This window comes from Magnolia sinica, chromosome 9 (assembly GCF_029962835.1).
Source record: "Magnolia sinica isolate HGM2019 chromosome 9, MsV1, whole genome shotgun sequence".
In the NCBI taxonomy this organism is placed as follows: domain Eukaryota; kingdom Viridiplantae; phylum Streptophyta; class Magnoliopsida; order Magnoliales; family Magnoliaceae; genus Magnolia; species Magnolia sinica.
This window is the reverse complement of record NC_080581.1, coordinates 89,750,113-89,894,291: the sequence shown is the minus strand read 5'-3', so window position 1 is coordinate 89,894,291 and position 144,179 is coordinate 89,750,113. Positions and strand designations below refer to the sequence as shown.

At 39.8% G+C, this 144,179-nt stretch overlaps 6 protein-coding genes and 7 pseudogenes across 7 annotated transcripts; 6 read left to right on the top strand and 7 right to left on the bottom strand.

Moving 5' to 3' along the window:
• Positions 1 to 15,126: 15,126 nt before the first annotated feature.
• Positions 15,127 to 17,937, top strand: LOC131255359 (putative disease resistance protein At1g50180). Its single transcript, XM_058256055.1, has one exon. It carries the CDS (start codon positions 15,127 to 15,129, stop codon positions 17,935 to 17,937), a length of 2,811 nt encoding a protein of 936 aa, XP_058112038.1.
• A 1,730-nt stretch (positions 17,938 to 19,667) lies between these two features.
• Positions 19,668 to 21,132, bottom strand: LOC131255358 (probable aquaporin PIP1-4; annotated as a pseudogene).
• Positions 21,133 to 45,488: 24,356 nt separating this feature from the next.
• Positions 45,489 to 114,363, top strand: LOC131256030 (disease resistance protein RPP8-like). 2 transcript variants are annotated; one of them, XM_058257028.1, is made up of 2 exons: positions 45,489 to 48,522; positions 114,046 to 114,363. In XM_058257028.1, the coding sequence occupies exon 1, from the start codon at positions 45,742 to 45,744 to the stop codon at positions 48,442 to 48,444; it is 2,703 nt and encodes a 900-aa protein (XP_058113011.1). In that variant the 5' UTR covers positions 45,489 to 45,741; the 3' UTR covers positions 48,445 to 48,522; positions 114,046 to 114,363. The 2 variants fall into 2 exon arrangements, with proteins under 2 accessions (XP_058113011.1, XP_058113009.1); XM_058257026.1 differs by having other exon boundaries at positions 45,489 to 48,613; positions 114,152 to 114,363.
• On the bottom strand, positions 54,266 to 56,032 carry LOC131256035 (probable aquaporin PIP1-4; annotated as a pseudogene).
• On the bottom strand, positions 58,463 to 59,778 carry LOC131255357 (aquaporin PIP1-2-like; annotated as a pseudogene).
• LOC131256034 (serine/threonine-protein phosphatase BSL1-like) lies at positions 72,855 to 74,506 on the top strand. Its single transcript, XM_058257032.1, has 3 exons — positions 72,855 to 73,504; positions 73,602 to 73,836; positions 74,309 to 74,506. Exons 1-3 carry the CDS (start codon positions 73,404 to 73,406, stop codon positions 74,489 to 74,491), a joined length of 519 nt encoding a protein of 172 aa, XP_058113015.1. The 5' UTR covers positions 72,855 to 73,403; the 3' UTR covers positions 74,492 to 74,506.
• Positions 111,252 to 113,511, top strand: LOC131256033 (putative disease resistance protein At1g50180). Its single transcript, XM_058257031.1, has one exon. The coding sequence runs from the start codon at positions 111,252 to 111,254 to the stop codon at positions 112,593 to 112,595; it is 1,344 nt and encodes a 447-aa protein (XP_058113014.1). The 3' UTR covers positions 112,596 to 113,511.
• LOC131255356 (probable disease resistance RPP8-like protein 4) lies at positions 112,683 to 113,957 on the top strand. Its single transcript, XM_058256053.1, has one exon. It carries the CDS (start codon positions 112,683 to 112,685, stop codon positions 113,955 to 113,957), a length of 1,275 nt encoding a protein of 424 aa, XP_058112036.1.
• Positions 114,364 to 115,596: 1,233 nt separating the features above from the next.
• On the bottom strand, positions 115,597 to 117,038 carry LOC131256036 (probable aquaporin PIP1-4; annotated as a pseudogene).
• Positions 117,039 to 118,410: 1,372 nt separating this feature from the next.
• On the bottom strand, positions 118,411 to 119,953 carry LOC131255354 (probable aquaporin PIP1-4; annotated as a pseudogene).
• A 6,807-nt stretch (positions 119,954 to 126,760) lies between these two features.
• Positions 126,761 to 129,801, top strand: LOC131256031 (disease resistance protein RPP8-like). Its single transcript, XM_058257029.1, has one exon. It carries the CDS (start codon positions 126,864 to 126,866, stop codon positions 129,564 to 129,566), a length of 2,703 nt encoding a protein of 900 aa, XP_058113012.1. The 5' UTR covers positions 126,761 to 126,863; the 3' UTR covers positions 129,567 to 129,801.
• Positions 129,802 to 135,454: 5,653 nt separating this feature from the next.
• On the bottom strand, positions 135,455 to 136,499 carry LOC131256038 (probable aquaporin PIP1-4; annotated as a pseudogene).
• A 3,185-nt stretch (positions 136,500 to 139,684) lies between these two features.
• On the bottom strand, positions 139,685 to 140,998 carry LOC131255353 (aquaporin PIP1-2-like; annotated as a pseudogene).
• Between the last annotated feature and the right edge of the window lie 3,181 nt (positions 140,999 to 144,179).

Genomic DNA, 144,179 nt, shown 5'->3' with positions numbered 1-144,179 from the left:
CAATGGGCTGGGTTTGTCATTGGGCCTAGCCTGCCTTGGGCCGGGCTTGGATTGGAGTAACAGGCTTGAAGGTTGGTCTCCAGCTTAAATTTTGACTAGCTCATTTATGACGTGGTCCTAAAAGTGAGGCAGATCTGAATCTTAGGTAGACTACAGCATAGGAAAATAGTGGTGATTGAACATCCATATATATATATATATATATATATATATATATATATATATATATATATATATATATATATAGAGTCATGCTCCCCTGCGCACCTACGCACGTGCGCACCTTTGCACACGTGCCATGGGTCTCTAATTTGAACGGTCCATGTGATGTGGAATCCCATGAAACGCAATGTGACAAGTTTTCACCTTGATCTAAAATTCTGGTGGGCCATAGCAAAGATAAATGCAAATCAAGGGAGGAAACTGTTTTCATTTTTCATGGCCCATCAAAGTTTTAGATCAAAGTAAAACATGGGCCCAGGGGGTTTCATGAGGTGCTGCTTCACATGAACGGTTCAGATTTTGGATCCACACCACGTATGATGGGTTCTCAAAAAAGTTCATACGTAGTACGTACGAACTGGTTCGCAGGTGAGTGTCTCCGTGTATATATATATATATATATATATATATATATATATATATATATATATATATAAGAACTGGTTCGCAGGTGAGTGTCTCCGTGTATATATATATATATATATATATATATATATATATATATATAACCTCCCTTAATTGAATTCTCACTGTTAAAAACTTTCTAGGGCATACTGTAACGTTTATTTGCCGTCCAACTTAGTTATAAGTTCCAAGACTTAGATGAACAAATAAATAAATAAATATTAGCTTGATTCAAAACTTTGTGCCCCTAGAAGTTTTTAATGGTGGAAATTTAATCCTACTATGTAGTCCACCTAAGATTTGGGTCTACCTCATTTATGTACCATGCCCTATAATAATCTAGAAAAATGGATGGACGGCATTGATATACAATACATGCATCAAGGTGGGCCTCACCCACTAACCTGTTATCCCTCCCTTTAGCTTATTCGCGTTCTATTCCCATTATGGCCGTTAACGGGGAGGCGTGGGTTTGGCCTCGGCCGGATTTTAAACTGTTTCAGGTTATTAAAAGTTCTGATTTTATCCGGCCCAGGCCCAGCCTGACACCCCTGATTCCCATCGATTGGACTCTCAAGGCCTGATGGTAATTATCCAAAGACAAAAGAGATTGATGGCTTTGGTGGCCCCAACATAGTGTTTATGTAAAATCCACCCAGCCACCAGGTGTGTCACTGCATGTTAGGCCTAGGTACTAAAATTCAGGTCCATCTGTATTTCAAGTGGACCACATGATTGAAAACGCTACAAATGGCAATGCTTATCCACCAAACTGTTTCCGTTCAAATGACCCACTTGAATAAAGGATGGGGTTGATTTTTGGAATCTCGGCCTAAGTTTTGATGTGATATGTATTGGTTGGAGTGAATCTTATAATCATTGCGGTGGGCCCTGTAAATATCAAGGGTGGACATCTCTCTCCCAACATTTTCGCTTGGTGTGGCCCACCTGAATCATGGTTCAACATGATTTTTTGGTTATAAGCCAAAAATAAGATTACACATCTAATGGTCGGAGTGGATCTTCCTTACACATCAAGATGGACCTCTAAAATAAAGGATGGAGGCCTCTAGGAGAATTATTTTAGTTTGACATCTTAGGCGAGTAATTTCACACACTAAAAAAATAAAAAAAGGGGTTGGCGGCTTGGGTGCGTGGGCTCCATCTTTGTGTTGATGTAAAATTCATCCCATCATGTGTTTCATACCATGTTAGGTCCATAAGCCCAAAATCAGCCCTACTTAGTTCATTCTAACCTAAACCCGTCCTTTATAAATTGGTGCCATTGACCTGCGTCTTGTAAGGTCTTTTTTGATTAGCTATAAATATATGTATGGAAATAAATAAGTAATGATGACTTAATTTAGTATTTTTAGATACTGACAGGAATGAATTTTGAAAAAAATACATTTATGATTATAAATAAGTAATGATAACTTTAATATTTTTAGATGTTAACAAATATGGATTTTGAAAAGAGGGTCGCATCATGTAAACCCTAAGGCTGCATGTTTATGTTTTATTCACATTGTCCTTTTATTTTAATAGATTATTTCAAGGCATAAGACTAAAAATAAGGTAGATCCAAAACTGCTGTAGTCCTAAAGTTCTCGATGGTATGCTGCCCACTATCTTCTATGATGGTTTTAATTGTAGGTGTTTAACTCCCATTATTTTTATTTTTTGGAAAAATGCCTTAAACTTTTGATTAAAATTATAATAGGCTTGTACAAAACATTTGGTGGGCCAAACAAAAGACAGGGCGCACCAAAGAAAGAGTACCAAAATGGCCTCCACGAAACTCAAACTTTTCCCCCTTCAACCAAAGAAAGAAAAAGAGGCACGACTCTCCTAGACCAGCCATATACTTTAGGCAGCTCGGAGAAACAGAAAAGAACTCCTATTGACTGCCTATCCTATAACTTCACATTCGATAGAAAAATAACAGTAGTTATTGGGAAACGGATTGGTTACCCACAGCCACCAGCTACCATGATGTATGTGTTTCATGCATTCTTTCATCCATTATTAAAGATCATTTTAGGGCTTGATCCCAAAAATGAGACGGATATAAATCTCATGTGGACCACACCACAGGAAAACAATAGTGATTGGATATCCACCATTAAAATCCTCCTAAGGCCCACTGTACTGTTTATTTGACATCCAATCTGTTGATTAGGTCAGATATACAAAGATCAGCTTGATCCAAAACTTTTATGGCCTCAAAAAAGTTTTTAATGGTCGATGTTTATTCAACACTGTTTCCTATAACGTGGTCCACTTGAGATTGCGATGTACCTCATTTTTGGTCTCATATCATAAAATGATCTATAAACATAGATGGACGACATGGATGAAATACATACATCATGGTGGGGCCCATAGAGAACCAACTACCAGCCATTGGCTAGTAGCAAGGGGAGTAGCCAATCCGTTTCCTAGTTCTTGATATCTCTAATCTGATCCAGCCCTAGCTTGTTCATGAATAGCATTCCCTGAACAGCCCGAAGGAAATCGATCTGACTCATCCTGAAATACCAAAATGGACGGAGACTCACTCGCTAACCTGGCCAGCGCATCCGCTACCCCAGTCAACTCACGAGAAGCATAATAAATCTTGAGCTCAATTCCCCTCCCAAGCAAGCAGATGCAGGTCCAACCATACCATAAATTCGAATTTGGCGGCCTTTTCCGATTTAAGATATCCATCACAATCATCGAGTTGCTCTCCATCTAGATTTTGTAATATCCTCGTTGAATATAATTAGACAGCCCCTCAATGAATGCACGGGCCTCATCTTGAACATTCGTTCCCTGACCATAACTAATAGCAAAAGCAAAATTGAATTCACCTGAGTTTCCTCTGCAAACACCCCTTACCCCACAAAACCTGGGTTTCCACATTAAGAAGAACCATCCACATTTATATTAACCCAACCAGACCCAAGTTTTTCCCATTTTAGATTTATCAGTTTTCTATCATGAATACGTCTTGAAGACAACCCTAAGTCTTGAAAGACCGGTCACGGAATAAATAGTTTATCTTTAATGGGTGAGAGCAGCGTGCTGATCCAATGAAGCCACCTTTGAACTCATAAAATGATCCTGTTGGCATCTACATGGTGATTTTCATACTGGTCATCTTTCCCTTTATCACACACCTCCCAGCAGATAAGGCATGGAATGAATCCATGCATGGAGTTGAAGCCTTCGGTTACCAAAGCTGCGCACCACCACTAGGCAGCTCACATTGCCGCTGATTGGCCTTCCATAAAAGAAATTTCAAAAATTACATTGAAGTTGACAGAGGGATAAAAGCGGGTCGCGGACAGTTTCATGGCCAAGATAGATAAGAAAAGGTCCAATCGACGAAGTACTAATCCGGACCGTCAGACCTTAAATCAGGTGTATCTCACAATCTGGAGTGAGTTGCAACCATATATATATGATTTTGGGGTGGGACGAGCTACTTTAGCCACCCAACCCCGCTACACCGGGTTGCCCATGCTGAATTTGCGAAATACCATCAAATCGACGGTTGAATTTCCGTTTTATTTTCATTTTTACTATTTATAGTAAGTTTTAATTTCAATATAACTCTTCATCCATTGGGCTTTAGGAGTTGCGTCCAACATGAAAGGTGCTTAGAATAATTAGGAGAACGTCATGGTACTATTTATAGTAAGTTGCGATTTCTAGGGGTTTTAGTTGTAGTTTGATTCCAAAACTTCTCCCATGGCTTAATATCCCTATTTAAAGGGTTGTGAAGTCATTTATTTCATTCATCAATTAAATTACGAATTTTCAAGAAATTATTTCTATTTTCTTTTCCTCATGGGTTTGAGGATTCTTCGTGAGGAGTCCAAAGAAGTTCTGTGGATTCGGAACAGTTACCCCAGTTACCCCACTGAGGAAGACGGTGCTCAACCTCACGTCCTTCCTTGCGTCAATCATCGTTTTCTTCAAGGATAACTACTTTGAATCTATGAAGCTTCTCTAAACTCTTCACAGAAACTTTTCGAATCCACGAGGAAAAAAACAAGAAAATAGAAATAATATTCTAAAAAATTTGTAAATTGATTGATGAATGAATAAACGAGTTTACACACCTTTAAATAGGAATACTAAGCCATAGAAGAAGTAATTTCAGAATTAAACTAAAACTAAAACTAAAACTCCTAGAAATCGTGACTTACGGTAAATTATAGATGGTCGTGATTACTACTAGTGCACATGGTTTTCGTCCAACATATGAAGAGTTATAATCAAGCTAAAACTTATTATAAATAGTAAAAACGAAATTAAAACAGGAATTCGACCGTCACTCTAATGGTATTTCACAAATTCGGCGTGTACAACCTAGCGTAGTGGGGTTGGGTGGCTAAAGTAGCTCGTCCTACCCAAAATCATATATGGTACATCCAATAGCTCATTCCAGTTTGTGAGATATGTCCGTTTTAAGCTCTGACGGTCTGGATCACCTCTGTCTCCGATTGGGCCATTTTTTGTCCATCTTGGCCATGAAACTGTCCACGACCCGCTCTAAATCAAAAATTGATCCATCTCTTAGTTGCGAGCTCTCCCAAGGTGAAGTGGTGATTTAAAGATTCATTGTTTGGTTTCCATGCTAATGTACAAGTACAACAAGCGCACTTTGAAACCAAGCTGATTCCATGTGCTTGGATTCTCTCATCAACAGGAATATCACTAACTCTGAACTGAATCAAACTGTCCAAATGCATGAGTAAACCATAGATGGGGGAGTTTTGGATGAGCCCCTTTAGACCAAGAATATCACGGACTCTGAGCTGAATCAAACCGTCCAGAATCTGGTTATCGCTCCAATCTTTTAGAGGGCCAAGCCCTGTCCGGTCAACGTTCCAAATACCATAATCTCCCCTACTGATTAGCCACTGTGAAAAATAAGTTTCTGACTATCCTCAAGCCTCTTAATGCAACTCCATTGTGGGTACCAGGTGCATGACCATCAGAACCTTAAAACATTTCGTATCTTGCAAACTGGAATGAGTTTTATATATGATTTTGGGTAGGAGAAGCTACTTTAGCAAACCAACCCTGTTATGTTGTGTTGCCCATGCCAAATTTGTGAGATTCCATAAAATAGACGATTGGAAAGTCCATTTTATTTCAATTTTTACTATAAATGGTAAGTTTTAATTCGATCATAACTTTTGATCCTATAAGTTTTAGGAGTAGTGCCCAACATGAAAAGGGCTTATAAAAATTAGGAGAATGGTTAGGCTAAATTGGACACATACTATTTTTGGCCAAAAAACAAGAAGTCTAGTTGGAATCATGACCATATATTAATAGTAAACTCCCTCCTAGATTTGAGTTCACTATTTAAAGGATTGTAATTTCAAATTTTTTTAAATTATCAGTCAATTTATTTCAAATTATTAGAAATTATTTCTGTTTTCATCTCTCGTGGATTAGAGGAGTCTACGTGAGGAGTCCAGAGAAGCTCTGTAGATTTGGCGTAGTTATCCTTGAGGAAGAAGGTGATCAACCTCATCACGTCCTTCGCTTTGGGGTAGAACAATTTTGTTCTAGCTCAACCAATGCAGTTTCTTCCTTCCATCTTCTCATCTCCAGAAAAAAATTAGCAAACTCTTTTTCATGGTCAAGATGATCATTGCTAGGATGTCCGCAACCAACATAGAGTGGATCGAGATGCTGGTAAGCACATGATTAATAAGCAACCGTCTGCCTGGGAGAGGCACCACACTTTCCACACTGTAATCCAATTTCTCATTCAGTCAACCAGGCCTACTTGAAAATACTGGCACTCCGGGTTAAATTAAATATGATGATGTCGTTACAATACCGATTGGTCGATCTTGCTCCAGCAGTTAACAGTTTATCTGAAATATAACAGTCACTTTTTTTCAAATTAATTTTTAGGCCTGACACCCCTTCATACCTCCTCAAGAAGTCCTTTGACTGCCTCTAGTGGTCTTGTATGGTTGGCAATAACCTATTTCGATCAGCCAAAGGAATCCCCCCTCCATAATGCTTCTACAGTAAGGATGAACAAGGTTGGCGAGATTGGATTACCTTGCCGTGCGCACCTCATCAATTTGAAGTAATCGCTTGCCTTGTCATTTATACGCACCAAGAACCAGTTATTAGCCAAACCTTTGTTGAGCAGACTAACCCAGTCGTGCCGAACCCAAACTACACCCGAACCTACTTGAGAAATATTTTTCAATCCACCCGGTCATAGGCATTTCTCATTATTTTCTAGTGTGTAGTCCACCTGAGCTTTAGATCTGTCTCATTGTTGGGCTCATACTCTAAAATGATATGAATAATAATAATAATAATAACAATAATAATAATACATGGATGGCATGTATGTAGTGGGGCTCACCTATTACAAGGTTGACTTATGCCTGATTTGTGAGTTAGATTTTAACTCTATTGCAAATTAACATGGATCACATGTCATAAATGTGCCAGAAATCATTTCAGGTTATTAGCCCAAAAATGATTCATATCCAAAAGCTCAAGTGGAACAAGCCACAAAAATATGTGAGGACAATGTTTCCCACCTCTAAAAAATTCCTAAAGCCCACCATGATGTTTATTAGTCATCCAAACCATTTATAAGGTCACACATTTCTGGATGAAGGGCAAAAACAAACATTAGATTCATCTAAAACTTCTGTGACCCTAAGAAGTGGCAGGCCTTCAATCCCAACTACTTTCTGAAGTGTGGTTCACTTGAGCTTTGGATCCATCTTATTTTTGGCTCGAATGCCGAATGAACATAATATTTGGATATAATGTATTGATCATTGTAGGGACCACAAACTTGATTATGTCAACTCATGGGGATCTAACAATAATAACATTACTATTTATCACTAGCATCAAACCAGAGATAGTGACATCCACATTCCACTACAGAAAACAAAAAAATAATAATATTTCAATTTATTTCTATCATCTACTTGAAAATGGTGACATCGAGGTTTAAATTAAAAAAAGGAAAAAAAAAGGGTAAAAAGAAAAAAGTATTACACAGCTCGACCTCATGGGAAGTTCCCATGAGTTATACGGCACAAAACCATTTCCATATATATATATATATATATATGGAAATGGTTTTATGCCGTATAGCTCATGGGAACTTCCCATGAGGTCGAGCTGTGTGGGGCCCACCATGATCCGTGTAGAACATCTACCCCATTAGTTAGATGCACCATTCTATGGTGGGCCTTGGGCTTAAAACTCAATCAATAACTTTTGTAGGCCACACCACGTACAAAAGTTGAGAGGGGTTATCCTCCCATTAAAACATTTATAATCATTTGTTAGGCCCACCGAGGTGTGGTTCACAAATCCAGCCCATCCCTTATGTGTGTCTCAGTTGGATGACGGGTCGGGCTAAGTTTCAGATGCATCCAAATTTTAAGTGGGCCCCACTAAGTGCTTTTATATGTTTTAGGCATGTCTTCACATGATTTTAGATGGTATGGCCCACTTGAGTTTTGTATACAACTAATTTTTGGGATATCCCATCATTTAAAGGGGACCATCAAATGCACGGTGTTTTGATGATTGAAAGCCCACCATCAGAAACTTCCTAGTGCCCATTATAATATTTATTTTCCATAATATTTATTTTCCATCCAACCTCGTGATAAGGTCCAAAACTTTTGTAGAGAGATTTTCTAGTAGCACTCAACTGTTGATGGTTGACGGTGCATGTTACCGTAGGCAATTTGAGTTCCATCCCTAACAGCCACCTATAAGAGAAAATGGTTGGCGGCTCAAGTGGACCCACTGTGGTATTTAAGTAAAATAAACCCCAACGGCTAGGTGTGTCAACCCATGTTAGGCCATGGGGCCAAAAATCAGTTTCATCTACATTTCAGGTTGACATGGAAATAGTGTACAAGCCCTGTCAAACTATTTCCATTGGTCCCCAAATGATTCAAGTATAGTTACAATTCTTAGGGCACATGCCTAAATTTCTTTTGTGCAATCCGGTGGTTGAAGTGGATTTCATACAAGTATCATGGTGGACCATTTAAAAATTAAGGGTAAGAATCTCTCCCCTGACTGTTTCTGTTGGTGTGGCCCACCAAAATCATGGGTCAATCTGATTTTTTTGTCTCTAGGTCCAATATGGGACTTAATAACAAATGGTCATAGTGGATCTTACAAAAAGATCATGGTGGGCCTTGTCAAATTCAAGAGCAATGTCATGTACAAAAAAAAAAAACGAAGAAAGAAAGTAAACTCTATATATAGTTAAAGAGGTTCCATTAGAAAGACAGAGTGATGGAGTTTCACTAGATAAAATAACAAGGTTTTCAAACAAAGTGGCAGGGTTTTAATAGACAAAGTGACGGGGTTCTGAAAGACAAAGTGATGGGGTTGCTGAACAAAGTGACTAAGTTTCAGTAGATAAAGTGAGAAGGTTCTACTAGACAAAATAATAGGGTTATAGGACAAAGTGAAAGGATTCTACTAGACAAAGCGACGTGGTTCCCAAACAAAGTGACGTGGTTCCATTTGATAAATTAATGGGGTCTTACTTGATAAAGTAATGAGATTACCGAAAATAGGAACAGGATTTACTAGACAAATAGATGGGATTCCACTAGACAAAGTGATAGGATTGCAGGATAAAGTGACGTGGTTGCACTAGACAAGTGACAGGGTTCTATTAGATAAAGTGATGAGGTTCTACTAGGTAAAGTGACGAGGCTGCCGGAAAAAGTGATGAGGTGCCATAAGACAAAGTGGTGGGGTTGCGTGACAGAGTAACACAGTTTTATACAACATAGTGACGAGACTACTGAACAAAGTCACGAAATTCCACTAGATAAAGTGATAGAATTGTTGGATAAAGTGGCATGGTTACAATATCTAAAGTGATGGGGTTCTATTAGATAAAGTGATGGAGTTTCACCAAACAAATTGATAGGGTTCTATTGGGTAAAGTGATGGGTTTGTCGGACAAAATGATGGGGTTCCACAAAGGGTTCTTGAACCAGTCACGGGGTTCCATTAGACACTGTATGAGATTGTCGGGTAAAGTGACATCATTCCATTAAACAAATTGACAGAGTTCTATTAGATAAAGTGATAGGATTCGATAAGACAAAATGATTGAGTTACCGACAAAAGTAACGAAGTTCCACTAAACAAAGTAACAGGTTGCTAGAAAAAGTGACAAGGTTGTCAAACAAAGTAACGAGATTCTACTAGATAAAGTGACAGGGGGTTCACCTATGCAAAGCCCCAGGGTTGTGGGCTAAAATGATTGGGTTCTACAAGAAAAAGTGATGGGATTATCGGACAAAGTGACGGGGGTTCAACTATGCAAAGCCCCAGGGTTGTGAGACAAAATGATGGGGTTCTACCAGAAAAAGTGACAGAATTGTCGAATAAAGTAACGGGGTTCCACTAGACAAAGTAACAAATTGTCAGACAAAGTGAATTAGTTCTATTTTCACAGTGACAAGGTTACTAGATAAAGTAACAGAGTTCCACTAGAAAAAGTGACCAGATTACTAGACAAAGTGACAAGGTTCCACTTGACAATGTGATGTGATTGTTGGACAAAGTGATGGGGTTCCACTAGATAAAATGACAGGATTAGCGGACAAAGTGATGTAGTTCCATTAAACAAAGTGATATGGTTCTATTAGATAAAGTGACAGGGTAGCCAGACAAAGTGATAAGGTTTCATTAAATTAAGTGACAAGGTTCTACTAGATAAAATGATGAGATTGCTTAACAAAGTGACAGAGTTTCCCTAAATAAAGTGACAAAGTTCTACTAGGTAAAATGATGAGATTACTCAACAAAGTGACAAAATTCTAGAGGATTAAATGATGGGGTTGGTAGACAAATTGACGGGGTTCCACAGGATTAAGTGACAAGGTTGGCAGACAAATTGACGGAGTTCCATTAGACAAAGTGACAAGATTGCTGGAAAAAGTGACAGGTTCCATTAGACAAAGCAATGGGATTATTGGACAAAGTAACGAGGTTCCATAATACAAGTGATAAGGTTGCTAAACAAAGTGATGGTGTTTCAATAGGCAAAGTGACTGTGTTTCAATAGGCAAAGTAACGAGGTTGTAGGATAAAGTGATGAGGTTATTGGAGAAAGTGATGGGTTCTATTAAACAAGTAATAAGATATCAAAAAAAAAATGAGCTCGTTCTACTAAACAGCATGATTGTCAAACAAAGTGACCTAGTTCCATTAAACAGAATGCAGGGGTTATAGGATAAGTGATGGGGTTTCATGAGACAAGGTTACGACATTATCAGACAAAATGATAGGGTGATTGGACGCCCACCATATAAAAGCTTCTTGGTGGCTATGAAAGTTTTGGATTAAGTTGATATTTGTATTTTCTCTTCATTTGGGTCTTTGTGACCTTTTCAACAGGTTGGATGGAAGATAATCATTATAGTGAGCCCTAGGAATTTGTTAATGGTGGGCATTCAATCACTACTATTTCCAATGATGTGCTCTACTTGAGATTTGAATTTGCCTTATTTCTGGGCTCATGCCCTAATATGGGGGTGCAAAATGGATATACAACATGGATAAAACATGTCCATTATAGTGGGTCCCACAGTAATTTTTTTAGTAGCATATAAACAGTAACAACATGGGTGTTGTGTTCCGCATTGCACAATCTGAGTCTTGAAAAGGGAACACGCCTTTGTTAAAACCCCTTATCCTGCCATATGGGCGAGACCTCACTATAGAGTTGTATGTGAGTTGACCTAGCTCAAAAAGCTCACTCAACTGGACTCAGTTTAGCTCGGACTACCTTAGCTTGAAAGGGGGATTTGGGACGGGTTGAGGCCTACTTGACCTAGCTCGTTAAAAAACAAGCCAAGGTCATGTTGAAATTTTGGTTTCAAAAAAGTTTTTTTTTTTTTTTTTTAAACGAATTTTTGTTTTACTATAAAAAATGATCTTGAATTTTTCAAATGAAAAAGCGCGGTTTTCCTTTAGTCTCACATTGGAAATGAGAAAATAAGTTTTGAGGTTTATATGTGGAGGTGTGTGTAGTATTCTTACTTGGAATCTTGTAGGGTGAGATGTTCGAGTTGTATGTTCCAGTGCATAGCACTTGAATGCACGCATGCATGCACTTGGGCACGTGAGAGGGCATGGGCAGTGTGGTTGTAGTGGTGCTAATTGGCGCACTTTGCACTTTGCATGTGTGGTTGAATTATTTATCTAAACGGCTAGCAGCCTTAAAAGCCACAGCGGTCCGAAAACGGATGGGCCTTGATGATTCAATGGTCAGATCTTTCGATCCAACGATCTGAAACAACTCAACTTAATTATCAATGATAATAAACATTTTTCACATGTTCTGAACCATTGATGGACACCTAACAATGGTCCACTACCCTAGTGCCCATATAAACTGGATCATTCTGGTCCAAATTTCAATCATCTCCAACAGATCCATTCTAAAACATTAAATCTCATAGAAATCTCCTTTCAAAGAATATTACAAATAGGTCCACTAACAAAGTCTGCAAGAAGATCAGCTGCATCAAACAGTTCCTAAGTGGACCCATCGTGATTGTTGCACACGAGATTTAAATAGGATTGTCTTATCTTAAAAGTAATTCGCCTGTAACCCATCATCAATTGATTGGGGGGGAGGGGGATCACGCTTTTAGGATAACGTAATTTTTTATGTGATTAAGCCTGGTGAAGCAAAAGAAATAATTTTACTTTTTTTTTTCCTGGTATTTCCAAAATATTTCACAACAGGTTGAGTAGCAGGTAGCTTGGTTCGACTCAGCTCGAAACTCGAAGCTTGAATCAAACTTGATTTGACTATATGTGTTTGTGTGTGTGTAAGTGCGCATATGTCTTGCATGCTATTTTCGCCCATTTGCCAGGAATAATTGGATTGAAAGGATTAAGAACAGCTCGGATCACCTCCTACATCCACTCGAGACATGAGTAGAGCTGGCCTCCTTCTCAATCTCTCTTTCGAAAGTTCAAATCTCTCTCTCTCTCTCTCTCTCTCTCTCTCTCTCTCTCTCTCCCCGTGCAAAAAAAAAAAAAAAAAACTTCCCATCTCCCCCTCGAAACCTGCCTGCAAACGGCCACCTTTTATCTCCTTTCTATTGATGGTGTTGAATGCATTATGCTTTTTGGGTTTACTATTCTTTAAATTATATGATTATTCATATATCTTATTTTTAAACTTTTTGTTGTTACCAAAGTTAGCCCGGCTAGCCTCAACCAGCTCGCTCCCCTCGACTCATCTCACCTCAACAAGCTTGCTTGCCTCGATTTGATCCAAGCTCGACTGGGCTCGAACCATCGGGTGGAGGCGAGCTGGCATGTTAAGCTTGAGGGCTGAGCCAAGCTGAGCTTGAATTGAGGTTAGAGTGGGGTGGAGCTGAGCTGAGCTTGGCACAACTCAGGCCAATGTACAACTCTACCTATCGGGCGCACCTGGATGTACTAAGCCAACTATCTTTTTTCTGAGGAATGACCAAAAAATGAACTTCATTCAAATCTCATGTTGTCCACATCACAAGAATAGATAGTTACTGGCTGTTAAAAACTTTCTTTAAGGCCACAAAAGTCATGGATAAAGCAAATATTTGTGCTTTCCACTTATGGGTCCCTGTGGCCCTTATCAACAACAGGTTACATGGCAAATAAACGTTAACATTAGGAAGCTTTTAATGGTGACCGTTGAATGACCGCTTTCCTTGGATACTGGTAGTAGCTTAGACACGTCCTTGGATATAAGATAAGGCGTTGGAACTTAACTTTCTGGACGCGGATTGCGTACTGACAGCTTCAATAGCCAGGTGGCTACTGACCGTGCTACGGGAGCCCTATTATGATGTATCTGTCCTATCCATACTTTCCACCAAAATTTTCAGACTGTTTTATTTGTAAGTCTAAATACAAGGTAAACCTAAATCTCAGCGTACCACACCACAAGAAAGACTCCTAATTGAATACTCACCATTAAAAACTTCACAAGGTCAAGTGTGCATGACCTACTCAACACATTCCATGACAAATAAATATTATAGTGAGCCGTATAAAGTTTTTAATGGTAGGCATTCAATCTCTACTGTTTTCTTGTGATGGGGTCTACACTAGGCATTTTGATGTCCTTATTTTTAGTATAATTTTCCATAATGATTTAGAAAAATAGATATACGGTTGGCATAAAACACTATACCTGGCTAGCCACCTCGTTACTGATGCTGTCAGTACGCAATCCGAGTCATGGAGTATTTTGTTGACACGATATGAGTCATGGAGTATTTTGTGGGTGCGGATTAGATGCCAGAAGGTCAGTAGCCTGAAAAATGGCTATTGAAGTGACGTCACTAAGCTCTATGGATCCCATCATGATGCATGTGTTGTATCCATACCATCCAACCATTTGTAGAGATCGTTTTATGGTATTACAAAGAGAATGAGATAGATCTAAATTTCAAGTGGACCCACCACAGAAAACTGTGGGAGCCATTACACCCAACGTTGAAACATTTATAGGGCCCACAGTGATGTATTTATGAGATCCATCCTATTCATAAGTTAACATAGCGATAGATGAAGTGAAAGAAAAAATATTAGCTTCATCGGAAACTACTGTGGTCCCTAAGAAGTTTTGAACGGTGGATATTACTGTCCCGACTATTTTCTATGGTGGGGTCCACTTGAACTTTAGATCTATATCATTGTCTTTGTAATGCAATAAAACGATCTCTAAAAATGGTTGGACGGTATGGATACAACACATGAATCATGGTGGGGTACACAGAGCTTGGTGACGTCCCATCGGTGGCGATTTGGCTGCTGACCTTGTCACCCGCGGCCGGCGCGGATTATCTACCGACAGGTCGAGTAGCCGCACTCGCTACGAAGTGGCATCCATCGTGTATATGTTGTATCCCACTGTCTTAGAGAGATCATCCTAGGGCATGATTCAAAGAAAGTAGCAGATCCAAGGCTGGAGTGAACCCGGCTATTCAAAACAGTGCGGAGAGTGACACCCGCCGTTGAAAACTTACGAAGGTCCACCGTGATGTTTATTTGAGATCCAACCTGTTCAAGTGTTAACGCATGTACAATAGAAAGGAAAACACAAGTATCAGGTTGATCCAAAACTTTCGTAGCCTTTAAAACTTTTTAATGGTGGGTGTCACTCTCCCCGCTGTTTTCTGTGATGGGTCCACTTGAGCTTTGTATCCCACTCATTCTTTGGATCAAGCCCTAATATGATCTCTCCAAATGGATGGACGGCTTAGATACAAAACATAGATCATGGTAGGCCCACATAACCTGTGACGAACTGTCAGTATGTAATCCGCGTCCGTATTTTGTAAATAAATTTTTTTATTTATTAAAGTATTACGGTGACAACAGCGAAAATGACGTGGACCAACTAGGTTTTAGGGCACGGAAAACCCTGTGCGCTGGAAACAGACGATGCGCAAAATAATTGAGTGGCTTTGGTTTTGCAACGGATGCATCTTTCTCGTTGTAAGAATAGTTCAGAAAGACTTGTTTTCACGACAAGAGCCTTCTCAGGAAGAAATTGAGAGAGAAAAAATGGAGAGTGTTGTTAAGTTGGTCATACAAAAATTGAACGATTTTGTAACGAAGGAAGCAGATTTGCTATTCGGAGTACATGATCAGATCATATCGGTTCGAGCCGATCTTGAATGGATGCGTGCCTTCCTCGAGGATGTCGATAGGGTTGGCAGAGAGAATAAAAGATTTAAGATTTGGGTGACTCAAATAAGAGACGTAACCTATGATGCTGAGGATGTCATCGACTCTTACATTGAACAGAAACGACGAGAAGATACAAGTGCTGGATTGATGAGATGCTTAAGTAGTTTTGCTGATTTCATCAAAGATATACCGGCCATCCTAGACGTTGGAAAGAAGATCCGCAACCTAGAAAGAAGGCTCGGCCATATCAAGGAGAACATATCACGGTACGGCAATATATCAGTTGGTGGAGAAGCTTCATCTTCTTCAAATCAAAGCCAGCTGCGGAGGGAGAAGATGGCTCCCATCGTCGAGGAAACCGATGTGGTCGGTTTTGATGACGAGACAAAGACACTGGTGGGGCGGCTGACTGAAGGAAATGTGCGGCGTGCTGTGATTTCGATCACAGGTATGGGAGGGATAGGTAAGACTACTCTCGCAAAGAAAGTATACAATGACATCCATGTAAAGAAGAGTTTCGATTTTCATGCTTGGGTGTATGTATCTCAACAATGTCTAGTCCGAGAGCTTTTACTGAGCATTATAAAATGCTTTAGAGCCCTCGAACGAGATGAAATGGAGATGACGCCTGAGGAAGACTTGCGGCAGGAACTCTCTCAGTACTTACAAAGGAAGAGATATCTGGTGGTAATCGATGATATATGGAGTAGACAAGCTTGGGACAGTCTGGTTTCTGCATTTCCAGATAAGGATAATGGCAGCAGAGTGCTGCTCACGACTCGCAATGAAGAGATAGCTATGTATGCTGATCCACAGAGCACACCCCATAGACTGCGTTTACTGGATGGTAACGAGAGCTGGTCACTGTTTTGTAATAAAGCACTTCCCGGAAATCTTGCTCTTACTTGCCCTCCAAATCTGAAAGAGTTGGGGAGAAAGATCGTCTCCAAATGTAGAGGTTTACCTCTAGGAATTACAGTATTAGGAGGCGTCCTATCAAGAAAAGAGAAATTAGTGAATACGTGGGAGAAGGTGCTTAAAAGTGTGGAATGGTGGCTAAATGAAAGCAAAGAAGATGGGATCTCAGGCATATTAGCCCTGAGTTACCATGACATGCCCTATTACTTGAAGCCCTGTTTTCTTTATTTTGGAGCTTTTCCTGAAGACTCTCAAATCTCTGTCCCTGAATTGATTCAGTTGTGGACAGCAGAAGGATTCGTGCAGAGAAGAGGAGAAGAAGAAATGGAGGATGTTGCGGAGGATTACCTGGATGAGCTCATCAGTAGAAGCATGATTCAGGTGGGGTATAGGAGGAGCAATGGAACGGTTGAAACATGCCGTATTCATGATCTTCTACGAGACCTCTCAATATCAGAAGCAAAGGAGGAGAGATTTCTGGAAGTGCATGGGAACATGGCGCCTGAATTACCTACAAAGGCACGCCGACTTGCAATTACTTCTGGTGACATCAGTAAGTCCATCTCTCTTAACTGCTCCACTCTACAACTCCGCTCTTTGTTGCGCTTCGGTTATGAGGTTCAAATGCTGGAGAAACCGCAGTGGACAATCGTCTGTGGAGCTTTCAAATTGCTCAGGGTGATGGATCTCCGACGCGTACAACTCTCTAGTCTCCCTGATGAAATAGGGTATCTAATCCACTTGAGGTACCTATGTCTCAAGGGGGCAAGGTTGGAAAGGCTACCATCCACCATAACTCGCCTCTCGAATTTACAGACTCTCAATCTACTGCAAACAGAAGTCAACATGCTACCAGATGATATTTGGAAGATGGAACAGATAAGGCACCTATGTCTAGACACTACGGCAGGACTTCCCTGTCAAATCAGCAACGCCATGCAAATCCATCGCTTAATCAATCTCCAGACTCTAAAATATGTAAAGGGGGGCAGCTGGATAGAAGATGGATTGGAGAAACTAACCAATTTGAGAGATTTGGGAATAGAGGGAGATCTCAAAATGGCATTGTCCCGTTCCATTCCTAGACTGGCAAGCCTCAGATCATTATGGCTAGATGCAAGTCCTAAATGCTCGATTCCAGCGTTTCCATCCTTTTCAAATCATCATCATCTATTTGACATGACGTTGATCGGACCCTCTGAGAAATTACCGGACGTGCACGAGTTCCCACCTAACCTCACAGAGCTATTCTTGAGTGGGTCCCAATTAGAGCAAGACCAGATTGGCACGCTGGAGATGCTGCCGAACCTTCGGAGACTCTGTTTATTTTCCAAATCATACATAGGAAAGGAAATGGTTTGCTCCGTCGGAGGGTTTCCACTGCTCGACTATTTATATATTTATGATTTGGATGAATTAGAGGAATGGATAGTGGAGGAAGGAGCGATGCCGAATCTTAGACGTTTAGAGATTGATAAATGCAGAAGATTGAAGATGCTTCCTGATGGATTGCGACATATCAGCACCCTTCAAGATTTGCAGTTAAGAAGCATGCCGGAAGGATTCATAGAAAGGGTGCGAAAAGACGATGGAGAGGACTGGTTTAAGATCCAACACGTACCCGCGCTCACCATCAACCCGTAGTGTATGGGAATCTTTCCATGTAGGTAATTGGTTTTGGACCTGTTCGCATCCATTTCATCTATCCAGACCGTCCGTTAGGTTCAGTCCACTCATCTTCTGTACCTTCCAAAATTTATAATGATTGAATGATCCAAACTGTCCATTTAGTTTCATTGAGAAAGTAAGGACAGGATTGCTCATAGAATATAGGTTTAGCCAAGAACGCTTACTGTCATTTGATTGCTGTGATTTTTACAGTGGAGAAGAGTGGACAGTACCTAATGGACGGTCTCCATAGATGATATTGATTCGTACAAGTCTAAATGCAGTTAGGTGCATGTAGAAGTTTTTATACACTAACGGGTCGTTTGGCACCATGGGTTTGGAGATCGTTTGAAGGGATTTCAAAACTCGGTTCTTATATTTCAATTGAGGGGGTGTAAATACGTAAGCTATCTACTTTTCTTGGAAAATTTAGGCTTTTTAAGAAAATGTCCTCTTGTATTTGTTGGCTATTCCTCTATGTTATTGATGTAATAAAGACAGGACAGGATTTGGTGAGGCCTGTAGCCGGTTTGAAATCTTATACTTGTATTATTATTATTTATTTATTATCATTTCAACAAAGTTACAGGTGGTTTGCTCCCCCTTTCTCCAATAAAAGTTGGGATGACTAGTATATTTCTTCCAACTTATATATATTTGACATAAGAATATTGCCATGCATAAAATGTTGGCATGTGGTTGGTGAATTTGTGTTGTAAGTAGGTGATGATGGGTTGAATTTACTTCTTTCATGATTTTCATATGACTTGTTTACGCTGTTAGTAGAGAGTGTGCAGAGGAGGTTGGACAATGTTCTCATATAGTACTCTTATGTTTCATTCCAATTCCATCAAACAACTACTTATATGATGTTTGATGTAACTTCTTTTCATTGTGTCTTTAGATTAAATGAATTCATGGATTACCAAATATTAGATATTGATGTTTACTTGGTTTTCCTTTTGTGGAGATCAGGTTGATGTCCCCCTCTTTTGTTTTTTTTTTTCCTTCAACCTATCAATAAAATTCAGTGTGATCTGATCATTGTTCACCAAAGAGGTAAGGAAACGAATGACAAAGAAGCCTACTCATCCAAAGAGTAATGGAAATAGACCAACTTGAGCAGACTTAGTTCCCACATTAGCATGATGTACGCCTCCTGTTCAAACTAAAGCTTGAAACAGAACTTCTGCTCAGGATCTTTTCTGAGATTCAAGAATAGTAACTGATTTGAAACCAAACATGTCCATAGTTCATCAGTTTAGACTATCCAATTAGTTTGTTCCACTTTAATTGACCAACATGAGAAGACACACATCATAGATGAAATTTTCCATCCCATATAATAAAAAACAAACCTTCGGAGCAAAGGTCCAATATTCTAGTGAGTTTGCATTAGATATCATACTCCAAGGAACCATTTTGTTCACATGACTACATCTCTGTTTTTCTTTTTCTTTTGGCAGCAAACAAGACAGCATAACCTTACAATCATCACCAATATCAATACCACGTTCATCTTCAAAATGCTCCACACCTCATCCATCCAAAAGGACAACATGGGAACCACAGAGAGAGAGAGAGAGAGAGAGAGAGAGAGAGAGAGAGAGAGAGAGAGAGAGAGAGAGAGAGAGAGAGGATTACACAAGGAGAATGACAAAGAAAGAAAACCCGAGAAGAGAGAGAGAGTGATGATGATAGAGAATCTAAGCCTTGGCCTTGAATGGGATTGCCCTTGCCACAATCTGATGGTACACAACTGCAAGCGCTGCCCCAATGAATGGGCCTACCTAGAATATCCAATTGTCATCCCACGCATGGTCCTTTTTGTAGATGATGGCAGCTCAAAGGCTCCTGGCTGTGTTGACGTCGTTTTCAATGATGGGGAGGGTGGCCAACTGCAATAGGAACACAGCTAACTCAATTGGGAGAGGTGCAAGGATAGGCACATGAGAATCTCTAGCATTTCTCTTGGCATCAGTGGCAGAAAAGACAGTGTAGACAAGAACAAAGGTGCCCACAATCTCAGCACACAAACCATCTCCCTTGGTGTAGCCGTGCTTCACAACATTGGCTCCCCCACCCAACATCTGGTAAGGGCCCTTTTGGAATCCTTTCACCGCACCAGCCCCACAGATTGCCCCCAATCACTGCATCACCATGTACAAAACAACCCTCATCAGGGAGATCTTCCTGGCCACCAGAGGGCTGCTGCTATTTTGTTGGCGCTCGCTGAATGGTTGTACAGAGCTGTTTTCAGTCAAGAAATTTCAGGTGAGTGCTTCCACATTCCATTAAAAAAGAAAAGAAAATAAAATAAAAGGAAAAGGAATGAGAAAAGAAAGCAGCAGCCCAAACATCACAGCTGTGTTTATGTGTTCACTTGAAATCCGAGCCATACAATAGACCAAGGCAAAAATCATGCCACCAAATGCCCATGCAATCCCCCGAATACCCACACTGGCACACATGGTAGGTGACCTTTTGACACCCATGACAGTGAGGATGGTGATGCAGAGGAATGGGAAGGTGGCCATGAAATCTGCAATCCCATGCATCCAAAATGACCATGAATTGAACTCACCAGGCTCGAACAAGGTCACTGATGGTGGCTCCTCGTAGGCCTTGTCTTGGCTTTGTGCTGCTGTCCCTATAGGCTGCCTCTGTGAGAACTTGTTTGCTCCCAGCTTCTCATGACTATAGCTATTTCCTTTGATGGCTCTGTAAATTGACAATATAAATAGATATGCTAATTTTGGAAGGTTAACATTCTCTAATTGAGATGAAATTTTCAAGGTGGCCTATAAATATGAGATGAACCTAACAGGCGGTCAATACCAATGATTTGACACTCTGCTTCTGAAAGCACTGTGGCACACTAAGGCCATGTCTGGATCCCAAGGATTCCATTCCAAACAATGGGAAAGGAAAACAGTTTTCCTTCGACATTTACAATTTGTCATGCTTAGATAATAAAGAAAAAGATGGATTACACAAGGATAAATATAATTAGATGACTAATATCATGTTTTTTCAGTGTACAACGATATTATTCAACTTGCAAAATCTTGCCAAGCAGAAAATGCTTGCATGTGATGACCGGATCGGTATCTTGAAGTCAGTGGTGGCAGATTGAATTTGCTTCTTTCGTGGCTTGATCATCTTCTCCATTGTTATTGTTATGTGCAGAGAGAATGTGGAGAACTTTGAATTTAGTGTTTGAACAATGATTTATATTTTGTTGGAACGAAAATTGTTATTTTCAAAGAACGAAATGTTAGATACCAGATAAAAAAAATACCGTGTACAACGTGAACAACTAGCTGCCTATCTTGGGATTCACAGCTGCATTATCGCATACACCCTGCAGTTGATCGTGCTGCTTCATTGCGGCATTTTCACAAACACCTAGCATCTCATCTTGCTGATCCGACCGTGCTACATCTGCTGGCCCGTCCTTGTCTTGGTTAATACCTCCCTTTCCTTTCGAGATGGAAAACTCTCGTCTGACTAGCGAAAGCAGCGGATTATATGACCATTCCCTATCTAAACGACACGTGTCGGAAGATCACATTATACAAACGAACGGACGCTACGTGAACGGAAGAGTTCATGTAGATGGGTCCACCTCGTTCATCAGCTGGCGATTATATTAAAACATAGAGCTGAAGTAGATGTAAAGTCCAAGCGGACCACACAACAAAAAACAGTAGAGATTGAATGCCTACCATTGAAAACTTCTTAGTGGCTATAAAAGTTTCGGATCAAGATGATATTTGTATTTTCCATTCATCCATGTCTGTGTGACCTTATGAACAAGTTGGATCTCAAACAAGCATCAGTTGGATCTCAAACAAGCATCATGGTGGGCCCTATGTAGGTTTCAATGGTAGGCGTGCCTCTTACTTCAGCTTTGGATTTGCTTCCCTTTTTGTTCATATCTTAAATGAAAGGGCAAAATATAGATATTTGGGTCCGGTTTAAGCATAGCTTGTGGTTTTATAAATTTGAAGTTCTTGTTATAGTTTTCTTATTACTAATGTCTGTTTGGAATACTTCTCTTTATGAATGTGAAACCGTTTCTCTCCCTTGCCTTCTCATGAAAAAAAAAATTTCTATTAGTTTGACGGAGAGGCTAAAACAGCATTGATATCAACCAGTAGCGACATCAAAACGTTCCGGCAAACAATACAAAAAATTAGGTCAAGACTATTTCGATGCCTCAAATAAGCCCCCTTCTGGCCAAAATGTTTTATGACAGGTCGGACATGCTCCTATAAGGCTTGACATGAATTTTGAGCCAAATTCGAGCTAATTATGGCTACAGAACCCTTGTTAATCTCGCTTGACCCCAACTGAGTTGGAATTGTGATGTAGAGTGGGTCGCAGAAAATTACATGGCCAAGATGGATCAGAAAAGGCCCGGTCGACGACAGAAGTAATCCAGACCATCGAACCTTAAATCGGGCGTATCTTGCAATCCGGAATGAGTTATCTGACGTAAAATATATGATTTTGGGGTAGAACGAGCTACTGAAGCCAACCAACCCCGCTACGCCGGGTTGCGCAGCCCGGGATTGCGAAAAACCCCTGGATTGACGGTCGTTTCCCTGTTTTAATTTCGTTTTTACTATAAATAGTAAGTTTTAGTTCGATTATAACTCTTCATCCGTCGGGCTTTAGGAGTTGCGCCCAACGTGAAAAGAGCTTAGAATAATTAGGAGAACGGTTTGGTGAAGCCAAATAGGACACTTACTATTTTTGGCCGAAAACCTTGCGCACTAGTAGACATCACGACCGTCTATAAATAGTAAGTTTACTATTTATAGTAAGTCGCGGATTCTAAGAGTTTGAGTTGTAGTTTGCTTCTAATTTCTTTCCCATTGCTTGGTACCCCTATTTAAAGGGTTGTGAACTCGTTTTTATTCATCAATTAATCAATTTCGAATTTATTAGAATTTATTTCTATTTTCTGCTTTCTTTTCTCGTGGATTCGAGAAGTCTCTGTGAGGAGTCCAGAGAAGCTCCGTGGATTCGGAGTAGTTATCCTCATCACGTTCATCCCTGCGTCAATTGGTATCAGAGCGAGGATTCCCCTCGGGCCGATGGCAAACAACGAAGGTATGAATCAAAATCCTGTGGACGGTGATCCAGGGATTCGTTATCTTTCGGAAAGAATGGAAGCTTTCCACCGGGAGAGTCAGTTGACCATGCAAGGGCTGCAGGCAACTCTCGACCATCTTGTGGATGCGCTACTTCCGCCCCGATCCCTAAGCGGTGCTCCACCACCCGTGGTGGCTCCACCACCCATGGTTGCTGTATGACACAACCCCGATTTTCGTAGAGCACTACCGATGGCAAACCGTAGGGCTACACTAGATGATTCAAGTTCTAGCGACGAGGACCTTAATGAGGGTTTTGCTCGACGACCAATCCATAGAGGTGATCATCTAGATCGTGCTGAAAGAGACTATCGAGGTAAGGCTGAACTTCCTAGTTTTAACGGTTTATTACGTATAGAAGATTTTCTCGATTGGCTAGCCGAAGTAGAGAGATATTTTGATTATATGGACGTGCCAGATCATAAAAGGGTAAAATTGGTAGCGTTTAAATTAAAATCTGGTGCTTCTGCATGGTGGGAACAATTACAACTCTCACGAGCTCGCCAGAACAAGGCGCCTATCTCATCATGGCCACGGATGAGACGTCTTCTTCGATCTCGATTTCTCCCCAGTGATTATGAGCAGATATTATTCCAGCAATATCAAAATTGCAGGCAAGGAAATCGAACAGTCACAGATTATACTGAAGAATTTCAACGGCTGGCTACACGAAACGATCTGTCAGAATCTGAGTCACAGAAGGTGGCGCGATTTATAGGTGGGTTGCGACCGACAATTCAGGACCGAGTTCAGATGTACCCAGTCGGGACTGTGGATGAAGCGGTTCAATTGGCGGGTAGGGCGGAAACACAACTTGCAAGAGCTCCTGCTCGTCCATATCCTTCAACTCGACCCCCCATGACGGGTCCCACGCAGGATCCAGTGCTGCCACGAGGAAAAGACCCAGTACCTCAACTTCCTACAACCGCAAACCGTGATACAGGGAGCGGCTCATCCAGGCCTCAACGTGCAGCACCTGCAACAGCGAGTCCGAGTAGGATTCCAAATCCTTATGCTCGGCCAAGGTCGAATAATTGTTACCGCTGTGGCCAACCAGGCCACTTATCAAACACTTGTCCTCAACGTCCCGCAGCGCACTTGACTATAAACGAAGGGGGCACTGAAGATGAGGCTGCAGAAGAAGACCATCGCTTTGATGAACATGAACAAACCACTGAAGAAATAGCAGGTGGCGATGAAATGATGGGTGAAGATCGTGGCAAATTGCTAGTTGTAAGGCGATTGTTGTATGCCCCATGAAAGGAATTACTTCCACAATGACATAATATATTTCGTACTCGGTGCACCGTAAACGGAAAGGTCTGTGATGTGATCATAGACAGTGGTAGTAACGAAAACATCATCTCGAGAGTGATGGTGGACAAGTTGGGGCTACCAACGATGAAACATCCTTTCCCATACTCAATTGGCTAGATAAAAAAGGTGAATGAGACCAAGGTAACTGAACAATGCACTATCTCATTTTCAATTGGCAAAAATTATAAGGATCAAATACTTTGTGACGTGGTCGATATGAAAGCTTGTCATATGTTACTCGGTCGACCCTGGCAGTCGGACCGTGATGCGACCCATCGGGGACGAGATAATGTCTACGTATTCGTCAAGGATAGTCGAAAAATAATCCTTGCCCCTATGGCACCAGAGAACCACCCTGAAGCCTCTAAAGTGGAGGGGAGTTCTCTCTTGACCATTCGGGATTTCATGGAGGAATCTAAGGAAACTGGCGAGGTATACGCCGTAGTAGTGAAGGGCGAGGAAGAGGAACCCTCAAATATCCCTCCAAGCTTAAGACTGTTGCTAAACGAATTCAAAGAAGTCTGGCCTGAGGATTTACCTGATGGATTGCCCCCCATGAGGGACATCCAACATCACATAGACCTCGTCCCTGGGGCTAGCCTGCCCAATCGCCCTCATTATCGGATGAGTCCGAAGGAGTGCGAGATACTTCAGGGGCAAGTGGAGGAATTGATCCGTAAGGGTCTCTTGAGAGAGAGCATGAGCCCATGTGCCGTACCAGCATTATTAACGCCAAAAAAAGATGGAAGCTGGCGCATGTGTGTCGACAGCCGAGCAATCAACAAAATTACCATCAAATATCAGTTTCCAATACCACGGTTGGACGACATGCTCGATATGTTAGAAGGGGCTAAGGTATTCTCTAAACTAGATCTAAGGAGCGGGTACCATCAGATTCGTATTCGACCCGATGATGAGTGGAAAACGGCATTCAAGACCAAGGGAGGGTTGTATGAGTGGCTGGTCATGCCCTTCGGCCTATCGAACGCACCAAGTACTTTTATGCGTTTGATGAATCAAGTTCTAAAACCGTTCACTGGCCGATTTGTGGTAGTATATTTTGATGACATATTGATATATAGCCAGGATGAGGCGGAGCACAAGAAACATCTCAGGCAGGTGCTACAGGTCCTACAACTTAACAAGCTGTACCTCAACTTGAAGAAGTGTAGTTTTTTAACTGACAGCCTATTGTTTCTAGGATTTGTTGTAACGTCCATAGGCATTCGTGTGGACGATGAAAAGGTACGAGCTATTAGGGAATGGCCGATCCCGACAAACATTCATGAGGTGAGGAGTTTTCACGGGTTGGCGACTTTCTATCGTCGATTTGTGCGAGATTTTAGCACCATAGTCGCGCCTATAACAGATTGCATGAAAAAAGGACCGTTCCAGTGGACCGATAAAGCTGATAAGCGTTTTCATGAGATCAAGCATCGTTTGTCTACAACACCGGTCTTGGTGCTTCCTCATTTCGACAAATTGTTTGAGGTTGAGTGTGACGCTTCATACGTCGGAATTGGAGGAGTATTATCACAGGAAGGCAGGCCAGTAGCCTTCTACAGCGAGAAGCTTAGTGAAGCTCGAAAGAAGTGGTCGACTTATGAGCTTGAGTTGTGTGGGCGCTGCGACATTGGCGACATTATCTGATTCAAAGAGAGTTTGTTTTGTACACTGACCATCAAGCATTAAAGTTTATTAATAGTCAGACTAACGTGAATCGTGTGCATGCTAGATGGGTTGCGTTTTTACAGGAATTCACGTTCGTTCTGAAGCACAAGTCAGGGCAGCAGAACAAGGTGGCTGATGCACTTAGCCGTCGTGCATCACTACTAGTAACAATGAGCAACGAGGTAGTCGGCTTCGACTGTCGAGCTGTATTCCGAGGATGAGGACTTCAAAGATTCTTGGATGAAGTGTCGAGAAGGTCACCCCATGACCTGCATATGCGAGACGATTTTCTCTTCAAAGGGAATCGATTATGCATCCCCCAAAGTTCTCTAAGAGAGCAGATTATTCAAGAGCTACGTGGAGGTGGCCTCGGTGGACACCTGGGGCGAGACAAGACGCGAGCTCTTGTGGAAGAGCGGTATTGTCATCGCAATTAGTACGCGATGTGGGAAAAGCCGTACAACGTTGTCATGTTTGTCAGACCTCCAAGGGGCAATCTCAGAATACGGGCCTCTACACCCCGCTACCAGTGCCTAACGGCCCTTGGGAGGATTTATCAATGGACTTCGTACTTGGTCTCCCACGAACACAACGTGGCATGGATTCGGTGTTCGTGGTGGTAGATCGTTTCTCTAAGATGGCGCACTTTATCCCATGCAAGAAGACCCTCGATGCAACACACGTGGCGAATTTATTTTTCAGGGAGGTCGTACGGCTACACGGGGTCCCCAAGACCATTACTTCCGATCGTGACACGAAGTTCATTAGCCACTTTTGGCGGACTTTATGGAATCGATTCGATACACGACTTCAATTCAGCAGTGCTTACCACCCACAGAAACCGAAGTTGTGTATGGCACATTGGGAAACCTCCTTCGGTGAAAAACCGAAGCAGTGGGATTTGGCCTTGTCTCAAGCAGAGTTTGCATTCAACAACATGGTGAACCGCTCAACAGGGAGATCACCATTCCAGATTATATACGGACGAGTGCCTCGCCAAACACTTGACTTGGTCCCTCTGCCCAAGCATCCAGGCACGAGCATTGCAGCAGAACATATGGCAGACAAAATCATGGGCATCCATGCAGAAGTGCAGACCAAGCTACATGCCTCGAATGAGAAATACAAGGAACAAGCGGACAAGCATCGGCGACAAAAAGTGTTCGAGGTGGGCGACCGCGTTATGGTCCATCTGCGCAAAGAGAGATTTCCGACCGGAACGTACAACAAGTTGAAAAATAAGAAAATTGGACCTGTCCCAATCATCCGAAAGATTAATGATAACGCTTATATTGTTGATCTTCCAGATGACATGGCAATCTCACAGACTTTCAATGTCGCGGACCTGACCGAGTATCATGAGCCAGAGCATGACGAGAACTCGAGGACGAGTTCTTTTGAAGTGGAGGAGACTGATGTAGAGTGGGTCGCAGAAAATTACATGGCCAAGATGGATCAGAAAAGGCCCGGTCGACGACAGAAGTAATCCAGACCATCGAACCTTAAATCGGGCGTATCTTGCAATCCGGAATGAGTTATCTGACGTAAAATATATGATTTTGGGGTAGAACGAGCTACTGAAGCCAACCAACCCCGCTACGCCGGGTTGCGCAGCCCGGGATTGCGAAAAACCCCTGGATTGACGGTCGTTTCCCTGTTTTAATTTCGTTTTTACTATAAATAGTAAGTTTTAGTTCGATTATAACTCTTCATCCGTCGGGCTTTAGGAGTTGCGCCCAACGTGAAAAGAGCTTAGAATAATTAGGAGAACGGTTTGGTGAAGCCAAATAGGACACTTACTATTTTTGGCCGAAAACCTTGCGCACTAGTAGACATCACGACCGTCTATAAATAGTAAGTTTACTATTTATAGTAAGTCGCGGATTCTAAGAGTTTGAGTTGTAGTTTGCTTCTAATTTCTTTCCCATTGCTTGGTAGCCCTATTTAAAGGGTTGTGAACTCATTTTTATTCATCAATTAATCAATTTCGAATTTATTAGAATTTATTTCTATTTTCTGCTTTCTTTCCTCGTGGATTCGAGAAGTCTCTGTGAGGAGTCCAGAGAAGCTCCATGGATTCGGAGTAGTTATCCTCATCACGTTCATCCCTGCGTCAAATTGGGGCTATTACTTATGAGGGTTGACACTAGTTTTGAGCCGAATCCAACCCAATTGAGGCCATTGAACCCTATATGACCCAGCTTGACCCCTCCCAAGCTGAAATCAAATCTACTACATTTCCGTGCCTTTAACTAGACTTGTTCCGGCTGAAATTTTGCTGACATGTTGAACATGATCTTAGGTGGCTTGACAATAGTTTCGAGCAAAATCTGTGATAGTTAAGGCCACCGAACCTAAGATGACCCGCGTGACCCCACTTAAGCAATAACCGGGTCTACTAAGTTTTGGAGCCTTGCAGAGATACATTTATTAGCTGACTATAACATAGGAAATAATGATGATTGACCGTTAATGAGTCAAAAAAGTTCCTGATAAAGTTGATATTTGTTTATTAACTTCATCAAGGGATATGTAACATTCGCAATAGATTTGATGGCACATAAACAGTAAGTAAAGATTTACATGAGTCATTAAAAATTTAAATGATACAACACTCAATCTCCACTGATTTCTAGATTATGGTCCACCTGATATTTAGATCTTTTAAATTCTTTGCCAAATCTACTAGAATAAGATTTGAAAAAAGTGAATGGACAGAGTAGATATAGAAAACATACATTGAGGTTGGCCCCACGGTGAGGGGCTGGACCGTCTTTGGTATGACAGCCGATGCAACTAAAATGCTCCTATCCTCATGTAGCAGCATTCAACGAGTGTACTTGTACGTGGGAACGGAAACGGATTGGCTACTCCCCTGCCACCAGCCAATGGCTGGTGATCGGTGCTCTGTGGGGCCCACCATTATGTATGTGTTTCATCCATGCCATTCATCTATTTTTATAGATCATTTTAATGAATAATACCAAAAATTAGGTATATAACATTCTCAAATGAGGTATATACCCCAAATGGGTCCTTACTCTTACTTGGGTGGTAGACTCTAAGGAGTTTCAACACCGGTCAAGGGTTTGAGTACCTATAGGTGGTGAAATTCCACTAAGGCGTGAGTGTGTGGGGGTGTGTGTGCGTGTGTTAAAAAAAAAAAAAAAAAAGTATATAACAATCTCAAATGGATGCGTTATAGGAAAAGGTGTTAAATCAATACCAACCATTAAAAACTTTTTGGGGGCCATAAAAGTTTTGGATCAAGCTGATCTTTGTTTTTTAGCCTTCATCTAGGTCTGTATTACATAATCAACAGATTGGATGTCAAATAAAAAGTACAGTGGGCCTTAGGAGGATTTTTATGGTGGATATCCAAACACTATTGTTTTCTTGTGGTGTGGTCCACCTGAGATTTATATACCTCTCATTTTTTGGTTCAAGCTATAAAATGATCCGGAAAAATGTATGAACGGCATAGATGAAACACATACATCATGATAGGCCCATAGAGCACCGACCACCAGCCACCGGGCGTGTGGCAGGGGAGTAGTCAATCCGTTTCCGTGTAAACATACATACGTAAGCTCCACCATTGCTTATCTTCATTTCTTCTCTTCATTATCCATACCATCCAATGAATTTTACTGAAAATATCGTAAAATAGCTAAAAAATTGACGTAGATCAAAAGATCAACCGGACCAGCCGGGACAGATGACTTTTAATGATACACAAACTGCACTGTTAAAGCTTCGTACGGCCCACCAACCACTTAGATCCGCGCCATTTTTAGATCAATAACCTAAAAGGATAGGAGCAAAAGCATGAACGGTGGTGTTTAGCACACCAAGCAACCTGCTTCCGACTGTCTCTTGCATCCTTAATTTTGGTGGACCCCAATCGAAAATCCGAACCGTCCACCATTTTCACCGTCTAATTTTATGGTGTGGGCCCATAACCCAAGCAGATTCAATATAAAGGTGGGTCCCAGGACATGAAAATGTGGGTATATGGCTTACTACCATTAAAACTACCAATGGTCCAGCTTTGATATTTCTAGGCCATCCAAACCATTAAAATAACATGTCCAACCGTTCAAAATGCCATTTCCAGTGGGTTAAATATAGCTATCTGTATTTGCCCTTGATCTAAATTTTTTGTGGCCCCATGACAATTTGAAGATAGTAGCTTCAATGTGCACTCTTACCCGTGTGGCCCACTCGAGCTTTGGATCTAGATCTTTTTTGGGGCTAAGCCCTAGAGACATATGAGGATATGGCAGACAATACATAGTTTTCTCAAAGAACACAGTGGGTCCACTGTCAGAAACGCCATCCGCTTGGACATGGTGTCGTGGGAGCGGATTAGGTGCGGCCCTGGCCTCACTCAAGATGGTGCAGCCCTTATCATTGGGCCCACCATGACTTGTTTATTCTATATCCACACTGTCTATCCGTATTTCTAGATCATTTTAAGGTATGCGTCCAAAAATGAAGTAGATTTAATTTTCAGGGGGACCATACCATAGCAAACAGTGGTGATTGACCATTAATAGGTCACAAAAGTTTTGGATCAAGCTTCTGTTTGTTTCTTTCTCTTCATCCAAGTTTACATGACCTTATCAATGGGTTGGATGGTAGATAAACATTACCAAAACTTTATGATAGGCCTTGGGATGTTTTTAACCGTAGAGCGTTCAATCAACACTATTTTCCTATAATATAGTCCACATGAGATGAGACTTGGATCTTCTTCTTGTTGGTCTTATGCCCTTAAATGATCCAGGAAAATGGGTGGACGGCATAAAATAAATACATTAAGGTGGGCCCATGGTAATCGCATTGTCTTGGGGGAGGATGGGACTTCTTACTGCAACCATGATTTTGGTGGACCCCACTTTCCCGATAAGTATCGCAAATCCAGACTGCTGTCGGCCAAGTTTTTCATCTCATTTTAGGGCAGGGGCTCAAAATTCAGGCTGATCCAGTGCAAAGGTGGCTCTCATGGTAGGAAAAGGTAGGTGTGTGGCTTATCACCTCTGAAAGGAGCCCAGATCAGGTCAACTCCATTTCAACACCTCAAACGAGCTCCGTTCAGCTGAAATTTTTCCAGATGGCTCTGTTAATTGACAACTTGAAACTGCTGAAGCATTAAAATGTCTAAAAAAAAGTGAATTACTGCTTAACAAACTATGCTTTACTTGAGGTTACCTTGATAAATTTTGTTGCAAACCTTTCAATTTTAAAAGTGAAACATTTAACCAGGCAAGTCGACTCGGTCGAGATGAATGGAGCTCGGAAGATCAACAGTTGTGATCAGTTGATCATATCTTCATGTGGGCTCTCTTTGGAGGTGCATGCTGATGATCCAGAGCATCCACAGCATGCAGGAAGAATTCTTCCCCAGGCCAGATCCAATACAAAGTAGGTTTTGTCTAAACTTTAGAAGGGCAATCTTCATGGCGGGGCCTATTGTCTCAATGGAACTGATTTCATACATAAGTGTCATGGTTGAATTGATTTCTTTGTGGATAGCTGAAGGCTTGGTACAGAGAAGAGGAGAAGAAGAAATGGAAGATGTTGAAGAGGATTACCTAGAGGAGCTGGTTGATAGAAGCATGATTCAGGTGGCAGAAAAGAAAAGCATGATTTCTGCACATGTAGATCTTTACACCTCTGTTCATTCTTGCGCTTCACCCAAGAGCATGAAATGCTTGGGAAAAAGCAGTTTGGAATTCATTATGGAGGCTTCAAATTTCATAGGGTGATGGATATCTGAAACACACAGCTCTATGGTCTACCAGATGAAATTGGGTCTCTTATCCACCTTAGGTACCTATGTCTCAAGTATAGACTAGTGATCTACGCGCTACTTATATTAACAGGCTGCCGAATTATATGGGAAGATGGAACAAATTAGGCATCTTTGACTAGACAATAAGGATCAAGCATCACAGTGCAGAATCAGAAAGCGCATGCCACATCATCAATTCAACAATGTCCAGACTACCAGTTATTAAGGGTGGAAGCTGGATGGAAGATGGGTTGGAGAAACTAACCAATTTGTGAGAATTGGGAAGAAGTGGGGATCACAAAAAGGCATTATCCCGCTCCACTGGTAAATTGGTCTGACTCAGATAATCACAGCTGCTGGGGAATTCCCAATTCCAGTTGGTGAATGCCCAATTCCAGTTGTCTTTTTCAAATCATCAGCATATACATAATATGGATTTGTTTACACACATAGAGAAACCACCAGATCTTTATGATTTCCCACCTTACCTCATCGAGCTATGCTTGATAGGTTCTAAGTTAGAGCAAAACCTGATGGGAATGCTTGAGAGGCTGTCAAACCCTTCAGATTCTCAAATTAAGAAAGGAAATGATTTGCACAGTTGAAGGATTTCCTCTGCTCAAAGTTTTACATATTGGATTTCTTGAATTGGAGGAGTGGGGAGTGGAGGAAGGAGAAATGCCGAAACATTAATGTTAAGAGATTGGCGATTGCTCTTAATTGAAGATGCTTCCTGATCTGCTGCAACATGTCACAACCCTCCAAGAACTGCAGTTGGCAATATGCCTGAAGAATTCAAAACAAGGGTACAAATGGATGAAGGAATGGACTGGTTTAAGATCTGATATGTACCCTCACTCATCAATAAAGGATAGGAAGGATGGTTTTCTTTATATTAACCAAGTGATTGGAGCATATCTCACCCTTCAATTTCTTCTCCAACTGAAATATGTTATGATATGCATGCATGCATGCATATGATATGTTGGCCCAATAAAATCCTTCCATCAGTTAGAGGACCCATCGTCTTAGGTCTTTTGGATCTAAACGTGCTGTTTGGTAGCACATGGGAGCATAAATGAATTGATCCTTGGTCTCTAATTGGTGGAAAGGATAGGACCCACTATTCACACGCATTGTCTCCTTTCTTTTCAATGAATGGGTGTTTTTATTACTCAAAAGATGCAAGTAATTACAAACTCATGGAAGCTAAATGAAGAAGTATACAGGTGGCCTATAAATATGAGATGAACCTAAAAGACGGTCAATACCAATGATTTGACTCTCTGCTTCTGAAAGCACTGTGGCACACTAACACCATATCTGGATCCCAAGGATTCCATTCCAGAAAATGGAAAAGGAAAACAGTCTTCCTTTGACATTTACAATTTGTCTTGTTTAGAAAATAAAGAAAAAGATGGATTACACAAGGGTAAATATACTTAGATGACTTATATCATGTGATGACTAGATTGGTATCCTGAAGTCAGTGATGGCAGTTTGAATTTGCTTCTTTCGTGGTTTGATCATCTTCTCTATTGTTATGTGCAGAGAGAATGTGGAGAACTTTGAATTTAGTGTTTGAACAATGATTTATATTTTGTTGGAATGAAACTTCTTATTTTCAAAGAATGAAATGTTAGATATCAGATTTTAAAAAAATACCGTGTACAACGTGAACAACTAGCTGCCTGTCTTGGGATGCACAGCTTCATTATCGCATACACCCTGCAGTTGATCGTGCTGGTTCATTGCGGCATTTTCACAAACACCTAGCATCGTATCTTGCTGATCCGACCGTGCTACATCTGCTGGACCCTCCTTGTCTTGGTTAATACCTCCCTTTCCTTTCGAGATGGAAAACTCTTTTCTGACTAGTGTAAGCAGCGGATTATATGACCATTCCCTATGTAAACGACACGTGTCGGAAGATCACATCATACGAACGACCGGACGCTACGTGAACGGAAGAGTTCAAATGGATGGGATCCACCTCGTTCATCAGCTGCGGAAATCTTCATAGGACATGTAAAATCTGCCTAAAAACTCTTAAATTGAGTTTGGTCCATTTGAGGTTCTGAATTACCGACACTACGTTGATCTTGTACTTGGAACCGTCTTCTGATGCCATCCATCTTCTTTCCTACACTTAACAAATGGTGTTTAGATTGGCAATTTCACTTGTGAGTTACAAATTTCCTGCTTTTCATTTTTCTATTTTCTCTCATAAAAATAACTTGCGGCTTTTCCCTTGTTAGTAAATCACTTGAGGGTCATTTGGATGCCTCTAATTAGTTTACATGCTATTTTGTTTGGCTTTTAACTGGTAGTTTACCGGTAAAGAAATTGTGTATTTGGCTGGCTTGTAAAGTATTTACAATCAACAAAGTATGTATTTGTACAGAACTGCGGTGAACCTTTCAAAATTCATAAATCACATAATGTTTTTAAAATTAAAAAAAAAATTTATAGAGGCCCTAAAAGAGCGTTAAAGCATGCACACATAAAACTGATTTTATATCTTCTACACATCACAATGGCCCAGATGCAATTTAGAAGTTTTTAATGGTGGAAATCTCATCATATCCTTGTGTGGTCCATTTGATAATGGTGGAGCTGCTTTTAGGGCCACAGGAAAGCATCAAAAGAAGTACATGATGAATGGATTACGAGTGAATATTAACCATTGTCTTCGAACATGTATCGGGCCTTTTTAGTTGCAAACAATATTCACATTGTCGGCCAATATATCAGCCTATATTATTAATATTGATGTCCAGCCGATAAATCTGTAAAAATCTCGGAGAATTTATTTTTGTTGAGGAGGATTCCGGGATTTGACGGTTAGCTTCTTACTTAGTACGCTCTTATAGGACTGAGAAAACTTCGTAGCTCACCGTGAATGTACGTGGTTTATTGTCGCCGTCCAATTTCATGTCATTTAATGGGTTGATCCCAAAATTGAAGTATATCCAAAGCTCAAGTGGACTTTTTGGATTTTGTGTGGAGCCCACTTAGATGTTTCTGAGAAATCCAACCCCTCTATCCGTTTTTGAAGCTCATTTTCTGACGTGAGACAAAAACGAGGAGGATGGGCCACATGAGAGGAAACAATGGAGATTTAGTGACCACCGTTGAAACATTTATATGGTCATGAAAGTTTTGTAACAGTAATTTTTTTTGGTGTTTTCACTTTATCCGAGTGAAAATGACCTTATAAACGGTTTAGATGGCATATAAACAACAAGGTGGAGCCTGCATTCCTTTCCCCACTGTTTCATCTCCTATGGCCCACTTGAGTTTTGGATCTCCTCATTTTAGATAGCATGTCTTAAAATGAAGTTGAAAAACATATGAACAGGTTTGATTTTTCACAAACATCGGAATAAGCCCCACCGAGAATCCTTGCGTAGGAACTTCTGCGAAAGGCTCTAGAAGGAAATCCGCGTCCTTGGTCGTTCCGCGATGGGAACGGATTGGCTACTCCCCCTCCCACCAGCCAATGGCTGATGGTTGGTGATCTGTGGGGCCCACTATGATGTATGTATTTCATCCATGCGGTCCATCTATTATTCCAGATCATTTTATGGTTTGAGACAAGAAATGAGGTATATCCAAATCTCAAGTAGACCACATTACAGGAAACAATGTTGAATGAGAGTTGACCATTAAAAACCTTTTGGGGGCCATAAAAGTTTTGGATCAAGATGATCTTTGTTTTTCCCTTCATATGGGCCTGTATTACCTAATCAACAGATTGGATGTCAAATAAACAGTACAGTGGGCCTTAGGAGGATTTTAATGGTGGATATCCAATTGCTATTGTTTTCTTGTGGTGTGTTTTACCGGAGATTTATATCCTTCTCATTTTTGATATCAAGCCATAAAATGATATTTAAAAATGTATGAACAGAATGGATGAAACAAATACATCATGGTGGGGTCCACATATCACCGACCACCAGCCACGGGGCTGGTGGCAAGGGGAGTAGCCAATCCGTTTCTGAGGTCACGCGCTGGCCGCTGCGCGCAAAGTACCATGTTGGAAGCGTTGGGCCGAAACGTGCCCTCCCATTTGCAGGAATGTAGATCACAGTCTGTTGATCTTTGGGCAGTGCTCTAGCTCTGCACATACAACCCCACACACGACCAGTTAGAGTCTCGAAAGAGCTGTAGTTAATAGTGTTATGGGCCGTGTCTTTGCATTTGGACTTGGGGAGATTTAGCTGATCACATGAGATCTTCAAGAGGGCCACGGTAGGACTGGTTTCGGATGTGTGGGATTGTGGTGTGGTATTCATGAAAGGTGGGGGTTGGTATTCAATGTGATTGAAGAATGGGGTAGGTGGGTCCCGTGCTCGCCTTAAACTTGGGTCGATGAATGGCTGGATGGTTGGATTGAGCCCGCCGGCTACTTCTGACCAGTATTTGATGAAATGGTACTGTGAGGGCCCGTCGGCGACTATGTGGTAGGAACAGGAGCCCAACGAGACGCCTCCACATTTGAAGTAAGTTACCTGTGGGTTATTAGAAAATGTAACATTGTTTAAAATACTCAAAACTCACCTCTTTTCGAAAATCTTGGCAAGTTGAGACGAAATAAAAAGTGCAGAAGGAGAAGAAACTGTTTGCGTTGTACAGAAAAAATCTACATCAATAGTGGTTAGAATCTTAAAATTCGGAATCTGTTCCTGAAATGGTTCATCTACTGTGAAACCGGGTTGCCTGGTGGCCCTGACCTAAGTGGCATGACGGTTGTTAATGTCTTGAATCTGTCAATAATAGGGGTCTATCGATGCCATCGATAGACCATAGCATCGGGCAGTGTTGACACAAAGGTGCTCGATGTCATCGAAAAAATCTAAAAATTTTATGTTGGTTGTTGGAATGTTTAATTTAGTATTACGATTTGATGGCACCAAAGGAGTTTGATACTATTGACGGATCCTTGATGAGTGGTCGATTCCATCGACAAATCCTCAATGAGTGCTTGATTCTATCAAAGTCCCATCCAAAATTGCATTAGTGCGGGATTAGTTTTCTATTCCAAGTGTAACACGATATATATCAAGTGTAATCGGGATTTTGGATCGAGAGAAGTGTTCTAGCTAGGGCTTTTTAATTCGTTCCAAAGGGTTTAAGGGCATAGTAAGGGCTTGTAAAGGCAATTTGAGACTTCTTCAAATCAATAATACTCTATCTCTTATAATTTCTATTTTCATAGTACATTATTCATTATTTTGTACCGTAGGTTTTTTCTATATAGATTTTTTCACAAATAATCGAGGTGAAAAGTCTACTTTTTAGCCTCAGTTGCATATGAACCAAGATGAAAAGTTTTTTTTTTTCTGCAAAGATTTTTCCACGTAATATTTAGATTATTATTATTTGGACTTAGTTTTATGAATGTGTGTAATATACTTGATTTGTCTTTGGGTGTTTCCGCAGTTTCCACCAATAACTTTGTGGGGCCCACCATGATGTATGTGTTTTATTCATGGTGTCTATTCCTTTTGCTAGCTCATTTTAGAGAATGAACCTATAAATGAATAGGATTTAAATTTCACGTGGACCACAATACAACAAATAGCGAGGGTAATGATGCCCACCGTTGATCTAAAGCTTTTGTATCTTCCAAGAGTTTTTCATATGTAGGCAGTCAATCCACACTATTTCTTATGGTGGGGTCTACTTGAGCTTTGGATCTACTTTATTTTTAATCTGGTCCATAAAATGAATAAAAAATGAAGGATCTTTGAATATGGAAAAGAAAAGAAAAACATAATCTCTCATCACTAGGTGACTTATTGGGATTCTCTCCATCTGTACGCATTTTCTAATCAGTAGTAACACAACATATGACAAAATAATAATAATAATAATAATAAAGCTTTTTTATTAAAAAATTATTTAAGAAGTGAACATAAAAAGAACCATAGAACACAGATAAGCCTAATTATTGCATAAAACAAACCATAGTTGTAGGACAGTGCGAACCTAAAAATAAATTCCAAATTAGGGTCATTGGGATTGTTTGGTGTTTGACATGGGCCACATCAAAAATAAATGGGTAGAATTGGTCCAAGGGGGTTGACCATGTTGAGAGGGAAGCGTATTGGCTGGTGTACCACACACCAGCTATAGAGCTGGTGTAGCTGGTGTAGGCACGCGTTGTGCGAAGACGAGCGTTGACGCTCCTCGAGCTCCAGAGTTGTACGAACGGTTCAAAGGAGATCAATTTTACATGGGCCCTACGGTGATGTATTTATTATATCCACACCGTTCATCCATTTTTCAAGATCATTTTAGAGCATTACGAAAAAAATGAATCATATCAAAAGATCAGCTGGACCACACCACAAGTAGCAGCAGGGATAATGATTTTTACCGTTAAAAAATTCGCAGGGCCCACCATAACATTTATTTTCCATCTAATATGTTCATAAGGTTACAAAGACATAGATGAAGAGGAAAATTTTTTTTCATATTGATCCAAAACTTATATGGCCTCTAAAAGGGTTTCAATGGTAGACATTCAATCTCCCAATGCTTTTTGCAGTGTGGTCCACTCAATAGTTAGATCTGTCTTATTTTTAGTCCCAAGACTTAAGACAAGCTTGCCAAATGGATGGACGGTTTGGATATAACACATACCTAATGATTAGGCTCACAAAACTTGCTGACATCAATTCACCAGCTACATAGCTAGTGTGAGCCACTCCGCTTCCGATTGAGAGGATGGTGCGCACAAAGAACAAAATAAAAAATACTCAAAATATGTTCATTTGGGTTGTCTGGCTGTTAAAGTTAAGTCTGAGTCGTCAAGTCTTAAAAACTTTCTCATTCTAATTATTATTTTTTTAAAATCAAATTTAAGATTAACAAATCCCTAATGAAATTAATCTTAGGAATTTATTAATCTACAATAAACTCAAAACCAATCAAGTTGGTCCGAGAGGCCGGGCCTAATTAAAACCTTCCTCATTCTTTTTATTTTCTTTTGTTTTTTTTTAAAAAAAATTAATAATAATAAATCTCTAATTAGATTAAGATTAGGAATTTGTTAACCCCCAATTCCCTGAAAGCCCAAGGTGGGACCCATCTAGATGGGTTGATAACTTGTCCATGCCCATCCACATGTGGAGCCCATCTTAATTCATTTCAGCATCCTATACATGGCTGAATAGAGGTTGGCTGTGCGCCTTTGCCGGGTCATCATAAGTTGAGTGGGTCATGACTCATCACATTCTCATTATGGACGGCTGATTATGGACGGCGAAATAGAGGTTGGCTCAGCCGAGTCACCTTGAGTTGGATGAATCATGACTCATCGCAATCTTGTTCTAGCATCCACATCCTTTTTTCCTTTATTTTATTTTCGTATTTAATATAATGAAATCTCAAATTAAAAAAACCTAAAATCACTAACTCTTAAAATCTTATTATGTAAGATGAATCTCATTGCCAGAGTTTTGCTCCGTCAATATCGATGGTTGCTCAAAAAATCCGGGAGGAGCTCTCACAGCTGCAGCAATGGAGGGAGAATAGAGAGAGAGAGAGAGAGTTTGAATCGGAAGTGGATTGCGTGGTGTGCCATACCACGTTCATCAGTTTTGCAAGATTATTTGACGGGATGGGCTAAAATATTATATAAATCCAAAACTTATCATACGGGGTCACGAAAAGAGTGTAGGTAAATTATTACCGTTTAAACTTTCCTAGGTCCACCATAAATTATTACCGTTGAAACTTCCCTGATGTTTATATACCATTCATACTGTTCGTAAGGCCATCCCACTAGATGAACTGAAATCATAAAAATTAGCCTGATTCAGGATTTCTGTGCCCCACGCATCTTTCAACGGTGCATGTTCAATCCTGTGCCATGTGGCTCACTAGAGTTTTGGATTTACGTCAGTTTCGAGCCCAGTCCTAATATGATCTGGAAAATTGGATGGAAGGAGTGGATTTCTCACAAACAACAAGATGGGGCCACTAGCTTCCCGCAGGAGAAGCGGATTGGCTGGTGTACCACACACCACCGATGTGGCTGGTGTGTTGACGTCACCAAATTCGGTGGGTCCCATAATGAGGTATAAGTTATATCCAAACCGTCTGTCCACTTTGTGAGCTCGTCGTAAGGCATGAGCCGAAAAATAAGACAGATTGAAAAATCACCCGTGTGGGGCCCACCCACAATCAGGAGAGAAAAGTGGGTTGGAATGTGTGGACATCAAAAGGGACTTATCGAGACAAACTTCTTTTTTTTGTGTGCTTTCTCTTTCCGTGCATCTGCAGTAGAAACGGCCCAACATGGACAGCTGGTGTGATGTATATCCATCTCTCCACCGTACACGTGACAGCGAGATGAATCGATCTGGCCGTCCATCTAGTGATTCAATAATGGATGGCTAATGTTTCAAAAATCACACAAATTAAACAATCCTATCCATCACATTCCTCCAATTTCCCTTGATGAATTATTGACCACTAACGATTTTCATCTCACACCGTCACTTTTACAGCCACCTTTCAGATGGATGGGATAACCGGATATTTCTGTATTTGGAACCTGTCTATCGAAAGTAGGGGCAACTAGATGGACGGTCCTGATTAATTCATTACCCTGCCACTTGTACAGCTAGCGGAGATTATCTCCTGTGCTCTACCATATTGAAAGCTCGTGATCAAGTGGAGCCGATTCTTATTACCGTTCAGCTGTTATGATGCTCTCTGCTAGCCACGCGTTTGCTACCTGTGTCCATCACTGGATTTGACCAAGTCTCTGTCCCAGCTGGCTGGGGCCCACTTAGGGGTGTACATCGAGTCGAACTGAGTCGAGCTGACCTCAGCTCGACTCGGCTCGGCTCGGCCACTGGTTGATTTTGGCTCGCTTGGTCCTCGAGCTTGACTGGCCAGCTCGGTTCGGTTCGGTCAGCAGCTCGGGCCGAGTTCGCCGTTCAGGCATTTTCACAGACACTTGAACTACAACTTCAAAATCCCACTGTTTTACAAACCGAGGCAATGGTTCTACAGATATTTTATCAAACACCTTTTAAGCAATATAAAAATCAAGAAAAACAAAGAGAAAAAGGGTATTTGTTTCATGTACATACTTTCCTTGCCACCAGCTACCTTTCGTTGAGTCATTTTATCAAATAGTTTGTGAGCAACATCAATGGCAAAGTAACCGAGTCACCAAACTGGTTCGATCCGAGTTCGATTCGAGCTAGATATGATCTGAGTTGAGTCGAGCTGGGGCCAACTCAAACTCATTTTCGAGCTCAAAAAATCAGCTTGACTCAGCTTCGAACTGAGCGGAATCAAGCTTTTTCGAGGCGAGTATAGCGAGCTAACCGAGCTAGCTCGTTACGTGTAACCCCTAGGCCCACCCACGAGGAAATGACTCCTCGTAGAAGACAATCGCACATGCCACCAGATGCATCTTATATAAATGATGGGCCCACTCATATGATGGTGACGTGATCTAGACTGTTCATCCTCTACTGGATAATACAAGCGAATTTGAGGGAAGCGGAAGCAGTGGACGTTGATCTATGGAGACCACCCAAGTATTGCCTGGGCCTGGTTGGATCTCCACCGTAAACGTGAGCTGTTTACAGTGATCGGATCTGTTCATCTGGTGGGCCCCTGTCTGGATGGGCCAAGGCGTAAAATTAGCATCAAAGGGAGGACTCTAACATTTTGATCATCGAACTTTTAGCCGTTTGATCGTTGATCCTTTCTATCCTAACCGTCCATTTGAAGACCTCCAATTTAATGGTCAGCATTTTCAATGCACAGAGAGCAGTAAGTGGACCATCTACTCCAAGTTTCTAACCGTTGCCTACTTTTCTTTAAAACCGTCCATTTTCAACCCACCCATTAGCGGTTCTGGACAATTTAGCTACTCCGTGTAGAGGCTGGAACCTCTGCAACGTTTGTAGAATAAGCTTATTCTACAACATGGTGTATAAGGCCCACTGCGATGCATGCACAAGATCCAATCAGTTCGTCATATTCTCCTCTTCAGTTTCTCCTCAGATCCAGAAAATCAGGCCAATCCAATGCCCAGGTGAGCCACACCATGTAAAATCATGCCTAAAACATCTAAAACCTCCAGGTGGGGCCACAACTGCGAAACAGAAGGTAAGGATCAATGATAAAGAGAACAAAAGGCTTTTTGAATAATGCATCCAAGTGGATCCATCTTATCCTGGATGCAAGGCCAAAATCAAAACTCCAATGTACATGGTTGGTGGCCTTTCTTAATCGAAAAAATAAAAGCTGTTTGAATGATGCATCCAAGTGGACCCATCTAGACCTGGTTGCAACGTGGTTGGTGGCCTTTCTTAGACGAAAAATAATAGCAGTTTGAATAATACATTCAAGTGGACCATCTAGTCGTGGTTGGTGGCCTTTCTGAATAAAAAGAATAAAAGTAGCTTGAATAATGCACCCAAGTGGACCCATCTAGTCCTGGATGCAAGGCCAAAGTCGAGTGAGGATGTCTGTTTCCAGCACACATGGACTTTCCGTGCCCTGAAGTTTAATTGGTCCACATCATCTGTGCTGACGTCATCATAACACTTCCATAAAATAAAGAATTATTTATAAAATAATACTGGATTGAAAAAGAAGGCCACGTTCCAGTGTCTGATTCAAGGACACGTCTTAGCTGCGACCCAAGATTGGGCGATGTTGGTGGGACCCTGGCCGTGGCCCACTTCCATGTATGCTTTGTATATCTCCGCCGCCATCTGTTTTTCCACATTCAATGTCCAAAAAATGTAGCAGATACAAATCGCAGGTGGACCAGTGGTCACTGAACAACCACCATTGAAAACTTTCTAGTGTCCACCGTAATGTTTATTCACCATCCAGCCTGATGTTGATGAGGCCACACAGATCGGATGAAGGAAAAACTCAAATATCAGCTAGAAATTTAACCTTTGTAGCCCAGAAATTTTTTTTAACTGTGAATGATTATTATTTCTCATGATGTGATCAACCTGAGATTTGCATGTGTTTGGTTTTCTCCTGATGTAGAGTGGGTCCCAAATACTTTCATGGTGAAGATGGACCAGAGAAGGCTCAATCGGAGGTGGAAATGATCCAAACCGTCAAAACTTTAAATCAGTCATATCCCACAGATGGGAATGAGTTTTTGGATATATCATATATGATTTGGGGAGAAAAAAACCTACTTACGGCTACCAACTCTATACTGGGTTGCGCATGCTGAATTTGTGAGATTCCATCATATGATCGAGTATAGCTCTGGATCCTTTTAGTTGTATAAGTCATGCCCAACATGAAAAGGGCTTAGAAACATTAGTAAAATAATGTGGTTGGGTTAAATTGGATTGGCTGAAAACCATGACCATATATGATAACTTTTCTATTTTTGGTAATGACACAGGGATGAACGTGATGAGGATAACTACTCCGAATCCACGGAGCTTCTCTGGACTCCTCACAGAGACTTCTCAAATCCACGAGGAAAGAAAACAGAAAATAAAAATAAATTCTAAGAAATTCAAAATTGATTAATTTCTGAATAAAAACGAGTTCACAACCCTTTAAATAGGGGTACCAAACAATGGGACAGAAATCAGAATCAAACTACAACTCAAACTCTTAGAATCCGCGACTTACTATAAATAGTAAACTTAGTATTTATAAACGGTCGTGATGTCTACTAGTGCACAAGGTTTTCAGCCAAAAATAGTAAGTGTCCTATTTGGCCTCACCAAACCGTCCTCCTAATTATTCTAAGCTCTTTTCACGTTGGGCGCAACTCCTAAAGCCCGACGGATGAAGAGTTATAATCAAACTAAAACTTACTATTTATAGTAAAAACGAAATTAAAACAGGGAAACGACCATCGATCCAAGGGTTTTTCGCAATTCCGGGCTGCACAACCCGGCAAAGCCGGGTTGGTTGGCTTCAGTAGCTTGTTTTATCCCAAAATCATATATTTTACGTCAGATAACTCATTCTGTATTGCAAGATACGCCCGATTTAAGGTTCGATGGTCTGGATCACTTCTATCATTGACCGCGCCTTTTCTAATCCATCTTGGCCATGTAACTGTCCGCGACCCGCTCTACATCAGGTAAGTCACAGTTTTTTAGAGTGTTTTAGTTGGAGTCTAAGACTAAAATTACATCCTATTTATAGCATGTTGAGCTTGAAGGCCAAGTTTAGCTGAGCTCGCATTGGGGTTAGAGTGGGAAGGAGTTGAGTTGAGATCCGCACAACTCGGGTCAATGTACAACTCTACCTAACCGTTGGACCCACCTGGATGTACTAAGCCGACTATCCCCTGACCCAAAAATAAACTTAATCCAAATCTCAGGTTGACCACATCACAAGAAACCATAATTAGATCAAGCAGATATTTCTGCTTTCCCTTCATGGATCCGTGTGGCCTTATCAACAACGGGTTAGATGGCAAATAACCATTAACATTAGAAAACTTTTAAGGGTGACCATTCAATGACCACTTTCCTAGAGGAAGCGGATTGGCTGGGGTACCACACACCAGCTATACCGACGCTCCTCGAGCTCCTGGTTGTACGAATGGTTCAAAGGAGATCAAAGTAATATGGGGCCCACAATGATGTATTTATTATATTCACACCATTCATCCATTTTTTGAGATCATTTTAGAGAATTAGTAATAAAATGAATTATATCCAAAGTTCAAATTGACTACACCAAAAATAGCAGTGGGATAATGATTTTCACTGTTAAAAAATTCGTAGGCTCCACCGTAATGTTTATTTTCCATCCAATCTGTTCAGAGGGTCAAAAAATACAGGATGAAGAAGAAAAACAAATTTCATATTGATTCTAAACTTTTGTGATCCCAAAAAAGTTTAAATGGTAGACGTTCAATCCTCCATAACTTTTTTCAGTGTGGTCCACGTGATCTGTAGATCTACCTTATTTTTCATCTCAGCCCTTAAGACCAGCTCACAAAATGGGATGAACAGTTTAGATATAACACATACCTAATGATGTGACCCACAGAACTTACCGACGCCAGTACACCGGCCGGCTATATAGCAGGTGTGTGGTACACTAGACAATCCGCTTCCTTTCCTTAAACACTGGTAGTAGATAAGACACGTCCTTGGATAAGGTGCTGGAAGTGGGACCAGCGACATCAGTGGACCGTATTACAGGATAAGGTGTCATCTTTGTGGACGCGCAATGCGTACTGCGAGCCTGGCTAGCAAATGACAGTGCTCCTTGGCCCCATTATAATGTATGTGTCCCATCTATGCCGTTCATATATTTTTTCTGACTATTTTACTGTATAAGCTAAAAAAAAATGAGAATAAGCCAAAAAAAATGAGACAGATCCAAATCTGACTGTAACCATACAAGTTTTAGATTAATCTTATATCTGTGTTTCCTCTTCATTCGGATGTGTTGCCTAGTCAATCTAACAGCAAATAAACATTACAGTGAACCCTATAAAGTTTTTAATGGTGGGCATTCAATCTCCACTGTTTTCTTGTGTTATGGTCCACTAGAGATTTCGATATACCTCATGTCTCGTATAATGACTTATATTGAACTGGAAAAATAGATAGACGGCTGGGATAAAACACAATACACTAAGCGGGGCTCACATACTATTGTCAGTAGTCACCTCGCTACTGACACTGTGAGTACGCAATCAGCCTCCCAAACTTTCCCAACTTTCTGTGTTCGCACGGAAAATCTGTGCGCTGGAAACAGACGATCCGCACTAGAAGAGTTCCAGAAAGACTTGTTTTGAAGACAAGAGCCTTCTCAAGAAGAAGAGAGAGAGAAAAAATGGAGAGTATTGTTCAGTTTGCCGTAGAAAAACTGAACGATTTTGTAACACAGGAAGCAGATTTGCTACTCGGAGTAGATGAGCAGATCATATCGCTTCGAACCAAACTTGAATGGATGCGTGCCTTCCTCGAGGATGTCGATAGGATTGGCAGAGATAATAAAAGATTCAAGATCTGGGTTACTCAAATAAGAGACGTAGCCTACGATGCTGAGGATGTCATCGACTCTTACATCTTTAACATTGAACAGAAACGACGAGAAGATACAAGTGCTGGATTTATGAGATGCCTAACTAGTTTTGCTAGTTGCATCAAAGACATACCAGCCATCCACGACGTTGGAAAGAAGATCCTCAACCTAGAAAGAAGGGTCGGCGAGATCAAGGAGAACATATCACAGTTCGGCGTCGGCAATATATCAGTTGGTGGAGAAGCTTCATCTTCTTCAAATCAAAGCCAGCTGCGGAGGGAGAAGAGGGCTCCCATTGTCGAAGAAGCCGATGTGGTCGGTTTTGAGGACGAGACAAAGACACTGGTGGGGCGGCTGACTGAAGGAGATACGCGGCGTGCTGTGATTTCGATCACAGGTATGGGAGGGATAGGTAAGACTACTCTCGCAAAGAAAGTTTACAATGACATCCATGTAAAGAAGAGTTTCGATTTTCATGCTTGGGTGTATGTCTCTCAACAATATCTAGTCCGAGAGCTTTTACTGAGCATTATAAAATGCTTTAGAGCCCTCGAACGAGATGACAAGGAGACGACGCCTGAGGAAGACTTGCAGCTGGAACTCTCTCAGTACTTACAAGGGAAGAGATATCTGGTGGCATTCGATGATATATGGAGCAGACAAGCTTGGGACAGTTTGGTTTCTGCATTTCCAGATACGAAAAATGGCAGCAGAGTGCTTCTCACAACTCGCAATGAAGATGTAGCAAGGCATGCAGACGCACAGAGTACACCCCATAAACTCCGTTTGCTGGATGGAAACGAGAGCTGGTCACTGTTCTGTAAGAGAGCACTTCCCGGAAATCTTTCTCCTACGTGCCCTCCAAATCTGGAAGAGTTGGGGAGAAAGATGGTCGCCAAATGTGGAGGTTTACCTCTAGGAATTGCAGTATTAGGAGGCGTCCTATCAAGAAAAGAGAAGTCAGTGAATACGTGGGAGAAGGTTCTTAAAAGTGTGGAATGGTGGCTACATGAAAGCAAAGAAGATGGGATCTCAGGCATATTGGCCCTGAGTTACCATGACATGCCCTATTACTTGAAGCCCTGTTTTCTTTATTTCGGAGCTTTTCCTGAAGATTCTGAAATCTATGTCCCCCAATTGATTCAGTTGTGGATGGCAGAAGGATTCGTGCAGAGAAGAGGAGAAGAAGAAATGGAGGATGTTGCGGAGGATTACCTGGATGAGCTCATCAGTAGAAGCATGATTCAGGTGGCGGACAGGAGGTTCAATGGAACGGTTGAAACATGCCGTATTCATGATCTTCTACGAGACCTCTCAATATCAGAAGCGAAGGAGGAGAGATTTCTGGAAGTGCATGGGAACATGGCGCCTGAATTACCTACAAAGGCACGCCGACTTGCAATTACTTGTGGTGACATCAGTAAGTCCATCTCTCTTAACTGCTCCACTCCACAACTCCGCTCTTTGTTGCGCTTCAGTAATGAGAATCAAATGCTGGAGAAACCGCAGTTGAAAATCATCTGGGGAGCTTTCAAATTGCTCAGGGTGATGGATCTCCGTTGTGTACGCATCTCTAGTCTCCCTGATGAAATAGGGTATCTAATCCACTTGAGGTACCTAAATCTCAGTTGTACCTGGTTAGGAAGGCTACCACCCACCATAACTCGCCTCTCCAATTTACAGACTCTCGATCTGCAGTTAACAAATGTCCACATGCTACCGGATGATATTTGGAAGATGGAACAGATAAGGCACCTGTATCTATTCACTACGGCAGGACTTCCCTGTCAAATCAGCAACGTCATGCAAATCCATCGCTTAAGCAATCTCCAGACTCTAAAATTTGTAAAGGAGGGCAGCTGGATAGAAGATGGATTGGAGAAACTAACCAATTTGAGAGAATTGGGAATAAATGGAGATCTCAAAATGGCATTGTCCCGTTCCATTCTTAAACTGGCAAGCCTCAGATCATTGCTGCTAGGGGCAAGTCCTAATTGCGCGATTCCAACGTTTTCATCCTTCTCAAATCATCACCATCTATTTCACATGAATTTGGACGGACCCTTTGAGAAATTACCGGACGTGCATGAGTTCCCACCTAACCTCACAGAGCTATTCTTGAGGGGGTCCCAATTAGAGCAAGACCTAATTGGAACGCTGGAGATGCTGCCGAACCTTCGGAAACTCTCTTTATTCTCAAGATCTTACATAGGAAAGGAAATGGTTTGCTCTGTAGGAGGGTTTCCACTGCTCGACTATTTGTATATTTACGAATTGGATGAATTAGAGGAGTGGAGAGTGGAGGAAGGAGCGATGCGGAATCTTAGACGTTTAGAGATCAGGAATTGCATAAAATTGAAGATGCTTCCTGATGGATTGCGACATATCACCACTCTTCAAGATTTGCAGTTATCACTCTTGCCGGAAGAATTCAGAGAAAGGGTGCGAAAAGACGATGGAGAGGACTGGTTTAAGATCCGACACGTACCCTCGCTCACCATCTACCCGTAGTGTATGGGAATCTTTACATGTAGGTAATTTGCTTTGGACTTGTTCGCATCCATTTCATCTATCTAGACCATCCGTTAGGTTCAGTCCACTCATCTTCTGTACTGGATGATCCAAACTGTCCATTTAGTTTCATGGAGAAAGTAGGTACAGGATTGCTCATAGAATATAGGTTTAGTCAAGAAAGCTTACTCTCATTTGATTGCTATGATTTTTACAGTGGAGAAGAGTGGACAGTACTCCTGTGGACGGTCTCCATAGATGATATTGATTCCTACAAGTCCAAAACTCTGTTCTCATATTTCAATGTCATGGGGTGTAAATATGTAAGCTATCTACTTTTCTTGTAAAATTTAGGCTTTTTATGAAAATGTCCTCTTGTATTTGTTGGCTAATCTGTGTTATAGATGTAATAAAGGCTGAATATGTTTAGGTGAGGCCTTTGGCCTTCTGTGGTGCCTGTTTGAAATCTTGTACTTTTTTTTTAATCATCATTTCAACAAAGTAACAGGTCCTGTGCTCCCACCTTTCTCCAATAAAAGTTTGGATGACTAGTATCTTTCTTCCCACTAATATATATTTGACATATGGATCGATGTTGCCATGCATAAAATGTTGGCACGTGATTAGTGGATTTGTGTCATAAGTTGGTGATGATTGGTCAATTTACTTCTGTCATGATTTTCATAAGACTTTTTTTAAGTTGTTAGTAGAGAGTGTGTGAAGGTCGTTGAACAACGTTCTCATACAGCATTCTTATGTTTCATGCAAATTCCATCAAACAACTATTTATATGGCGTTTGATGTAACTACTTTTCATTGTATGTTTAGATTGCATGAATTCATGGATTATCAAATATTAGATATTGATGTTTACGTGGGTTTCCTTTTGTGTAGGTCAGGTTGATGTCCCCCTCTTTTATGTAATTTTTTCTTCAATCTATCGATAAAATTCAGTGTGATCTGATCATTGTGCACCAAAGATGCAAGGAAACGAATGACAAAGGAGCCCGCTCATCCAAATGAGTAAGGGAAATGGACCGAAAAAGGGAAATAGACCAACTTCAGAAGAATAAGTTCTAAAGCACATTAGCACGTTGTTCGAAACCTAGGATCTTTTTCGAGATTCAGGAATAGTAACTGATTCAATCCATTTATGGAGTTTGAAACCAAACATGTCCGTGGTTAGTTAATCACTTTAGAATGTCCAATTAGTTTGTTCAACTTTACTTGGAACATCGTGAGGAGATACACGCATCATAGATGAACTTTTCCATCCCATTTATGCCATATAAAAACAAACCTTTGGAGCAAAGGTCCAATATTCCAGTGAGTTTGCATTGGACATCATACTCCAAGGAACCGTTTTGGTCACATGACTACATCTCTTTTTTTCTTTTTCTTCTGGCAGCAAACTAGACAGCATAACCTTACAATCATCATCGATATCAATACCACAATTCATCTTCATAATGCTCTCCTCATGTCATCCATCTAAAAGGATAACATAAGAACGAAACACGCACACTGTCACGCCCGGAAATTTGGTACCCGAGTTGGCCAGACCCAACTCTAAATCCCAGGTCATGATTTAAAATTAAACATTCAGAACCACACTTAATTAATCTCATTACAATAACAACATTCATCAAATACAATATTTAACTATTATGGCCTAAACTCACTTCTAAATTCTTATTATACTTTTTTTTTTTCCATCAGTACAAATAAAAGATAAGTAAATTGATGATTGGATCTTCATTCCACTTTGCTCTTGACTAAACTCTGATGCCCTGAGACACTGTTATTTTGGGTATGAACACAATTGCTCGTACGATCTTATCCAACCAAATTTGAAATTTCTAGATTTATATCAAACAAATAAATAAGAAAGTACTTTCTTGAAATTCGAAACATAATTCAAAATATTGAATGTTAAAAATGACATGAATGCGATGCTGGAATCATAAAGACGCATCGAATGCTACACTATCATGAATTCAATAATAAAATTAAATAATCATCACATCTTACAATACCGTACCTAGGTGTATGGTCACGAGCATTAACGCCCACACACTGGTACTTCGTGGTGAGAGACCCATTTATACATTAACTGGTCAGACTACTGCTCCGGTTGTACCTTTGACATATGTCCGCGCACATAATTGTACTCATACACTGTACACAAAAGAAACTCTGAAGGATCCAACGGGTTCTAAGGTCTTTCACCCAAGGGACACAATTGCCCTACTTGCTAGCTTTAGGATCTCTCACCCAAGAGACATGATTGCCCTACTTACTAACTTTAGGATTTTTCACCCAAGGGACATGATTGCCCTACTTGCTAATATCACAATCATTTCCTCATTTTTCTTTCTTTTTCCATAATTTTGTAATTAGTAGAGATGAATGCATGTCATGAATTATTCCAAAATCAGTAGCGAAATAATTTAATTGTTTAAATCCCCATACGACAATGCAATTCTATACAAAATGTGCAAAAATTCGATGCCGTAAAAATTTAATTCCTAAAATTTACTGAAACATCAAGCTATTTTCTTTGCTTTTTTTTAAAAAAAAAAATCAAAAATTAGAATCAAATTAATTAATATTATTTTAAAGCAATTAATTTAAATCAAATACTTTAACGCAAATTTAAAGTCTAATTCTTAACACCTGATTTTAGAAATAAAAGTTAGATTAAAACTTAACTCTATAAGTTAATCAGATTCAGTAAATGCTAAAATTTAGAAAAGTAGATATTAGGTATAAAGGAATTTGACAATATTAATTTAAAGTCATTATGTCAAAAAAAATTCAAAAATACATAAAATTAGAAAGTTCAGAAATGGAGGAGAATCACCCACCTGATTTTTGGACCATCGATTTCTGGACTACACCATATGCCCACAACCTACTTAGTGTCGCATGCTAGACCTGATCCATGCTTACGCTCTCAACGAGTTTCTCCCACTGATGCAACACATAGCATTAATTTGCTATCTACACTCGCTGGATGCGTAAGAAGTTGAGTTTTGAGACACCATCTACCCAAAGAAAATAACACCTAAGTGGTATATTTGATAAATGATTTAGATTTCAGGTTAATCTGTTTTACCATAATTATCCAATCAAGGTTTTCTATTGTTCATGTTGTTGGACTGATATGGTATGTAAGTTGAATCATTGTTTCACAATCGAAAATATCAATAATATAAATTTTTATTTCTAATTAATAATTCTAGCTATCATTTTGTTAAAACTTTAATAATTCAAATACTTAAATAAAAATTATTTTTACTATTATTTAATTTAAGAATTACTATGAAATAATGTACAAAAAATTTTATTTAAATTCTAACTTTAATTAAATCAATTTTTTTTACACTTAAATAATGTTAAATATTAGCATAAAAATATTTATTATTTTTATTCACTAAATTCTAAAATTAAAATTTTTATTTTATTTATCACATAAACTTAACAAATATATATATATATATATATATATATATATATAGAGTTATGCTCACCTGCACACCTACGCACGTGCGCTTAATCGATAAATTATTTAAATTTTAATTTAAACAAAAATTTTGAACTACAAAGAAAAGATTTTTTTTTTTTATATTAAAAATCTAATAATGTACTTTATTAAAATTTTAATTTAATAAAGTTTTAAATATACATTAATCACTAAAATTATAAAATATAGAAATCTAATCAATTTAGTTTCGATTCCAAAATTTTGAAAAAATTTCTTAAACTTAAGTTCATTTAAATTTAAATTAATTAACTCTTTAAAATTTTAGAATTAAAATTTGGATTTTAATCTTTACAGAAACAAAATATTACACTGATTTCTATAATATAACATTAATAATGTAATGAAATTATTATTTAATAATTTAAGTTAATCTATCTTAAAAAATTTTAATCTAATTATTTTAAATCTAAATTCAGAATTTTATTATTATTTATTTTATATTTAAATTTAATAAGTTTAAGGAATTTATTAATTTGGACTTTGGATACTATTATTATTATTATTATTTTATTACAAGCTGGCTTGAGCTCGACTCGACTCGGCCTAAAGCTTGGCCCCAACTTGATTCGGTTCGGCTCGGCTTGATTTATATATATATATATATATATATATATATATATATATATATATATATATCTATATATATATATATATAAAATTCGGATTAATTACACGATTAAATTTAATAACTAGCATACTCATTAATTAAAAATATTTTAAAAGTAATTCAAATTTACTAATTTAAATAAAATTATAAATTAATTTGAATTTAATCTATTTTTAATCATTTACTTACATATTAATTAATTTTTTAAAATTTAGGAATAATTTATATTTAATTTTTAATCTTAACAAAAAAATAAGAATTAATAAATTAAAATATAAACTTAGATAAATTATATATTTTATTCTGTATTTTTTTTCTCTTTTTTCAAAAGGACAGAAATAAAGTAATTAATATTTACTCTAATCAAACAAACTTAAATTAGATATTCTAACTTAGAATTAAAGTCTAAATTTAGTGAATTTAATTTAATATACCTAAAACTAAATTTCAGATTTGATGTTAGAATAACATTGAACTTTATGAATTAATAAAATTAAATTAATATTAAATTCGAAAATATAAACATCATGTATAAATGAATTTAATAATTCTATTTATAAGAAATTTATTTCAAATTTTAATTTACAGAAATATATAAAAATAGAAAATTCATAAATGAGTAGGATTACTCACATAATAATCAACTGAAAATAATATTCCTATTAAAATTTTGTAATAAATAATCATCACAATTGACTGAAAATGAAAAACTTCAGGATAAGATTACCTACCTCAAAAATTTGATGATCCCGCCCTGCTCCAGTCTCTCTCTCTCTCTCTCTCTCTCTCTCTCTCTCTCTCTCTCTCTCTATAGAGTTTTCTCTCTCCCACTCTCTCCTTTCGATATGATTGAATCTTTGTTTATATCTTTCCTTCATTTTTAATGGATGTGAGAAACGAGGCGGAAGAGTGGGGAGTGTAGGCAGTTTCATTTCGTGGGAGGGTTCGGTGCCCATTACCGTACGAAAAGGAAGGAAGAATGGAGAAGGTGGGTTAGGCGGCGGCGGAAGATAAAATTTTTATTTTTATTTTATTATTATTTTTTTTAAAAAAAAATATGGTGGGTCCCACTAACGATGATATAAATCTACTTCGTCCATCATCTCGGCCTGGCCATGAGAGGATATAAGGTAAAAAATGAGATTGATCCAAAACTCAGGTGGGCCACACACAAGCGGACGGTAGGGTTGGTTCCCACAAAAAATGGGTTGTTCTCGATTTTTATTTTATTTTTTAACAACAATCTAGCGGTTAAGATCAGTTTAATCTCAGTGCACAGTCAATAGTTGATGTTGGCTAGATTTGGATTAGTTAATAATTAAACACGTGGTCTTAAGTATATGAGTTGAGAGAGTGCATTATAAATAAACTTATATATATTCTACCAAAATCATGTAATCATTAATGACATTAATTAATAGTTCGCACTAAACAAAACGATCACACATATCAACGGTCACAATTTGCATGAGCCGATAGATGCATGCGTGCATGGATGCATAGATGTATGCATGGATTTATGTGTGTATACTCCAATGAAGGCAATTGTACATATATGTATGTGTACGCACGTGTACCAAAATCTTGGGTCATTACACATACAGGATTGCACAAGGAAAATGACAAAGAAAGAAAACTGGAGATGAGAGAGTGATGTTGTAGAGAATCTAAGCCCTAGCCTTGAATGGGATTGACCTTAACACAAATTGATGGTACAATGCTGCAAGAGCTGCCCCAATGAATGGGCCTACCTAGAATATCCAATGGTCATCCCACGCATGGTCCTTTTTGTAGATGATGGCAGCTCAAAGGCTCCTGGCTGTGTTGATGCTGCTTCCAATGATGGGAGGGTGTCCAGTGCAATAACAACACAACTAACTCAATTGGGGGAGGTGCAAGGATATGCACATGAGAATCTCTGGCATTTCTCTTTGCATCAGTTGCAGAGAAGACAGTGTAGACAAGAACAAAGGTGCCCACAATCTCAACACACAAACCATCTCCCTCAGTGTAGCCATGCTTCGCAACATTGGCTCCCCCACCCAACATCTGGTAAGGGCCCTTTTAGAATCCTTTCACCGCACCAGCCCCACAGATTGCCCCCAACCACTGCATCACTACGTAGAAAACAACCCTTATTAGGGAGATCTTCCTGGCCACCATAGGGTTGCTGCTGTTTTGTTGGTACTCGCCAGAATGGTTGTTCCGGTCAACAAATTTCAGGTGAGTGCTTCCACGTTCCATTAAAAAAGAAAGGAAAATAAAATGAAAGGAAAAGGAATGAGAAAAGAAAGCAGCAGTGCAAACGTCACAACTGTGTTTATGTGTCCACCTGAAATCCCAGTCATACAATAGACCAAGGCAAAGATCATGCCACCAAATGCCCATGCAATCCCCTGAATACCCACACTGGAAAACATGGTAGGTGTCCTTTTGACACCAATGACAGTGAGGATGGTGATGTAGAGGAATAGGAATGTAGACATGAACTCTGCAATCCCAGCCCTCCAAAATGATCATGATTGAGCTCACTAGGCTCAAACAAGGGTGCTGGTGGTGGCTCCTTGTAGTCCTGGTCTTGGCTCTGTGCTGCTGTCCCTATGGGCCACCTCTCTAAAAACCTGTTTGCTCCCAGCTTCACATGACTATAGCTATCCCTTTGATGGCTCTGTAAATTGACAATATGAAACTGTTGAAGCATTAAAATGTGTTAAAAAAATGAATTACTGCTTAACAAACTATGCTTTGCTTGAGGTTACCTTGATAAATTTTGTTGCAAGAATTTCAATTTTAAAAGTGAAACATTTAACCAGGCAAGTCGACTCGGTCGAGATGAATGGAACTCGCAAGATCAACAGTTGCGATCAGTTGATCATACCTTCATGTTGGCTCTCTTGGGAGGCACATGCTGATGATCCAGAGGATCCACAGCATGCGTAAAGAATTCTTCCCCAGGCCAGATCCAATACGAAGTAGGTTTTGTCTAAACTTTAGAAGGGCAATCTTCATGGTGGGGCCTATTGTCTCAATGGATTTCATACATAAGTGTCATGGTTGAATTGATTTCTCTGTGGATAGCAGAAGGCTTGGTACAGAGAAGAGGAGAAGAAGAAATGGAAGATGTTGAAGAGGATTACCTAGAGGAGCTGGTTCATAGAAGCATGATTCAGGTGGCAGAAAGGAAAAGCATGATTTCCGCACATGTAGATCTTTACACCTCTGTTCATTCTTGCGCTTCACCCAAGAGCATGAAATGCTTGGGAAAAAGCAGTTTGGAATTCATTCTGGAGGTTTCAAATTTCATAGGGTGATGGATATCTGAAACACACAGCTCTATGGTCTACTAGATGCAATTGGGTCTCTTATCCACCTTAGGTACCTATGTCTTGAGTATAGACTAGTGATATACGCTCTGCTTATATTAACAGGCTGCAGAATGATATGGGAAGATGGAACAAATAAGGCATCTTTGACTAGACAGGATCAAGCACCACTGTGCAGAATCAGAAAACACATGCCACATCATCACTTAAACAATGTCCAGACTCTACCAGTTTTTGAGGGTGGAAGCTGGATGGAAGATGGGTTGGAGAAACTAACCAATTTGTGAGAATTGGGAAGAAGTGGGGATCACAAAAAGGCATTATCCTGCTCCACTTGTAAATTGGTCTGACTTACATAATCGCAACTGCTGTGTGAATTCCCAATTCCAGTTGGTGAATGCCCAATTCCAGTTGTCTTTTTCAAATCATCAGCATATAACATAATATGGATTTGTTTACACACATAGAGAAACCACTATACCTGTATGATTTCCACCATACCTCATCGAGCTATGCTTGATAGGTTCTAAGTTAGAGCAAAACCTGATGGGAATGGTTGAGAGGCTGTCAAACCCTTCAGATTCTGAAATTAAGAAAGGAAATGGTTTGCACAGTCGAAGGATTTCCTCTGCTCGAAGTTTTACATATTGGATTTCTTGAATTAGAGTGGGGAGTGGAGGAAGGAGAAATGCCGAAACATAGATGTTAAGAGATTGGCGATTGCTCTTAATCGAATATGCTTCCTGATCTGCTGCAACATGTCATGACCCTCCAAGAACTGCAGTTGGCAATATGCCTGAAGAATTCAAAACAAGGGTACAAATGGATGAAGGAATGGACTGGTTTAAGATCTGACATGCACCCTCACGCATCAATAAAGGATGGGAAGGATGGTTTTCTTTATATTAACCAAGTGATTCGTGCATCTCACCCTTCAATTCTTCTTCAATTTCATCTCCAGCTGAAATATGTTATGATATGCATGCATGCATATGATATGTCCGCCCACTAAAATCCTTCCATCAGCTAGAGGACCCCTCATCTTAGGTCTTTTGGATCTAAACGTGCTGTTTGGTAGCACATGGGAGCACAAATGAATTGATCCTTGGTCTCTAATTGGTGGAAAGGATAGGACCCACTATTCACACGCATCGTCTCCTTTCTTTTCAATGAATGGGTGTTTTTATCACTCAAAAGATGCAAATAATTACAAACTCATGGAAGCTAAATGAAGAACTATACATAGGCATGGCACAAGGAAAAACTGAGAACCTAGCAACAGCATTGTACAAAAATTTCACACTATCCCAACTTTATCTTATAATCCCTTCCTTGCGTCACTGCCCTTTGCTTTCCCATAATTTCACTTCCCAGCTCACCTAAAACTGATTCCACTGGATTCCCTTTGCCCGATTATCAAATGAGGTCTATTCCACCATCAGGTTGAAAATTCTGTGCAATATCCCAGAGAACTCTTTCCTTTGAAAATACAAGCATTTCTCTCTTTCCACTATCTTCCACTTCGATCCTATCCACCCTGCAGAAAGCTCCAACACTGTCATCTGAGTGACCCAATTCACTCCAAAATTTCTGAAAATTGCTGTCCACACTTGATATGCATAGTTACAATGAATCAGTAACCATGAGCAATTCTCCTCTGCTTCACTGCACATTGGACATCTATTGGGCATCTTATATATGGATAGAATGTTATTTGTATGCTTCCAAACAAAAAACACTTTCAATGTAACTCTTCCCTAAACCACTAAAGCCCATTCCACCCCTGACAAAGTGCTACTCCCACATGCCATCTGCTTAGGGGGACAATATGGGCCGGTTGGGTGTTTTATGTGACTTCTTTTCATGGTATATTAGATTATATGTTTTCATGGATTACCAAATATTAGATATTGATGTTTACTTCGTTTGCTTTTCGCGGAAGTCAGGTTGATATTCCCCTTATTATATAATATTTTCTTCAATCTATCAATAAAATTCAGTATTTTACTATGATCTGATTGTTTTGCATCAAAGAGGCAAGGAAACAAATGACAAAGGAACCCATTTTACTCCAATGAGTAAGAGAAAGAGGCCAACTTTAGTAGACTCAATTCCAAGGCACATTAGCATGGTGTATTCCTGTTTGAATTGGAGCTTGAAACCAACCTTCTCCTCAGTATCTTTTCTGAGATTCAGTAATAGTAATCGATTCAATCAATTTATGGAGTTCCCAATGTCATTCTCCACCACCCATAGTATGCCTGGTGCATTTACACATCAGAGGTCTTCTCAACAGTTTAGACCATCAAATTGGTTTGTCTCACTTCACATGGGACAGCACTCATGCTTACATAGATGAACTTTTCCATCCCATCTGTGCCACATATAAAAACAAACCTCTGAAACAAAGGTCTAATAGTCCACTGAGCTGCATTAGCTATCATGTCTCCAATGAATTGTTTTGGTCATATGAATATAACTTCTTTTTATTTCAGCAAACTAGACAGCACAACCTTCTTAGTTTACACACATAATCATCATCAATATCAACTCAACATTTCATATTCATAAACGGGATTGCCCTTATCACAATCTAATGGTACACTGCTGCAAGTGCTGCTCCAATGAATGGGCCCACCAAGAATATCCAAGGGCCATCCCACGCATGATGATGGCAGCTCCAAGGTTCCTGGCTGGGTCGATACCAGTTCCAGTAATGGCGATGGTGGTCAAGTGCACTAGGAACACTAAAACCCAATTGGAAGAGTTACAAGGATAGTCACATCAGGATATCTGGCATTTGCTTTGGCATCAATGGCAGAGAAGACTGTACGGAAGCACAAAGGTGCCCACAATCTCAGCACCCAAACCTCCATTGTTGTATCCATGCCTCACAACATTGGCTTCCCCCCCCCAAATCAAATAAAGATAACAAAAAATGGCCCTTTTGGAACATTTTGACCACACCAGCCCCACAAATTGGCCCCAAGCATCACCATGTAGAAACAGCCCTTGTCAGGGACAGTTTCCTAGCCAGCAACAGCCCATAGGTCAAAGCTGGGTTTTGGTGTTCACCTGAAATCCCAGACGTACAATAGACCAAGGCAAAGATCAGGCCACCAAAGGCCCATGCAATCCCCTGAATATACCCACACTGGCACACATGGTAGGTGTCCTTTTGACACCCATAGCAGTAAGGATGGTGATGCAGAGGAATAGGAAGGTAGCCATGAAATCTGCAATCCCAGCCATCCAAAATGACCATGAATTGAACTCACCAGGCTCAAACAAGGGCGCTGGTGGTGGCTCCTTGTAGGCCTTGTCTTGGCTCTGTGCTGCTATCCCTATAGGCTGCCTCTGTGAGAACTTGTTTGCTCCCACCTTTTCATGACTAAAGCTATTTCCTTTGGCGGCTCGGTAAATTGACAATATAAATAGATATGATAATTTTGGAAGGTTAACATTCTTTAATTGAAATGAATTTGTAAAGGTGGCCTATAAATATGAGATGAACCGGCGGTCAATACCAATGATTTGACTCTCTGCTTCTGAAAGCAGTGTGGCACACTAAGGCCATGTCTGGATCCCAAGGATTCCATTCCAAACAATGGGAAAGAAAAACAGTTTTCCTTCGACATTTGTGATTTTTCTTGTTTAGATAATAAAGAAAAAGATGGATTACACAAGGATAAATATAATTAGATGACTTGTATCATGTTTTTTCAGTGTATAACGATATTATTCAACTTGCAAAATCTTGCCAAGCAGAAAATACTTGCATGTGATGACCGGATCGGTATCTTGAAGTCAGTGGTGGCAGTTTGAATTTGCTTCTTTCGGGGTTTGATCTTCTCCATTGTTATGTGCAGAGAGAATGTGGGGAACTTTGAATTTAGTGTTTGAATAATGATTTATATTTTGTTGGAACGAAAATTGTTATTTTCAAAGAACGAAATGTTAGATATCAGATAAAAAAATACCGTGTACAACGTGAACAATTAGCTGCCTATCTTGGGATTCACAGCTGCATTATCGCATACAACCTGAAGTTGATCGTGCTGGTTCATTGCGGCATTTTCACAAACACCTAGCATCTTATCTTGCTGATTCGACCGTGCTACATCTGCTGGACCCTCTTTGTCTTGGTTAATACCTCCCTTTTCTTTCGAGATGGAAAACTCTTGTCTGACCAGCGTAAGCAGCGGATTATATGACCATTCCCTATCTAAACGACACGTGTCGGAAGACCACATCATACAAATGAACGGACGCTACGTGAACGGAAGAGTTCATGTAGATGGGTCCACCTCGTTCATCAGCTGGCGATTATATAACCATTCCCTATCTAAACGACATGTGTCGGAAGATCACATCATACGAACGAACGGACACTCCATAAACGGAAGAGTTCACATGGATGGGGTCCACCTCGCTCATCAGCTGCACCATCCCATGTTAGGCCTAGTCACACAGGCGGACCTCTTCATAGGAGATGTAAAATCTGCCTAAATACTCTTTAAATTCGGTGTGGTGACTGTCTACGTAAGGTTATGAAACAGCAATGAGAGACAATTTCAAACACTCTCGGACAGCGTTCATTAATTCCATCATGCATGCTCCCTCATGGAGTAGATAGAATAGAAACGCCTATCATTAAAACTGTCTAGAATTTATACAGGCGGCCATACTTTCCAAATATATTATGTCCCATTCTCAAAATGCATCCATTAAGGATGGATAGACACCGCACCATGATGTATGTGTTATATCCATGTTATCCTTTTTTTTTTTTTTCTTTTTTAATATCAAATTAAAATACAGAGCCAAACGAAAAAATAAATGAGGTAGATCCAAAGCCCAAGTGAAACATACCACCAAAAACGGTGGGGATTGAATGCCTACCCTTTAAAACTTCTTAGTAGCTAGAAAAGTTTTGTAGATTATATTTGTATTTTCCCTTCATCCACGTCGTGTGACCTTTTGATCTCAAATAAGCATCTTGGTAGGGCCCTATGTAGGTTTCAATGGTGGGCGTGCAGTTTATTTTAGCTTTGGATTTGCTTCCTTTTTTTATTCATATCTTAAATGAGATGGCAAAATATAACTATTTGGGTCCAGTTTAATCATAACTTGGGATTTTACAAAGTTGAAGTTCTTGTTTTAGTTTTCTTATTATTAATGTTGGGTTGGAATACTTCGTCTATGAATATGAAACTGGCTCTCTCCATTGCCATCTCGTGAATTTTTTTTCTATTAGATTGATGGAAAGGCTAAAAGAGTGTTGATGTCAACAAACAGTGACACAAAAATGTTCCAGTAACCAACACAAAAAATTAGGTCAACACTATTTCGATGCCTCAAACCAGCCCCGTTCTGGCCAAAATGTTTTATGACAGGTCGGACATGCTCCTAGAAGGCTTGACATGAGTTTTAAGCCAAATTCGAGCTAATTATGGCCACGGAACCCTTGTTAACCTTGCTTGACCCCAACTGAGTTGGAATCGGGGCTATTAAGTTTTGATGTGTCAATAGAGCTCTGTTCGAGCTGATATATGGCTGACACGTCTAATGTGGTCCATCAATTTTGAGCCAATCTAACTCATTTATGGCCATTGAACCTTACATGACCCGCTTGACCCTACTTTAGCCTTAATCTGGTCTACTCTGTTTCAGCACCTCAAACAATCTCCGTTCAGGCCAAAAGTAATTTTGCTTACACGTTTGGAACAATTCTTAGAAGGCTCGACTCCAGTTTCAAGAAGAATTTGAGCCAATTGAGACCATAAATCCTAACTGACCCCACCAGAGCCTAAATTGGGTCTACTAAGTTTTAACGCCTTGTCGGCACATCTAATGTGGTCTTATGAGGCATGACACCAGTTTTGAGCTGAATCCAACCCAATTAAGGCCACTGAACCTGATATGACCCACTTGACCTCTCCCAAGCTGAAATGGAATCTACTACATTTCTGTGCCTCTAACTAGACTTGTTCCGACTGAAATTTTGCTGACATTTTGAACATGATCTTAGGAGGCTTGACAATAGTTTCGAGCAAAATCTGAGATAGTTAAGGCCACCAAACCCTAGATGACCCGCCAGACCCCACTTGAACAAGTAACGGGTCTACTAAGTTTTGAAGCCTTGCAGAGATACATTTAGGTGACTATAACATAGGAAACAATGATGATTGACCCTTAAGAGTCAAAAAAGTTCCCAACAAAGTTAGTATTTGTTTATTAACTTCATCGAGGGATATGGAACATTCGCAATAGATTTGATGGCACATACACAGTAAATAAACAATTACACGAGTCATTAGAAGTTTAAATGATACAACACTCAATCTCCACTGATTTCTAGATTATGGTCGACCTGATATTTAGATCTTTTTTATTCTTTGCCAAATCCACTAGAATGATTTGCAAAAAAAAAATGGATGGAAAGAGTAGATATAGAAAACATACATCGAGGTTGGCCCCACGGTAAGGGGTTGGACAATCTTTGGTATGACCGCGGATCAACTAAAATGCGCCTATCCTCATGTAGCAGTATTCAACGAGTGTACTTGTACGTGGGAACGGAAACGGATTGGCTATTCCCCTGTCACCAGCCAACGGCAGGTGGTTGGTGCTCTGTGGGCCCCACCATGATGTATGTGTTTCATCCATGCCGTCCATCTATTTTTATAGATCATTTTAGTAAAAAATACAAAAAATGAGGTATATGAAAATCTCAAGTGGACCACATTACAGGAAAAAGTGTTAAATCAACGTCAACCATTAAAAACTTTTTGGGGGCCATAAAAGTTTTGGATCAAGCTGATCTTCATCTAAGTCTATATTACCTAATCAACAGATTGGATGTCAAATAAAAATTACAGTGGGCCTTAGGAGGATTTTAATGGTGGATATCCAAACACTATTGTTTTTTTGTGGTATGGTTCACTTGAGATTTATATACCTCTCATTTTTTGATTCAAGCAATAAAATGATCCGTAAAAATGTATGAACGGCATAGATGAAACACATACATCATGGTAGGGCCCATAGAGCACCGACCACCAGCCACCGGAAATCGATTGCTACTCCCCCTGCTACCACCCCCGTGGCTGATGGTCGGTGCTCTGTGGGCCCCACTATGATGTATGTGTTTCATCCATTCCGTTCATCTATTTTTACAGATAATTTTAGGCTCATTCCATAAAAAGAGAGGGATATAAATCTCAGGTGGACCACAGCACAGGAAAACAATATTGGTTAGATATCCACAATTAAAATTCTCCTAAGGCCCACTGTACTGTTTATTTGACATCTAATCTGTTTATTAGGTCATACAGACCCAGATGAAGGGATAAAACAAAAATAAGCTTGATTCAAAACTTTTACAGCCCCCAAAAGGTTTCTAATGGTTGACGCTCATTCAAAATTGTTTCCCGTAATGTTGTCCACTTAAGATTTGGATATACCTCATTTTTTTCTCATACCATAAAATGATCTGGAAAAATATATGGACAGCATGGATGAAATACATACATCATGGTGGGGCCCACAGAGCACTGACCATCAGCCATTGGATGGTGGCAGGGGGAGTAGCCAATCAGTGGCTTGTGGTAGGGGAGTATTCAAACCGTTTCCGTGGAAACATACATACGTAAGCCCCACTATTTCTTATCTTCATGATCCATACCATCCAATGAATTTTACTGTAAATATTGTAAAATGACTAAAAAACTAACGTAGATCAAGAGATCAACCGGACCAGCGCGGACAGATGACTTTTAATGATCCACAAACTCCACACTATTAAGGCTTCATACAGCCCACCAACTACTAGATCCACGCCATTTTTCGATCAATAACCTAAAGAGAAAATGACCACTGTAGACAAAACCTTTTACCCAGCGGTTTTTACGAAGGCATACAAACTTAAGTTACCAACTTAGACTAGCACGTGCGGACAGCGACTTTGAGGACGAAACTACCCCTCCTTTTCACTGCGAAGATGAGCGCTGACGCTCCTCCAACTGAGAGTTTTACGAACGGCTTAAAAGAGATCAAAGTTACATGGCCCCACAGCTATGTATTTATTATATCCACAACGTTCATCCATATTTCGAGATCATTTCGGAGCATTATCTAAAAAAAAAAAAAATCATATCCGAAGATCAACTGGGCCACACCACAGAGCAGCGGAAATTTGATTTTCATCGTTGAAACTTTTGTAGGGCCCACCATAACATTTATTTTCCATCCAATCTATTCATAAGGTCACAAAGACCTGGATGAAAAGGAAAAACAAATTTTTTAATGATCCAACACTCCTGTGGTCCCTGAAAGGGTTCAACGGTATACGTTCAAGCAGAATGGCAATGGGGCATGCAGGGAGATACGGATATAGCTACGGTTATAATCCGTAGCCATAACATTCGCTCAGCGATCAACCATAAATCCCGCGATTCCACTGCAAGTCGCTGTCCTTATTGGCGATTAATCGTGGATATCACGATTCCACCCCCGATCTATGGCTACGGATTATAACCGTAGCTATAACCGTATCCCTATGCACTTTCTTTTTTCTTTTTTCTTTTTTTATTTTTATTTTATTTTTTACATGGAGAATTTTATTCTACCTACATTTTTTTCTAACACATATTTATATAAATATAAGCATATAAAAAAAAATTTCTCTTTTTTTCATTTCTTTCTTTATTCATATAACAAGAATATTTTCTAAACCAAAATTAGTTACTTGACGTACCATATATAATTTTAGGGCTGAAAGTTGGGCGGGCTCAACCCGACCAACCTGTGACCAACCCGACATTGGGTTGGGCTTGGTCAGGATGTATTGGGTTTGGTCTTGGGGTTGGGCCATACAAACAGCAACTCGATAAAACTTGGGTTGGGCTTGGGTTGAGGTCTTGGGAATTGCCAGGAAATGCATGGAAATGACCATGAAATGAAGGAAAATGACCGTGAAATGATGGGAAATGACCGTAAAATGCATGGAAATGACCATAAAATGTATGGAAATGACCGTTAAATGAAGGGAAATGACCATGATATGTATGAAAATGACCGTGAAATGAAATGGAATCGTCGCGATTGATCATGAAATGCATGGAAATGATTGTGAAGTGAAGGGAAATGACCATGAAATGCATGGAAATACCGTGAAATGAAACGGAATCGCCGGGATTGACCATGAAATGCATGGAAATGACCGTGAAATGAAACGGGATCGCCGGGATTGACCGTGAAATGAAACGAAATCGCCGAGATTGCCCGTGAAATGCATGGAAATGACCATAAAGTGACAAACTAGAAATTGAGCGGGCCAAACTGGAAATTGAGCGGGCAAACATGGAAATGAGCGGGACAAACTAGAATTTCAGCGGGCCAAACTGGAAATTGAGCGGGCAAACATGGAAATGAGCGGGATAAACTAGAATTTCAGCGGGCCAAACTGGAAATTGAGCGGGCAAACATGGAAATGAGCGGGACAAACTGAAAATTGAACGAGACAAACTAGAAATTTAGCGGGACAAATTGAAAATTGAGCGGGCCAAACTGAAAATTGAGCTGGACAAACTAGAAATTGAGCGGGCCAAATTGAAAATTGAGCAGGACAAACTGAAAAATAAGCGGGCCAAACTGGAAAATGAGCGGGCTAAACTAGAAATTGAGCAGGATAAACTGGAAATTGAGCAGGACAAATTGAAAATTGAGCGGGCAAATATGAAAATGAGCGGGACAAACTAGAATTTCAGCGGGACAAACTGGAAATCGAGCCGGCAAACATGGAAATGAGCGGGACAAACTAGAAATTGAGCGGGACAAACTAAAAATTAAGCGGGCCAAACTGAAATTTGAGCGGGATGAACTGAAAATTGAGCGAGACAAATTGGAAATTGAGCGGGCCAAGGTGAAAATTGAGCAGGACAAACTGGAAAATGAGCGGGCCAAACTAGAAAATGACCGTGAAATGCATGGAAATGTGGGTTAGCTTGCTAGTAAACACCCATGTCAGTACACACCCTCCATGTTAGCCACCCCCACTAGGGATCGATACCAGGACCTCAATTGTTGAAACGAGGTATCTCCACTCAATCTGCCAGTTGGGCTATGGAGTTGGGTGTAAGCATCTTTTGTTTAGTGTATTGTATGTGCTCGATTCAGTCTCGATATTGAGGTAAATAACCTATACCTTATGGTAATTCTACAAGTGGGCCAAAATGAGAATTGACTGGGCTAAACTGAAAAATGGGCGGGCCAAATTGGAAATTGAGCGGGACAACTGTAAATTGAGCGGGCCAAACTGGAAATTGAGCGGAACAAACTGGAAATTGAGCGGGCCAAAATGGGAATTAAGCAGGACAAACTGGAAAATGAGCGGGCCAAACTGGAAATTGAGTGGGATTGGATGTTCATTAAAAGCTCCTGTTTTCTGTGTAAGTAGAAAAGCTTTGAAAGAAAGGAAAGACTAGTGGGGTTAGATGTCCAACCCTACTGTGTTTATCAAACAAAATATGCAATTTACATAAAATACACCTAAGTAAAGTTGGTTTTATTTCCTCATGATATCTGAATAGTCCTTGGAATATTCATTTGAGCGGGACAAACTGAAAATTGAGCGGGACAAACTGGAAATTGAGCGGGACAAACTGGAAAATGAGCGGGCCAAACTGGAAATTGAGCGGGACAAACTGAAAAATGAGCGGGACAAATTGGAAAATGAGCGGGATAAAATGGGAATTGAGCGGGCCAAACTGGAAAATGAGCAGGCTAAACTGGAAAATGAGCAGGCCAAACTGGAAATTGAGCAGGACAAACTGAAAATTGAGCGGGCCAAACTGGAAAATGAGCCGGCCAAACTGGAAATTGAGCGGGCAAACATGGAAATGAGCGGGACAAACTAGAATTTCAGCGGGCCAAACTGGAAATTGAGCGAGGCAATCTAGGATTTGAGCGAGGAAAGCTAGATATTGAGCGAGGGAACCTACAACAATGCCGACGCTGAGACTGTGTGGCATTTCTACGCTTCAATTCGAAATCCAAACATAAAGTCACTGACCTTTGACCTAGCAATCGAAAATTCCTTGATACCCTTTAAGGTGACTGACATTGAGAGGATTTTTGGGGTACCACACGGGACAGTGATTGTTCGACATAGGGATTCGAAGCAGTCCAAGCACAGGGACGAGAGGACTGGCTGTTTTCCTCCCCCACTATTTTTAGGTTGCATTTGGATGCACTATCCATTTGTATCGCAATCATCATGAGCTAAGCCTTATCCTGACTAGTGGGGGTCAGCTGCATGAATCCTTTTCAACCATTCACTCTACCAAGGGCCATGACTTCAGGTAGACCATTCACTCTACAAGAAACTCAATTACAGTTGGTCATTTTGAGTTCATTATTTCAATTCAATTTAAGAATGCATCCAAACATCCCCTTATCAATGCATGTCAGTTGGCTTTTCATCTGCATCTCGTTCATGGAAATGTGTGGGTGTGTTCAATTGTTCTTGGTTACCAAGGACAACATCAATTCACTAGCACTGAAACACAAAGGAGATAGGTTTGTACATATCTTAATTTTGAATTGGGGCAGGAAATGCCCATGCTGACTCCCCTTTCATTGTGTCCCAGCAACAAACTGCAGTTTGTTGGCTTTGAAGTACTGCCACCCACAATATATTTCTTCCACCACAGTGCGATGTGACTTGTTTGAGTTGAATTTTGCTTGTAATTGTAGAAACAATGTCAGCAGTCAATCTTTTGACCATCTAACAAGCTCTTAGACCTTGGAATTTTCAAAGAGTACGAAAGATACAGATTTGGAAGGCCTCCAACCTAGTCACACCTTTAAACTCTAAAGGGTTGTTTATTTACTATTATTATTATTATTATTATTTTCAATAAGTGCTGGCAGATAGTGATGGTATTCATGCTCTCCAAAATTGTGCACGCTACATGTGTGACTCAAACCACTCAGTCCAAAATTGTGGGACACACTTGCATTAGGAATCAAAGGCATCTTTGAACATTTTCTGACATTCATTGCCCTATAATAGAAAAAGGATTAACTATAGTAAAAAGAAAAAAAAGGCTATTACTAGGGTGCACTTAACATCGAAATTTGCTTCAAATGAACTGCAGGATGTGCTAAGCTGAGGTTTGTTCTCTTCAACTTGACCAGGAAAGATTGCATACTTATATTTTGAAGTTGTTGGAATGGGATTTGAAGTTGTTGGTGATTTAATGCTGACCATGGGGATTGTATGTGGTAATTGTTTATCTTGCTCAATCATCGGTGTGAATTGGAACGACTGGAAGAATGTGGTTGAAACCTGCATGTTGGTGTCTCTTGGAAGATTTGGGGGATAGATTATGGTCTGTAATTGGTCAGCAATGAGTCTTGGGTTTGAGAATGGAACTTGAAGTTGTTAGTGGTTAAGTACTAAACCTGAACTTTCCGAGAAGTGTAAGAAAGTTGTTAGTTCAATTGCTGGAAGTTGGTATTGGTTTGGTGAAGAGGTACTTGGTTTCAAGAACCTTACCTACCTTGACACTCAGAAGTGGGTGTTGTACCCATTTACAGCACTTCAATTCTTGGTTGATGTATCATGTATGAGAATTGCAATGATAGGGAGAGATGTGCTTTTTTTTTTCTTTTTCTTTTTTTGTCTTTTCTTGTGACTGCTTGGATTGAAGGCATCCAGGGATTGTAGACCTCGTTAGCTTTCTCTAATTAGTGCTTCACTGCAATCCTTGATGAAAGAAATTGCTTGCTGCAGGGAATCCAAAAATCCTTAAAATTTTTGTGCCATTTAAAAAAATGATTTCCATGTAAAATAACCTAGGATTTTAGAAGATACAAGCAAGCCCTAGCCTAGGTTAAGGAAGGTTGATTTTAGGTAGGTAGCCCATTGTTGGACTTTTGTGAAGCAGTCATGAGACATTTTGTTTCAAGATGATGATAAAAAAACTATGAGTGTAGTCTCAACAGCCAGTGAAATCTACCTCCACTTAGTCAATTAGAACTTATCTGAGAGGATTTCTAATCATCCTGGATATTCAAACTGAAAACTTGGATTTCAGAAATTACAGCCTGTCCAAACTATAGGCCACTTCCTGGGTTGACCGGGTCAACCGTTGTTCAGCTATACCTGGTTCAATGATCTGATTAGCCTGCCAACCAAATCAAAGATCTGGCAGATCCAATTGTCCATATTGAAGATCTGGACGTTAATTAAAGTTCCATCTGTACAGTTTGATGGTGTCAACTGTTCAGCTGTCCATATCGCTGATGTAAACCACATCAAGTTCCCAATTCAACACATAACTAAACAGGTAATTCTTCTATTCTTTATAACTGTAAGGTGATTCTTCCTCAATTCTTTTCTTATAATATTCCAACATACATCATCTGCACCATCACATCTTATTTCACTTCAACAAAATTCAGATGTCCAATAAAGGGCCATTCTAGAAGTTATTCCTAATTTAAAATTCCCATCGTTTAACAGATACCTGGAAAAAAAAAAAAAAAACAAAACAAAGCTAAGACTATATCTTCAAATGACAGCCCACAAACTAACAATTCTTTGCTAAAGATAGTTTGATATTAGCACCAAGAGGAAGTTTATTTAGTACTAATCAACCCCTATAGCAAGTATCCTAAGATGGCATTTAAGGAGATATTCATCACTAGCAATAGTTTGCAACAAAGGGTTTAGTTTAGAAAGCGACAGTGGATCCTTCACATGCATCATTAGATGATATCCAGTAACTAGAAGAATAAGGTGCATGTATAAAATTCCAAACATATGTGAATAAGAAAGATTCATGGAACCTCACAAAGGTCCAGTAACTCCAATTGCTTCTGTGTTTCTTCTTCTTACAGCAGACAGAAAACCTATGTTTAGAAACCCATGGGCTGTTACTAGGGTGCACTTAACATCGAAATTTGCTACGAATTAACAGCAGGATGTGCTAAGATGAGGTTTGTTCTCTTCGACTTGGCCGGGAAAGATTGCATACTTATATTTTTGGGAACAACACTACTACACATGGTACAATAGCAAAGTGGAAACAATTTCATTTATAATCTGAGATCATTTGTTTTTGAAAATGGCATTAAATCATGCCAATATTTATTTCTTTTAAATTAAATGGCAAAATCATTTTAGCAGTTGAAGTTCTGTGATATTTGGTGGAGGTATCCAGAAATGGCCTCTTATGATATTTATGTCACTCAACATTAATTTGTTATAGGCTATGACAGGAATTACTGGAAAAGAAGATTGAAGAAATGCAATTGGAAGAGATGCAACTTCAATTCAAAGAAACTGAAAAGATGCTAGTGAAGAAACAAGAGAAAGTGTGTTGTTGGATAAACTGACCTTTGAAAATGAACAACTGAAGGTGGGATTGCAATCTCAAGGAGTTTTGTGATGAATAACATAACTTTTCAAATTAGTTTGATGACCCCAATACATGATGAATAACCTTCTCCAATGTGTGTAAGTAATACTTCTTCCTTAGATCCATGCACTGCCTGAATCCTGAATTCAGGTTTTGATGACCCCAATACATGATACTTCCCATAATCAAAACTTTGTAGCATTTCCTTATTAGCACAAGTAATTTATTCTCTACCATGTGAGAGACATGATGATAATGGTGCAATCTTGGTCCCTTTTCTAACACACATAATTCACTTAGTTCACACCTGCCATTGCTTTTTTACCCTTCTAACATAGAAGGCCATGCTGCTAATACCCTATTAATCAATCCATGACAATGAGTTCTTGGCTCCCTCTTCTGCATGTACAAGAGGCTAAAATTCAAGCCCATTTGGTTCTTCCCCCTTATTTCCAGGCATGCAGTCCCCACCATTTAGAACTTTCACATGCACTAGTCGAAAATAAGATTTCCATGTTTTCTTTGTATGTTATGGATATTGTGATTTCTTTGCAATCATTGTCGAAAAAAGATGAAATTTTCTTGTGCTATGTTTCAATAGTAAGGACAACCAGAGTAGCATTAGAAGAATAACTAGAATATCATTTAAGGATGTTAATTTTCTTTTCTAAGCACCTCTAATTACCCTTTTCTATTCAACCATGATCTCCATTGACAGGTTATCTTGCGTCTCTCCCCAAACTTAGTCTTTCTTGTGCTATGCTCTCATCCTGCCCAAGCCCAACCCAATGTTGGGTCGGCCACAGGTTGGTCGGGTTGAGCCCGCCCAACTTCTAGCCCTAAAATCATATACAGTACGTCAAGTAACTAATTTTGGTTTAGAAGATATTCTTATTATATGAATAAAGAAAGAAATGAAAAAAAAAACGATAATTTTTTTTTTCATACGCTTATATATACATATTTATATAAATGTGTTAGAGAAAAATGTAGGTAGAATAAAATTCTCCATGTAAAAAAAAAAAAGGATACGGATACGGTTATAGCTACGGTTATAATCGGTAGCCATAGATCGGGGGTGGAATTTGTCACGCTCATTTTCCAGTTTAGCCCACTCAATTTCCATTTTGGCCCGCTCAATTTCCAGTTTGTTCCACTCAATTTTCAGTTTGGCCCGCTCAATTTACAGTTTGTCCCGCTCAATTTCCAGTTTAGCCCGCTCATTTTTCAGTTTGGCCCACTCAATTCTCATTTTGGCCCACTTGTAGAATTGCCATAAGGTACAGGTTGTTTACCTCAATATCGAGACTGAATCCAGCACATACAATACACTAAACAAAAGATGCTTACACCCAACTCCATAGCCCAACTGACAGACTGAGTGGAGATACCTCGTTTCAACAATTGAGGTCCTGGTATCGATCCCTAGTGGGGGTGGCTAATGGAGGGTGTGTACTGACATGGGTGTTTACTAGCAAGCTAACCCACATTTCCATGCATTTCACGGTCAATTCGCTTCACTTCATGGTCATTTCCATGCATTTCACGGTCAATTCACTTCACTTCATGGTCATTTCCATGCATTTCACGGTCATTCCAGTGATTCCGTGTTGATTCATGGTCATTTCCACGCATTTCATGGTCAATTTGCTTCACTTCGGCCCTAAAATCATATATGATATGTCAAGTAACTAATTTTGGTTTAGAAGGTATTCTTACTATATAAATAAAGAAAGAAATGAGAAATAAAGAAAAGAGAAATTTTTTTTTATATGCTTATATATATACATATTTATATAAAATATGTGTTAGAGAAAAATGTAGGTAGAATAAAATTTTACATGTCAAAATAGAAAGATAAAATCGCACAGGGATACGACTATAGCTACGGTTATAATCCGTAGCCATAGATATCAGTAATTCGGCGATCAATCGCGAATCCCACGATTCCGCCCCAACTTGCTGTCCCATTCGGGGATCAATCATAAATCCCGCGATTCCACCGCCGATCTATGGCTACGGATTATAACCGTAGCTATAACTGTATTCCTATGTTTTTTTTTAAAAAAAAAAAAAAACATGGAATCAATCCTCTTTGCCTTAACCTTTCCCTCACTACTTTCACCCTCTTTACATGAATTTTTTTTATTAGTCGTTATTGCATTTGTTTTTGAAAATGGCATTAAATCACGCCAATATTTAGTTCTTTTAGCTTGAATGGCAAAATCATTTTAGCAGTTGAAGATTTGTGATATTTGGTGGAGGTATCCAGAAATGGGCTCTTATGATATTTATGTCACTCAACATTAATTTGTTATAGGCTATGACAGGAATTACTGGAAAAGAAGATTGAAGAAATGCAATTGGAAGAGATGCAACTTCAATGGTGCAATCTTGGTCCCTTTTCTAACACAAATAATTTGTTATAAGCCGAGTTCAAGCCAATTTCAAGCCGAGATAAGCCGAGTTCAATTGTCCTCTGATCGAAGAGTCTGATGACTTTCACGATTTTAGCCTCCACACAAGATCTTGGGTTCACCATGAACACGCACATGCACATAATCTCTAGTTTGATATAACTCTAGAGTTGTCAACCAAACAACTTTCAAATGACTTCTAGGAAGGTTTCTTCTCCCTTAAGTTGACTTCCATGGAAGACCACTCTCCCAAGGCGCAGACTCTGCACATCCAAATCTTCCAGCGTTATCTGCAAATACCATTACAGACTTCAAAGTGAAACATTGGTCTATGGATTTACAATTTTCTCTCTTTTTATTTCACATCAATGAGATAATAGCTATATTTCTTCCGGTTTTGCTTCCAATATCAACTAATCAACAGGCTTTAGTTTGGATATTTAGTCTCCACATTTTTTTTTGTTGAATGGCATTGGTCTTGAAAATTTGTATATTAACCATTCTTCTTGAGTTGTTGTCCAATGCTGTTATGCTATTTTTGCAGATGTGCTGCTTGATGATCTTCTAATCGCAAAAAATTCACCTCTTCAGTCTGAAGTTAATTCTCCCATCTTCAGTTCCGATAGAACTCCAACTATGGCAAGTTCCAAGCTTAACCAGTCAAATGCAAAGACCGAGTCAGCATTTGTGCCACCTACTTCAACTGTCAGATCAGAGAGTGTCTCCTCTAACTTGAGGTTTTGGCTTCCTATAGTTCACTCAATTCCTTTTTGGCTTCTTTATCCAGGTCGATCAATTTCACACAATCTGATTGCCAGTTTTCATCTTTATCAGCATGGATAAGAAATCTATGGAGAACCTGGCTGAGGCTTCAGCAGCTGAAGCTGAGGCAGTTAGTGCTGTCTGGCAAGCTGTAAAGTTAGCTTCTGCAGGCCCTGCAGAAGAGGAGCTTCCAGATGCGAAAGCATCTGGAACTCGCATAAACGATAAGATGCAGATCTCAGAAACCTCCTCAGATAGCAGCGACACTGATACCCTTGAGGCAGATGTCCGCCTCCACCCCAGAGCTGTATGTTGTCTTTATTTTCATTTTATTTGTTAATTTTTCAAGTAATGCTACGCTACTGTTATGGGCGTTTAATGGTGTTCCACAAAATGTGCACCAAAACATCTTTATTGTAACGATCAAGATGGTTGATCTGGTGAGCTACCATGTGAGTGTTGTGTATCTTGAAAAGCAAATCAATCGAACTGTGCTAGCCATACAATCAGTGGCCTGAAAAGGGGATTGCTAGCTCAAACAAGCAACATTCAATGGGAAAAACCTACAACAATGGTCCAGAGTTGCCAATCACTATGATTTCTGCCTTATTGCCTGTCCATATAATGGTCACTGGATCAACACTCCCAACCACATCCATGTGTGGTGTGGATGGCATTTCACACAATGTCTGCGAAGCATGGATCATACACTATTTTGCTTGTTTCTTAGTTACTTCCATCTTTTTCATGTTAACAAAGCTGCAATCACGATGCTACAGGTGGTGGTTGCTAAAGAGGCTGCTGGTAGCTTGGGTTGGTTGGTGAGGCAACTTTCATTGGATCAGTTCAAGAATGAAAGCAGACGAATGGTTCCGTCTAGGTTTTTAATCAGGCATACCCTAACAAAAAGCTATTCACTAGACAGAAGTCTCCTTAGGGCCTGCACAAGAAGGCAAGCATGATCAGGAAAATATCTAATTTTATGGCTCTCTTAAGCAAGAGGCAGTCTGTTTATTACGATTCACTTTTTTGCAGATTATATCTATGTTGCTTAGGCCTTGCAACTGGAAAGCTCCAATGAATGGAAACTTCTTTATGGACTCATACGAAATGGGTGAACTTTGTTATGCCGCAGAGTAGATATTTATGCAGGAACCCACGGTCTTGCAATTGAAGGCTCCAATTAAAGTATTCGGTGATCTGCATGGTCAGTTTGGTGACCTGATGCGCCTATTTAATGAATATGGATTTCCTTCAGCTGCTAGAGACATAACGTAAGTTTGAGTTTGGATGTCATTAAACTTTTTCTGGTCATTTGAGGGAAATAATTAAGTTAAAATGGTGAAATGGGGTTTTACTTGCTTTCAAAATATTTATACATTATTCGATTTGGAAGGTAGGGTATTGGCAGTTACTCTGGTAGGCAGGATGTAAACTAGCCGTCTACATAGTAATTTACTTTGATATTCTTCAGTCTTGAAATTTTGTGCAATCCAGTTATTGAGTTAATGAGATCTTGACACTGCAATCGAGTTATCAAGTTAATAAGATCATGACACCCGAATCACTGATATGGAAAAGTGTATACTTGCAACTATATTCAAATCGAATGCATAACATTGAGAGTGTATGTGATGATCATTTCATCAAACACTCCTAAATACTTCAAAATTAGTCTCAATTGACAGCTAGTTGAAGAGAAATTTTGGGAAAAAAATAATTTTTAATTAAAAATTAATTTTTATTTCTTGAAAATTAACAAGGACTTAATAAATTAGTAGATCAACCCTCATACATGCTTGATTTCATGTTTGGAGTAACATTGCAAACAAATTGGGAGAAATTGAAAGTTTTTGAATTTTCCTAAAATTTTCCCAAATTAGACCAACTACACTTAAATTTCAAAATTAGTGTATGTGATGATCATTTCATCAAATACTCCTTAATACTTCGAAATTAGTCTCAATTGAGAACTGGTTGAAGGAAAACTTTGAAAAAAAAATGGAGAACATGAAGAACCAAGGATATCGAAATCAAAGCTCCAACTCCATGATTTTTCATGCAAAACATGAAGAACCAATGGATTTATAACCATTTGACACCGATTTAACATAATTTTAACCAAAAAAAAAGGATCGAAAATTGAAAATGCTCACTGGATCAAGATGCATTGAACTCGGCTTATGTACCAAGATTAATTTGTTATAAGCCGAGTTCAAGCCGAGTTCAAGCCGAGATGATGATAATGGTGCAATCTTGGTACCTTTTCTAACACACATAATTCACTAACTTCACACCTGCCATTGCTTTTTTACCCTTCTAACATATAGTGTTTAGCAATCAAGGAATCAAAGAAGTGTAGCATACTTTGTGCAATTTCGACAACCCTCTAAGAATCAGATCCTTTGAACCGGAAGAATGCTCTTTGATATCACCAAACAAAATTTCTGCAAATGACTTTCCACCAGATATGGACTGCCATGGAATTAAAATGGATCACCCTAACATGAAATGATATAGTAGTAAAAATATCTGAAATACCACTAAACCACAATAACCAATAAAAAATCAAATTGAAAATGCACTAACATATTTCCATGCTAGGAATTCAAACAATATATAGAATCACAAAGAAAATCAATTTAATTCAAAAGGCTAAAAGGGAGATGGGATCACATAGGTAATGTAAACAATAGAAACATCATGGTAAGCAAAGAGGAATCATAAATGTAACTTCAATTCATTATTAGGTGAGAAAGATATAAAAACTGGGTACATAACTGAACTCAAAAGGGATAAAGACCAAGGTTGAAGTAGCAGACAAAGATGAACAAACCCAATAAATGGAAACCAATAGAATTTTGAATTTCTCAACTTAAATTCCAGCAACAATGAGTGCATGTTAGAAACTAGGTCTTGAATGACAACAAAGGGTGGACAGAAACTTACGTATGGGCATTTGATCCTTTAAGTAGAGTTGCATTTTTTCATAAACGGTTGTGACCCTTGGGGTTATGTCATTTCCTAATCAAAATGATAGGAGAGCACATCATGTCCCAACATTATGGAATCACTTTGCCAAATTCCTCAACATGGCGAAAAAAATCTGAGATCTCAAATGGAGAACCCTTCACTTGTGAGATGAACACCCCAATAAAAACCCAACCTATCAGCCCAATCCATTTATTAAAAAATAAAAAATAAACATCTCAAAAGCTATAAATCCTAAAATGTAGGACCATATCCATGGTAATGGTGCGCCGATACATTTTCCTCCTTTGACAAAAAAAAAAAAAAAAAAAGACCATTACAAAGTCGTGACGCCCATTACAACCCATATCATCACCTAACCTAACCCTACGATCAGTGCAATGACCAATTCTTAAAAGGCCAAAGATCAGCTCACCAATTCCTAATGACCCTAACTGACATGACCAGTTGCTGAGCAAAAGGAAAGCAGAGGTCCAAGGAGAGCATCCATTTAGAGGACAAAGCAAGTAGGCTGTAACACCAAGCTGGAAAAAGAATGGTTTTTTCAGAAATGCAAGAATCTGCTCAACAACATAACTAGAAGGAAAGATCAGCACATTTACAGAGAGGTGAATAGTGAAGCAGATATTTTGTCTGCATGTGCTTAATTGCTTCTGTTAATAATTAATGCCTTGAAGAAGAAGAAGAAGAAGAAGAAAAGACATTCCTTCAACATGGTTCTCTCGAGCTTCTAGTATATAATTTTTCACCTGTGTCAATAGGGTGTATAGTCAGTTCACTGGGAGAATCACCCTCCCAACTCAAAAAGTATTTTTTGGTTGGAAGAAATCGATTTCCATGGATATGTATTCCACTATTTCTATTACATAAAGTATCTGTTGAAATTGATTGTCATTATTATGCTTTTCCTCGAAAAACAATTGAATTGAATAAAATGATTATTGTTTCCAAAAATAAAAAATAAAAATTGAATTGATGTCTCCCAAACAAGCTACTCCGTGGGCATTTCCTCTCCTCGCTGGAAACACTAACCAACCATTGAGAGTTCTTTTTGGTTTTTCACACTAAAAAGAGCATCAATCCAAACAATGGCAAAAGTAAAAACAAATAAATTTCCGTGGAAATTTTAGTTGCAAAACAAATTGCAAACTATGGATTCCTTCCATGATTTTCACATTTTTAGTTTTCCATGGAGGTTTCCAATATGCACATTTTGGATTCTTCCTATCCAAACAGGCCTGACTATGAAAACTCTTGATATTCTAGATCAATGCTATCCTTGATGACCAGCGAGGTGTTGGCCGGTGGATATCGAGGTGTCCAATGGCTTAAATCCTTAGTTGCACAAACCTTCTGCCTAGGTGCCACTCCCACTATAAATCTCACTCCCCTCCCATTTCCAAGTTGTTCACATTTGCTAACATTTTGAACAAACACTTCCCCACTCCCATACCCAAACCTATTTTTGCTTCCCCCTTACCCTTTGTGCAACTGTACTCCAAAACATAACACTTCAAGAAACAATGCGACTTCAATCCACCACACAAGAATATCTCAACAGTTGACTTTAACAAAACAAAGCTATGATGATATGCAGTGGCCATAGAAACAAGATATGACTTTTGTTGAAATAACTCGACAGCAAGAGGACTTCCTTCTTAGATAGAAGAACAAGAACACGAGAGGAATCTCAGTAAGTGGACCTGAGATTTTTCTAGGGTGCTCAATCCATCAAAAGTAGGAAATAAGCTTTAAAATGATATATTGTTGACACAGTCACATAGAGACTGCCCACGAATTAAACATTGGATAAGAAGAATTACCTGGTTGTGGTTTTCAGCATACATAAGCATCTTATCTGCATTTGTTTTGCTGCTCGAGAGCACGCTCACCATCTGCATTAGTTTATAAACTCCCTTCAGCACTTGAAACAACAATAAATATGAAGGTTATAAAGCTTTGGGTCAATGTGAAAGAGAAACTCAGAGCAATTTAATAAACAAAGCACACCAAACTGGAAACGGTGTTGAATGAGCGTCGACCATTAAAAACTTTTTGGGGGTCCACTGTGATGTTTGTGAGAAATCCTCCCCGCCTAAGTTCATTCATAGGGTCACAAAGAGCTGGATGAAGAAGAAAAATAAATTTCATAATGATCCAAATCTTCTATAACCCCTAAAAGTGTTTCAATGGTAGACGTTCAATTCCCCATTGCCTTATACAGTGTGGTCTACCCGATAGTTAGATCTATCTTATTTTTCGTCTCAAGCCTTAATATGAGCTCGTCAAATTGATGGACGGTTTGGATATAACACAGACCTCATGATAGGACCCATAAAAGGCGGTGGGGATTACAACAAAAAAAAAAAAAAAAAGAATGGAAAAAAAAAAAGAAAGAGGAAAGAACCTATGGCTACGGTTTTCTATGGCTACGGATTATAACCGTAGCCATAGACCGGTGATCCATCGCAGTTCCCGTGATTCCACCGCAAGTCGCTGTCACAATCGGCGATCAATCGTGGATGCGGCGATTCCACCCCCGATCTATGGCTACGGATTATAACCGTAGCTATAATCGTATCCATATCCCTTCTTTCTTTTTTTTACATGGAGAATTTTATTCTACCTACATTTTTCTCTAACACATATTTATATAAATATGTGTATGTAAGCATATGAAAAAAAAAAATTATCACTTTTTTTCATTTATTTTTTTATTCATATAACAAGAATATCTACTAAACCAAAATTAGTTACTTGATGTAACGTATATGATTTCAGGGCTAGAAGTTGGGCGGGCTCAACCCAACCAACCTGTGGCCGACCCAATATTGGGTTGGGCTTGGGCAGGATGTATCGAGTTTGGTCTTGGGTTGGGCCATACAAACACCAACCTGATAAAACTTGGGTTGAGCTCGGATTGAGGTCTTAGGTTGCCTGACCCAACACGAACCCGATTAATATATAAGTTTCTTATAAATTAATTATAATTGAGTGCAGATCATCTATGTTAAAGGTAAAGGAAATTCCAATGCCTCCCCTCAAGTTAACAAGATATGCTGGATTTTCCTCTCCCAAATAAATTGCTTGATACAAAATACGACTTGTAATGGAGTAGTCTTATACTTTGGTTTGTTTGTTTAGAAAAAAATGCATGGAAACGATGGTGAAGTGAAGGGAATTGACCGTGAAATAAAACGGAATCACTGGAATTGATCGTGAAATGCATGGAAATGACCGTGAAGTGAAGGGAAATGACCATGAAGTGCATGGAAATGACCGTGAATCAACACGGAATCGACGGGATTGACCGTGGAATGCATGGAATTGACCGTGAATCAACGCGGAATTGCCGGGATTGACTGTGAAATGCATGGAAATGACTATAAAGTGGAGCGAATTGACCGTGAAATGTGTGTAAATGACCATGAAGTGAAGGGAATTCACCATGAAATGCATGGAAATGATCATGAATCAACACGGAATCGGCGGGAGTGACCGTGAAATGCATGGAAATGACCGTGAAGTGAAGCAAATTGACCGAAAATTGAGCGGGCCAAACTGGAAATTGAGCGGGCCAAAATGGGAATTAAGCGGGCCAAACTGGAAAATAAGCAGGACAAACTGGAAAATGAGCGGGTCAAACTGAAAATTGAGCGGGATTGGATGTTCATTAAAAACTCCTATTTTCTGTGTAAGTAGAAAAGCTTTGAAAGAAAGGAAAGACTAGTGGGGTTAGATGTCCAACCCTACTGTGTTTATCAAACAAGATATGCAATTTACATAAAATACACCTAAGTAAAGTTGGTTTTATTTCCTCATGATATCTGAAAAGTGGGGTCCTCAATCTCTTCATCATGGATTCCTATGAAAAGTTGGTTTTATTTCCTCAAGATATCTGAAAATTGCAAAAAGCACTATTCAAAAGAATCTAGAGCTGGATATCTTGTGGCAATTGCCATGAAACTTGATTGACTTTCTGGAAATGTTTATCTATTTCTGGTAAGCTTATCTTATGTTTTTGTTGCTGAAAAATCATGAAAGTATATAATTCCTAGAATTCCTCAATCGTTACTGCTGATCCATATCACTATCAGATGCGCATTCCAAGCATGTAAACGCGAAGCCTATTCATTATTGCAAATAATGGTTGAGACAGGTCTTATTGGAAGACAAGCCAGTGGGTCTGTTACCATAACTGATCAGGAAACTTTAAGTTGCTATGTTTTCTTTATGTAGGCATGGTTTATTTTCCCTTGTAAGAAATAGATTCTTTCATATGCATATTACTCCTTTTAGTTGGGGATTTATTTTAGTGCTCAACTAGTAGTCCTCAGAATATTCATTTGAGCGGGACAAACTGAAAATTGAGCGGGACAAACTGGAAAATGAGCAGGCCAAACTAAAAATTGAGCGGGACAAACTGGAAATTGAGCGGGCCAAACTGAAAATTGAGCGGGACAAACAAGAAATTGAGTGGGCCAAATTGGAAATTAAGCGGGCCAAACTGAAAATTGAGCAGGCCAAACTGGAAATTGAGCGGGCCAAATTGGAAATTGAGCGGGCAAACATGGAAATGAGCAAGACAAACTAGAATATCAACGGGCTAAATTGGAAATTGAATGGGCCAAACTAGAAATTGAGCGGACAAACATGGAAATGAGCGGGACAAACTACAATTTCAGTGGGCCAAATTGGAAATTTAGCAGGCCAAATTGGAAATTAAGTTGGCTAAACTGGAAATTGAGCGGGATAAACTGAAAATTAAGCGGGCCAAACATGAAATTGAGCGGGACATTGAATGAATTTTAGCGGGCCAAATTGGAAATTGAGTGGAACAAACTGGAAATTGAGCGGGCCAAACTGAAAATTGTGGAAGTTGCAACTTGTTCATTGTCAAATTGCCCTGGGTATACTTCTAAATTCAAATCAGCCATTTGAAACCAGTGAGGTACTAACAGCAACTAGGTTACAGTGCTGAGTTGTAGTCAATGGGTAATAGGCAGTGCAGTAATGTGATTGTTCTGGTATGCTTCCCATATCCACCAATTCATCCTTTTTCTTGTTACACTTTTCTTTTTTTCGTATATAGGTGCAGATTCTACCAAAGAAAGCAGCTGCTATACAGGCCATTTATTTCTCAAATTATCATGCCTTAATCTTTTATAACTTTTCCTCGGTACTGTCACGTGGTTGATTGGAATGTTCTTTTGCCATTTTTCCACATATGTTGTCTTCACTTGACTTTCTTAACCAAATGTACCTTTTCTTTTGTGTTTCTTTCCTTTTCTTCTCAATTTTTTTGTTTTCTAACATTCCTCTTAATTTCCTTTGTTCCATTGTCATCTTTGTATCATCATGTAATTGTCCAGCCTTAGTTTAATGCTCAGGTGCTCCTGGCAACTTGGTTTTACACAATAGATTTTGAACATGGCTCCTTATGCTTGTGTCAAATACTCGGACTATCATATCAGTGCCAATATATTACAACATAAGAAATTAAGTGAGGCAGCATAAGAAATTCAATACGACAAACTGAAAATGAGCGAGGTTACTTAGAAATTGAGCAAGACAACCAAAAGATTATTGCATGAGAGGAAATATATTACAACATATATCATACAAAATACTAAATAAATTACAAAGTATGCTACAACATGAAATTGAATGACTCTAAAATGAAATTGAGTGAGCCCTAAAATGAAATTGAGTGAGCTTCAAATGGAATTAAACAAGTTTCACATGAATTTGAACGCTCCACACATAAAATTGACTAAGCCTAACAAATAAAATTGTAAGAGCCTGACATGAAATTCACCGAACTTCACATAAAATTATATTAGTCGATCAATTGTCGTTGACTTCTGCTCGTCTCAATTTCCGTGAGTTCTTTCTTCAAATTAAAGTGTGCAATGGCTAAGTTTGACCAAGCACCTTTGCTGAATTACAAGCTGAATTTCCACATGTACTTAGTTAATTGTTGTTCAATACTACAAAGGAAAGAATCTATAAACCACACTAGGGTTTTTTTTTTTTTAATCTGTACCTCCAGCAACCGTAGCCTCGCTCAATGCAAGTTGAGGACGAATGCTTTCAAATGAGGGATTAATTTGTACCTTTCTGAAGATTGAAGGTGCAACCACTTTGAAGGATTCCACGTAACCCTCACCAAGATAGAAAATGCCAAATGTGGAATGATAATACGGAGATGATAAAGTTCGAATTTTAGTAAGGAAAATGATAAGTAAAACGGCCGTGCGTCGGTTTTTCGTTGCAATGGAACGTAGGGATGTGTACAGAGAAAAAGCGCACGTGTTTTCTGTTAAAGGCAGTAAAAAGGAGGGGTAGTTTCGTCCTCAAAGTCGCTGTCCGCACGTGCTAGTCTAACTTGGTAACTTAAGTTTATCTTCCTTCATAAAAACCGTTGCGTAAAAGATTTTGTCTACAGTGGTCATTTTCTCTAACCTAAAAGGATACGAGCAAAAGTACGAACGGTGGTGTGTAGCACACCAAGCAACCTGCTTCCGACTTCCTCATGCATCCTTAGTTTTGGTGGACCCCAATTGAAAATCCAAACCGTCCACCATTTTCACCATCTCTATTTTATGGTGTAGGCCCAAAACCCAAGCAGATTCAATATAAAGGTGTGTCCCATGACATGAAAATGTGGGTACACGGCTTACTACCATTAAAACTATGAATGGTTCAGCTTTGATATTTCTAGGCCATCCAAACCATTAAAATAACACTTCCAACCGTTCAAAATGTCATTTCCAGTGGGTTACATATAACTATCGGTATTTGCCCCTGATCTAAATTTTTTGTGGCCTCATGACCAATTGAAAACCAATTGAAGATAGTAGCGTCAACGTGTACTCTTACATGCCGTGTGGCCCACCTGAGCTTTGGATCTAGTTCCTTTTTTTGGGCTAAGCCATACAGACATACGAGGATATAGCAGACAACACAATTTTTTCAAAGAACACAATGGTTCCACTGTCAGAAACGACATCCACTTGGACACGGAAACGGATTGGCTACTCCCCTGCCATCATCTCAGTGGCTGATGGTAGCTTCTCTGTTAGCCCCACCATGATGTATATGTTTCATCCATTCCGTTCATATTTTTAAATATCATTTTAGCATTTAATCATAAAAATGAAAGGGATATAAATGTCAGATGGACCACACCACAGGAAAATAATAGAAATTGGATATTCACCATTAAAATCCTCCTAAGGCTCACTGTACTGTTTATTTGACATCTAATCTGTTGATTAGGTCATAAAAGCCCAGATGAAGGGAAAAAAATAAAGAAGATCAGCTTGATCCAAAATTTTTATGGCCCCTAAAAAGTTTTTAATGGTTGACGCTAATTCAACACTGTTTCCTGTAATATGGCCCACTTGAGATTGGGATAAATCTCATTTTTGGTCTTATACCAGAAAATGATCTGTAAAAATAGATGGAAGGCATGGATGAAACACATACATCATGGTGGAGCCCAGAGAGCACCAATGGTCGGTGGAGTAGCCAATCCGTTTCCGGTGTCGTGGGAGCGTATTAGGTGCGGCCCTGGCCTCACTCAAGATGGTGTGGACCTTATCATTGTGCACACCATGACATGTTTATTCTATATCCACACTGTCTATCCGTATTTCTAGATCATTTCAGGGTATGCGCCCAAAAATGAAGTAGATTTAATTTTCAGGGGCACCATACCATATGGAAACAGAGGAAATTGACCATTAATGAGTTACAAAAGTTTTGGATCAGCTTCTGTTTGTTTCTTTCTCTTTATCCAAGTTTACGGGACCTTATCAAGGGTTTAGATGATAGATAAACTTTACCGAAACTTTATGATAGGCCTTAGGAAGTTTTTAATAGTAGAGCGTTCAATCAATAGTATTTCGTGTAATATAGTCCACCTGAGACGAGACTTGGATCTTCTTCATTGTTGGGCTTATGCCCTAAATAATTCAGGAAAATGGGTGGACGGGATGGATGTAGAATAAATACATTAAGGTGGGCCCATGGTAAGGGTAGCATCATCTTGGGAGAGGATGGGGCGCACCTAATCTGCTCCCCGTCAAACACAGAGACGGGACTTCTTCATGCAACCATAATTTTGGTGGACCCACTTTCCTGATACTTATCGCAAATCCAGACTATCGGCCAATTTTGTCATCTCATTTTAGCGGCAGGGGCTCAAAGTATAGATGGTGGGAGCCTATCCGCTTCCTATTGAGAGGATGGTGCGCAGTTAAAACAAAATAAAAAATATTCAAAATATGTTCATTTGGGTTATCTGGCTTTTAAAGTTAAGTCTGGGTCGTCCAGTCTCAAAAACTTTCTCATTCCAATTTTTTTCGTTTTTTTCGTTTTCGGTTTTTTTTTTTTTTTTTTTTTTTTTTTTCAAACTTAAGATTAACAAATCCTTAATGAAATTAATATTAGGAATTTATTAATCTACAATAAATTCAACCGATCAAGTTAGGCCGAGAGGCCTGGCCTAATTTAAACGTTCCTCATTATTTATTTATTCTTTTTCTTTTCTTTTCTTTTCTTTTTTTTAAATTAATAATAATAAATCCCTAATTAGATTAAGATTAGGAATTTGTTAACCCCCAGTTCCTTGAAAGCCCAAGGTGGGACCCATCTAGATGGGTTGATAACTTGTTCATGCCCATCCACATGTGGAGCCCATCTTAATTAATTAAAGCATCCCAAATATACACGGCTGAATAGAGGTTGGCTTCGCGCCTTTGCCGGGTCATCGTAAGTTGAGTGGGTCATGACTCACCACATTCTCATTATGGACGGCTGATTATGGACTGCAAAACAGAGGTTGGCTCAGCCGAGTCACCTTGAGTTGGATGAATCAAGACTCATCACAATCTCGTTCCAGTATCCACATCTTTTTTCTTTTTCTTGTTCTTTTCTTTTTTTTCGTATTTAAGAAAATGAAATCCCAAATTAATAAAAAACCTAAAATCACTAACTCTTAAAATCCTATCATGTAAGATGTATCTCATTGCCAGAGGTTTGCTCCGTCAATATCGATGGTTGCTCAAAAAATCCGGGAGTAGCTCTCACAGCTGCAGCAATGGAGAGAGCGAGAGAGGAGGTGGGTTGGAGAGAGTTTGAATCGGAAGTGGATTGCGTGGTCTGCCACACCACGCTTCATCAGTTTTGCAAGATTATTTGAGGGGATGGGCTAAAATATTATATAAATCCAAAACTTATCGTACGGGGTCACGAAAAGGGTGTAGGTAAATTATTACCGTCGAAGCTTTCCCAGGTCCACCATAAATTATTAACGTTTATATACCATTCATACTGTTCGGAAGGTCATTCCCACTAGGATGAACTGAAATCATAAAAATTAGCCTGATTCAGAATTTTTGAGGCCCCATGCATCTTTCAACAGTGCATGTTCAATCCTCTGTCATGTGGCTCACTTGAGTTTTGGATTTATGTCAGTTTTGAGCCCAGTCCTAATATGATCTAGAAAAATGGATGGAACAGGTGGATTTCTCACAAACAACAAGATGGGGCCCACTAGCTTCCCGTAGGAGAGGATAATCCCTTCAACTCTTGTATATGGTCTGGCACACCTAAGTCAGGGATTGACTTGATTTTTAAGCTCGTGGGCCACCCAAGTAGGGCTGTTCACGAGTCAAGCTATCTCGAAAAGCTTGCTCGACTCGGCTCGAGTCAGCTTGGATTGACTCGACTTGAATGGCCGATTCAAATCAAGCCAAGCTAATTATTTGAAGCTCGAGTTGAGTTCAAGCCAAGTTTGACCAGGGGGCATTTCAACTCGCCTCGACTCAATTAATATATATATAAGTTTTAAGTTTAACCTTAAAAATAAAAAAATAAAAAAACAAACTCTAGAGTCTTTATTCAACTGCACGCACTCCCTTCCCTTTCCCTTTCTTCTCTTTTTCTGTCCACTGCCAGTTGCACGCCTGCCCCGACCACCACCACCAGTTTTCATTTCAGCTCCAACAATAGTATGATTTCAATCTCTTGATATCTACTTCTTAGGCGAGAAACTCAAGAAATTCAAGATGAGTTTTTTTCAGATTTGTTAGAGCTTCAAGGAAATCCAATGATCTGATTGGCTAGAGCTCTTTACTTGGATCTCTGATTTGTGTTCTGCTCTGTTTCTTTTCTAGTACTTATATTTCTGTTGGTGGAAGGAGATCAAGAACAAATTGATTCTTACAGGTTTCCTCATTCGATTTGAAGTTTTGTTTGATTTTTTCATTGGGTTTTGCTTTGATTCTCTTAAGATTTTTGAATTTGTCATCAATAGAGGAGGATCAAGAACAGAATCCATTACTCTCTCACCCAACAAGCTTGAGCTCGACTCGAGGTAAACTCTACTCGCCTCAAACCACTAGCTCGACTCGAACTCGCCTCGACAGCTTTGGCAAACAAGCCAAGCTTCAATGTTGAGCACTGTAATGCCCTGAAATTCAGGGGTCGAGCATAACTCAGCTCCCGAGTTCCAAAACATCACTTATGCAACATATTTAATGATGGATGTATGTTGTCTGTATTAGTGCATAAAACATGGAATAGATTAAGCCAAAACACAGATATGATTCAGGGATGAATAAAGCAAGCGGAAGACCTATAGAAAAATATATGTGCAAGTGTAAATCCCTGAAGTACATATACAAACCAGGTCGTATGAAAGTGTTACATAACAAAATTATAAGTATCAAGTTACATCATTTAAATTCTCAAAAATAATCCCAGCATCCCGCGCATCAGACCAAGGCTCGCTAGAACCCGTCTGAAAACTGCATATAAGAGAAGGCAGCCTCATCATCATCCATCTCCAGCTCTGCCTCAGAAGTCGCATCAACATCTGCAACATCAGACCCTAAGACAGAGTCTGGTGGGTGTTTAACACTGCCCCAGAAACGTGGGAGTGAGTGATCAACTCAGTGGAACAATAAGGCATTGGTTAACATGTTATCAGTTCAATCAAACAGTAATGATAAGGCAGAACAATTAAATAAATCATAAGTACTCTTGTTAATGCAAGGATGTATGCAATATGATGCGTGCCCTCATGCGTACACCCTCAGCGTCTTCATCTTACGTTACGCATGACACCACCTCAAAGTGCGCCACATCTACAAAGCACATGCAAATACGGTGCATGGATATGATTATCAAGTTGTTATTAGTCTATTTCATACAGCAGGATTGGGAAACTAAGATACCTTCCTCATATCACCATCCAAACAGTGATCCATACTATGGTCGTCAATCCTAGGCATCTCATACGATCATATGGTTTTAGGTCATAGCAAAGGGTTCGTCACCAATCAAGGCACGCCTTTCACACCTTTACTAACACAGTTCGGCTCGTCACATCATTGCGGTATCCAGGTATGCTCGAGGTCACTACAAAGGGCTCGTCATCAATCAATGTAGGCCGACAGCACGAATATAATGTCTCATACCACCATAATCGACTCACGAGTTTAGTTGTTCACTGATCACTACGAGGAGGCTCGTCACCCCAACGTAGGCCGACAGCTCGACCACGTTGTCCCATACCACTATGTCCGGTTCATGAGTCTTAGCGGATCAAGTATCATGGTTAATAGGATTTCACTGGTAAGTTCGGTACCCTAGATTCAAACAGTAACGTCCATACATGGTGAACATACATCGGACAATCGGGTTACTTGACGAACTCGACTAGCACGAGCGCACGTTGCGTTGAATGACATAGAGTGCGCAAACACTCCGCGTGGCCAAACCACTGCCGCCAACTCTAATACGGCTCGGGTTCGTCTAATACGTCCTACGTAGCGAAAGCAACCTCAACCACGATCATAAAGCAGATTACCGATTTCCTGGACTAATGCATAATCCCAAACACATTACACTACAACAGATATATGAATTGAATGTAGAACAGTAAAGGAAACAACAACTCAAATCATGGTACATAAGCACTTGAGGAATATCACCTTAACATAAATGTAAGCATAAGTAATGCTTGAATTTAAATAACATGGAATGTAACTTGCATAAAGGAAATCATGAACATCAATAGGAGTGTTGAGAATTACTTCTCAACGCCTGCAATTAGTGTAATAAGTTACACTTTAGATCATTCAGGCATTCTTACAAACACTTAGAATACATAATACAACATACCTGACGTATGTTGAAAAACAAGTATTTGGACAATTCCTTTTACCAAGGAGTCGTCACACATACATCTAACATACATGCATGACAAATAATCATGGCAAACACAAGTGCATATTTTATACGTATACGGTACTTTATACATACACATAGAATACACAAATCTCAATATAACACATGCATATCAGGAAAGTAACGTAAACACAACATTTGGCATGTGAAATCTCATCCATAACAAGAATAAATCATTAACTAGCATTGAAAGCCTTGAAAACCATAACCTATACACTTAAAGTCCGCACCTTAAGTAAGGAAAGAAACACCGAACTGATTTAGACGAGTTGTCTTCGTCAACGGCGATATAATACCCTAAAACAAGGACAGAAATGAGATACAACAACACCAAGACTAATCTAAGCTCTAACACAAATTAGGGTTAGGTTAACTTACCCCAAGATGAACTCAGAACCGTCAGAATAACGATTCAAAGTGAAGGTTCAAAGATGAAGAAGAACAAGAAAGAATCCAAGATGATTCACCAACTTCTCTCTTACTTTCTCTCTCTTTTCCACTCTCTTTCCAAGCTAGGGTTAGAGAAAATTCGTATGGAAAAGAGGGCTAGGGTTTAAGGACTATAAATAGGCCTCAAATTGATGGAAATAACCCCAGGGCCAAGGTATACTTAAAGTATAACCAAAACCTGCCTCTTACGATCCAACGAAGCACTTCTGGTAGGTCTATAACCACGAAAGGTCGGACTTAAGCTCACTGACCATGGATCTAGGTCAGGCTGAGTTTTCGTACCGACCGGCTCTTCAGATCAGCCGTGGCGGACCACACTCAAATCAATAGTCACGGGATCTCGATCAGGTCCACAAGCACAAGGATATGCCTGGGCCACCTTCCCTGATCAGAGGGTGAAATTGGGTCAGAATCCAACGGTCAGATAGCTTAAAATCATCACGCAAGCGACACGACTCAGATTTCATAAAAACTTATTAAATATCCAACCGTTCTCACATTCTTCACTCCGAACTCAAACAAATCGACCCAGAACATCAGATGGACTTGATTTTCAAGGTGATGGTCAAGCCCAACATGGTGACCGCAACAGCCTAAGATCATCCCCATCGGACTTTCGACGCGCGGTCCAGGTTCGATCCAGATCTTCCAAAAATTTCCCAGAACAACTGGATTTAGCGATGGATCTCAGATTTCATAGTAACATAGCGCTAACTAATCTACAAGTTTTGAGCCATGCAGATACAATTTAAAGTGACTGATACGAATTTCACAAGCAATCGAGTATAGCGCTAATTACCCTAAAAGCAACTACTTAAGGAAAGATTAGCACAAAAATTTTCAAGGTCGTTACAAGCACGAGGCCAAGCTCGAGCTCGAGTACATCATGGACATGCCAAGCCAAGCTTGGCCCACCTCGATTCCACTCGCCTCGATGCCCACCTCTACACCCAAGTCATGGATTGGACCACACGACTCATGAGAAAATGGCAGGTTGGCTGTAAAAATTGGTCGATGATCAAAATCCTATGCGCAATTAATCAGATTGCCCTTTCTCGGATCACATAACATACGCTGTGGGTCCCACCTGATGAACTGTGTGGATCTCACGCACGTGTGGGGTGAGTAAATTTGGGCGGTGGATGATGCACTATAAAAAAATATCTTAAAGCCTGATGTAGATTGTGTAATGAGGAACTCACCATGTTACAGCTAATTGAGTAAACTCTGTGGGCCCACCATGATGTTTGTATCTTACCACGTTGTCCGTCCATTTTTCTAGCTCATTTTAGGACATGAGCCCAGATTTCAAGCATATCCAAAGCTCAAGTGGACCACACCACAGGAAATGATGGGATAATGACATCCACTGTTGAAACCTTCCTGGGACCCACGGTGATGTTTTTGTTATCCAACCTGTTCACATAAACATGGATACAAATATCAGCTTGATCCAAAACTTTTGTGGTCCAAGAAGATTTCAACGGTAGGCATTCAATCCCTACCGTTTAACGTAATGTGATGCACTTGAGCTTTTGATCTGCCTCATTTTTTGGTTCATGTCTTAAAATGAGATGCAAAAATGGATGGACAGCTTAGATAAAGCACACACATCACAGTGGGCCCCACAGAGTTTACTCACACCGCAGCTTCCATTGAAGGCAAGCAACTTTTCGATGCTGCCATGTGGGGCCCACCCACAATCAGGAGAGAAAAGTGGGTTGGAATGTGTGGACATCAATAGGGACTTATCGAGACAAACTTCTTTTATTTTTGTGCTTTTTCTTTCCGTCCATCTGCAGTAGAAATGGCCCACCATGGACAGCTGGTGTGATGTATATCCATCTCTCCACCGTACACGTGACAGCGAGGTGAATCGATCTGGCCGTCCATCTAGTGATTCAATAATGGATGGCTAATGTTTCAAAAATCACACAAATTAAACAATCCTATCCATCACATTCCTCCAATTTCCCTTAATGAATTATTGACCACTAACGATTTTCATCTCACACCGTCACTTTTACAGCCACCTTTCAGATGGATAGGATAACCAGATATTTCTGTATTTGGAACCAATGTCTATCGAAAGTAGGGGCAACTAGATGGACGGTCCTGATTAATTCATTATCCTGCCACTTGTACAGCTAGTGGAGATTATCTCTTGTGCTCTACCATATTGAAAGCTCCATCCTCTACTGGATAATACAAGCGAATTTGAGGGAAGCAGAAGCAGTGGACGTTGATTGATAGGGACCACCCAAGTATTGCCTGGGCCTGGTTGGATCTCCACCGTAAACGTGAGCTGTTTACGGTGATCGGAGCTGTTCATCTGGTGGGCCCCTGTCTGGATGGGCCAGGGCGTAAAATTAACATCAAAGGGAGGACTCTAACATTTTGATCATTGAACTTTTAGCCGTTTGATTTTGATCGTTGATCCTTTCTATCCTAACCGTCCATTTGAAGACCTCCAATTTAATGGTCAGCATTTTCAACGCACAGAGAGCAGTAAGTGGACCATCTACTCCAAGTTTCTAACCGTTGCCTACTTTTCTTTAAAGCCGTCCATTTTAAAGCCAACCACTAGCGGTGCTGGACAATTTAGCTACTCCATGTAGAGGCTGGAACCTCTGCAACGTTTGTAGAATAAGCTTAATCTACAACATGGTGTATAAGGCCCACTGAGATGCATGCACAAGATCCAATCAGTTCATCATATTCTCCTCTTCATTTTCTCCTCAGATCCAGAAAATCAGGCTAATCCAACACTCAGGTGGGCCACACCATGTAAAATCATGCCTAAAACATCTAAAACCTCCAGGTGGGTCCCACAATTGAGTTTCTGAATGCCCTATATTTTGGAGTGTGCATTCATCAGGGTGGGGCGCACATGTATGGAATATACAAACACGGTGGGCCCCACATACAATTAGATCTGGCAAAGGGCGCCCGGATTTTCAATTGGTTGGGTGGGGCCCATTCAAAATATAGACTGTGCCTGGCCACTGCCGGTCCCACACACAATCTAAAACATTTTAATGGTAGGCAATCCCTCCCATCTCTTCCCTGTAGTGTGACCCACTTTATTTGTTAGATCGCGATGATTTTCCGTCAACGGTCGAGCTTAAGGTTTGATATCTTACGGACGGTGTGGATGAGGACACTTACATCACACAAATTAAGATACATATAATATAATTTTTATTATAAATATATCAACATTGCCGGGATAGCTCGGTTGATCTGAAGGTCGCGTGTTCGATCCACGGTCATATCATTTTTACTGGCCCACCTGATGACTTTCAATTGGCTTATCCACTCCGTCCATCCTTTTTTTCAGATCTGACCCACCTAATGAGTTTCAAGTGGCTTATCCACTCCGTCCATCTGTTTTTTCAGCTCATTTTAGGGTTGTACTTTTAGTGGGCCCCACAGATTTTACTTTGAGTTACTCAATCTGCAATCGGATTTCTCCTATCTTCTTTCCTTCCATCCTCTCTTTTTGTCCTTCGCGGAGTCATATATGATACTCAGGCTGCGTATGACACTCGATACGCAGGAAATTAGAAATTGCACACGTGGCATGTATTAACTAAAATCAAAACCGACTACAATATGCAATTCACTGTTGGAAACTCACAATCCCATTATCAGATTGGTTGGAAAATCCTAAGCTCTTGATTCTTGGAATCTTGTTTATGGATTAAGGTAGTTGCATTTTTCACTTTTAACCGTCCAATAAATGTCCACAAATCCTATACCCAGACTATCAAATGAATTTAATTTTTGTTTCATCATACTTCTATACTACGTACGATAATTTGAACGGTTTCATTTGACTACTTGTATGCCACGTGTTCCATTTGTGAGAATTTTCTAACTGCCTGTGTATCATCCATCACACTCTGCGAGAGTATCAAAGTTTTTTCCTTTTCGCCGAACGTCCACTTTCTCAAATATTTAATCCTTTAACCGACCGTCCAACGGTGGGCCCCACTATTCGCCTACTCTCATCAGGACGCGAGTTGCGTGTAACCCTGGTACACGGTCCCCGTGTGACCCAAGGCTATGTAGGGCCACCGCAATGTCCGTGTGACATCAACTCCGTCCATCTGTTCACAAGATTATTTTAGGATGTGAGCCCAAAGATACGTAGATCCAAAACTTAAGTGGGCCACACTGCAGGAAACAGTGGGATGGAATCGCCTGTCATTGAATCCTTCCTGGGGCCCACCATGATCATTATATGCCATCCAACCCGTTCATAAGGTGATTCAGACGTGGTTGTAGAGAAAACATAAATATTATCCTGAACTGAAAATTATTCGGGCTCCACCCTAATAAGGTTCCATTGGTGAGCGTTCAATTCCCACCGTTTCTTGTAGTGTGACCCACTTGAGTTCAGCCTTGGTTTTGCTCTTGCATCCACCCAACTCACCCAACTCATCACACATGATGTGGGCCCAAAATCTAAACCGTCCATGTGATGCAGTACTCTATGAAACTGCCAGTGCCCGACTTTTACTCTAATCCAAAACTTCGATAGGCCATGGCAAAAGATACACACACACTACCTGACTGGAGTCAAGTTGAGTTTTGGCTCAAGTCAAGCCGAGTTAATGGGTGATGCACACTTGACTTGATTTGAATTCAGATTGGACAAAGTCTACTCAGTTCAGATCAACTCACCCATTTAGTTCGGGTTGAGTTGGATTTGAGCAAGTCGGATAAGCCGAATTTGACTTGTCAAACTTGTCCTATGCCGGGCTCTAATTAGGTCCCCCGGTGTCTTTATCAATGATAAAGAAAACAAAAGGCCTTTTGAATAATGCATCCAAGTGGACCCATCTTATCCTGGATGCAAGGCCAAAATAAAAACTCCAATGTACATGGTTGGTGGCCTTTCTTAATCGAAAAAATAAAAGCGGTTTGAATAATGCATCCAAGTGGACCCATCTAGTCCTGGTTGCAACGTGGTTGGTGGACTTTCTTAGTCAAAAAATAAAAGCAGTTTGAATCCAAGTGGACCCATCTAGTCATGGTTGGTGGCATTTTTGAATAAAAAGAATAAAAGTGGTTTGAATAATGCACCCAAGTGGACCCATCTAATCCTGGATGCAAGGCCAAAGTTGAGTGAGGATGTCCGTTTCCAGCACACGTGGACTTTCTGTGCCCTAAAGTTTAATTGGTCCACATCATCTGTGCTGAGTCATCATAACACTTTAATAAAATAAAAAATTATTTATAAAATACTGCTTGATTGAAAAGGAAGGCCACGTTCCAGTGCCTGATTCAAGGACGCGTCTTAGCTGCGACCCAAGATCCGGCGACGTTGGTGGGACCCTGACCGTGGCCCGCCTCCATGTTTGCTTTGTATATCTATGCTGCCAACTATTTTTCCACATTCAATGTCCTAAAAATGTAGCAGATACAAATCGCAGGTGGACCACACCACAGTAAACAGTGGTCACAGAACAACCACCATTGAAAACTTTCTAGTGTCCACCGTAATGTTTATTCGTCGTCCAACCTGTTGTTGATGAGGCCACACAGATCGGACGAAGGAAAAGTACAAATATCAGCTAGAACTTTAACCTTTGTAGCCCACAAATTTTTTTAACTGTGAATAACTATTGTTTCTCATGGTGTGGTCAACCTGAGATTTGCATCTGTTTGGTTTTTCCTGATGCAGAGAGCGGGTCCCAAACACTTTCACGGCGGCGAAGATGGACCAAAGAAGGCCCAATCGGAGGTGGAAATGATCCTGACTGTCGGAACTTTAAATCGGCCATATCTCGCACATCGGGATGAGTTTTTGGATATATCATATATGATTTTGGAATAGAAAAACCTACTTAAGGCAAGCACCCCCGCTATATTGGGTTGCCCATGCTGAATTTGTGAGAGATTCCATAATTTAGTTTTTACTGTAAAGAGTAAGTTTTAGTTCGAGTATAACTCCCGATCCTTTTAGTTGTATTACTCATGCCCAACATGAAAAGGGCTTAGAAACATTAGTAAAATAATGTGGTTGGGTTAAATTGGATTGGCTGAAAACCACGACTATATATAATAAGTTTCCTATTTACAATAAATCGCAATTTTAGAGTGTTTTAGTTGGAGTCTAGGAAAGCTACTGTTGGGGGCCTTGCACAAAACCTTAGGATCTAGCCTCCCAAAACAAACCAGAATTATAGAATAATAATGCAATGAACTAAATCAAAACATAAACCACACAACACCAGGGAATTTTTACGTGAAAAACCCTCAAAGAGGTAAAAACCACAGGACCTTGTCCAGATCAACAATCCACTATAAAGCAGAACGTTACAATCGATCACAAGCACACATCGCTTGGATCAAACCTTCTTCACTTACGCAGGAGTAGATAAACAATAAGAGAACAAAAGAAAAACGGAGAAATCTCACCGATCACGAGGACGTAGAAGCGCGGAGACGTGGACTGCGAAGTAGATCACCTCTACGAGCAGAATCTCCCTTCCACAAGCTTCCTCTCTCTCTCTCTCTCTCTCTCTCTCTCTTATACCTTTGATAGTCCTAAGCCCTCCTAGAAAATCTTTAGGAAACCTTAGAATACTCTGGAATACACCCCAATCCTATATACACCCCTTTATATAAGAATAGAAAGAGGTAGAATCCAAATAGGAAACAAAATCCGTAAAATTTGCATTTTCTCAATCGCATCTGCGGAACTCTTCGATGTTATCGAAGGTCTCTCGATGACAGCTTCGATATCATCGACGGTCCTTCGATGATATCGAAATAGGACCAAAACTGTCCAGCGACCGGGGTGAAAATTCTGACAATTATCGATGTCATTGAAGGTCTCTCAATGACAGCTTCGATATCATCTAAAGTCTGTCGATGATATCGGAACAGGATAAAAACTGTCCAGCGACCAGTGGTGAAAAATTCAGCAATTATCGATGATATCGAAACCAGTTTTGATTTCATCGAACCAAGAAATGAGGAGAAAATCCCCATCAAATCTCCCCCTTTTCGACTTAGAAGGAATCCACTTTCTTCAAGCCAGTCCGGTTTGTACAAACCTCAAACTTGCCCTTGAGCAAAGCTTTGGTCATCATGTCTGACCTATTATCGTCCATGTGGACCTTCTCAAGCTATAACACCTTCTGTTCGAAAGTATCCCTGATCCAGTGATACCGAATCTCTATGTGCTTCGACTTGGAGTACTGACTTGGATTCTTGCTCAAGTGTATAGCACTTTGATTATCACAATAAACCACGTGCTGCTCCTGCTTCAGGCTAAGTTCCTGTAGGAACCTCTTCATCCAAAGCATCTCTTTACATACCTTTATGTCTGCAATGTAATCGGCCTCTGTCGTCGACAATGCTACGACCTTCTGTAGCTTGCTCTGCCAAGAAACTGCTCCCCCTGCAAACGTGAACATGAACCTCGATGTAGACTTCCTGGAGTTTATGTCACATGCCATATCTGCATTTGTGTAGCCCTCTAACACAGGTTTTTCGTTACCATAGGATAGGCTTAACCTAGAGCCTCTTAGATACCGCAGTATCCACTTTACCGCTGCCCAATGCTCTTTGCTAGGATTGACAAGATACCAGCTGACAACACCAACCGTATATGCTATGTCTAGGCGTGTACACACTATAGTATACATCAAACTTCCTACTAATGATGCGTAGGGTATCTTCTGCATCTCTTCCACCTCTGCCTTCGTCTTGGGACACTGTCTATCGCTCAATCTAAAGTAACCATTCAATAGAGTACTGATCGGCTTCGCTACATTCATATTGAACCACTCTAGGACTTTCTCAATATACCGCTCTTGTGACAGCCAAAACTTCCTGCTGCTTCTGTCACAGGTTATCTCCATTTCTAGGATCTATTTAGCCAAGCCCAAGTCTTTCATCGCAAAAGACTTGCCCAACTCCTGTTTCAGCCTGTCGATCTTCTTGATGCCTTTTCCCATGATGAGCATGTCATCAATGTATAACAGCAGAACTAAGAAATCACCATTTGAAAACTTGCGCGTGAACATGCAGTGGTCCGAGTCTATTCTGTCATACCCATGCTTCAATATAAACGAGTCGAACTTCTTGTTTCATTGTCGTGGAGCTTGTTTCAGCCTATATAAGCTCTTCCTCAGCCTACACACCCTATGCTCCTTGCCCTTGACTTCAAACCCTTCTAGTTGGTGCATGTAGATCTCTTCTTCCAGGTCACGATGGAGGAATGCAGTTTTAACATCTAACTGCTCTATCTCCAGATCCATGCTAGCCACCAACACAAACAACACACGTATAGATATTATCTTTACCACTAGTGAGAATATCTCCTCGAAGTCTATGCCTTTTCTCTGACCAAACCCTTTCACCACATGTGTGGACTTGAACCTCGTCTGTGAATTCTTCTGCTCAATCTTCTTTCTGAACACTCACTTGTTGCTCAGAGCTTTCTTGCCCTTAGGCAGTTTCACCATGTCATAGGTGTGGTTCTTATGCAAGGATTCCATCTCCTCTTGCATAGCTTTCAACCACTCTCCCTTATACTCATCGGCTAGGGCCTTAGAATAATCTTATGGCTCTCCCCCATCAGTCAGCATAATGTACTCATGCGGTGAGTACCTCTTAGATGACTGTCTGTCCCTAGATGACCTCCTCACCTGTGGCTCAACAAGCGGATCAAGTGGAGACTGCTCCCTTGGTCCATCTTCTAAAGGAACTCCCTCGTCTTCTACACCTTACTATACTCCCCATCATCAGGCACCATGGGAGGAGTAATCGGATCCATATCCTTTAGCTCACCTGAACTAAGCTGATTCTTTTCTGGCTTACCAATGTCTTCTATACATTGATCTTCAAAGAAAACCACATCTCTGCTCCTGACGAGCTTCTTCTCGGTCGGATCCCACAATTTGTAACTGAACTTTTCATCACCGTACCCCAAGAACACATACTGTCTGATCTTCATATCGAGCTTCGACCTCTCGTCCTTTGGTACGTGAACGGATGCCCTGCATCCAAACACCCAAAGATGAGTATACGATGGATCCTGTCCAGTCCACACCTTCTCAGGTACTTCTCCATTCAACGGGGCTGACGGAGACCTGTTTATCAAATACACCGCCATGTGTATTGCTTCTCCCCAGAATGTCTTGGGCAATTTCGCTTGGGATAACATGCATCTGATTCTCTCTACAATGGTGCGATTCATTAGCTCAACTACACCATTATGCTGGGGGTCCTGGGAACCGTCTGTTCATGCCGTATACCCAGGGACTTACAATACTCATGAAAGTCGCTAATGTATTCACCACTATTGTCAGTGCGGATGCACTTTAATGATCTACCTGTCTCTCTCTTGACCATAGCATGAAACAATTTAAACACACCAAAGACCTCATCCTTGGATTTCAAAGCATAAACCCAAACCCTCCTAGATGCATCATCTATAAAAGTGATAAAATACAATGCTCCACCCAAGATTTTTGTCCTCATAGGACCACAAACATCAGAATAAACCAAATCTAATGTATGCACTTTATTAACATGAGAAGCAGTTTTAACAAATAAAACTCTATGTTGTTTCCCTGATAAACAATCAAGACAGGTTTTGAGATGTATACCTATCATGTCTGGAAGGAGCTGCTTCCTCGCTAGTAGCTGAAGCCCTTTTTCACTCATGTGGCGTAGACGCCTATGCCACATGCTAACATTTAAATCTTTCGCTGCATTCAACCTACTCTTACACACACTGACACTTGCCTTGTAAAAGGTGCAACACTTCTTTCTTCTGGCTGCGATCAACAAACCCTTGATGAGCTTTCAGTGCCCACCAACAAACTGGCTTTCATAACTATCATCATCTAACATTTTCATCGACATTAAGTTGAGGCGAAGGTTTAGGATATGTCTCACATCCCTAAAAATCAATGTGCAGCCCACATCAGTCTTCACACAAATATCACTGACCCCTACGATCTTCGATACGCCAGAATTTCCCATCTTTACGATCCCATAGTCACCTGACTTGTAGCTTGTGAAGAAGTCTTTGTATGAAGTCACATGAAAAGAAGCTCTCCCAAGTCAATCACCTAGTCGGTGTCCTGACTCGTGGCCGTGAGACATATATCGTGATCTACTGAAAGAATAACTACAACGTCGCCATCTGAAGCGACCGTAATGAAATATGATTCATCTTCCTTTCCTTTTCCTTTCTTGTCATTCTTATCCTTACGACATTCATGCTTATAGTGGCCCTTTTTGCCATAATTCCAGCATTCAACATCTTTGCTATTACTCGACTTGCCTCTTGATTTATCTCGGGCCTTCTCGCCCTTCCTGTTCTTTCCTCTCCCCCGTTCATGTGTCACAAGGGCCTCTTACTGAGTAGACCCCTGAGACTTCTTCCTTGTCTCCTCATTGAAGAGACAAATGGTTACCTGTTCCATGGATATCTTTTTGTCTGGTGCGGAGTTACTTAGAGACACCACCAATGTCTCCCAACTGTCAGGCAATGAACTAAACAAAAGTAAAGCCTGCAATTCATCATCCAAGACCATCTTCATAGAGGAAAGTTGGTTCTATATCGCTGACCTCATTCATGTGCTTGACCACAGAACCATCATCTTTAAACTTGATATTCACAAGTCGCCTTATCAGAAAATTTTTATTACCGGCTGTCTTCCTCTCATACAGCCCTTTTAATTTTAGCCATAGGCTAGCGGCTGAGGTCTCTGTAGACACATGGTGGAACACAGAATCATCCAACCATTGTCTAATAAACCCCACCGCCTTTCGATCCATCTTTTTCCAATCATCATCAGACATATCCTTTGATTTTGCTGATATGCCTAAAATTGGTGAATATAGGTCCTTGCAATAAAGCAAGTTCTCCATCTTAGCCTTTCATATAGTCCAGTTAGAACCATTGAGGCTAATCATCCTTGATGAGCCACATTCCATAATTCAAAAAATCGATCCTACCCGTTCAATGAACTTAGCTCTGATACCACTTTGTTAGGGGCCTTACACAAAACCTTAGGATCTACCCTCTCGATACAAACTAGAATTATGGAATAATAAAGTAAGAAAATAAATCAAAGCATCAACCACACACCACATAAGATATTTTTACGTGAAAAACCCTCAAAGAGGTAAAAACCACGGGACTTCATTCAGATTAACAATCCACTATGAAGTAGAACGTTACAACCGTCTTCACTCACGCAGGAGTGAATAAACAATGAGAGAAACAAAGAAAAATGGAGAGCTCTCACCGATTACGAAGACGTAAAAGCGCTGATATATAAATTATACAGTAGATAACCTCCATGAGCATAACCTCCCTTCTACAATCTTCCTCTCTCTCTCTTTCTCTCAATGAAATAAATTAAAGCATTAACCACACACTACACAAGAGATTTTTACGTAGAAAACACTCGAAGAGGTAAAAACCACGGGACTTTGTCCATATCAACAATCCACTATAAAATAGAACGTTACAACCGTCTTCACTCACGCAGGAGTGGATAAACAATGAGAGAAACAAAGAAAAATGGAGAGATCTCACCGATTACGAGGATGTAGAAGCACTAAGATATAAATTACACAATAGATAACCTCCCTTCTACAATCTTTCTCTCTCTCTTTCTCTCTTTCTCTCACACCTTTGATAGCCCTCTTGTATTTTTCATTACACTAGAAAAACCCTAGGAACCCCTATTTATAGTTTTAAGAAACTCCTTTCCGCATCCCAGTTGCGAAAGGACTCAAAGTCCGCAATCCGCATAAAATCGCGGAACGAATCTGCATAATCACGACCGGTTGAGACGATGCCACGACCGGTCGAGCGCCACCCACGACCGGTCGAGCACCCCAGAGAAAAATAGTACAAAGTCACTGGACTTTGAGTCGAGTCAGGGCTCAACTCCACGACTGGTCGTGCACCAGTCCTCGACCGGTCGTGTAAGGCTCACGACCAGTCGAGCACGGGTCAAAAACCCCATCAATAAATAGGTCGGGCTTAATTTCCCGGTCCCTGGGCTGGATCTGATTTTTCCTAACCCCCCGTGGGAGAATAAAATATTAGCAAGGCATATTTGTTGCTCTCGAGATTCGAACATAGGACCTTCCGCTCTGATACCATGTCAAACAACCATTTACTCCTAAAAGCTTAAGCTGTCAAAGTGTGGTGTATCAATGTATATCAAGGGATTTTATTACTCTAACACCCCCCGCACGTGCGGGGTGGGAACTTCGCACGAGAGCATATTGAGAAGGGTGGAGGGATACTCACACCATAAATAGGTCGGGCTTGATTTCTTGGTCCCTGGGCTGGATCTAATTTTTCCTGACCCCCCTGTGGGAGAATAAAATATTAACAAGGCATATTTGTTGCTCTCGGGATTCGAACATAGGAGCACCGTCGGATTTAACGGCAATGGGTGCTTGAAATTCTTGTCAGTTTACCAGTGAGGCATGAGTGAGGACCTAGAGCCAAGCTCTTATTACGCAGGTTCCAGCACAAACTTCATGGCAAGGTAGGAGTTCTTCAGAACACGGGGGAGCTCATCACTATTAGAGATAGCAAGCATAGTCTTTTTATTCTTTTTCTTTTTTTCCGCTCTCAAATGCTCCTATTTTGGAGTACATGAGTCTTTCAACATACTATTCATTCCACACCAAGCCCGTAAAGCCATGGCATGATATAGGGCACCCATGGCTTGCTTGAGCTGCTTGGGGCATGGCTCTTGCTCCGTTAACTAACGCGAATTGGCAGACGATCTACTGGACTATCGTTCTATACATCCTGCTGAACAAAGTGCACAGGGATCTGAGATCTGGACATGGACGAGACCTCCCCGCCTCGATTCTTTTACATAGTCCAGGAGCTGGCTGCAGCAGAGAAGTGGGGCATTGCAGGGCGCTGGCTTAGTACCATTCCTGGACCTAGCAGCGGAATGGAAGGCTAGGCCTGAATTCAGACCGCACCGGAATCTCACGTACGGTGGGAGTGTTATAATATTTAGTGTAACAAAATACACCCTAAAACAAAAGGAAGAAAAATACCTGAGAGGAGGAAGTAGATCAGAGAGACGGACGGAGGCAGGCTTTCTCAGCCAGACACTGTTGGTATTTATCGAGGGAGAGATGGACGTTGGTTTTGGTTGGAAGCCGACCCGGGTGGACAGAATCGATCCAGGCAGGGGCTCTGTGGGACCTAGTATGATGTATGGATTTTATCCACGCCGTTAATCCATTTTTACATATGATTTTAGCGTATTATCCAAAACACAAGACAGATCAAAGGCTCAAGTGGACCACACAATGGGGATTGAACGCCTACCATTAAAACTCCTTGGAGTCCACAGAAGTTTGGATCAAGCTGATATTTATATTTTACCTTCATCCAGGTCTACTTGACCTTATGAACAGGTTGGACGGATAATAAACATCACAGTGGCCCTGAGAAGGTTTCAACGGTAGACATTGTTACCACCAGTGCATCCAGTGGTGTGGTCCACGTGAGCCTTCAATCTATCTCATTTTGTTTTAGCTCCTACCCTAAAATGATCTTGAAAAATGGATGATCAGTATAGATAAAAACCATACTTCATGGTGGGCCCCACAGACCCCTTACCTGGGAAATCGGATTGCCTACTGAGTTACTCAGTACTCAGTAGGCTCTTATTGTACTGAGTAAACTCAGTTGGGCCCACTTTGAATGTATGTGTTCAATCCACGCCGTCCATCCATTTTTTTCATCTAATTTAAGGGGTCGAGTCCAAAATTGAATCATATCCAAAGATCAAGTGGATCATACCACATGAAACAGTAGGGATAATGATTTCTACCATTGAAACATTGCTAAGCCCCACAGTGATGTTTATTTGTCATCCAACCGGTTCATAAGATCATAAAGACATGGATGAATGTAAAGCACAAATATAAGCTTGATACAAAACGTCCGTGGCCCCTAAGAAATTGTCAACGGCAGAAGATCAATTCAACTGTTTCCTTTGGTGTGATCCATTTGAATATTGTATATGCTTCATTTTTTAGCTTAAGAAATAAAATTATCTAGTAAAATGGATTGACGGAGCAGATAAAATACATAAATCATGATGGACCTCAACGAGTTTACTCAGTACGCAGAGCGTAATGAGATACTCACTACTCGATCCGCTTCCCCTACCTGGACCGATTTCTGTATGTGGGTTGGCAGGACCCAATCCCAACCCGTACATCACGGTGGCCCCACAGAGCCATGCCTGGACCAATTCCTATCCAGCCGAGGCCGGGCAAGATGGACGCGGATTAGCTACTGACAGGTCGGGTAGCAAGACTAGCTACTGAAGTGACGTCACCCAGTTATGTGGGTCTCACCATGATGTATGTGGTGTATCCACACCGTCCATCCATTTGGAGAGATAATTTTAGAGCATTGTCCAAAGGATGAGCCAGATACAAATCTTTGGTGGACCCCACTACAGAAAACAGTAGAGAGAGTGACCCCACGGTTGAAATCCTCCTAAGGTCCATTTATTTGATATCCAATCAGTTCATAAGTTAAAATAAATATTAAATAAGTTAAAACACAAATACCAGCTTGATCGAAAACTTTTATGGCCCTTATTAGTTTTTAATGGTGGGCATCACTCTCTCTATTTTTTTCTATGGTGGGGTCCACTTGAGCTTTGGATCTGACTAATTCTTCGGCTCATACCCTAAAATGGTCTCTCCAAATGGATGAACGGTGTGGATACAAATATACACCATGGTGGGATCCACAGAACTTGTGACGTCACTTCTGTGGCGATTCTCGCTACTCAACCTGACCGTAGTGCACCCGCGCCCAGGCAAGACGCAATTAGCTTCCATTTGTGCAGGACGCTTATTAATTGCTGAGAGCCCACTCGTAAAAAGACTGGCGGAGGGCGGTCCTTGCATCACTTTCGCCAGCTTGGGTGCGGCTTGAGTGAATCCGCGGGGATCTATCGAGGTGGGTAGGATTTATGTCTGCGGGGCCCGTGTTCTATATGCTTTGTATCCGTTCGTGCTCGGTTTGTTTTTGTTTCATGTCATCTGTAGTGTGTGGGCGTGCAAGTTCAATATAGCAATTCAATTTAAACAACTCGACTTCAACCCCAAGTGTCAAAATAAGCATATATATCAAATATAAAATTGTATGTGATTAGATTTTGAGAAAATCGGTCACTTATTTACCTATTTGTAAAATTTTATAATGATCAAGCTATAATTAAAGGGTGGGGCTTCTTCCAAAGATGGGTTATTTTATGCTTTATGCAAAAAAAGGACTTTTGGAATACTGGTGCAATCAAACAAAACGAAAAACTCATAATCGATCATTAGAAGCAACTGTGAGAGAATGTCTTTTGAAAGAACTATGTGATATTAAATAGATAACAAATCCAGCCTATATGTAAAGATTTGGATTACAACTAAAGATAAAAGATAAATTGATAGATTTGTTCGATTATTTTTGGATTAGTTTTTTTTTTTTTTTTTTTTAATGCTTAGTTTGTTGATTTCCTCTGTTATTTATAGAGTTCTTTTACAACTTATTTTTCCATATCATTCTTCCATTACTGCAATTGTTATGGCAATCGAAAAACTTTTCTAGATCCTTTTCTTATATATATATCCTTCTTTTGTTACGTTTCTTTTTTGTGACAGTTATTCTTGTATTGGCCAAACTTTGTTCCTCTCGATCGCATTTTGTATTTTAAAATGATCAACCCCGTTTCTCTATTCGTCATTAGACTTTTGAATAACTTGACCACATCATTCCGTTGACCATTTACTAACGTTTAAAATTGAATTTATGCTAACTATAATTCTGAAAAAAATACTTCGAGTATTTTAAAGATCTTTTTTTATGCAATATCATATGTCATATTCCTATTAGCTTTCCTTAGAATAGCCAAAAATAGGGTACAAAAGCATCCACCCGTCCATCTACATTGAAAACTCATTTTAGGTCATGAACCAAAAATGAAGCGGATACAAATGTCAAGTTGACCATAGTATAGACATGGATGAAGGCAAAAACAAATTTTAGATTAATCCAAAACTTTCATGGCCTCTTAAAAAGTTTTCAACAATACACGTTCAATTCATAAGGCTTCCTATTGTGTGGTTTACTTAAGCTTTGCATATGCTTCAGTTTTTAGCTCAAGCCCTAAAATGTAATGTCCTGAATTTTTGCTACTTTTGTTACATATATATATATATATATATATATATAGAGAGAGAGAGAGAGAGAGAGAGTCATGCTCCCCTGCGCACCTACGCACGTGCGCACCTTTGCACATGTGCCATGGGTGTCTAATCTGAACGGTCCATGTGATGCGGAATCCCATAAAACCTCACGTGACAAATTTTCACCCCGATCTAATATTCTGGTGGGCCATAGCAAAGAGAAATGCAAATCAAGGGAGGAAACTGTTTTCATTTTTCATGGCCCATCAAAGTTTTAGATCAAAGTAAAACTTGGGCCCGGGAGGTTTCAGGAGGTGCTACTTCACATGAACAGTTCAGATTTTGGATCCACATCACGTATGATGGGTTCTCAAAAAAGTTCGTACGTAGTACGTACAAACTGCTTCGCAGGTGAGCGTTTCCATATATATATATATATAGCATATATTATCACTTACTGACCCTTGACACTCGAGGTGAGCTTATACGTAGGTGATACCAATAAAGAAACACACGAATCCGATTAATCAACCATACGAAGCCAATCAATCCGCCCAATCACTTAAACCTCAGGTATAGCCTCGTGATTTATTCATATAGGGCTCAAATCTATCCAACATATCACTGACCAATCGAGACAATCACAACTAAATTAAAGATCTACGTATAGTCAAGATAACTAAGGGTCAAATCTTAATTAACAAACCAAAGTGACACAATTATTCGTTTAGCTTAAGAACTGATGGTTCAAAGTGATTATGACCGAATCGCCATTTTTGATAATTGTGAATAGGCCACAGTATGGACTTAGGTAATCCAGACCCTAACCATTGCACACAAAAAATCTCCCTACCCAATTCATTCCAGAAATACCCCAATTATCTAAATAAGTTAGATACCGCTCGTTAGTGGGCTACTAGTTCTAAAATAATAGAATAATGTCCGTCTCACTAGGGCTTAACGCCCATTGCAGGTGGCGAACCAAGAAAGTACCCAGAACTATTCAACTTGGGCCAGAAGCTAAGTGCTTGAAACGCGCAAATCTCGTAAATTGAAATCTAAAAACTTAAGTGAAATAATCCTTCCGCTATTTCATGAACTTGAGGCTTTCCGACCGCTAGATCGCAACCAAATTTGAGGCATGAGTTAATGATATTTTTCTACTCATATCCGTATAACTGTAGCCCCGATCATTCACCAACGATCGTCCATCGTGAGTGGGACCCCCACGGTTGATTAAAGTATCTGATTGCCACCCGATTCTGACAAACCCTAGATCTTGTAGTGGGGCACCTTTCCATTGACTCGAATGAGATAGTGGGCCCCCAAAAAGACTCTGTAAATCAAAATCAACCCCCGAATGAGCAAGTATAATGGAAAAGAGGCCCCTAGGGCCATTTGAGCACAAGTGAACTGCATTCTTTTTCCGGATCATGTTAGAAAATGGCCCAAAAATGAGGTAGATCCAAAACTCAAGTGAACTGCAATATGGAAAATAATGAGGGTTGAATGTCCACCATTGAAACATAAACGGGGCCACAAAAGTTTTAGATCTACATGTATTTTTGTGTTTTGAACAATGGCACATAAATATCACAGTGGAAACCAGAGAGGATTCGACAAGAGGCAATTCTCTTGCACATTTTTTCCTGTTGTGTAACCCACATGAGTTTTAGATTTATCTTATCTTTGGGTCATCTCATAACATTACCTGACAAAATCAATGGATAGGTGAATTTATCATAAACAACCTGGCTACACTCGAGCCAGCTGGACGCACCACAACCAGCCAGAATGCACCTGAGCAAACCCGAACCAAATACAAGTATCTGACGCATTTCAATTTTTCTACTCAACCATACCTAACCCCAATTTTACAAAACTCTCAAATTAAAATACCCTAGCATGATATATTTCACAAGAATAGATAAAAATCATGAAATATCAATCTTTTCGAATACAAAATTACTTAGTTGATTTGGAGAGATGGGTGGCTGTCAAGAGTCGGCAATGATCGGGTAGGCTAGGTGGGTGCGAATGAGCTGCTTATTCGAGACGAGCTAGTGGTTGTTGGGTCGGGACCGTCGGGTGTGGTCATGTTGTAAATGAGAGAGAGAGAGAGAGAGATTTAAGAAAATGTGTTGGAAATATCAAAAAATAAAATTAAATTAATTATATTCTTTCACCAGGCTGAATCACGTAAAATATACACTATCCTTAAAGTGCGATTCGTTCCCTTATCAAATTGTTGATAGGTTACAGGCGAATTGCTTCTAGGATAAGACAAGCCTGTTTGGATCCTGCGTTCAACAATAACGAAGGGTCCACCTAGGAACAATTTCAACGCAACAAATCTTCTGGCAGAATCAAAATGAGAATGTGTTAACAATATTCTAAAATGGAGATGCAATCCTTAGGATCTGATAGATGAGGAGAGATGTGAGTTTGAGACGATGAAAATTGGACCAGAATGGTCTAGTTTATATAGGCACTAGGGAGTGGACCGTTGTTAGGTGGCCATTAATGGTTCAGAATGTTTGAAAAATGTTTCTGTCCGTTGTTCGTTAATTTCAGTTGTTTTTGGTCATTGGATCGGAAGATCTGACCGTTGGATCATCATATCCCGTTCGTTTTTAAACCAAGGCTTTCAAGGCTCATAGTCGTTTTTAGAAATGGCTGACCGTTTCGGATTAATAATCTGACTGTTCTCAGTCACCTATAACGTCCTGACTCATTTCAGACCCATCGCACCTGGGTTCATACTAGACCACTCGCATCGTCTCACGATGTTCCGCATAAGGTTGCGAGAGAGCGACCTATCTGCGACATGATGTGCATGTGCAAAGTGCAAGGTGTGCCAACTAGCGCTATTACTGCCACACTGCTCACACCCGTGCCCAAGCGTGAGTGCGTGCATGTGTTCCAGTGTATCACTGGAACATGCAACCCGAGCATCACAATCTCCAAAGCTCCAAGTAAGGATACTACACAGACATTCTCATATAAACCACGATTTTCTTCTTTTCATTTTCGATGTGGGACAAAAGCAAACACTGCACTTTTCAATTTGAAATTCCCAAAAAGCATTTTGGTGGCAAAATCCCAAAATTTTGAAATATATGTTTTTTTTTTTAAAACCACAAATTTCAACAGGGGTTGGGTCGGGTGTAATGTGTAGGTTAGATTAAGTCTTTAAATAATAATAATAATAATACACACATACACACATGCAACCCGAAACCAAGTTGAGGAGGGTTTCGAATCGAGTTGGATTTCAGCTTGACTAGGTTACCCAAACGCAACTCAGTTTGAGTTTAGTTTGGACAAAGTCTACTCGGTTCAAATCAACTCACCCACTCAATTACGCCGAGTCAAATCTCAACAAGTCGGACGAGTCAAGTTTGCTGAGTCAACTCATCCCATACCCAGCTCTCCTCCCAATGTAGGATGTCTCCCTACCAATAATTTTATTTTTTTATTTTTTAAGTTTGAATAATGCATCCAAGTGGACCCATCTAGTCCCGAATGCAAGGCCAAAATCAAAATTCTAAAGTATGTGGTTGGTAGCCTTTCTTAATCGAAAAAATAAAAGCAGTTTGAATAATGCATCGAAGTGGACCCATCTAGTCCTAGATGCAACGTGGTTGGTAGCCTTTCTTAATAAAAAATAAAAGCGGTTTGAATAATGCATTTAAGTGGACGTGTAGTCCTGGATGCAAGGCCAAAATCAAAATCCTAAAAAGGCCTGTTTGGCCGAATTGATCCCACGATATTAGGAGGGATGAGATCGCAATATCCAGGGATATGCATGATGAGCCAAACAAACCTGGTGAACTTCTCCCAGGTTATAAGTAATCCCATATATCTTAAAACAATCCACTGACATTACCATCATTACCTTAAACTTGATCCCATCCCTTGGTTGGATGGATTAGAAGAAAAAATCCTGCGATATGCCACGTGCCAAACAAACCTAGTGAACTTATCCCGGATATAGCAATCCCACGTATCTTAAACCAATCCACTGGCACCACTATCATTACCTTAAAATCCATCCCATTGGATTCGCCCGGCCAAACAGGCGTACGTGGTTGATGCCCTTTCTTAATCAATGAATAGTCTTGTGTTTTTAAATCAAAGTCAGTCAACAAAAACAATAAAAAAAAAGTTGGAATGACCACTTTCCTAGATACTTGGTAGTAGCCAAGACACGTCCTAGATACTTGGTAGTAGCCAACAGCCCACTGACACCCGTGGATCCAAGGATAGCATAAGGTATTGGAGGAAGCAGATTGGCTGGTGTACAGGTACGTATCGTGCGGATAGTATAAGTTTTCGGAGGAAGCGGATTGGCTGGTGTGTGGGATAAGGTCTTGGAGGAAGCGGATTGGCTGGTGTAAAGTACTTGTCATTCGAAGAGGAGCGCTGACGCTCCACGAGCTCGGAAGTTGTACGAACGGTTCAAAGGAGATCAAAGTTTCATGGCCCCACAGTTGATGTATTTTTTACCTCCACCACCGTTTATTCATTTTTCGGCAACACCACGAATAGCAGTGGGGATAATAATTTTCACAGTTAAAAAATTATTAAAACTCGCTATAATGATTATTTTCCATCCATATGTTGATAATGTTAAAAAGGCCTCAAAGAAAAGGAAATACAAATTTCATATTGATCCAAAACTTCCAGGACCCATAAAAAGGCTTTGATGGTAGATGTTTAACTCTCAGTGCCTTTTGCAGTGTGGTCCACTTGATAGTTAGATCTATCTTAATTTTTCATCTCAAGCCTTAAGATGAGCTCACCAAATGGATGTGCGGTTTCGATATAACAAATACCTCGTGATGAGACCGGTAGAACTGACTGATCTACTGACAGAGTAGGGAGGTGGTTATTTACTGTGCTACGTAAGCCTTATAATAATTCCATCCACGCAATTTTATGTTTTTTTTCAGACTATTTTATTCGTAAGTGAGGCAAATTCAAAAATAACGTGGAACACATCAAATGAAAGACTAGTAGTTCAACACTCACCGTTAAAAAATAAATACTTGGTGACGCTAAAAAGTATTAGGCTGACACCGCAAGTTCCGTGGGGTCACCATTGTGTATGTGTTGTATCCACACCGTCCATACATTTGAAAACATCATTTTAGTGCATGATTCAAAGAACAAGGTAAATCCAAAACTAGAGTGGACTCCATCACAGAAAACAGTGGGGAGAGTGATGCCCACCGTTGAAACCTTATGAAGGTCCACCATTATGTTTATTTGAAATCGAACCTGTTCATGTGTTAACGCAGACATAAAAGAAAGGAAAACACAAATATCAGCTTGATCGAAAACTTTTGTGGCCGTTATATCTTTTTAACGGTGGATGTCACTCTCCCCTCTCTTTCCTGTGGTGGGGTTCACTTGAGCTTTGTATCTTACTCATTCTTTGGGTAATGTCCTAATATGATCTCTCCAAATGGATGGACGGCGTGGATACAAAACATACATCATGGTGGGGCCCACATAACTTGGTGACGTCACTTCATTAGCTGAGTCTCGCTATTCAATATCTAATCCGCGTACGTATTTTGTAATTAAATTTTTTTTAATTAAAGTATAACGGTGACGACAGCGAAAATGACGTGGACCAATTACATTTTAGGGTACGGGAAACCCTGTTCGCTGGAAACAGACGATATGCAGAAATAATTGAGTGCCTTTGCTTTTGCAACGGATGTATCTTCCTTGTTGTAAGAATAATTCAGAAAGACTTGTTTTCAAGAAGTGAGAGAAAAAATGGAGAGTATTGTTCAGTTCGCCGTACAAAAATTGAACGATTTTGTAAGAAAGGAAGCAGATTTGCTACTCGGAGTAGATGAGCAGATCATATCCCTTCGAACCAAACTTGAATGGATGCGTGCCTTCCTCAAAAACGCACATCGGATGCGCATAGAGAATGAGTTATTTAAGCTATGGATGTCTCAAATAAGAGAAGTAGCCTATGATGCTGAGGATGTCATCGACTCTTACATCTTTAACATTGAACAGAAACGACGAGAAGATACAAGTGCTGGATTTATGAGATGCCTGACTAGTTTTGCTGGTTGCATCAAAGACATACCAGCCATCCACGACGTTGGAAAGAAGATCCTCAACCTAGAAAAAAGGCTCGGCGATATCAAGGAGAACATATCACAGTACGACGTCGGCAATATATTAGTTGGTGGAGAAGCTTCATCTTCTTCAAATCAAAGCCAGCTGCGGAGGGAGAAGATGGCTCCCATCGTCGAGGAAGCCGATGTGGTCGGTTTTGAGGAGGAGACAAAGACACTGGTGCGGCAGCTGACTGAAGGAGATGCGCGGCGTGCTGTTATTTCGATCACGGGTATGGGAGGATTAGGTAAGTCTACTCTCGCAAAGAAAGTTTACAATGACATCCATGTAAAGACGAGTTTCGATTTTCAAGCTTGGGTGTATGTCTCTCAACAATATCTAGTCCGAGAGCTTTTACTGAGCATTATAAAATGCTTTAGAGACGTCAAACGAGATGAAAAAGAGATGACGCCTGAGGAAGACCTGCGGCAGGAACTCTCTCAGCACTTACAAGGGAAGAGATATCTGGTGGTAATCGATGATATATGGAGTAGACAAGCTTGGGACAGTTTGGTTTCTGCATTTCGAGATACAGAAAATGGCAGCAGAGTGCTTCTTACGACTCGCAATGAAGATGTAGCAAGGCATGCAGACGCACAGAGTACACCCCATAAACTCCGTTTGCTGGATGGAAACGAGAGCTGGTCACTGTTCTGTAAGAGAGCACTTCCCGGAAATCTTGCTCCTACGTGCCCTCCAAATCTGGAAGAGTTGGGAAGAAAGATGGTCGCCAAATGTGGAGGTTTACCTCTAGGAATTGCAGTATTAGGAGGCGTCCTATCAAGAAAAGAGAAGTCAGTGAATACGTGGGAGAAGGTGCTTAAAAGTGTGGAATGGTGGCTAAATGAAAGCAAAGAAGATGGGATCTCAGGCATATTGGCCCTGAGTTACCATGACATGACCTATGAATTGAAGCCCTGTTTTCTTTATTTTGGAGCTTTTCCTGAAGACTCTGAAATTGACGTGGACGACTTGATTAAGTTGTAGATAGCAGAAGGGTTCGTGCAGCAAAGAGGAGAAGAAGAACTGGAGGATGTTGCGGAGGATTACCTGGATGAGCTCATCAGTAGAAGCATGATTCAGGTGGCGAGCAGGAGGATCAATGGAACGATTAGAAGATGCCGTATTCATGATCTTCTACGAGACCTCTCAATATCAGAAGGGAAGGAGGAGAGATTTCTGGAAGTGCATGGGAACATGGCGCCTGAATTACCTACCAAGGCACGCCGACTTGCAATTACTTCTGGTGACATCAGTAAGTCCATCTCTCTTAACTGCTCCATTCTACAACTCCGCTCTTTGTTGCGCTTCAGTTATGAGGTTCAAATGCTGGAGAAACCGCAGTTGACAATCATCTGTAGAGCTTTCAAATTGCTGAGGGTGATGTATCTCCGACGCGTACAACTCTCTAGTCTCCCTGATGAAATAGGGTATCTAATCCACTTGAGGTACCTATGTCTCAGGGGGAGAAGGTTGGAAAGGCTACCATCTACCATAACTCGCCTCTCCAATTTACAGACTCTCTATCTACTAGCTACAAATATTCTCATCCTACCAGATGATATTTGTAAGATGGAACAGTTAAGGCACCTACACCTAATAACTGAAGGAGGACCTCCCTGTCAAATCAGAAACGTCATGCATATCCATCGTTTAAGCAATCTCCAGACTCTAAATTTAGTAGAGGGGGGTAGCTGGATAGAAGATGGGTTGGAGAAACTAACCAATTTGAGAGATTTGGGAATAAAGGGAGATCTCAAAATGGCATTGTCCCATTCCATTCATAAACTGGCAAGCCTCAGATCATTGCGGCTAGAGGCAAGTCCTAATTGCTCGATTCCAGCGTTTCCATCCTTCTCAAATCATCACCATCTATTTCACATGACTTTGGACGGACCCTTTGGGAGATTACCGGACGTGCATGAGTTCCCACCTAACCTCACAGAGCTATACCTGAATGGGTCCCAATTAGAGCGAGACTTGATTGGAACGCTGGAGATGCTGCCGAACCTTCGGATACTCTATTTATCCTGGAAATCTTACATAGGAAAGGAAATGGTTTGCTCCGTTGGAGGGTTTCCACTGCTCGACGATTTGAGTATCTATGGATTGGATGACTTAGAGGAATGGAGAGTGGAGGAAGGTGCGATGCCGAAGCTTAGATGTTTAATTATTCATGATTGCGAAAGATTGAAGATGCTTCCCGAAGGATTGCGACATATCAGCACCCTACGAGATTTGAAGTTAGAAGAGATGCCAGAAGAATTCATAGAAAGGGTACGAAAAGACGATGGAGAAGACTGGTTTAAGATCCGACACATACCGTCAGTCAACATCGACCCATACTGATGTCAGTAAGTGTATGGGAATCTTTCCATGTAGGTAATTGGTGTTGGATTTGTTCGCATCCATCTCATCCATCCATACCGTCCTTTAGGTTCAGTCCACTCATCTTCTATTCCTTAGAAAATTTATAATGATTGGATGATCCAAACGGTCCATCTAGTTTCATGGAGAAAGTAGGGACAGGATTGCTTCTATAGGTTTAGTCAAGAACGCTTACAGTCGTTTGATTGTTGTGATTTTTACATAGTAGTGGAGAAGAGTGGACAGTACCTTATGGACGGTCTCCATAGATGATATTGATTCGTACGGGTTCAAATGCAGTCCAGGTGCAGGTAAAAGTTCAAATATGTGAGCTATCTACTTCTCTTGTAAAATTTAGGCTTTTTATAAAAATGTCCTCTTGTATGTTATTTCTTTGTATTATCAGTGTAATAAAGATGGAGTATGTCAAGGCAATGTAACCGATTTGAAATCACGTATTTTTATTTTTTTTTATCATTTAAACAAAGTTAGAGGTGATGTACTCTCACCTTTCTCTAATAAAAGTTGGGATGACTAGTATCTTTCTTCCAACTTGTATATATTTGACATAAGAATGTTGCCATGCATAAAATGTTGACATGTGGTTGGCTTATTTGTGTTGTAAGTAGGTGATGATGGGTTGACTTTACTTCTTTCATGATTTTCTTTTGACTTGTTTACGTTGTTAGTAGTAAAGAGTGTGTGTGTGGAGGTCGTTGGACAATGTTCTCATATGGTACTCTTATGTTTCATTCAAATTCCATCAAACAAATACTTATATGATGTTTGATGTAACTTCTTTTCATTGTGTATTTCGATTAAATGAATTCATGGATTACCAAATATTAGATATTGATGTTTACTTGATTTTCCTTTTGAGGAGATGAGGTTGATGTCCCCCTCTTTTATGTAATTTTTTCTTCAATCTATCAATAAAATTCAGTGTGATCTGATCATTGAGCACCAAAGAGGCAAGGAAATGAATGACAAAGGAACCTACTCATCCAAATGAGTAGGGGGATGAGTAGGTGAAATAGACCAACTTCAGCAATGTTCTAAAGCACATTGGCATGGTATAAGCCTCCTGTTCGAACTAGAGTCTGAAACAAAGTTCTGCTCAGAATCTTTTCTGAGATTAAGGAATAGGAACTGATTCAATCTATTTATGGAGTTTGAAACCAAACATGTCCACAGTTCATCAGTTTAGACTATCCAATTAGTTTGTTCCACTTTAATTGAACAGCATGAGAAGACACACACATCATAGATGAACTTTTCCATCCCATATAATAAAAAACAAACCTTTGGAGCAAAGGTCCAATATTCCAGTGAGTTTGCATTAGATATCATACTCCAAGGAACCATTTTGGTCACATGACTACATCTCTGTTTTTCTTTTTCTTTTGGCAGCAAACTAGACAGCATAACCTTACAATCATCATCAATATCAATGCCACAATTCATCTTGAGCATCCATCCATCCAAAAGGACAACATAAGAACGAAACACACACACACACACACACACACACACACACACACACACACACACACACACACACAGGGGTTTACACAAGAAAAATGACAAATAAAGAAAACCCAAGAAGAGAGAGTGATGATGATAGAGAATCTAAGCCTTGGGCTTGAATGGGATTGGCCTTATCACAATCTGATGGTACACTGCTGCAAGCGCTGCCCCAATGAATGGGCCTACCTAGAATATCCAATGGTCATCCCACGCATGGTCCTTTTTGTAGATGATGGCAGCTCAAAGGCTCTTGGCTGTGTTGATGCTGCTTCCAATGATGGGGAGGGTGGCCAAGTGCAATAGGAACACAGCTAACTCAATTGGGAGAGGTGCAAGGATAGGCACATGAGAATATCTGGCATTACTCTTGGCATCAGTGGCAGAGAAGACAGTGTAGACAAGAACAAATGTGCCCACAATCTCAGCACACAAACCATCTCCCTGGGTGTAGCCATGATTCATAACATTGGCTCCCCCACCCAACATCTGGTAAGGGCCCTTTTGGAATCCTTTCACCACACCATTCCCACAGATTGCTCCCAACTACTGCATCACCATGTAGAAAACAACCCTCATCAGGGAGATCTTCCTGGCCACCATAGGGCTGCTGCTGTTTTGTTGGCACTTGACGGAATGGTTGTACAGAGCTGTTTCCAGTCAAGAAATTTCAGGTGAGTGCTTCCATGTTCCATTAAAAAATAAAAATAAAAATAAAAATATAAGGAAAAGGAATGAGAAAAGACAGCAGCAGCCCAAACGTCACAGCTGTATTTATGTGTCCACGTGAAATACCAGCCATACAATAGACCAAGGCAAAGATCATGCCACCAAATGCCCAATCCCCTGAATACCCACACTGGAATACATGGCAGGTGTCCTTTTGACACTAATGACAGTGAGGATGGTGATGTAGAGGAATAGGAATGTAGCCATGAACTCTGCAATGCCAGCCCTCCAAATTGATCATGATTGAGCTCACTAGGCTCAAACAACGGTGGTGGTGGTGGCTCCTTGCAGTCCCGGTCTTGGCTCTGTGCTGCTGTCCCCATGAGCTGCCTCTCTAAGAACTTGTTTGCTCCCAGCTTTGCATGACTATAGCTATACCTTTGATGGCTCCGTAAATTGGCAATATGAAACTGCTGAAGCATTAAAATGTCTAAAAAAAAATGCATTAAAGCTTAACAAAAAATTCTTTACTTGAGGTTACCTTAATAAATTTTGTTGCAAGCATTTAAAAGTGAAATATGTTATGATATACATGCATGCATATGATATGTTGGCCCACTAAAATCCTTCCATCAGTTAAGAGGACCCCTCGTCTTAGGGCTTTTGGATCTAACCGTGCCGTTCAGTGGTACATGGGAGCACAAATGAATTGATCCATAATTGGTGGAAAGGATAGGACCCACTATTCACACGCATCGTCTCCTTTCTTTTCAATGAATGGGTGTTTTTATTACTCAAAAGATGCAAATAATTACAAACCCATGGAAGCTAAATGAAGAAATATACAGAGGCATGGCACAAGGAAAAACTGAGAACCTAGCAATAGCATTGTACAAAAATTTCATGCTATTCCAACTTTATCTTATAATCCCTTCCTCGCGTCACTGCCCTTTGCTTTCCAATAGGATTGCTTCCCAGATCGCCTAAAACTGATTCCGCTGGATTCCCTTTGCCCAACTATCAAAAGATGTCTATTCCACCATCAGGTTCAAAATTCTGTGCCAGAATATCCCAGAGGAGAACTCTTTCCTTTCAAAATACAAGCATTGCTCTCTTTCCACTATCTTCCACTTAGATTCTATCCACCCTTCAGAAAGCTCCAACACTGTCATCCGAGTGACACAAATCACCCCAAATTGTCTGAAAATTGTTGCCCACATTTGATATGCATAGTTACAATGAATCAGTAACCGTGAGTATTTCTCCTCTGCTTCACTGCACATTGGACATCTATTAGGCATTTGAATCCCTCTTCTCTGCAGCTTATATATGGTTAGAATGTTATTTCTGTATGCTTCCAAACACAAAACACTTAATGTAACTCTTTCCCAAACCACTAAAGTGCATTCCACCCCCGACAAAGAGCTACTCCCACATGTCATCTGCTTAAGGGGACAATACGGGCAGGTTGGGTGTTTTATGTAACTTATTTTCATGGTATATTAGACTATATGTTTTCATGGATTACCAAATATTAGATATTGATGTTTACTTGGTTTGCTTTTCGTGAAGTCAGGATGATATCCCCCTTATTATATAATCTTTTCTTCAATCTATCGATAAAGTTCAGTATGATCTGATCGTTTTGCATCAAAGAGGCAAGGAAACAAATGACAAAGGAACCTATTTTACTCCAATGAGTAAGAGAAATAGGCCAACTTTAGTAGACTCAATTCCAAGGCACAATAGCATGGTGTTCTCCTATTTGAATTTTTGACACTGAACTTCTGCTCAGGATCTTTTTCTGAGATTCAGTAATAGTAATCAATTCAATCAATTTATGGAGTTCCCAATGTCATTCTCTACCACCCATAGCATGCCTGGTGCATTGACACATCAACAATCTTCTCAACAGTTTAGACTATCAAATTAGTTTGTCTCACTTCACATGGGACAGCAAAAAAAGACACACTTCATAGACAAATTTTTCCATCCCAAATATGCCACATATAAAAACAAACCTCTGAAACAAAGGTCTAATAATAGTCCACTGAGTTTGCATTAGCAATCATGTCTCCCACGAACCATTTTGGTCATATGAATATAGCTTCTTTGCAAACCAGACAGCATAACCTTCTTAGTTTACACACATAATCATCATCAATATCAACTCCACATTTCATATTCATAATGCTCCACACATCATCCATCCAAAAGGACAACATAGAGAGAGAGAGAGAGAGAGAGAGAGAGAGAGAGAGAGAAAAACAGTTTAAAAATAAATACCAAGATGATGGCATGGCTTTGAACGGGATTGCCCTTGTCACAATCTAATGGTACACTGCTGCAAGTGTTGCTCCAATGAATGGGCCCACCAGGAATATCCAGTGGTCATCCCACGCATGGTCCTTGTTGTAGATGATGGCATCTCCAACGTTCCTGGCTGGGTTGATGCTAGTTCCATTGATGGGGATGGTGGCCAAGTGCACTCGGAAAACTATAACCCAATTGGAAGAGTTACAAGGATAGTCACATCTGGCATTTCCCTTGGCATCAATGGCAGAGAAGACTGCAGCGAAGCACAAAGGTGCCCACAATCTCAAACATCTGGTAAGGGCCCTTTTGGAACATTTTGACCACACTAGCCCCACAAATTGCCCCCCAAGCATCACCATGTAGAAACAGCCCTTGCCAGGGACAGTTTCCTAGCCAGCAACAGCCCAAAGGTCAAAAGCTGGGTTTTGGTGTTCACCTGAAATCCCAGACATACAATAGACCAAGGCAAAGATCATGCCACCAAAAGCCCATGCAATCCCCTGGATACCCACACTGGCGCACATATATGGTAGGTGACCTTTTGACACCCATGGCAACGAGGATGCTGATGTAGAGCAATAGGAAGGTGGCCATGAAATCTGCAATCCCAGCCATCCAAAATGACCATGAATTGAACTCACCAGGCTCAAACAAAGGCACTGGTGGTGGCTCCTTGTAGGCCTTATCTTGGCTCTGTGCTGTTGTCCCTATACGTAGCCTCTGTGAGAACTTGTTTGCTCCCAGCTTCTCATGACTATAGCTATTTCCTTTAATGGCTCTGTAAATTGACAATATAAATCGATATGCTAATTTTGGAAGGTTAACATTCTCTAATTGAGATGAATTTTTCAAGGTGGCCTATAAATATGAGATGAACCTAACAGACGGTCAATACCAATGATTTGACTCTCTGCTTCTGAAAGCACTGTATCACACTAAGGCCATGTCTGGATCCCAAGGATTCCATTCCAAACAATGGAAAAGGAAAACAGTTTTCCTTTGATGTTTACAATTTGTCTTGTTTAGATCATAAAGAAAAAGACGGATTACACAAGGGTAAATATACTAAGATGACTTATATCATGTTTTTTCAGTGTATAATGATATATATTCAACTTGCAGAATCTTGCCAAGCAGAAAATGCTTGCATGTGATGACCGGATCGGTATCTTGAAGTCAGTGCTAGCAGTTTGATTTTGCTTCTTTCTTGGTTTGATCATCTTCTCCATTGTCATGTGTAGAGAGAATGTGGAGAACTTTGAATTTAGTGTTTGAACAATGATTTATATTTTGTTGGAATGAAACTTGTTATTTTCAAAGAATGAAATGTTAGATATCAGATATAAAAAAAATACCGTGTACGACGTGAACAACTAGCCGCCTATCTTGGGATGCACAGCTGCATTATCGCATACACGCTGCAGTTGATCGTGCTGGTTCATTACGGCATTTTCACAAACACCTAGCATCTTATCGTGCTGATCCAACCGTGCGACATCTGGTAGCTCCTCTCCCTTTCCTTTCGAGATGGAAAACTCATCTGACTAGTGTAAGCAGCAGATTACATGATCATTCCCTATCTAAACAACACGTGTCAAAAGAATACCTCATGTGAACGAACGGGCGCTACATGAACGGAAGAATTCATGTAGATGGGGTCCACCTCGTTCATCAGCTGGCAATCATATGACCATTCCCTATCTAAATGACACGTGATGAAAGATCACATCATACGAACGGACACTACGTGAACGGAAGAGTTCAAATGGATGAGGTCCACCTCGTTCATCAGCTGCACCATCCCATGTTAAGCTCGGTCACACAGGCGGAAATCTTCATAGGACATTTAAAATCTGCCTAAAATCTCTTAAATTCAGTTTGGTCCATTTGAGGTTCTGAATTACCAACACTACTTTGATCTTGTACATCCATCTTAGATCGGCAATTTTACTTGTGAGTTACAAATTTCCTGCTATTCTTTTTTCTTCTCTCATAAAAATAACTAACCACTTTTCCCTTATTAATAACTCACTCAAGGGTCGTTTCGATGACTGTAATTTTCTCTTTTCTCTCATTAAAAAAAAAAACTTAAGGCTTTTCCCTTATTAGTAAATCACTCAAGGGTCGTTTCGATGACTGTAATCAGTTTGGCTTTTTAGGTTCGAACATGTGTCATGCCTTTTTAGCCGTAAACAATATTCACATTGTCGATGCTGTCAGGCAAAATATCAGCCTATATTATTGATATTGATGTCCAGCCGATAAATCCGTAAAAATCTTCAAGAATTTAATTTAGTTGAGGAGGATTCGGCGATTTCACGGTTCCGAATCCTTTTCTCTCTTTCGAAAACGACTTACCGGAAGTTTGTTACTCAGTACGCTCTTATGAGACTGAGAAAACTTCGTGGGCCCACCGTGAAAGATTTCCTGCCAAAGCCTCTCAAGGGAAGTTTATGTGTGGGGCCTACTTAGATGTTTGTGAGAAATCCAACCCCTCTATCCGTTTTTTAAACTCATTTTATGACGTGAGATAAAAAATGAGGAGGATCCAAAACTCAAGTGCGCCACACGAAAAGAAAGAGTGGATATTTAGTGACCACCGTTGAAAATTTTATATGGCCATAAAAGTTTTGTAATGGCCTAATTTTTTTTGGTGTTTTCACTTTATCGAAGTGATAATGAGCTTATAAACGGTTTAGATGGCGTATGAACAGCAAGGCGGAGCCTAGGAAGGTTTCAACAGTAGGCATTCCTTTCCCCATTGTTTTATCTCCTATGGCCCACTTGAGTTTTGGAACCTCCTCATTTTTGGTAGCATGTCTTAAAGTGAGGTCAAAAAATAGATAAACGGATTTAATTTTTCACGAACATCGCAGTAGGCCCACCCAGAATCCTTGCGCAGGAGCTTCCCGCGAAAGCCTACCCCGTCACCTGTGGTCGGTGCTCTTTACGCCTCACCATAATGTACATGCTTCATTCATTACGTTCATCCATTTTTAAAGATCATTTCAGGGATTGATCCATTAGAGGAATATAAGTCTCAAGTGCACCACACCATAGGAAAATAATATTGATTGGATATCCACCATTAAAATCCTCCTAAGGTCCACCGTACTGTTTATTTGACATCCAGTCTGTTAATTAAGTCATACAGACCTAAATGAAGGGAAAAACAAAGATCAGCTTCATCCAAAACTTTTATGGCCCCAAAAAGTTTTTAATGATTGAAATTCATTCAACACTGTTTCCTATAATGTGGTCCACTTAAGATTGGTATACAACTCATTTTTTTTTATATCATAAAATGATCTAGAAAAATAGATGGACGGAATGGATGAAACACATCCATCATAATGGGGCCCACGTATCACCCACCACCAGCCATTTGCTGGTGGCAGGGGAGTAGTCAATCCGTTTCCTCCGCGATGAGATCACCCGCTGCGCAAAGTAGATTGGCTACTCCCCTTGACCCCATGCCTGTGGGTGGTGTTTGGTGCTCCGTGGAGCCCATAATGATGTATGTGTTTCATCCATTCTATTCATCCATTTTTAAAGATTATTTTATGGTTTGATCCCAAAAATGAGAGGTATATAAATCTCATGTGGACCACACCACATGAAAATAATAGTGGCTGGATATACACCATTAAAATCCTCCTAAGGCCCACTGTATTGGTTATTTGACGTCCAACATGTTGATTAGGTCATAAAGGCCCAGATGAAGGGAAAAAGCAAAAATCAGATTCATCCGAAACTTTTATGGCCCTAAAATATTTTTTAATGGTCGACGCTTATTCAACACTTTTTCATGTAATGTGGTCCACTTAAGATTTTGATATACCTCGTTTTTGGTCTCATAATGTAAAATGATCTGTAAAAATAGATGGACGGCATGAATGAAACACATACATCATAGTGGGGCCCACAGAGCACTGACCACCAGCCATTGGCTGGTGTAGGGGGAGTAGCCAATCCGTTTCCGTTGGAAGCGTTGGGCGGAAACGTGCCCTCCCATTCGAGGGAATGTAGATCACAGTCTGTTGATCTTTGGGTAGTGCTCTAGCTCTGCACATACAAAATCACACATGACCAGTTAAGAGTCTCGAAAGAGCTGTAGTTAACAGTGTCATGGGCCCTGTCTTTGCATTTGGACCTGAGGAGATTTAGCTGATCACGTGAGATCTTCAAGAGGGCGACAGTAGGACTCGTTTCAGATGTGTGAGATTGTGGTGGGGTATTCATGAAAGGTGGGGGTTGGTATTCGATGTGATTGAAGAATGCGGTAGGTGGGTCCCATGCTCGCATTAAACTTGGGTCGATGAATCGCTGGATGGTGGGATTGAGCCCGTAGGCCACTTCTGACCAGTATTTGATGAAATGGAACTGTGAGGGCCCATTGGCGACTGTGTGGTGGGAACAGGAGCCCAACGAGACGCCTCCACATTTGAAGCAAGTTACCTGTTGGTCATTAGAAAATGTAGCATTGTTTAAAATACTCAAAACTCACCTCATTTAGAAAATCTTGGCAAGTTGAGACGAAATAAAAAGTGCAAAAGGAAAAGAAACTATTCGTGTTGTACAGGAAAATATCTACATCATTAGTGGTTAGAATCTTCAAATTCGGTGGTTCATCCACTGTGAAACCGGATTGCCCGGTGGCCCTGACCTAAGTGGCATGACTGTTGTTGATGTCTCGAATCTGTCAATAACATGGGTCTATCGGTGCAGCATTGGGTAGTGCTGACACACAGGTGCTCAAAGTCATGAAAAAATTCAAAAATTTTATGTTGGTTGTTGGAATGTTTCGGTACTGCTATTTGATGGCACCAAAGGAGTTTGATGCCATCGAAGAATCCTTGATGAGTGGTCAATTCCATGGACACATCTTCAATGGGTGCTTGATTCCATCCAAATCCTATCCAAAATTGTGTTAGTGCGGGATTAGTTTTCTATTTCAGGTGTAACACGATATATATCAAGTGTAATCGAGATTTTGGTGTGAGAGAAGTACTTTAGGGCTTTTTAATTTGTTCTAAATGGTTTTAAGGGAATAGATAGGGCTTGTAAAGACGATTTGAGACTTCTTCGAATTAATAAGACTCCATCTCTTGTAATCTATTTTCATAGTGCATTACTTATCACTTTACGCCATAGTTTTTTTCTGTAAAAGTTTTTCCACGTAAAATTTGGATTGTTATTGTTTGAACTTAGTTGTGTGATTGTGTGTACTATGCTTGATTCATGTTTAAGTGTTTCCACAGTTTCCACCAATAACTTTGTGGGGCCCACCATAATGTATGTGTTTTATTCATTATGTCCATTCCTTTTGCCAGTTCATTTTAAAGCATGAACCTACAAATGAATAGGACTTAAATCTCAAGTGGACCACAATACAACAAATAGTGGGGGAAATGATGCACACCGTTGATCTAAAGCTTTTGTCTTCCAAGAGTTTTTCATATGTAGGCAGTCAATCCACACTATTTCCTGTGGTTTGGCCTACTTGAGCTTTGGATATACTTTATTTTTCATCTGTTCCATAAATTGAGCTGATAAAATGGACTGATGGTGTGGATAAAACACATACATCACGGTGGGCCGCACAGAGTCTTCCCACTGATCATAGGGATAGCATCATTCGATGTTTCTTGTATTTCAAACAAATTTTCATCCAAACTATAGATAATTAGATGGACACTTCTAATTGACACTTCACCCTATCACTAGTGTTGTGGAGATGAAGTTCTACCACATTGTAGTTCCAAAGGCTTTATCCTCCCATCTATCTGGATGGACCTTATTGAGGGAACGTGAATTGCCCACCCCTTCTGTCCCGAGCTCAGCATGGCCAGGGCCTCTGAGGGGCCACTGAGATGCATGGGTTTTATCCACAGTCCATCTATTTTGCCATACCATATTTAGGTCTAATCCTAAGAATGAGGCAAATCCAAGGCTGAGGAGGACCACAAAAGTTTTGAATCAAGCTCACACACACACACACACGGAAACGCTCACCTGCGAACCAGTTCGTACCTATAACGTACAAATTTTTTGAGAACCCATCATACGTGATGTGGATCCAAAATCTGAACTGTTCATGTGAAGCAGCACCTCCTGAAACCCCCCAAACCCAAGTTTTACTTTGATCTAAAACTTTTATGGGCCATGAAAAATGAAAACAGTTTCCTCCCTTGATTTTCATTTCTCTTTTCTATGGCCCATTAGAATATTAGATCAAGGTGAAAATTTGTCATGTAAGGTTTTATGGGATTCCGCATCACATGGACCGTTCAGATTAGACACCCATGGCACGTGTGCAAAGGTGCGCACGTGCATAGGTGTGTAGGGGAGCATGACTCTATATATATATATATATATATATATATATATATATATATATATATATATATATATATATATATATATATATATATATATATACCACTTTCGCCAGGATCGTATATTTTAACTTATGAATAGGTTGGATCTAAAAACTACATCATGGTGGGCCCTATAAATGTTTGAACGGTAGGTGTAACTGATCACAGGGTTTTCTTTGGTATTGGTCCCCTTGAACTTTAAATCTATCCCATTCTTTTTCTTATGCCATGAAATGATCTCTACAAATGGTTGGACAATATGGATACGACACATGCATCATGGTGGGGTCCACAAAGCTTGGTGCGCAACAAAATCGCTAATGGGCAGCGGATTGCATATGGAGTAAACTCTGTGGGTCCAACGTAATTTATGTATTTTATCAATTCTGTCCATCCGTTTTAACAGATAATTTGAAGGCTTTGGACTAAAAGTGAAGTATATCGAAAACTCAAGTGGACCACACCATAGGAAACAGTGTGAATTGAACATCTACTGTTGAAAATTTTTACGGGCCAAAAAAGTTTTGGATCAATCTTCTATTTGTGTTTTCCCTTCATCCATGTTTGTGTGATCTTATGAACAGGTTGGATGAGAAATAAAAATCACTGTGGGCCCTAGAAAGGTTTCAACGGTGGAAGTCATTATTCCAACTGTTTCCAATGGTATGGTCCACTTGATCTTTGGGTATACCTAAATTTTGGTCTCAACCCATAAAATAATACAGAAAAATTTATGGTTGGTGGTGATAGACCAGATACATTCATGGTGGGCCCAAGAGAGTTTACTCAGTTTTTTTTTTTTTTTTTAACACACGCAGACACACCATACACACTAACGCCGTAGTGGAATTTCACCACCTATGGTACTCAGTTACTCAGCACGCAATCCGATTTCCACTAATGTACGCTGTTAGTGATGCAGTATTTCGTTGACGCAGATTGCCTCCCGATGGTGTTAGTAGTCGGTAGCTACTTGACGGTTCTCTGTGCCATCAACTATGATGTATATTTTATTCATGCCGTCCATCCGTGCCTCCTGAAGATGTTAGTAGTCGGTGGCTACTGGGCCGTGCTCTGTGCGATCGACTATGATATATATTTTATCCACGCCGTCTATCCATCTTTTAAGATCCTTTTAGGTAAGGAGACCAAAAACTAGGCATATCCATAAGGTCTGAGGACCACACCACAGGAAGCAATAGTGATTGAACGCACACTATTAAAAATTTATTGGGGCCACAAAACTTTTGAATGAAGCTGATATCTGTGCTTTAACTTCATCCATATCCATGTTACCTAACCAACATGGTGGATGGAAAATAAACATTACAATAGGCGTTCAATCACCTTTATTTTCTTGTGATGCGGTCCGTTTGATATTTGGATCGGTCTAAATTTTTGACTCATGCCATAAATTAATTTTGAAAAATAGATGGAAGGCGTCGATAGAATAAATAAATACACCATGGTAGAGCCCACGTAGCACAGTCCAGTAGCAATCTCGTTACCGGTAAGCGGGTAGCGTAAGTATCAATCCCCGTCCGTATTTTTTATTATTAAAGTATTATGCTGACATCAGCGAAAATGACGTGGCCAATTATATTTTAGGGCATCGCAAACCCTGAACGCTGGAAACAAACGATCCGCTGCTTTTACTTTAGCTAAAAGCAAACAGTCCGGATCCTCTGTTACCTGGTCAACAGGGATTTCCTGTTAATGGTTTAGCGTCCGAAGCTTTTTGTAATTTTTTTAATTTTTTTAATGAGTGGTGACGTGGACCAATGAAGATTGGTTAGGGTAACAGGAAATCCCTGTTATCATCCCCACTCAAAAGGAAAAGATGAAATAATTGAGTGCCTTTGCTTTCGCTAAAGCAAAAGATGAAATTATTGAGAGCCTTTTCTTTTGCAACGGAGGTATCTTCCTTGTTTAAAGAAGAGTTCCAGAAAGACTTGTTTTGAAGACAAGAGCCTTCTCAAGAAGAAGAGAGAGAGAAAAAATGGAGAGTATTGTTCAGTTTGCCATACAAAAACTGAACGATTTTGTAACACAGGAAGCAGATTTGCTACTCGGAGTAGATGAGCAGATCATATCGCTTCGAACCAAACTTGAATGGATGCGTGCCTTCCTCGAGGATGTCGATAGGATTGGCAGAGATAATAAAAGATTCAAGATCTGGGTTACTCAAATAAGAGACGTAGCCTACGATGCTGAGGATGTCATCGACTCTTACATCTTTAACATTGAACAGAAACGACGAGAAGATACAAGTGCTGGATTTATGAGATGCCTAACTAGTTTTGCTAGTTGCATCAAAGACATACCAGCCATCAACGACGTTGGAAAGAAGATCCTCAACCTAGAAAGAAGGGTCGGCGAGATCAAGGAGAACATATCACAGTTCGGCGTCGGCAATATATCAGTTGGTGGAGAAGCTTCATCTTCTTCAAATCAAAGCCAGCTGCGGAGGGAGAAGAGGGCTCCCATTGTCGAAGAAGCCGATGTGGTCGGTTTTGAGGACGAGACAAAGACACTGGTGGGGCGGCTGACTGAAGGAGATACGCGGCGTGCTGTGATTTCGATCACAGGTATGGGAGGGATAGGTAAGACTACTCTCGCAAAGAAAGTTTACAATGACATCCATGTAAAGAAGAGTTTCGATTTTCATGCTTGGGTGTATGTCTCTCAACAATATCTAGTCCGAGAGCTTTTACTGAGCATTATAAAATGCTTTAGAGCCCTCGAACGAGATGACAAGGAGACGACGCCTGAGGAAGACTTGCAGCTGGAACTCTCTCAGTACTTACAAGGGAAGAGATATCTGGTGGCATTCGATGATATATGGAGCAGACAAGTTTGGGACAGTTTGGTTTCTGCATTTCCAGATACGAAAAATGGCAGCAGAGTGCTTCTCACAACTCGCAATGAAGATGTAGCAAGGCATGCAGACGCACAGAGTACACCCCATAAACTCCGTTTGCTGGATGGAAACGAGAGCTGGTCACTGTTCTGTAAGAGAGCACTTCCCGGAAATCTTTCTCCTACGTGCCCTCCAAATCTGGAAGAGTTGGGGAGAAAGATGGTCGCCAAATGTGGAGGTTTACCTCTAGGAATTGCAGTATTAGGAGGCGTCCTATCAAGAAAAGAGAAGTCAGTGAATACGTGGGAGAAGGTTCTTAAAAGTGTGGAATGGTGGCTACATGAAAGCAAAGAAGATGGGATCTCAGGCATATTGGCCCTGAGTTACCATGACATGCCCTATTACTTGAAGCCCTGTTTTCTTTATTTCGGAGCTTTTCCTGAAGATTCTGAAATCTATGTCCCCCAATTGATTCAGTTGTGGATGGCAGAAGGATTCGTGCAGAGAAGAGGAGAAGAAGAAATGGAGGATGTTGCGGAGGATTACCTGGATGAGCTCATCAGTAGAAGCATGATTCAGGTGGCGGACAGGAGGTTCAATGGAACGGTTGAAACATGCCGTATTCATGATCTTCTACGAGACCTCTCAATATCAGAAGCGAAGGAGGAGAGATTTCTGGAAGTGCATGGGAACATGGCGCCTGAATTACCTACAAAGGCACGCCGACTTGCAATTACTTGTGGTGACATCAGTAAGTCCATCTCTCTTAACTGCTCCACTCCACAACTCCGCTCTTTGTTGCGCTTCAGTAATGAGAATCAAATGCTGGAGAAACCGCAGTTGAAAATCATCTGGGGAGCTTTCAAATTGCTCAGGGTGATGGATCTCCGTTGTGTACGCATCTCTAGTCTCCCTGATGAAATAGGGTATCTAATCCACTTGAGGTACCTAAATCTCAGTTGTACCTGGTTAGGAAGGCTACCATCCACCATAACTCGCCTCTCCAATTTACAGACTCTCGATCTGCAGTTAACAAATGTCAACATGCTACCGGATGATATTTGGAAGATGGAACAGATAAGGCACCTGTATCTATTCACTACGGCAGGACTTCCCTGTCAAATCAGCAACGTCATGCAAATCCATCGCTTAAGCAATCTCCAGACTCTAAAATTTGTAAAGGAGGGCAGCTGGATAGAAGATGGATTGGAGAAACTAACTAATTTGAGAGAATTGGGAATAAATGGAGATCTCAAAATGGCATTGTCCCGTTCCATTCTTAAACTGGCAAGCCTCAGATCATTGCTGCTAGGGGCAAGTCCTAATTGCGCGATTCCAACGTTTTCATCCTTCTCAAATCATCACCATCTATTTCACATGAATTTGGACGGACCCTTTGAGAAATTACCGGACGTGCATGAGTTCCCACCTAACCTCACAGAGCTATTCTTGAGGGGGTCCCAATTAGAGCAAGACCTAATTGGAACGCTGGAGATGCTGCCGAACCTTCGGAAACTCTCTTTATTCTCAAGATCTTACATAGGAAAGGAAATGGTTTGCTCTGTAGGAGGGTTTCCACTGCTCGACTATTTGTATATTTACGAATTGGATGAATTAGAGGAGTGGAGAGTGGAGGAAGGAGCGATGCGGAATCTTAGACGTTTAGAGATCAGGAATTGCATAAAATTGAAGATGCTTCCTGATGGATTGCGACATATCACCACTCTTCAAGATTTGCAGTTATCACTCTTGCCGGAAGAATTCAGAGAAAGGGTGCGAAAAGACGATGGAGAGGACTGGTTTAAGATCCGACACGTACCCGCGCTCACCATCTACCCGTAGTGTATGGGAATCTTTACATGTAGGTAATTTGCTTTGGACTTGTTCGCATCCATTTCATCTATCTAGACCATCCGTTAGGTTCAGTCCACTCATCTTCTGTACTGGATGATCCAAACTGTCCATTTAGTTTCATGGAGAAAGTAGGTACAGGATTGCTCATAGAATATAGGTTTAGTCAAGAAAGCTTACTCTCATTTGATTGCTATGATTTTTACAGTGGAGAAGACTGGACAGTACTCCTGTGGACGGTCTCCATAGATGATATTGATTCCTACAAGTCCAAAACTCTGTTCTCATATTTCAATTTCATGGGGTGTAAATATGTAAGCTATCTACTTTTCTTGTAAAATTTAGGCTTTTTATGAAAATGTCCTCTTGTATTTGTTGGCTAATCTGTGTTATAGATGTAATAAAGGCTGAATATGTTTAGGTGAGGCCTTTGGCCTTCTGTGGTGCCTGTTTGAAATCTTGTACTTTTTTTTTAATCATCATTTCAACAAAGTAACAGGTCCTGTGCTCCCACCTTTCTCCAATAAAAGTTTGGATGACTAGTATCTTTCTTCCCACTAATATATATTTGACATATGGATCGATGTTGCCATGCATAAAATGTTGGCACGTGATTAGTGGATTTGTGTCATAAGTTGGTGATGATTGGTCAATTTACTTCTGTCATGATTTTCATAAGACTTTTTTTTAAGTTGTTAGTAGAGAGTGTGTGAAGGTCGTTGAACAACGTTCTCATACAGCATTCTTATGTTTCATGCAAATTCCATCAAACAACTATTTATATGGCGTTTGATGTAACTACTTTTCATTGTATGTTTAGATTGCATGAATTCATGGATTATCAAATATTAGATATTGATGTTTACGTGGGTTTCCTTTTGTGTAGGTCAGGTTGATGTCCCCCTCTTTTATGTAATTTTTTCTTCAATCTATTGATAAAATTCAGTGTGATCTGATCATTGTGCACCAAAGATGCAAGGAAACGAATGACAAAGGAGCCTACTCATCCAAATGAGTAAGGGAAATGGACCGAAAAAGGGAAATAGACCAACTTCAGAAGAATAAGTTCTAAAGCACATTAGCACGTTGTTCGAAACCTAGGATCTTTTTCGAGATTCAGGAATAGTAACTGATTCAATCCATTTATGGAGTTTGAAACCAAACATGTCCGCGGTTAGTTAATCACTTTAGAATGTCCAATTAGTTTGTTCAACTTTACTTGGAACATCGTGAGAAGATACACACATCATAGATGAACTTTTCCATCCCATTTATGCCATATAAAAACAAACCTTTGGAGCAAAGGTCCAATATTCCAGTGAGTTTGCATTAGACATCATACTCCAAGGAACCGTTTTGGTCACATGACTACATCTCTTTTTTTCTTTTTCTTTTGGCAGCAAACTAGACAGCATAACCTTACAATCATCATCGATATCAATACCACAATTCATCTTCATAATGCTCTCCTCATGTCATCCATCTAAAAGGATAACATAAGAACCAAACACACACACTGTCACGCACGGAAATTTGGTACCCGAGTTGGCCAGACCCAACTCTAAATCCCAGGTCATGATTTAAAATTAAACATTCAGAACCACACTTAATTAATCTCATTACAATAACAACATTCATCAAATACAATATTTAATTATTATGGCCTAAACTCACTTCTAAATTCTTATTATACTTTTTTTTTTCCATCAGTACAAATAAAAGATAAGTAAATTGATGATTGGATCTTCATTCCACTTTGCTCTTGACTAAACTCTGATGCCCTGAGACACTGTTATTTTGGGTATGAGCACAATTGCTCGTAGGATCTTATCCAACCAAATTTGAAATTTCTAAATTTATATCAAACAAATAAATAATAAAGTACTTTCTTAAAATTCGAAACATAATTCAAAATATTGAATGTTAAAAATGACATGAATGCGATGCTGGAATCATAAAGACGCACCGAATGCTACACTATCATGAATTCAATAATAAAATTAAATAATCATCACATCTTACAATACCGTACCTAGGTGTATGGTCACGAGCATTAACGCCCACACACTGGTACTTCGTGGTGAGAGACCCATTTATACGTTAGCTGGTCAGACTACTGCTCCGGTTGTACCTTTGACATATGTCCGCGCACATAATTGTACTCATACACTGTACACAAAAAAGACTCTGAAGGATCTAACGGGTTCTAAGGTCTTTCACCCAAGGGACACAATTGCCCTACTTGCTAGCTTTAGGGTCTCTCACCCAAGAGACATGATTGCCCTACTTACTAGCTTTAGGGTTTTTCACCCAAGGGACATGATTGCCCTACTTGCTAATATCACAATCATTTTCCCATTTTTCTTTCTTTTTCCATAATTTTGTAATTAGTAGAGATGAATGCATGTCATGAATTATTCCAAAATCAGTAGCGAAATAATTTAATTGTTTAAATCCCCATACAACAATGCAAGTTCTATACAAAATGTGCAAAAATTCGATGCCGTAAAAATTCAATTCCTAAAATTTACTGAAACATCAAGCTATTTTCTTTGCTTTTTTTTAAAAAAAAATCAAAAATTAGAATCAAATTAATTAATATTATTTTAAAGCAATTAATTTAAATCAATTACTTTAACGCAAATTTAAAGTCTAATTCTTAACACCTGATTTTAGAAATAAAAGTTAGATTAAAACCTAACTCTATAAGTTAATCAGATTCAGTAAATGCTAAAATTTAGAAAAGTAGATATTAGGTATAAAGGAATTTGACAATATTAATTTAAAGTCATTATGTCAAAAAAAAATTAAAAATAAATAAAATTAGAAAGTTCAGAAATGGAGGAAAATCACCCACCTGATTTTTGGACCATCGATTTCTGGACTACACCATATGCCCACGACCTACTTAGTGTCGCATGCTAGACCTGACCCATGCTTACGCTCTCAACGAGTTTCTCCCGCTGATGCAACACATAGCATTAATTTGCTATCTACACTCGCTGGATGCGTAAGAAGTTGAGTTTTGAGATACCATCTACCCAAAGAAAATAACACCTAAGTGGTATATTTGATAAATGATTTAGATTTCAGGTTAATCTGTTTTACCATAATTGTTCAATCAAGGTTTTCTATTGTTCATGTTGTTGGACTGATATGGTATGTAAGATGAATCATTGTTTCACAATCGAAAATATCAATAATATAAATTTTTATTTCTAATTAATAATTCTAGTTATTATTTTGTTAAAACTTTAATAATTCAAATACTTAAATAAAAATTATTTTTACTATTATTTAATTTAAGAATTACTATGAAATAATGTACAAGAAATTTTATTTAAATTCTAACTTTAATTAAATCAATTTTTTTTACACTTAAATAATGTTAAATATTAGCATAAAAATATTTATTATTTTTATTCACTAAATTCTAAAATTAAAATTTTTATTTTATTTATCACATAAACTTAACAAAAAATATATATATATATATATATATATATATATATATATATATATATATATATATATATATATATATATATATATATATTGAAATAAATTGATTATTTTATAACCAATTTTTATTTCTCTTTGATAATTCATTAACAATGTTTATTTAGGTTTAATCGATAAATTATCTAAATTTTAATTTAAACAAAAATTTTAAACTATAAGGAAAAGTTTTTTCTTTAAGTTAAAAATCTAATAATGTACTTTATTAAAATTTTAATTTAATAAAGTTTTAAATATACATTAATCGCTAAAATTTCAAAATATAGAAATCTAATCAATTTAGTTTCGATTCCAAAATTTTGAAAAAATTTCTTAAACTTAAGTTCATTTAAATTTAAATTAATTAACTCTTTAAAATTTTAGAATTAAAATTTTAATTTTAATTTTTACAGAAACAAAATATTACACTGATTTCTATAATATAACATTAATAATGTAATGAAATTATTATTTAATAATTTAAGTTAATCTATCTTAAAAAATTTTAATCTAATTATTTTAAATCTAAATTCAGAATTTTAGTATTATTTATTTTTATATCTATATTTAATCAGTTAAAGAAAGTTATTAATTTGAACTTTCGATACTGCTTGTTCCCTAGACACTTAAAAATGAGTTCATCTTGTATTAGTTCATAACAATTATGAATTAGAGACTATGATTGTTGGCTATAAGATTTTTTTATCCTTATAAAAAAAATTTATATATATATATATATATATATATATATATATATATATATATATATATATATATATATATATATAATTTATTAATTACACGATTAAATTTAATAACTAGCATACTCATTAATTAAAAATATTTTAAAAGTAATTCAAATTTACTAATTTAAATAAATTCATAAATTAATTTGAATTTAATCTATTTTTAATAATTTACTTTCATATTAATTAATTTTAAAACAATTTAGGAATAATTTATATTTAATTTTTAATCTTAACAAAAAAATTAAGAATTAATAAATTAAAATATAAACTTTGATAAATTATATATTTTATTCTGTATATTTTTTTCTCTCTTTTCAAAAGGACAGAAATAAAGCAATTAATATTTACTCTAATCAAACAAACTTAAATTAGATATTCTAACTTAGAAGTAAAGTCTAAATTTAGTGAATTTAATTTAATATACCTAAAACTAAATTTTAGATTTGATGTTAGAATAAAATTGAACTTTATGAATTAATAAAATTAAATTAATATTAAATTCAAAAATATAAACATCATGTATAAATGAATTTAATAATTCTATTTATAAGAAATTTATTTCAAATTTTAATTCATAGAAATATATAAAAATAGAAAATTCATAAATGAGTAGGATTACCCACATAATAATTAACTGAAAATAATATTCCTATTAAAATTTTGTAATAAATAATCATCATAATTAACTGAAAATGATAAACTTCAGGATAAGATTACCTACCTCAAAAATTTAATAATCCCGCCCTGCTCTAGTCTGTCTCTCTCTCTCTCTCTCTCTCTCTCTACAGAGTTTTCTCTCTCCCACTCTCTCCTTTCGATATGATTGAATCTTTATTTATATCTTTCCTTCCTTTTTAATAGATGTGAGGAATGAGGCGGAAGAGTGGGGATGTGGGCAGTTTCGTTTCATGGGAGGGTTTGGTGCCCATTATCGTACGAAAATGAATGAAGAATGGAGAAGGTGGGTTAGGCGGCGGCGGAAGATAAAATTTTTATTTTTATTTTATTATTTTTTAAAAGATATGGTGGGTCCCACTAACGATGATATAAATCTACTCCGTCCATCATCTCGGCCTGGCCATGAGAGGATATAAGGTAAAAAATGAGGCTGATCCAAAACTCAGGTGGGCCACACACAAGCGGACGGTGGGGTTGGTTCCCACAAAAAATGGGTTGTTCTCGATTTTTATTTTATTTTTTAACAACAATCTAGTGGTTAAGATCAGTTTAATCTCAGTGCACAGTCAATAGTTGATGTTGGCTAGATTTGGATTAGTTAATAATTAAACACGTGGTCTTAAGTATATGAGTTGAGAGAGTGCATTATAAATAAACTTATATATATTCTACCAAAATCATGTAATCATTAATGACATTAATTAATAGTTCGCACTAAACAAAACGATCACACATATCAACGGTCACAATTTGCATGAGCCGATAGATGCATGCGTGCATGGATGCATAGATGTATGCATGGATTTATGTGTGTATACTCCAATGAAGGCAATTGTACATACATGTATGTGTACGCACGTGTACCAAAATCTTGGGTCATTACACATACAGGATTGCACAAGGAAAATGACAAAGAAAGAAAACTGGAGATAAGAGAGTGATGTTGTAGAGAATCTAAGCCCTGGCCTTGAATGGGATTGACCTTAACACAAATTGATGGTACAATGCTGCAAGAGCTGCCCCAATGAATGGGCCTACCTAGAATATCCAATGGTCATCCCACGCATGGTCCTTTTTGTAGATGATGGCAGCTCAAAGGCTCCTGGCTGTGTTGATGCTGCTTCCAATGATGGGAGGGTGTCCAGTGCAATAACAACACAACTAACTCAATTGGGGGAGGTGCAAGGATATGCACATGAGAATCTCTGGCATTTCTCTTTGCATCAGTTGCAGAGAAGACAGTGTAGACAAGAACAAAGGTGCCCACAATCTCAACACACAAACCATCTCCCTCAGTGTAGCCATGCTTCGCAACATTGGCTCCCCCACCCAACATCTGGTAAGGGCCCTTTTAGAATCCTTTCACCGCACCAGCCCCACAGATTGCCCCCAACCACTGCATCACTACGTAGAAAACAACCCTTATTAGGGAGATCTTCCTGGCCACCATAGGGTTGCTGCTGTTTTGTTGGTACTCGCCAGAATGGTTGTTCCGGTCAACAAATTTCAGGTGAGTGCTTCCACGTTCCATTAAAAAAGAAAGGAAAATAAAATGAAAGGAAAAGGAATGAGAAAAGAAAGCAGCAACGCAAACGTCACAACTGTGTTTATGTGTCCACCTGAAATCCCAGTCATACAATAGACCAAGGCAACGATCATGCCACCAAATGCCCATGCAATCCCCTGAATACCCACACTGGAAAACATGGTAGGTGTCCTTTTGACACCAATGACAGTGAGGATGGTGATGTAGAGGAATAGGAATGTAGAGATGAACTCTGCAATCCCAGCCCTCCAAAATGATCATGATTGAGCTCACTAGGCTCAAACAAGGGTGCTGGTGGTGGCTCCTTGTAGTCCTGGTCTTGGCTCTGTGCTGCTGTCCCTGTGGGCCACCTCTCTAAAAACCTGTTTGCTCCCAGCTTCACATGACTATAGCTATCCCTTTGATGGCTCTGTAAATTGACAATATGAAACTGTTGAAGCATTAAAATGTGTTAAAAAAATGAATTACTGCTTAACAAACTATGCTTTGCTTGAGGTTACCTTGATAAATTTTGTTGCAAGAATTTCAATTTTAAAAGTGAAACATTTAACCAGGCAAGTCGACTCGGTCGAGATGAATGGAACTCGCAAGATCAACAGTTGCGATCAGTTGATCATACCTTCATGTTGGCTCTCTTGGGAAGCACATGCTGATGATCCAGAGGATCCACAGCATGCGTAAAGAATTCTTCCCCAGGCCAGATCCAATACGAAGTAGGTTTTGTCTAAACTTTAGAAGGGCAATCTTCATGGTGGGGCCTATTGTCTCAATGGATTTCATACATAAGTGTCATGGTTGAATTGATTTCTCTGTGGATAGCAGAAGGCTTGGTACAGAGAAGAGGAGAAGAAGAAATGGAAGATGTTGAAGAGGATTACCTAGAGGAGCTGGTTCATAGAAGCATGATTCAGGTGGCAGAAAGGAAAAGCATGATTTCCGCACATGTAGATCTTTACACCTCTGTTCATTCTTGCGCTTCACCCAAGAGCATGAAATGCTTGGGAAAAAGCAGTTTGGAATTCATTCTGGAGGTTTCAAATTTCATAGGGTGATGGATATCTGAAACACACAGCTCTATGGTCTACTAGATGCAATTGGGTCTCTTATCCACCTTAGGTACCTATGTCTTGAGTATAGACTAGTGATATACGCTCTGCTTATATTAACAGGCTGCAGAATGATATGGGAAGATGGAACAAATAAGGCATCTTTGACTAGACAGGATCAAGCACCACTGTGCAGAATCAGAAAACACATGCCACATCATCACTTAAACAATGTCCAGACTCTACCAGTTGTTGAGGGTGGAAGCTGGATGGAAGATGGGTTGGAGAAACTAACCAATTTGTGAGAATTGGGAAGAAGTGGGGATCACAAAAAGGCATTATCCTGCTCCACTTGTAAATTGGTCTGACTTACATAATCGCAACTGCTGTGTGAATTCCCAATTCCAGTTGGTGAATGCCCAATTCCAGTTGTCTTTTTCAAATCATCAGCATATAACATAATATGGATTTGTTTACACACATAGAGAAACCACTATACCTGTATGATTTCCACCATACCTCATCGAGCTATGCTTGATAGGTTCTAAGTTAGAGCAAAACCTGATGGGAATGGTTGAGAGGCTGTCAAACCCTTCAGATTCTGAAATTAAGAAAGGAAATGGTTTGCACAGTTGAAGGATTTCCTCTGCTCGAAGTTTTACATATTGGATTTCTTGAATTAGAGTGGGGAGTGGAGGAAGGAGAAATGCCGAAACATAGATGTTAAGAGATTGGCGATTGCTCTTAATCGAATATGCTTCCTGATCTGCTGCAACATGTCATGACCCTCCAAGAACTGCAGTTGGCAATATGCCTGAAGAATTCAAAACAAGGGTACAAATGGATGAAGGAATGGACTGGTTTAAGATCTGACATGCACCCTCACGCATCAATAAAGGATAGGAAGGATGGTTTTCTTTATATTAACCAAGTGATTCGTGCATATCTCACCCTTCAATTCTTCTTCAATTTCATCTCCAGCTGAAATATGTTATGATATGCATGCATGCATATGATATGTCCGCCCACTAAAATCCTTCCATCAGCTAGAGGACCCCTCATCTTAGGTCTTTTGGATCTAAACGTGCTGTTTGGTAGCACATGGGAGCACAAATGAATTGATCCTTGGTCTCTAATTGGTGGAAAGGATAGGACCCACTATTCACACGCATCGTCTCCTTTCTTTTCAATGAATGGGTGTTTTTATCACTCAAAAGATGCAAATAATTACAAACTCATGGAAGCTAAATGAAGAACTATACATACGCATGGCACAAGGAAAAACTGAGAACCTAGCAACAGCATTGTACAAAAATTTCACACTATCCCAACTTTATCTTATAATCCCTTCCTTGTGTCACTGCCCTTCGCTTTCCCATAAGATCACTTCCCAGCTCACCTAAAACTGATTCCACTGGATTCCCTTTGCCCCGATTATCAAATGAGGTCTATTCCACCATCAGGTTGAAAATTCTGTGCAATATCCCAGAGGAGAACTCTTTCCTTTGAAAATACAAGCATTTCTCTCTTTCCACTATCTTCCACTTCGATCCTATCCAACCTGCAGAAAGCTCCAACACTGTCATCTGAGTGACTCCAAATTTTCTGAAAATTGCTGTCCACACTTGATATGCATCGTTACAATGAATCAGTAACCATGAGCAATTCTCCTCTGCTTCACTGCACATTGGACATCTATTGGGCATCTTATATATGGATAGAATGTTATCTGTATGCTTCCAAACAAAAAACACTTTCAATGTAACTCTTCCCTAAACCACTAAAGCCCATTCGACCCCTGACAAAGTGCTACTCCCACATGCCATCTGCTTAGGGGGACAATATGGGCCGGTTGGGTGTTTTATGTGACTTCTTGTCATGGTATATTAGATTATATGTTTTCATGGATTACCAAATATTAGATATTGATGTTTACTTCGTTTGCTTTCCGTGGAAGTCAGGTTGATATTCCCCTTATTATATAATATTTTCTTCAATCTATCAATAAAATTCAGTACTTTACTATGATCTGATTGTTTTGCATCAAAGAGGCAAGGAAACAAATGACAAAGGAACCCATTTTACTCCAACGAGTAAGAGAAAGAGGCCAACTTTAGTAGACTCAATTCCAAGGCACATTAGCATGGTGTATTCCTGTTTGAATTGGAGCTTGAAACCAACCTTCTCCTCAGTATCTTTTCTGAGATTCAGTAATAGTAATCGATTCAATCAATTTATGGAGTTCCCAATGTCATTCTCCACCACCCATAGTATGCCTGGTGCATTTACACATCAGAGGTCTTCTCAACAGTTTAGACCATCAAATTGGTTTGTCTCACTTCACATGGGACAGCACTCATGCTTACATAGATGAACTTTTCCATCCCATCTGTGCCACATATAAAAACAAACCTCTGTAACAAAGGTCTAATAGTCCACTGAGCTGCATTAGCTATCATGTCTCCAATGAATTGTTTTGGTCATATGAATATAACTTCTTTTTATTTCAGCAAACTAGACAGCACAACCTTCTTAGTTTACACACATAATCATCATCAATATCAACTCAACATTTCATATTCATAAATGGGATTGCCCTTATCACAATCTAATGGTACACTGCTGCAAGTGCTGCTCCAATGAATGGGCCCACCAAGAATATCCAAGGGCCATCCCACGCATGATGATGGCAGCTCCAAGGTTCCTGGCTGGGTCGATACCAGTTCCAGTGATGGCGATGGTGGTCAAGTGCACTAGGAACACTAAAACCCAATTGGAAGAGTTACAAGGATAGTCACATCAGGATATCTGGCATTTGCTTTGGCATCAATGGCAGAGAAGACTGTACGGAAGCACAAAGGTGCCCACAATCTCAGCACCCAAACCTCCATTGTTGTATCCATGCCTCACAACATCGAAAAATAATAATAATAATAATAATCAAAAATCAAAAAAATCAAAATCAAATAAAGATAACAAAAAATGGCCCTTTTGGAACATTTTGACCACACCAGCCCCACAAATTGGCCCCAAGCATCACCATGTAGAAACAGCCCTTGTCAGGGACAGTTTCCTAGCCAGCAACAGCCCATAGGTCAAAGCTGGGTTTTGGTGTTCACCTGAAATCCCAGACGTACAATAGACCAAGGCAAAGATCAGGCCACCAAAGGCCCATGCAATCCCCTGAATATACCCACACTGGCACACATGGTAGGTGTCCTTTTGACACCCATAGCAGTAAGGATGGTGATGCAAAGGAATAGGAAGGTAGCCATGAAATCTGCAATCCCAGCCATCCAAAATGACCATGAATTGAACTCACCAGGCTCAAACAAGGGCGCTGGTGGTGGCTCCTTGTAGACCTTGTCTTGGCTCTGTGCTGCTATCCCTGTAGGTTGCCTCTGTGAGAACTTGTTTGCTCCCACCTTCTCATGACTAAAGCTATTTCCTTTGGTGGCTCCGTAAATTGACAATATAAATAGATATGATAATTTTGGAAGGTTAATATTCTTTAATTGAAATGAATTTGTGAAGGTGGCCTATAAATATGAGATGAACCTAACAGGCGGTCAATACCAATGATTTGACTCTCTGCTTCTGAAAGCAGTGTGGCATACTAAGGCCATGTCTGGATCCCAAGGATTCCATTCCAAACAATGGGAAAGGAAAACAGTTTTCCTTCGACATTTGTGATTTTTGTTGTTTAGATAATAAAGAAAAAGATGGATTACACAAGGATAAATATAATTAGATGACTTATATCATGTTTTTTCAGTGTATAACGATATTATTCAATTTGCAAAATCTTGCCAAGCAGAAAATACTTGCATGTGATGACCGGATCGGTATCTTGAAGTCAGTGGTGGCAGTTTGAATTTGCTTCTTTCGTGGTTTGATCTTCTCCATTGTTATGTGCAGAGAGAATGTGGGGAACTTTGAATTTAGTGTTTGAATAATGATTTATATTTTGTTGGAACGAAAATTGTTATTTTCAAAGAATGAAATGTTAGATATCAGATCCAAAAATACCGTGTACAACGTGAACAATTAGCTGCCTATCTTAGGATTCACAGCTGCATTATCACATACAACCTGAAGTTGATCGTGCTGGTTCATTGCGGCATTTTCACAAACACCTAGCATCTTATCTTGCTGATTCGACCGTGCTACATCTGCTGGACCCTCTGTCTTGGTTAATACCTCCCTTTCCTTTCGAGATGGAAAACTCGTCTAACCAGCGTAAGCAGCGGATTATATGACCATTCCCTATCAAAACGACACGTGTCGGAAGACCACATCATACAAATGAACGGACGCTACGTGAACGGAAGAGTTCATGTAGATGGGTCCACCTCGTTCATCAGCTGGCGATTATATAACCAGTCCCTATCTAAACGACATGTGTCGGAAGATCACATCATACGAACGAACGGACACTCCATAAACGGAAGAGTTCATATGGATGGGGTCCACCTCGCTCATCAGCTGCACCATCCCATGTTAGGCCTAGTCACACAGGCGGACCTCTTCATAGGACATGTAAAATCTGCCTAAATACTCTTTAAATTCGGTGTGGTGACTGTCTACTTAAGGTTATGAAACAGCAATGAGAGACAATTTCAAACGGGCGCGGATTAGATACTGACAATGTCAGTAGCCAAATCGCTACTGAAGTGACGTCACCAGGATTTGTGGGCCCCACCATGATGCATGTGTTGTATCCATACCGTCCAACCATTTTTAGAGATCATTTTATGGCATTAGCACAAGAATGAAATAGATTTAAAGTTCAAGTGGACCCACCACAGAAAACCGTGGGATTAGTCACACCCACTGTTGAAACATTTATAGGGCCCACCATGATGTATTTTTTTTAGATCCAACCTATTCATAAGTTAACATAGACATAGATGAAGTGAAAAAAAAAATTATAAGCTTGTTCCGAAACTTTTGTGGCCCCTGAGAAGTTTTGAACGGTGGATGTCACTGTCCCCACTGTTTTCTATGGTGAGGTCCACATGAACTTTAGATCTATCTCTTTATTTTTATCATGCCATATAACGTTCTCTACAAATGGATGGACGGTATGGATATAACACATTCATCATGGTGGGGTCCACAGAGCTTGGTGACGTCATTTGGATACTGACCTTGTCAGTATCTAATCCGCGCCCATTTCAAACACTCTCGGAGAGTGTTCATTAATTCCATCATGCATGCTCCTTCATGGAGTAGATAGAATAGAAACGCCTATCATTAAAACTGTCTAGAATTTATACAGGTGGCCATACTTTCTAAATATATTATGTCCCATTCTCAAAATGCATCCATTAAGGATGGATGGACACCGCACCATGATGTATGTGTTATATCCATGTTATCCTTTTTTTTTTCTTTTTTTCTTTTTTAATATCAAATTAAAATACAGAGCCAAACGAAAAAATAAATGAGGTAGATCCAAAGCCCAAGTGAAACACACCACCAAAAACGGTGGGGATTGAATGCCTACCCTTGAAAACTTCTTAGTAGCTATAAAAGTTTTGGATCAAGATGATATTTGTATTTTCCCTTCATCCACGTCCGTGTGACCTTTTGAACAAGTTGGATCTCAAATAAGCATCTTGGTGGGGCCCTATGTAGCTTTCAACGGTGGGCGTGCGGTTTACTTTAGCTTTGGATTTGCTTCCTTTTTTTATTCATATCTTAAATGAAATGGCAAAATATAACTATTTGGGTCCAGTTTAATCATAACTTGGGGTTTTACAAAGTTGAAGTTCTTGCTTTAGTTTTCTTATTATTAATGTTGGGTTGGAATACTTCGTCTATGAATATGAAACTGACTCTCTCCATTGCCATCTCGTGAATTTTTTTTCTATTAGATTGATGGAAAGGCTAAAAGAGTATTGATGTCAACAAGTAGTGACACCAAAATGTTCCAGTAACCAACACAAAAAATTAGGTCAACACTATTTCAATGCCTCAAATCAGCCCCGTTCTGGCCAAAATGTTTTATGACAGGTCGGACATGCTCCTAGAAGGCTTGACATGAGTTTTAAGCCAAATTCGAGCTAATTATGGCCACGGAACCCTTGTTAACCTTGCTTGACCCCAACTGTGTTGGAATCGGGGCTATTAAGTTTTGATGTGTCAATAGAGCTCTGTTCGAGTTGATATATGGCTGACACGTCTAATGTGGTCCATCAATTTTGAGCCAATCTAACTCATTTATGGCCATTGAACCTTACATGACCCCGCTTGACCCTACTTGAGCCTTAATCTGGTCTACTCCGTTTCAGCACCTCAAACAATCTCCGTTCAGGCCAAAATTAATTTTGCTGACACGTTTGGAACTATTCTTAGAAGGCTCGACTCCAGTTTCAAGAAGAATTTGAGCCAATTGAGACCATAAATCCTAATTGACCCCACCATAGCCTAAATTGGGTCTACTAAGTTTTAATGCCTTGTCGGCACATCTAATGTGGTCTTATGAGGCATGACACCAGTTTTGAGCCGAATCCAACCCAATTAAAGCCACTGAACCTTATATGACCCACTTGACCCCTCCCAAGCTGAAATGGAATCTACTACATTTCTGTGCCTCTAACTAGAGTTGTTCCGACTGAAATTTTGCTGACATGTTGACACAGGGATGAACGTGATGAGGATAACTATTCCGAATCCATGGAGCTTCTCTGGACTCCTCACAAAGACTTCTCGAATCCATGAGGAAAGAAAGCAGAAAATAGAAATAAATTCTAAGAAATTCGAAATTGATTAATTGATGAATAAAAACGAGTTCACAACCCTTTAAATAGGGGTACCAAGCAATGAGAAAGAAATTAGAAACAAACTACAACTCAAACTCCTAGAATCCATGACTTACTATAAATAGTAAACTTCTTATTTATAGACGGTCGTGATGTCTACTAGTGCGCAAGGTTTTCGGCCAAAAATAATAAGTGTCCTATTTGGCTTCACCAAACCGTTCTCCTAATTATTCTAAGCTCTTTTCACATTGGGCGCAACTCCTAAAGCCCCACGGATGAAGAGTTATAATCAAACTAAAACTTACTATTTATAGTAAAAA

Bases quoted from the DNA above. Each gene is read 5' to 3' on its own strand.
- LOC131255359 (XM_058256055.1), top strand. From the start codon at position 15,127: ATGCGCAAAATAATTGAGTGGCTTTGGTTTTGCAACGGATGCATCTTT.
- LOC131256030 (XM_058257028.1), top strand. From the start codon at position 45,742: ATGGAGAGTATTGTTCAGTTTGCCGTAGAAAAACTGAACGATTTTGTA.
- LOC131256034 (XM_058257032.1), top strand. From the start codon at position 73,404: ATGGCAAGTTCCAAGCTTAACCAGTCAAATGCAAAGACCGAGTCAGCA. The intron at 73,505-73,601 runs GTTTTGGCTTCC...CATCTTTATCAG, and splicing joins AGTGTCTCCTCTAACTTGAG to CATGGATAAGAAATCTATGG. The intron at 73,837-74,308 runs GTATGTTGTCTT...ACGATGCTACAG, and splicing joins TCCGCCTCCACCCCAGAGCT to GTGGTGGTTGCTAAAGAGGC.
- LOC131256033 (XM_058257031.1), top strand. From the start codon at position 111,252: ATGGAGAGTATTGTTCAGTTCGCCGTACAAAAATTGAACGATTTTGTA.
- LOC131255356 (XM_058256053.1), top strand. From the start codon at position 112,683: ATGATTCAGGTGGCGAGCAGGAGGATCAATGGAACGATTAGAAGATGC.
- LOC131256031 (XM_058257029.1), top strand. From the start codon at position 126,864: ATGGAGAGTATTGTTCAGTTTGCCATACAAAAACTGAACGATTTTGTA.